Source organism: Bufo bufo, chromosome 3, assembly GCF_905171765.1.
Source record: "Bufo bufo chromosome 3, aBufBuf1.1, whole genome shotgun sequence".
NCBI classification, from domain to species: domain Eukaryota; kingdom Metazoa; phylum Chordata; class Amphibia; order Anura; family Bufonidae; genus Bufo; species Bufo bufo.
The window spans coordinates 220,563,558-220,707,736 of record NC_053391.1 but is presented as its reverse complement, the minus strand read 5'-3'; the positions used below and the strand labels follow the sequence as shown (position 1 = coordinate 220,707,736).

General features: G+C 42.9%; 1 protein-coding gene across 1 annotated transcript; it reads right to left on the bottom strand.

The window, feature by feature from the left end:
- Window positions 1-41,200: 41,200 nt before the first annotated feature.
- On the bottom strand, window positions 41,201-139,717 carry SLC26A9 (solute carrier family 26 member 9). Its single transcript, XM_040421845.1, has 21 exons — window positions 139,627-139,717; window positions 84,454-84,623; window positions 82,289-82,428; window positions 82,095-82,205; window positions 81,836-82,011; window positions 81,539-81,703; window positions 81,304-81,456; window positions 81,126-81,208; window positions 79,734-79,881; window positions 78,798-78,911; window positions 75,537-75,614; window positions 73,184-73,279; window positions 66,796-66,902; window positions 66,155-66,224; window positions 65,903-65,995; window positions 64,236-64,343; window positions 59,732-60,019; window positions 55,537-55,591; window positions 48,909-49,054; window positions 44,408-44,482; window positions 41,201-42,155 (listed from the first exon to the last, which is right to left on the bottom strand). The coding sequence occupies exons 2-21, from the start codon at window positions 84,576-84,578 to the stop codon at window positions 42,108-42,110; spliced, it is 2,379 nt and encodes a 792-aa protein (XP_040277779.1). The 5' UTR covers window positions 84,579-84,623; window positions 139,627-139,717; the 3' UTR covers window positions 41,201-42,107.
- Between the last annotated feature and the right edge of the window lie 4,462 nt (window positions 139,718-144,179).

The window sequence follows — 144,179 nt, the reverse complement described above, 5'->3', positions numbered from 1 at the left end:
ATGGTGCCGGACCAAGGTTAATTTCCTAGGTCATGAAGTCACTGCGGATGGAATTAACCCACAGAAAAGGAAGGTGGAAGCAGTGACCAGGACAAAATCTCCTACAAATCTCAAGGAGTTGAGATCATTCCTGGGCATGATGAACTACTCACGTAAGTAGAGATAATTATGCCGAAATTACAAAACCTTTTTTGCAGTTGCTAAAGAAAGGAGTAAAATGGGAATGGAGTGAGCGTCATGAGCAAGCTGTAACCGAGCTCAAGGCCAAACTTATCCAGGCTCCATGCCTTGCTTATCCAGAAGAGGGAAAGCCTTTCTTCGTGGAAAAAGGTTTCACTGATTAAAGCATAAGTGCAGTTCTTTTCCAAAAACAGGAAAACCAAAACAAGATCATCGCCTATGCCAGCAAGTCCTTGTCACCGGTTGAGGTAAAATTCAATGATTGTGAGAAAGAATTATTGTCAACTGTGAGGGCTTTGCAATATTTTAGGAGTTTTATCCAAGACGAAAGGATCATTGTGGAGACCGCACACCAGCCACTGCAATATTTGCAGAGTGATCGTATAAGAGATGGAAACTTGTCAAACAGCAGGATAACCGCCTGGACAATGTCCTTAATGAGATGGCCATTGGAAATCAGGTACAAACAAAATAATAAAAACCCAGTTGCTCAAGGATTAGCAGAACTCCATGACTGTACCAATACGGAACGTAAAAGTGAGTCAACGGAAAATGATTTCCTGGAGGAACAATCATCATCCCCATATAAATCTTATGAAGAGGAGTACTGCAAATCGTTACCATGTGTGTACGTAGACGGCTGTTCCTTCCATGCCGATGAAGGATCCGAACGTATATTGGTTGCAGGTATTGGAGTCGTGTGGAATAATACATTCCTAGATGTATCCGTTGGATACAAAATTGGTTCCAAAAGCAGCTAGGTTGCAGAACTTCCTGCTGTGTACAAAGCCGTACAAATGGCTATCGAATATGATGTTGAGGAGTTTGTAATCATCACAGATTCTGATTATATTCGTAACAGCTTTGTGGAGTACTTTCCCGGATGGAAAAGATCCGACATGATGAGAAGTAATAACAAGCCAGTAAAGCATGGTAGGATGTTTTGTAAAATTGATGAGATGGTTACCGCCCACAGTCTTACCATTTTTTTGGAAAAAGGTAAGAGGTCATTCAAAATATCCAGGCATGGATAAAAAGGGGAATGACCTAGCGGACTCCCTTGCCAAGCAAGCATTCATTGCCGGAGAAGTCTTTGACGTTGATGACCTCATGGGAACTATCCAAGTGGATGCTATGACAAGGAGTCAGACCCAAAAGGGACCTGAAGCCAATGTGGCGCAGTGGAGCCAAGATCCCCTGGTGAGGATCTCATTGCGAGCCAAAAGGGGGATCCAATTATTGGTCTTGTTTATAAGCACATTGAGGATCCACACAACTGTCCCATAACCACGGAAGACTGTGTGGGTAAGGAGGAGTTACGAATTTTGATGAAAGGTAAGTCCCAATTCTCATTACAGGATGGACTGCTGATAAGAACCTCTAAGAACGGTATCACGCAATGGGTAGTACCTGCAGCATACTGAGGTCTGATGTTGCAACATGCACATGATGCCCCAACAGCTGGTCATCGAGGTGAGAAAATAACATACGAGTTACTACGGGACTACGCTTACTGGCCACATATGTTACAAGATGTGCGAACATATTGTCAGGGATGTCTAATCTGCCTTCAATTCCAGCCACAAGGACCCACTCATCGGGCACCGCTGATGAAATGGGGGATGTCCATGCCATGGTGAGACATCCAAATTGTCTACATTGGACCAGTAACAACCTCATCAAGAGGCAACAAGTATATGTTAACCGTAACTTGTCTGTTCACCAAATGGGTGGAATGTTTGCGGGGCAAAACATGCAGTTCAAGCGTATGTGCATCTCATTAACCACATATTTTCTAAATTTGGTCTTCCCCAGCGCATCGAATCCGATCGTGGAAGTCCCTTCACCAGTGAGGTGATGATAAAGATGTGCGTAATCCTGGGGGTAAAGAGGAAGCTACATATAGCTTATCGACCAGCCTCTAGTGGTGGAGTAGAACGTTACAACCAGTCCATTGTGAACATCCTGAAAAAGTTTGTCAATGAATCTGGTAAGGACTGGGATGTCAAGTTGCCTTTGGTGCTTATGGCCATCAGAGCCACCCCAAGCGCAGCAACTAATCTTTCTCCCTTCGAGATGATCACGGGAAGGAAGATGGTGTTACCCCAGCATTTACTTTACAGGACAACAGACCATAACTTGATCAATGCTACAACATCGCATCAGTATGTGGAAAATTTACGCAAGCACCTTCAGTATGCTTTTGCATTCGCCCAGAAGAATATAGAGAAAGCCGCAGTGAGTGCTAAAACATACTACGATCTGAAGACTACACAGAAGGAGTATCAAATTTCAGATCGGGTGTATCTCTATAACTTCGCTCGGGATCAAGTGAAGGAGAGAAAATTCCTACCTTCCTGGAAAGGTCCCTATGTCATCACTGACAAGTTATCTCCAGTGGTCTACAAGATCAAAATCCCTAAGGGGGATAAGTTTATTGAAAAATGGGTGCACATTAATCAGCTACGTGTTTGTCATCCTAGTGCACGACTTCGAGAGATTGAAGAAGCTGGATGAAAAGAAGTGAAGAGACTTTACGGTTCCAGCTAAAGACAGAAATAAGGATTGGTATCGTATGAACGGAAAAGTGTTATCTGTTATTATATATCTTTAACTCATACTAACCCATCCTGATATGCGTTTCCTCTGTAACAAAATGTCTCCTAACTCGCCTCTGAAACTAGGACTTACTCTGTCCAAGAAAATAACTTATGCCAATCAGAGGTATATGATATTAGTAACTCTTTTCTTGCAGGATAAAGTTGAAAAATGTATGTACTCATATGTGTCATACAATATTTTATAGGCATAAGATGTCATCAAAGATGATTGCCATTATCTACGTCGTCCTGATCTTGGGGAAGGAGTTTCATGCTGAGCCGATTGCTGTGCCAGGTCCTTCATCCGGAATCATGCTACAAGATACAGCGGGGTTCATCTTGACGAACAAGAGGATATTATCCCAGAAGGTCTACATCAGCCTGGATCCACGCATTTTCGTCGAAAAGCAATTTAACGTGTCCGAAATCCAGTCACCGGAAATCCAAGCCTGGTACCAGATGCACATCAGATATTCCCAAGAGCGGATTACCCAGATCCTGGAGCAAACAAGGAAGACCTTGACCAGAGAGCAATTCTCTACAAGCCAAAGACCAAAGCGGTTTATTTCTCCGATCGTAGCCGCCGTAATCTTTAGCGTAGTGGGCGCTGTTATTGCCACAAGTGTAACAGTCGCCACCTCCATCTCTATCAAGACATTAGAGCTCGAGATCAGTTCACTAAAAAGTAACTTAATGAGCATTCATGCGGAGATAGAAAAGCAGAAGCAACATTTATCGGATTTGTATACCGTGGTACAAGATACTGTTGTTACTAAAAACTTACATTCAAAGTTATTGGACCATTCAATAAACCTTCATCAGAGTAACGAACAGTTTAAACAAGAACTTCTATTATTAAAATAACGTATTGATTTCCAAACTCAGGTTTACCACGATGAAGTACAAAGTGGGATGCAAGACATGAGGGAAGGACGTATTCCCCTTTATTTCGTATCATACGATATCATCCGTAGAATGCTGCAAAATGTAAGTGGAAATAAAATAGAAGATATCCAGCTGAATTTAGCATTCAACATGGGGATTGCGATACCGTTATATGTTGATCCCATAAAAATGGAGATCTGTTTTCTATTATCAATTCCCTTTGTCACAAGGGACAATATATTTCAGATGAAAAAAATTCATAATGTAGGCACCTGGAAAGACAATATTCATGTTAGGATTCAAACTGCTGACATTGTGGCATACCAGCCATGAAAGCCGGAATGGTTATCTGTCCCTATTCTGGACAATTGTGTAACGTTTCGGGACAACAATTTTCAATGCGAAGGTGATCCTTTTAATTATGCCGCAACCAATGCGTTATGCGGTCTCGAATATGAGAAACATGGATCAGAGAAGTGCCGGGTGACCCTGTCAAAGATTGAGGAGAGACAGGTAAATGCAGTTTTAATAAAAGATAAATGGCTTGTTAGCACACGCTTGCCAGATATGACTGTCCTTTCAAATGACCACGTAATGGTGAAAGTCATCGCCCTACCTTCTCATGTCTCTATTATAAAAGTACCCCGTAATTCTAGGATTATGATTGGGAATCGTACACTATATCCTGTGGACATAGAGGATGTTGAAGGAGAAGTGGAAAATATTGATGCCTTCCAAAATCAGGAGATCGCCAAAAATCCAGATTTATAATTTTTGCTAGATAATAAACCTAGTCATACTGTTCGTATGGTAATCCGGAAGGATAACGTCACCATGGACAAGTTTATGTATGGGGTGTATTGTTTATTATCATCCTGGGGTGGTTGAGTTTGTTGACTATCCAAATGATACGTTGGATAAGATTTATTAAAAAGACTATGGCCAAGCTATGGTTAAAACATCATAAACAAAGTCTATGCTCCGTAAATCACGAAGAAAATATATGAGAAGTCCTTTTGAACATTCCAAATATATTCACACTTTTTGGATTTTTTTGGAATGAAGGGGGATTTGTCGGGCATATTTATATCTGCATATTAAGGTCTGACAATATTAGAACCAAAATGGAGATTCACATTACCTTTAAGAGGCCGAACTCTCTGTTGGAATAAGCCAGAAAAGGTCAAGCTAAGTTTAACTGGTACGGAAAGTCACTGGCATGCAATGTATATTGTTTTAAAAGTTATTGCCAGCAGATCTGGTATCTTAAAGAATATAATGGGTCTCACATAAACTGTCTTAAATACCGGGGTTAAGAGAGGTTATTGCTTAAGATACTGGTATGCAGCGTTATTCCATATAATCACCAGTATAAAGTATATATTCACGTGTGATTACATGTCATTTTTAATATATAATTGGGACCAACCTGGGTAAGGTTATTTTACTAGTCTATTTACAGATGCCTTACTAGGCAGAAAAACCTATCTTGACCCAGGTGTTAAAACTTCACTTTTATTAGGATAGTTCTAAAAGGTATGTATTAGATGGATGCAACAAGCACCCTTTAATTGAACTGGAACAACCTAGGAATGAAAAATTAAAAATACAATGCACCTCAACTCTATTAGTGGTGATACCGCACTGGATTAAAGGGAGAGAGATGTGCACTATCTCTCAATAGATGTCCCTTATAGGCAAAGTGCTGCTGTCGCACACTGCCGTCACACCGTCCGCGGTTTGCTACACACTGAGAGTGGTGTTTTGACAGCCTGCTAGAGTGGTATGAGATCAGAACACAAACCACTATGAATATATCACATTAGGCGGGTGATTAATTCACAGGCTAAATTGACTGAAACCGCAACAGGGACTCAGTGTCCAGCAACATGTGCTACAGTGCACTGAAAACTTGAACTACACCAAACACCATCGGCACCATGACCATTAGGTGTTGGTAACAATGAGGAGGTGCAGAGCAGTTAAAATCTAAGACTGCCCCCCGACATGTTTCGCCAGAATTCTGGCTTCTTCAGGGGAAAATGGGCAGCGACGAATGGCCCCAAACAACTACAGGTTTAAATAGTATGGTTGTACTGATTAGCACAAGGACCTGCCAAAAACATACCCACTGCACATGTCTCGACCGGCCAATCCGGGCCAGGGGCACTCCCCCACATGAATGCCATTGGGGCGCTGTCGATCACGCCCACCAGACATGTCACAAGGGACGTGCTGCGTCAAAAAGCGGCTGCGCAACCACTTAGGCTGTGCTCGTACCAACAGTGATGCGCATATGCCCGTCGCCCATTTTAATCGTCAGCAGAAAGAGATGGGGCTGCGCATACTCCTTAGATACACCCACTGATCATGGGGGACTGCGCATGCGCTACGCTACTAATACGTGCGCCCAGACTCGGACATAAGGGGAGAACTAGAGGGAGGAACAACCTGCGCAGATAAACAGTGCGCCCAGACTTAGAGCTGGAATGGTGGGGTAATACCAGACATAGTTCTTTAAATACATTATTACACAAATGGGTGCCATGTTAAGAAAGCTATTGCACGTACACTAACTAATGTACAATGGGACACTATAATATATAGATATATAGTATATGATTACTCATCAGCTCAAGTTATTCCTTTAGTGTGATAACTTCAGGGCAATTTAGAGCCTGACGATATAGAAACTATTAGTTATAATACAATAACAGGCACATTTTTGGCTAGTAGTGGGTTGGCCAGCCACAATGATATTGTAATACATCATCACGGCAGTATTCTGAGTGTGCAGAAAATGATGATGGATCAAGTGGCATGTATTCTAATAGTTAAAAATAAATTATAAATTATAGTACAATCAGTAGTTGGGGACCAACGAATCATTCCTTGGCTAGATGTCAAAAAATAATGTTGAAATGACAGATAACACATCAAGGCGACACAAAACTGAACAAAACAAAAACAGCAAACTACAACCTCTCCTAATCATCCGAGAAATGCGGTAAAGGCGAATCCTTCATTGAGCCCTTTCGGACTCAGGCTGTCCAATCAGTATATCCACCTAGTCTCTTCCTGCAATAGAATGGCATCAAGATCTCCTCTCCTAGCACCCAGGGTTTTCTTGCATATTCCCCAAAATTTAAGTACCTTGTGATCACCTCCATGATAGGCTCTGACGTGCCTGGAGACCGAGGTGTCAGCTTTGGTATTAATACTGCTGATATGCTGGCAGATCCTTCTTCTGAACTCTTGGGATGTCTTTCCAACATAAATCTTGAGACAGGGACATTGAATGGCATAAACAATTCCCTTGGTCTTACAATTGATATATTGCTTTATCTGATATTCTTTTTGGTCTACAGAATTTATGAAGGATCGACATTTTTGAACCAGAGGACAGAAGACACAGTCATCACAAGGGTAAGTGCCCACTACATTAGACCTAAGCCAGGTAGGTTTCGATGGCGCTGGACAAAAAAAGCAAAAAGCTATGGACCAGAAGAGCCTTCAAATTCCTACCTCTACGGTAGGTAACACTCGGATTCTGCATGATGACTGACCTTAGGTCGTTGTCTGCCCACAAAACATGCCAGTGTTTCTTTAATATGCGAAAAATCTGGTTGTTTTGGGCATCATAGGTGCCAATGCACCTAACCAGTGGTGTTTTAGGGTCCTGAGTTCTGGCCTTTAGCAAATCTCTCCTATCAGTGTTCTTTGCTCTGGCATAGGCCTTATGTAGAACCTTTTTAGGGTATCCCCTAGCACGGAACCGATCATATAGAGTATTACACTCTTTGACAAAGGTCACCTCGTCAGAGCAATTTCTGCGGGCCCTGATGTATTGCCCTACAGGGATTCCCATCTTGAGGGGTCTGGGATGATAGCTACCCCACTGCAAAAGATTGTTCGTAGCCGTAGGCTTACGGTGGATCTCGGACTGGATGTGGCCATCAGGGTCCAGGGTGAGTTTAAGATCCAAAAAAGTGATAGTGTTATCATGGATCTCAGAAGTGAAGACCATCCCAATAGTGTTTAGGTTAAGTGCTGAAACAAACTGGTGAAACTTATCAGTGGGGCCTTCCCATAATATTAGTACATCATCGATGTACCTGCCCCAGAAAAGAATGTGCTGTGTGAACTCAGAAAAATCAGGTGTGAAAACAATAGTGTCCTCCCACCAACCTAAAAAAAGGTTTGCATAATTTGGTGCACACTTACTTCCCATTCCGGTCCCTTTTGTAAATAAAATCGGCCGTCAAAGAGAAAATAATTGTGTGTGAGTAAGAAACTAAGGAGAATCAAAAGAAACTCATTATGTGCACGAAACTGAATACTCTTAGTGGAAAGAAAAGAGGAAACTGCCTTAATCCCTAACTCGTGTCTGATGTTGGTGTATAGTGCCTCAACATCAAGGCTAGCTAATTTAGTGTCTGAAGTGACCTGAATATCCTGGAGCCTGATGACCACATCCTTAAAGCTTAATGTATGAGGGCAGACTCGGTACAAAAAGGTGCTATAAAAACATCGACATACTGGCTGATGTTTTCAGTCAGACTGTTGTTCCCAGATATAATAGGTCTTCCTGGTACTGGTCGTCTCTGTTCATGCACCTTGGGGATAGCATAAATGGTGGCAATGGTGGGGTGCGTCTTAAAGAGGTACTTAAATTGCTCTTTGGAAATTAGATTATCCTCCTTAGCTGTAGAGAGTATTGCTTTTAGTTCTCCCAAAAACCTGTCTGTTGGATTAAGATCCAGTAACTGATAGGTATCTGTTTGTTTGACCAAGGCATCAACCATTTTTTTGTAATCTGGTTTATTCATTAGGACGACATTTCCGCCCTTATCCGAGGGTTTTATTACCAGTTGATCATTTAGGCTAAGTTCATCTAATGCCCATTGTTCGTCCAATTCCAGATTAAGCTGTGTGGTCGATATTTTAGTGCTCAGGGTTTTTAAATCACCTGTCACTAGTTAGACGAAGGTGTCAATATTTCCATACTGGGAGAATGAAGGTGTGTATTTGGATTGAGGTTTCAAAGTTGAAAACGGTGCTTCAACCGAATCCTGAGCATTCTCATCTAAAGTATCCAGTGATTCTAAGATGGCCAGGGCTTCTTTTTCTCTGGCCTGTGTACGCTGGAAATCCCTGGACTGCTGATTGAAGGATTTGTGGAGTGCCAATTTCCTTGCGAAAAGGTTTATATCCTTAACCCAGGTGAAACACTGGAAAGCTGGTGTTGGTGTAAAGGATAAGCCCTTTCTAAGTACCTGTAGATGCCTGGGTCCTAACTGAAAACTGGAGAGATTGATGACTCTGAGTGGATCGTCTATGTCCTGACATTGTATGCCCACTTCTCCCTGTCTCTCAGGGCAGGGCCCTGACCTAAAAAAGAGGGAAGGCTCGTAGATGCTGTTACAGTGGGCATTGTCATGGATGGAGTACATGAGACACCAGATAAGCCAGGAGGAAACAGTGGTCCTTGTTGTTGTAAATTGACTGGTGGTGCTAAGATGGGCACTAGCGGACTGGTGCTTGATGCAGGATTGTACCCCTGGGTACCTTGCCATATTTGCCCTGTTTGTGTTACAGCACCTGTCTGAGGAGCCGATACCTTCCTTTGACTGGACTGACCCCTAGCTCGATATCTACGCTTGGGCCCCCCTGGATTTCTTATAGGGCGAATGTCTGACTCTGACCAATCAGATTCCGAAAAATCGGATTGGGAAGCACTTGGCTTATTGTTATTATACCTCTTTCCGAAATTGGATTTATAATGATAGATCTGGCCAGTGTCAAAATCCCTCTTGTCTCTTATGTATTTATTGTGCTTCCTCTTTTCTATTTCAGTTTGGAATGATTCTATATGTTTCTGAAGCTGCAGTTCTTGTGCAGCAAAATCCGGGCTATGCCTAAAATTCTGGATCTGTGTGATTTCTTGCTCCAACTGCTTGGCTGTATTTACCAATGAGAGTCTCTCATAATCTAACAGATATTGCTGCATCCGCAGAGAGTTTTCTGTCAGTAGCTGTTGCCAACCCTTAATAAAGGTGGCATCATCCTGATGTGAGTGTGGGATAATGTTAACTCGCATACCCCTAAACACCAGACCCTGTTGCTGATAGGTATCTAAACTGGCGACTTCCCACTGGGCTCTAACATATTGCTTGTAGGTCCTATAGATTTCTTTGAAAGCCACTTGTATATCAGTGGTGTTAATGGGGAGACAACCAGTGGAGAAGACTTGTGCTGCCTCTGTGATGTTAAAACTAGATGGCGGTACGTTAGACAAAAAACATGCCATGTGACTACAAACAACCGTAGTGCTAACTTAACGTGTGACTACAGTCAACCGTAGGACTAGCTTGAAATAAAGGAGAGGGAGTTTGCTATTAATGGGTGAAGCGGGGGGTCCCCACAAAAAAAGCTGTTGAGCCTACAGAAAATGTATTTTTAATATATAATTGGGACCAACCTGGGTAAGGTTATTTTACTAGTCTATTTACAGATGCCTTACTAGGCAGAAAAACCTATCTTGACACAGGTGTTAAAACTTCACTTTTATTAGGATAGTTCTAAAAGGTATGTATTAGATGGATGCAACAAGCACCCTTTAATTGAACTGGAACAACCTAGGAATAAAAAATTAAAAATACAATGCACCTCAACTCTATTAGTGGTGATACTGCACTGGATTAAAGGGAGAGAGATGTGCACTATCTCTCAATAGATGTCCCTTATAGGCAAAGTGCTGCTGTCGCACTCTGCCGTCACATCGTCCGCGGTTTGCTACACACTGAGAGTGGTGTTTTGGCAGCCTGCTAGAGTGCTATGAGATCAGAACACAAACCACTATGAATATATCACATTAGGCGTGTGATTAATTCACAGGCTAAATTGACTGAAACCGCAACAGGGACTCAGTGTCCAGCAACATGTGCTACAGTGCACTGAAAACTTGAACTACACCAAACACCATCGGCACCATGACCATTAGGTGTTGGTAACAATGAGGAGGTGCAGAGCAGTTAAAATCTAAGACTGCCCCCCGACATGTTTTGCCAGAATTCTGGCTTCTTCAGGGGCAAATGGTGCAGTATCACCACTAATAGAGTTGAGGTGCATTGTATTTTTATTTTTTCATTCCTAGGTTGTTCCAGTTCAATTAAAGGGTGCTTGTTGCATCCATCTAATACATACCTTTTAGAACTATCCTAATAAAAGTGAAGTTTTAACACCTGGGTCAAGATAGGTTTTTCTTCCTAGTAAGGCATCTGTAAATAGACTATTGCATGCAATTTAAAATATTTTTTCCAATGATATATATAATGTTTGTATATTCATATCCAGTTATTGATAATGTATCATTATATCCATTTATATATATATATATATATATATATATATACATATATTATGCCACATATGTATTAATAAGAGTATATTCTGTAGAAGCATATAAGCTAATTTTCTACTATCTTAGACGGCAATTAATTAGTCATTTGGATGGCTAAGATACACAAACTGGATAAAAATTTCTAAGGACTATTGTATTCTTATTGCCCCATAAAGCCAAGGATTAGGGAAACTTCTAATACAGTCGGTCTGAGCAAAGTGTCAGAAAGAGTACCTCCTTGGTTGATATAATGGGGAAAGGTTAAGAAAGTCATGCGAACAGGTTGGATATGTGTGCATTTGGCATTCCTGAACATTTAAATTTCATATATGAAACAGTGCCATCAAGTGGTAGATGGGCAGAAGTTTCTAAGGAATGCCAATTAAATAACATCATCCCCATGATTAACATACGTCACACCCACTTTATCTAATTGGAAATCACTGATCCAAGGGGGGATGGACATAGATAAGGATTAGAATATCTGATCCAGTTTTGGGGATAAAGGGTTCATCACTTCACACTTCAGGAACGTACCACAGGACGTCACAGATCACAGGACATCTTTATCACTTCCAGTCCTAAGAAAAAGCTCCCTACACCCAAAGGAATTCTTCCAGGGACACACCTGAGACTCGCAAAAATAAACTGACAGATCTAAATCTTGGAAAGCTGGGTCCCTTCTAAAAGCTCTTTATCCCAAAGCCAGGGGTAATGTATAATTTATTTAATTTGCAGTAATTATAAATCGCTCCAATGGGCATATAGTTGAGACCCCATTACTAGTGGGTCAATAGTGTTAAAACAGTAATTTTATGGGAAACTTTAATGAACGTGCTCATCATTAGAATTCCTGTAATATTTCTATCAGAGTGGGATCTCTGATCGGATTTTATTATCCGTAGTTAGGCCAACGGGCGTATTTATAAGGTGTCTCTTACTGCCATATTCTTTGATTGAGCATAAGGGACTTTCCACAGATTCATTTCTATTGTTTTTTTTTGTTTGTTGCATTATAATGTTTTGATAACCAGTTCACTAATCGGTAATAATTAGTTTTTTTTTAAAAAAGAGTAGCATTGTATTGTACCTGGTGTAGTAAATTAAGTGAACTTGGCGTAAGCGGTGGAGGACCATCTTGTGGTCAATTTTGATATTGTCCTTGTATTAATTTGTATGCCATTTTTACTGTATGTATTTGTAATAAATTATATTTTTATATAATTAATTGCACCCTGTTTCATTAGCTGCACGAATTCACTTTAAATCTCATCAATAAAAGAACTATATGATTAATTTTTATGATTTCATATCTTATATGAAATAAATACTTGACATCTCAAATGGATGAGCCAGGCCAAAGACAGGAATGCCCAGGTCACCAGATGGTTTTTGTCTCTACAGAACTTTAAGTACTCGGTAGAACACAGAGCAGGCAGGTTGCAGGTAAACGTGGATGCCCTGTGCCCTGTCCCGGGTGCATTGTCTGGGGTATGTGACACAGTGAGGGGCTGTGTATGACACGGCAGGTATTTTCCTCCCAGAATGTGCAGCTGGGCTGGTTTCCAGCCAGGTGAGGTCAAATACCAGACCGGAGTTTAAGTGCCGATCCGGGTTTTGGGCGCACCTAGCTGTCCTTAAATAGGCAGCTGGGCTCAGCAGAGATGTCTCTGTTTTTGGGATCTGAGGCTTTGTGCCGTGCTGGAGTGCTGAGAGCCGCATGCTGGGGAAACAAGCCCCCTAAAGCCTGCCAGCAAGGTGACTTGTGTTATATAAACATTCCATTGTGTGTGAATTAACACCAAGACTGCAAAGTTATGTGCTGTTTTGTGCAATTCCATGTGAATAAACACTGACGTTTTGAGTTAAGAACTTGTATTTTGCCTCTGTACTGCGCCCGCTTACCCTATCTACCAGAGAGAAACCCCATAGCCCTAAGAATATTGTCAGGGTTGAGGCAACCCGTTCCTTCCCAGATAAAGGAACAGGCGTCTCCGTGAGGCATAGCAACAAAAGCAAGGAAGGGAAAACAAAACACAAACAAACGAGACACTTAACTTCTGTAGTGATGGAGGAGCCGTAACACCAGAGACGACATCACACCAGCTCTGCCAAACCCAAATGGAGCTATCTACCGCAAAGTCAAAAGGGTGGGGCAACACTAAATAGGGTAGAGTAATGAGTACTAAGCTACACCTAAAACAGGGGATGAGGTCACAAACAAACACTGAATAAAGAGTAATCAAAGAAGTTGTTAGATGCCTCCACTCTCCGCCAGTCTCCTTGATCTCCTGACATCTGTCATAGAAGGGAATGTGACACTAATACACGCAAAAAAGGTCTGTAATTTTCTCACTTCACCACACAATGGCTATTAAGCTCTTTTTTTTTTCCACTAATACACGCCAAAAAGGCTTTAGAACATATAACTACACCGTTGAACTGCAAATAATACTTTTTTTTGTCACCAATAGGCAACAAAAAAGACTTTAGAACATATAACTGCACCGCTGAATGGCAAAAAATACATTTTTTTGCCACTAATACATGACATAAAGGGCTGTCATTTTCTCACTTCACCACACAACGGCTAATAAGTCCTATATTTTCCTCACTGATATACGCTGTTGAGGAAGGGTTGAGACGCATGCATATATATACATATATGCATGCAAACACGTGCGTGCATGTATGATATATATGCATGCATTAATGGTCACTTTATAGGATGATGTGCGCAGATGTGCCCAGCATCTGCGCACATCTGCCCTTAGTGGCCCACAGGGGCTCATGGTGGCCCCTGTGGGAAATATGTGGCCCCTGTGGGGAAAATGTGCCCCCTTTATGTCCCTTTTATATATATATATGTGCCCCCTTATATGTGTCCCCTTATAGTTAGTATATATTTCCTGTATGACCGTGTATATGTTGGCCCTGTATGGCAAGTGGGGACATATGTATGTCCCCTGTATGTGATGCCCCAGGTATATGCGAGGGTGTGTGTATATATAGATATGTGTGTATGTATTTGCACACGTGTCTATGTATATACACTTATGTCAGCATGACAGTATGTATGTGGGCTTATTGCTGCCCATTCATACCCCCGGTTTTGTATGTGTATGTGTTTATAGATGTGCCCCAAGCATCTGTGGATATATATATGTAATATGTACTATGTATATATGCAATTCCAACTCTTATCAACAGTTCATCCCCCATGTTTAGAGAAAAACTTGTGCTGATAGCCTGTAGGATAACAGCTGATTAGTATCTAGTCCTCTTTTGTTCAGGCCCCAAACAATCAGACTCTCTGGCACCGTTTGTGAGGGGGCTTTCTAACCAGAGACATCATAAACCTGTTTTCCACACCTCTGCCCCATGGCTAAACTCCATGCCCCTACTCCCAGCATTTTTGGGACTAGGGGGGGAGGACTTTTGGGATTGTAGGAAGGCACACTATGATGTCACGTGCCTGAGGAGGGGGGAGGTGGGCTGTTTCTGAGATTAATATAGGAGCCTCAAGCCAGGAAGAGGGGGCTTTTGGAACTGGACTACAGAGAGAGACACATGGGAACAGGTCCCTGAAGGAAGAGAGGCCCATATGCCCCTGGAGATGGCTGAGTATACGCTGGCATGGCATTGTATCTCTGCCCTTGCAGTGCCAACCATATTTACCTCTTCCCTGCCCAGCAGCATCAACCCCTGTTGGTGAAACCCCCTGCAAATACCCTGGCACTGCATTGAATCTCTGCCCTTGCAGTACCGACCACATTCCCCCTTTCCCTACACCCCTGATCTCCCCTGATTATCCCACCCCTGCCACTATACACCCCATACCCCAATCTACCCCCACCATCATCCCTACTATCCCTCTCCCTGTTATTCACCTCTACCATTCCCCTGTACCCCAGCATTCCCTTGCAGGGTATTAACCCTTGCATTGCTGGATCCCTACCCTTCAGTTCCCCTTCACCCTAATCCTACCAGAGTCACTTGCAAGGTATTAACCCTTGCATTGCTGGATCCCTACCCAATGTCTGTGGCCTGCATTCACCCCTGCAGTGTCACCATTAACCCTTCGTTGTTCTCTTAGGGATAGATAATACATGTGTGTGTGTATTGTATAGTTAGTTTGTGGGTGGAACCGTGTAGTGTAGTTTAGTGCTGTATTTATAGTACTGTATTGTTAGTGTATTGCGTGCGTAGTGTATTGTTGGTATATATAACTATCTGTGTAATGTGTGGTTATTAGCGATAGTTTAGTAAGGAGCATGCAGCTAGCTTAGTGATTAGCGTATGGCAAAGTATTGTATTATTGTTATATAAAGGTATAAATAGGCGGAGTCATCGATAGACGGCTCCTCCGATTTATGAATATGAATTATTGATATTTACATAAATATTGGTGATTAATATTCCCCCTTTACATACGCCAAAAAAGGCTTTATAACATATAATTGCACCGCTGAACGGCAAATAATACTTATTTTTGCCACTATTACATTTCTCATTTCTCAACACAACGGCTAATAAGCCCTTTTTTCACACACTAATACACATCAAAAAAGGCTTTAGAACATATAACTGCACCGCTAAATTGCAAATCCTTTTTTTTGCTACAAATGCACTCCAAAAAGGGCTGTAATTTTTTCACTTCACCACAAAACGGATAATAGGCCCTATTGTGAACCTAATACACGCCAAAAAAGGCTTTAGAACATACAGTCAGGTCCATAAATATTGGGACATCAACACAATTCTAACATTTTTGGCTCTATACACCACCACAATGGATTTGAAATGAAACGAACAAGATGTGCTTTAACCGCAGACTGTCAGCTTTAATTTGAGGGTATTTACATCCAAATCAGGTGAACGGTGTAGGAATTACAACAGTTTGCATATGTGCCTCCCACTTGTTAAAGGACCAAAAGTAATGGGACATAATAATAATCATAAATCAAACTTTCACTTTTTAATACTTGGCCTCAAATCCTTTGCAGTCAATGACAGCCTGAGGTCTGGAACGCATAGACATCACCAGACGCTGTATTTCATCCCTGGTGATGCTCTGCCAGGCCTCTACTGCAACTGTCTTCAGTTCCTGCTTGTTCTTGGGGCATTTTCCCTTCAGTTTTGTCTTCAGCAAGTGAAATGCATGCTCAATCGGATTGAGGTCACGTGATTGACTTGGCCATTGCATAACATTCCACTTCTTTCCCTTAAAAAACTCTTTGGTTGCTTTTGCAGTATGCTTTGAGTCATTGTCCATCTTCACTGTGAAGCGCCGTCCAATGAGTTCTGAAGCATTAGGCTGAATATGAGCAGATAATATTGCCCGAAACACTTCAGAATTCATCCTGCTGCTTTTGTCAGCAGTCACATCATCAATAAATACAAGAGAACCAGTTCCACTGGAAGCCATACATGCCCACACCATGACACTACCACCAACATGCTTCACTGGTGAGGTGGTATGCTAAGGTTTATGAGCAGTTCCTTTCCTTCTCCATACTCTTCTCTTCCCATCATTCTGGTACAAGTTGATCTTGGTCTCATCTGTCAATAGGATGTTGTTCTAGAATTGTGAAGGCTTTTTTAGATGTCGTTTGGCAAACTCTAATCTGGCCTTCCTGTTTTTGAGGATCGCCAATGGTTTACATCCTGTGGTGAACCCTCTGTATTCACTCTGGTGAAGTCTTCTCTTGATTGTTGACTTTGACACACATACACCTACCTCCTGGAGAGTGTTCTTGATCTGGCCAACTGTAAGGGTGTTTTCCTTACCAGGGAAAGAATTCTTCGGTCATCCACCACAGTTGTTTTCCGTGGTCTTCCGGGTCTTTTGGTGTTGCTGAGCTCACCGGTGCGTTCCTTCTTTTTAAGAATGTTCCAAACAGTTGTTTTGGCCGCGCCTAATGTTTTTGCTATCTCTCTGATGGGTTTGTTTTGTTTTTTCAGCCTAATCATGGCTTGCTTAACCGATAGTGACAGCACTTTGGATCTCATCTTGAGAGTTGACAGCAACAGATTCCAAATGCAAATAGCACACTTAAAATGAACTCTGGACCTTTTATCTGCTCATTGTAATTGGGATAATGAGGGAATAACACACACCTGGCCATGGAACAGCTGAGAAGCCAATTGTCCTATTACTTTTGGTCCTTTAACAAGTGGGAGGCACATATGCAAACTGTTGTAATTCCTACACCGTTCACCTGATTTGGATGTAAATACCCTCAAATTAAAGCTGACAGTCTGCAGTTAAAGCACATCTTGTTCGTTTCATTTCAAATACATTGTGGTGGTGTATAGAGCCAAAAATGTTAGAATTGTGTCGATGTCCCAATATTTATGGACCTGACTGTATAACTGCCCAGCTGAACGGCAAATAATACTTTTTTTTTACCACTAATACACGCCAAAAAAGACTTAAGAACATATAACTGCTCCGCTGACCAGCAAATAATAAATTTTTTTGCCACTAATACACGCCAAAAAGGGCTGTAATTTTCTTACTTTAACACACAACAGCTAATAAGCCCTTTATTTTTCCCACTAATACACGACAAAAAAGGTTTAAGAACACATAACTGCACCGCTGAACGCCAAATAATACTTTTTTTGCCACTAATACACGCAAAAAATGGCTGTAATATTCTCACTTCACCAAACAATGGCTAATAAACCCTTTTTTTAACCACTAATACACGACAAAAAGGGCTGTAATTTTCTTACTTCACCACACAACGGCTAATAAGCCCATTTTTTTCCTACTAATGCACCCCAAAAAAGGCTTTAGAACATGTAACTGCACCGCTTAACAGCATGTACTTTTTATTTTGCCACTAATATATACAAAAAAGGGCTGTAATTTTGTCACTTCACCACACAATGGCTAATAAGCCCTTTTTTTGCCTCTAATACACACCATAAAAGGCTTTAGAAGATATAACTGCACAGCTGAATAGCAAATAATTTTTTTTTTGCCCATAATACACGCCAAATAGGGCTGTAATTTTCTCACTTCACCACACAATGGCTAATAAGCCCTTTATTTTTCCCACTAATACAGTGGTCGGCAAGCCGCGGCTCGCGAGCCACATGCGGCTCTTTACACACTTTAATGCGGCTCTTCTGTGTGCCGGGCGCCCGCTCCCCTCCCTCCTCTCGGGCGGCCGCCCCAAAAGTCAGGACTCTGCAGCTAGCCTCTGTCAGTGCGCGCCCTGTGTGCAGCCCCGGCGGCCGGCTCCACACAGCTCCAGTCGGGTCATGTGGTATAGGGGGGGCGTGACTTTCTGTGTAGCGCCGCGGCGGCGAGGCAGCATCCTCTCTCTGTCTGCCGCCCTCAGAAGAAGACTGTGCCTCCAAAAATCAGCAGCGTGTCATCCGGTAGGTGTAGCAATGGCCTGGCCTGCCTGCCTCTGGGGACTCAATTTCTGTGACAGAAAAAGGAAGGGTTGGGGGGGAATGGAGGGGGGGAGGGGATGAATATGAACTATATGCCTCTGGAACTTGGAAATGAGAGATGTGGGCAGGGCCAGGGAGAGACAAATGAAAGGGGTGACTGATGACCATCATGGAGGGGGGGGGGGGATGATTATGAATTATGTACTCATATGAGAGATGTGAACTGTGAACAGGGCAAAAAGAAAGGGGTGACTGATGGCCATCATGGGAGGGGGGTGGTGATTATGAATTAAGTGTGCCTAACTATGGAAATGAGAGATGTGAACAGGGCAGGGTAAAAAGAAAGGCGTGATGGCCATCATGGAGGGGGGGGGGGGAATGTGACATGAGGGGAGAAATGTGACATGAGGGGAGAAATGTGACATGGAGGGGCAGAAATGTGACATGAGGGGAGAAATGTGACATTGTGGGATTGACATAAAAAGGGTTGATGTGAAAAGGGGGGTGTGGACATAAAATTGCGGAATATCGTAATCTAGGAGCCAGCAAAATAAGTTAGTGGCCAGGTTCTGAGGTCAATATATAACAGTACCAGTGAGGACTATTTGAGTGTGTTTTCACATACTTTTATATGTACTTTTTTAGTTGTATATTGATTTTTATTTCATTTTATATTGTCATTTTTTACTTTTATTCAACTTGACTGCAGAGCCAGTGCAATGTGTGCATGCCTGTTTTATTACTTTTGCTTCTTGCCTACTGTTTGGGTGTATCCATCAAGGTGGAGAACCCTGCTTAAAATATCCATGATGAGCCCCACTAATTTTATAATACTATTTACACACACATAAGATGCCATATATGCGTCATCCACAGATAAATACCAGTGCGTCATCCACAGATCAACCATAACAGTGCGTCATCCACAGATAAATACCAGTGCGTCTTCCACAGATAAATAACAGTGCGTCATCCAATATTCTCAATAAAAACTTATTGAAACTAAAAACAGTATACCATCCTATGTATTTTCGGTTTTAAAAATGTGGCTCTCAAAATAAATTTCAATCGTGGTTTTGGCGAGATTTGGCTCAGTTGAAAAAAAAGGTTGCCCACCACTGCACTAATACATGCCAAAAAAAGTAAATGGGTAAAACTAAAATAATGGGCGAGCACACTTCATTTGTATCATAGAGTGCATAAAATTTTAATTAAATCCAATAAATCGACACGTGTATAAACATAAAATCAAGTCATGCAATAATAAAATACAATAAAATATCATAAAACTTGTGTACTTGGAATAATACACTTATATAGATACCGCAGGTGAATGGGATGGTTTGCACAATGTACTGAGATCCAATTGCTGGTATTTGGACCAGAATGTCATATACCCATTGGTATCATATGGAAGTCCGCTAATTTAGTGAGATATCTTGAATTCTCCTGTCCAGGAGATCTCCAATCACAGGTCTATTGCACAGATAAAGCACCAAAAATATATGCTGGTGGTAGCTCCAATATAAATAGAAAGTATAAGGATCACCTATTTCAGTCTCTTGTATATTCCCCAAACCTTGGGTGCTGGTTTTGTACACCAGTTTGCTGAATAGTGTTACAAAGTCCCGTAATCACTGTAAATATTGCAGCTTGTGTATGAAAGCTTCTTACCTCCCTCGTGGTGGACAGACTGTTTCCAGCGTGAGTCGGGCAGCGCGGGACACTGCCGGCGTCTGACTACGTTCAGCTGCAGCTGACTTACCCGAAGTCTCACGGGATTTCCAAACGGGATTTCGTCCGGCACAAAAGAGAGGGTAAAGTGAATCGCCAATATGTTTCTAGTTATTGGAAAAGTCCTTCGATTCAATTTCACAGCATGGCTATGCTTGTGGACGTGGAGGTGCTTTTGTTACAGGTGTGTGATCCGGCCCATACGCGTTTCGGGAACGCTCCTTCCCTTCATCAGTGACACACTCCAGCGTTGCGTGAAAATCGCAGCATGTTCTATATTGTGCTTTTTTTTACGGAACGCAGGCCCCATAGAAGTGAATGGGGCTGCGTGAAAATCGCAAGCATCTGCAAGCAGGAGATGATCGGGATGGGGACCCGATCATTATTATTTTCCCTTATAACATGGTTATAAGGGAAAATAATAGCATTGCTAATACAGAATGCATAGTACAATAGGGCTGGAGGGATTAAAAAAATAATAATAATAATTTAACTCACCTTAATCCACTTGCTCGCGCAGCCCGGCTTCTATTCTGTCTTCATCTTTGCTGTGCACAGGAAAAGGACCTGTGGTGACGTCACAACGCTCATCACATGGTCCGTCACATGATCCATCACCATGGTAAAAGATCATATGATAGACCATGTGATGAGAGCAGTGACATCATCAAAGGTCCTATTCCTCAAAGAAGAAGAAGACAGAAGAGATGCTGGCTGCGCGAACAAGTGTATTAAGGTGAGTTACATATATATTTTTTTTATTATTATTTTTTTTTAACCCCTCCAACCCTATTGTACTATGTATTCTGTATTTAGAATGCTATTATTTTCCCGTATAAACATGTTATAAGGGGAAATAATACAATCTACACAACCTTGAACCCAAACCTGAACTTTAATAAAGAAGTTAGGGTCTGGGTACCACATTCCGTTTTTTATCACGCGCGTGCAAAACGCAACGCAATCGCAGTCAAAACTGACTGCAATTGGGTACCTACTCGCGCGGGTTTGCCGATACGCATCCGGACCGTATCCGGACACGCTCGTCTGCAAAGGGCCTAATACACGGCAAAAAAGGCTTTAGAACATACACTGCGTGCAGAATTATTAGGCAAATGAGTATTTTGACCACATCATCCTCTTTATGCATGTTGTCTTACTCCAAGCTGTATAGGCTCGAAAGCCTACTACCAATTAAGCATATTAGGTGATGTGCATCTCTGTAATGAGAAGGGGTGTGGTCTAATGACATCAACACCCTATATCAGGTGTGCATAATTATTAGGCAACTTCCTTTCCTTTGGCAAAATGGGTCAAAAGAAGGACTTGACAGGCTCAGAAAAGTCAAAAATAGTGAGATATCTTGCAGAGGGATGCAGCACTCTTAAAATTGCAAAGCTTCTGAAGCGTGATCATCGAACAATCAAGCGTTTCATTCAAAATAGTCAACAGGGTCGCAAGAAGCGTGTGGAAAAACCAAGGCGCAAAATAACTGCCCATGAACTGAGAAAAGTCAAGCGTGCAGCTGCCAAGATGCCACTTGCCACCAGTTTGGCCATATTTCAGAGCTGCAACATCACTGGAGTGCCCAAAAGCACAAGGTGTGCAATACTCAGAGACATGGCCAAGGTAAGAAAGGCTGAAAGACGACCACCACTGAACAAGACACACAAGCTGAAACGTCAAGACTGGGCCAAGAAATATCTCAAGACTGATTTTTCTAAGGTTTTATGGACTGATGAAATGAGAGTGAGTCTTAATGGGCCAGATGGATGGGCCCGTGGCTGGATTGGTAAAGGGCAGAGAGCTCCAGTCCGACTCAGACGCCAGCAAGGTGGAGGTGGAGTACTGGTTTGGGCTGGTATCATCAAAGATGAGCTTGTGGGGCCTTTTCGGGTTGAGGATGGAGTCAAGCTCAACTCCCAGTCCTACTGCCAGTTTCTGGAAGACACCTTCTTCAAGCAGTGGTACAGGAAGAAATCTGCATCCTTCAAGAAAAACATGATTTTCATGCAGGACAATGCTCCATCACACGCATCCAAGTACTCCACAGCGTGGCTGGCAAGAAAGGGTATAAAAGAAGAAAATCTAATGACATGGCCTCCTTGTTCACCTGATCTGAACCCCATTGAGAACCTGTGGTCCATCATCAAATGTGAGATTTACAAGGCGGGAAAACAGTACACCTCTCTGAACAGTGTCTGGGAGGCTGTGGTTGCTGCTGCACGCAATGTTGATGGTGAACAGATCAAAACACTGACAGAATCCATGGATGGCAGGCTTTTGAGTGTCCTTGCAAAGAAAGGTGGCTATATTGGTCACTGATTTGTTTTTGTTTTGTTTTTGAATGTCAGAAATGTATATTTGTGAATGTTGAGATGTTATATTGGTTTCACTGGTAAAAATAAATAATTGAAATGGGTATATATTTGTTTTTTGCTAAGTTGCCTAATAATTATGCACAGTAATAGTCACCTGCACACACAGATATCCCCCTAAAATAGCTAAAACTAAAAACTACTTCCAAAAATATTCAGCTTTGATATTAATGAGTTTTTTGGGTTCATTGAGAACATGGTTGTTGTTCAATAATAAAATTAATCCTCAAAAATACAACTTGCCTAATAATTCTGCACTCCCTGTATAACTGCAACGCTAAATGGCAAATAATACATTTTTTTGCCACTAATACATGACAAAAAGGGCTGTAATTTTCTCACTTTACCACACAACGGCTACTAAGCCCTTTTTTCCCACTAATACACGGAAAAGATAGCTTTAGAACATATAACAGCACCGCTGAACAGCAAATACATTTTTTTGCCACTAATACACGCCAAAAAGGGCTGTCATTTGGTTACTTTACCACACTACGGCTAATAAGCCCTTTTTTCCCAATAATACACGCCAAAAAGGCTTTAGGACATATAACTGCACCGTTGAAAGGGAAATAATACATTTTTTTTGCCACTAATACGCGCTAAAAAGGGCTGTAATTTTCTCACTTCACTACACAACGGCTAATAAACCCTATTTTTTCCATTAATAAACACCAAAAAAGCTTTAGAACATATAACTGCACCGCTAAACAGCAAATATAACTTTTTTGCCACTAATACACAACAAAAAGAGGGCTGTAATTTTCTCACTTCACCACACAGTGGCTACTAAGCCCTTTTTTCCCCACTAATACAAGCCAAAAAAGGCTTTAGAACATATAACTGCACCGCTTTACGGCAAATAATACTTTTTTTCCCTACTAATACAGGCCAAAAAGGGCTGTAATTTTCTCACTTCACCACACGACGGCTAATAAGCCTTTTTTGTCCCACTAATACATGCCAAAAAAAGGCTTTAGAACATATAACTGCACCGCTGAACGGCAAATACTTTTTGTTTGCCACTAATACACGCCAAAAAGGGCTGAAAATTTCTCACTTCACCACACGACGGCTAATAAGCCCTTTTTTCCCACTAGTACATACCAAAAAGGGTTTTAGAACATATAACTGCACCGCTGAACGGCAAATAATACACTGTACTTTTTTTGCCACTAATATACACGGCAAAAAAGGCTTTAGAACATATAACTGCACCGCTGAACGGCAAATAATACTTTTTTTTGCCACTATTACACGCCAAAAGGGCTTTAATTTTCTCACTTCACCACACAACGGCTAATAAGCCCTTTTGTTCTCATTAATACATGCCAAAAAAGGCTTTAGAACATATAACTGCACCACTAAACGGAAAATACTTTTTTCCCCACTAATACATGCCAAAAAGGGCTGTAATTTTGTCACTTCACCATACAACGACTAATAAGCCATGTTTTTTTGCCACTAATAGACGCTAAAAAAGGCTTTAGAACATATAACTGCAACACTGAGCGGCAAATAATACTTTGTTTTTTGCCATTAATACACGACAAAAAGGGCTGTCATTTTCTCAATTCACCACACAATGGCTAATAAGCCATTTTTTCCCACTAATACACTCCATAAAAGGCTTTAGAACATATAACTGCACCACTGAATGGAAAATAATATTTTTTTTGCCATTAATACACGCCAAAAAGGGCTGTAATTTTGTCACTTCACCACAAAATGGCTGATAGGCCCTTTTTTCCCACTAATACACGCCGCAAAAGGCTTTAAAACATATAACTGCACCTCTGAACGGCAAATAATACATTTTTTTTGCCACTAATACACGCAAAAAGGGCTGTAATTTTCTCACTTCTCCACACAACTGCTAATAGGCTGATTATTTTTTTTACTAATGCACGCCAAAAAAGGCTTTAGAACTTATAACTGCACCGCTGAACAGCAAATACTTTTTATTTTGCCACTAATACACGCCAAAAAGGGCTGTAATTTTGTCACTTCACCACACGGCTAATAAACCCTTTTTTGCCTCTAATACACGCCTTACAAGGCTTTAGAACATATAACCAAACAGCTGAACGGCAAACAATACTTTTTTTTGCCACTAATACACACACCAAAAAAGGCTATAGAACATATAACTGCACCGCTGAACGACAAATAATACTTTTTTTCCCAACTAATACACTCCAAAAAGGGCTGTAATGTTCTTACTTCACCACACAACGGCTAATAAGCCCCTTTTTACCCGCTTATACATGCCACAATAGGCTTTAGAACATATAACTGCACCGCTAAACGGCAAATAATATTTTTTTTTGCCACTAATACACGCCAAAAAGTGCTGTAATTTTCTCACCTCACCACACAACAGCTAAAAAAGCCCTTTTTTCCCCACTAATACAAGCCAAAAAAGGCTTTAGAACATATAACAGCACCGCTGAACAGCAAATACTTTTTTTTGCTACTAATACACGACAAAAAGTCTTTAGAACATGTAACTGGACCACTAAATGGTAAATAATACTTTTTTTTGCCACTAATACACAACAAAAAGGGCTGTAATTTTCTCACTTCACCACACAACGGCTAATATGCCTTTTATTTTTTCCACTAATACACGCCAAAAAAGACTTTAGAACATATAACTGCAACGCTGAACGGCTAATAAAACTAATTTTTTCAACTAATATACGCCAAAAAGGGCTGTAATTTTCTCACTTCAACACACAACGGCTAATAAGCCCTTTCTTCCCACTAATACATGCCAAAAAAGGCTTTAGAACATATAACTGCACCGCTGACAGGCAAATAATAATGTTTTTTTTTTACTACTAATACATAACAAAAATGGCTTTAGAACATACTGTATAAATGCTCCGCTGAATGTCAAATACCGGTAATCCTTTTTTTTTTGCCACTAATACATGCCAAAAAGGGCTGTAATTTTCTTACTTTAACACACAACGGCTAATAAGCCCTTTATTTTCTCCACTAATACATGCCAAAAAAGGCTTTTGAACATATGACTGCACCGCTGAACGGCAAATAATACTTTTTTTGCCACTAATACACGCCAAAAAGGGCCTTAATTTTTTCACTTCACCACACAATGGCTAATAAGCCCTTTTTTTCCCACTAATTCATGCCAAAAAGGCTTTAGAACATATAACTGCACCGTTGCAAGGAAATAATACTTTTTTGCCACTAATACACACCAAAAAGGGCTTTAATTTTCTCAGTTTACCACACAATGGCTAATAAATCCTATTTTTTCCTTTAATACATGCCAAAAAAGGCTTTAGAACATATAACTGCACCGCTAAACGGCAAATACTACTTTTTTTTACAATAATACACGCCAAAAAAGGCTTTAGAACATATAACTGCAACGCTGAACGGCAATTATTTTATTTTTTTTGCCACTAATACACAACAAAAAGGGCTGTAATTTTCTCACATTACCACACAACGTCTAATAAGCCCTTTTTCCCCCACTAATACACTCCATAAAAGGCTTTAGAAGATATAACTGCACCCCTGAACAGCTAATACTTTTTTTCCACTAATACACACCAAAAAGTTCTGTAATTTTGTCACTTCACCACACAACGGCTAATAAGCCCTTTTTTTTTGCAATTAATACACACCAAAAAAGGATTTAAACATATAACTGCCACACTGAACGGCAAATAATTCTTTTTTTTTGCTACTAATACACGCCAAAAAGGGCTGTAATTTTCTCACTTTACGACACAACGGCTAATAAGCCCTTTTTCCCCACTAATGCATGCAAAAAAAGGCTTTAGAACATATAACTGCACCGCTGAACAGCAAACAATACTTTTTTTGCCACTAATACACGCCAAAAAGCGCTGTAATTTTGTCACTTCACCACACAACGGCTAATAAGCCCTTTTTTTGCCACTAATACACACAAAAAAAGGCTATAGAACATATGACTGCACAGCTGAATGGCAAATAATACTTTTTTTTGCAACTACTACACACCAAAAAAGGCTATAGAACATATAACTGCACAGCAAGTAATTCTTTTTTTTGCCACTAATACACACCAAAAAGGGCTTTAATTTTTTCACTTCACCACACAGCGGCAAATTATACTTTTTTTGCCACTAATACATGACAAAAAAGGCTTTATAACATATAACTGCACAGCTGAACTGCAAATAAGCCCTTTTTTTCCTTCACTAATACACAACAAAAATGGCTTTAGAACATATAATTGCACGGCACAAGGGCTAATAAGAAGTAGAAATATTTCCTAGTAATACACCCTGTTAATGGCTGTGTCACACATCACTTGCACCCCAATAAAAAGAACGGTTTGTTGGAATTACAGAGGTATCATCTATTGCAAACCTAAAAGCAGCAGTATAATGGCAATTTGGATCCCCAGGCTGTACTCTCCCCTATTGAACCCTGTTCTGCTTCAATACTGTGGGAATAATTCCTGCCTATACTTTCCCTACACTTCTATTGCTCTTTCCCTGAACTTCTATTCAGCAAAATTTAAGTTTTCAAGACTTTCCTATCACTGTCCCTAGCGCCTGCTGACGTCTCTCCGTGCCCTAAGTACACTGGAAAATGGCAGAATCCAAGATGGCTGAGGCTATTTATAGGGCTGTGACCTCACAGGGCTGGTTGGCTAATGATTGGCTGCATGCATGGCATTATGGGTTATTCCTTGTAGCCAGAGTTCTTTGCTCCATGTCCTAACATGTGCAGCAGCCATTTCTGAAAAAAAAAAATATTTGATACCACGAAGCGTGAGGAAATTCGGATTCGGTATGAATCTAATTTTTCATGAAATTCGGATTGAATTCCACTTCGTCAACTTCGTTTTGCTCATCTCTAATTCTAAACTATGTTTCAGAAAAACAGTGTCAATGATGTGTTGCATGAAATTTTGGGTGGAAGACCACTCCATAGTAGGTTAATTTCACTGATGAAGTGCCTGTAAATCTATACATCACATTGATAGAAAGTAGAGCCAATCAGTGGGCACTGTATACATGCACTGATTGGCTGTATACTAGTGCATCTTGGAGGGCACAGTACAGAGGCAGTACTTATATCTGCTCTCTATCTGTACTACATGTAGTGTTATATTGTACTACTCTCTACCTGTATTATATGTATTTTGCTGCAGTCTATCTGTACTACATGTACTTCAATGCTGTCTACTGTACCTGTATTACATGTATGTTACTATTCCTCGCCTACTGTATAATACTGTACGTGTAGTGTTCTCCACTCCACTTATTCTACATTTATTGCACCTCTTTCCACCTGTGCTACATAACTTGAACTGCTGTTTACCTGTCTCATGACCAGCTACTTCTTTAGACATCAGGTGAAATCTTCATTTTACTGTCACTGTATAATGTGTGTACTACACAGGACTCTAGAAAAGCTCCACTAAGAAGGTGATTTTCAGCTTCCAGCATGTATTAATTAATATTTATATAAAACATAGATACAGTTGCAAGAAAAAGTATGTGAACACTTTGGAATTATATGGATTTCTGCACAAATTGATCATAAAATGCGATCTGATCTTCATCTAAGTCACAACAATAGACAATCACAGTCTGGTTAAACTAATAACACACAAATAATTAAATGTTACCATGTTTTTATTGAACACACCATGTAAACATTCACAGTGCAGGTGGAAAAAGTATGTGAACCCCTAGACTAATGACATCCCCAAGAGCTAATTGGAGTGAGTTGTCAGCCAACTGGAGTCGAATCAATGAGATGAGATTGGAGGTGTTGGTTACAGCTGCCCTGCCCTATAAAAAACACACACCAGTTCTGGGTTTGCTTTTCACAAGAAGCATTGCCTGATGTAAATGATGCCTCGCACAAAAGAGCTCTCAGAAGACCTACGATTATGAATTGTTGACTTGCATAAAGCTGGAAAGGGTTATAAAAGTATCTCCAAAAGCCTTGCTGTTCATCAGTCCACGGTAAGACAAATCGTCTATAAATGGAGAAAGTTCAGCACTGCTGCTACTCTCCCTAGAAGTGGCCGTCCTGTAAAGAAGACTGCAAGAGCACAGCGCATACTGCTCAATGAGGTGAAGAAGAATCCTAGAGTGTCAGCTAAAGACTATAAAAGTCTCTGGCATATGCTAACATCCCTGTTAGCGAATCTACGATACGTAAAACACTAAACAAGAATGGATTTCATGGGAGGATACAATAGAGGAAGCCACTGCTGTCCAAAAAAACATTGCTGCACGTTTAAAGTTTGCAACTGGATGTTCCACAGCAGTGCTGGCAAAATATTCTGTGGACAGATAAAACCAAAGTTGAGTTGTTTGGAAGAAACACACAACACTATGTGTGGAGAAAAAGAGGCACAGCACACCAACATCAAAACCTCATCCCAACTGTAAATCAATAACAGAATGGCTCAAACAGAAGAAAATACGCTTTCTGGAGTGGCCCAGTCATAGTCCTGACCTCAATCCGATTGAGATGCTGTGGCATGACCTCAAGAAAGCGATTCACACCAGACATTCCAAGAATATTGCTGAACTGAAACAGTTCTGTAAAGAGGAATGTTCAAGAATTACCCCTGACCGTTGTGCACGTCTGATCTGCAACTACAGGAAACGTTTAGTTGAAGTTATTGCTGCCAAAGGAGGTTCAACCAGTTATTAAATCCAAAGGGTTCACATACTTTTTTCCACCTGCACTGTGAATGTTTACATGGTGTGTTAAAAAAAAAACATGGTAACATTTAATTCTGTGGTGTTATTAGTTTTAAGCAGACTGTGATTGTTTATTGTTGTGACTTAGTTGAAGATCAGATCACATTTTATGACCAATTTGTGCAGAAATCCATATCATTCCAAAGGGTTCACATACTTTTTCTTGCAACTGTATGTAGCTCTAAACAATTAGCCATAATTAGCCAGGGTAGTTGACAGGGTTATGGTAACATTCCTGTGGTCTAGAGCAAAGAAGTGGTTAATGTCTTCAACCTCTAGGAAAGTGAAGAGGTTAATGTCTGTTCTCCCAGTGGTCAATAGCAGTGAAGGTGTTAATGATGTCATTCTTACAGGTCTAGGCAATACTGTCAGGATCCCTTATGGCATGGATAGCCAACCTGCGGCTCTCCAGCTGTTGTAAAACTACAATTCCGACCATGCCCTGCTGTAGGCTGATAGTTGTAGACAGTCTGGGCATGCTGGGAGTTGTAGTTTTGCAACAGCTGGAGAGCTGCAGGTTGGCATCGCTGCCTTATGGTCTAGTGGATAGGTATAAAAAAGTGAACCTTATAAAAAGCGGCGCTGCTGCAGAAGACAGGACTCAGATAGATAAAATAAAGTGGGTCTTTATTTATATTGGTCTACGCGTTTCAGGGGCGGACTGCCCCCTTCATCAAGACAATATGTCATTACATTGTGGGTGTGAACATTATGACTTTTTATTCTGTTTGTTTGGGCGCGATAATTCCGGCCTCTGGGGGCGTGGGTGGGTGGGGGGGGGGAGGCGGAGACATGAATGCACGTGTTTCTCTTGTTGATATGCCGCCCACAAGAGGTCTGCTGCGTGCCTTCTATTGTGGTGTGTTGGAGGACCTTGCTGACGTCTTTCTTGTGGGTGCGGTCTTCGTGATGTAATCTGTGGGCGGAGTTAAACGCTTCCAGTGGTGACATCCACCGATGTCACCACTGGAAGCGTTTAACTCCGCCCACAGAATTTCCGCGCCCAAACAAACAGAATAAAAAGTCATAATGTTCACACCCACAATGTAATGACATATTGTCCTGATGAAGGGGGCAGTCCGCCCCTGAAACGCGCAGACCAATATAAATAAAGACCCACTTTATTTTATCTATCTGAGTCCTGTCTTCTGCAGCAGCGCCGCTTTTTATAAGGTTCACTTTTTTATACCTATCCACTATTCTCCATACCCCGGATATCGTGCTCCACGAAAACGGGTAAGAACCTGGGCAGCAGCAGCAGTCATCCCCGCAAGCTGGATGGGCTTTTACCAGCATAAGCGATTCATAGGAGTTGTGACTCATCACAACCCAATACGGTAAGCACAATCAGTGCATTGTTGTTTTTAATATTATCATACGGTTCTACACACGAGGCGCTGCCTCCTGTCTTTCTCCTTTTCTTACACCTTATGGTCTAGGGCAGAGAATGACGGTAATTATCAGCATTCCTGGTAATCTAGGGCACAGAGAGGTTTAATGACACCAGCCCTGGTGGTTTACGGCAGACATGGGGTTAATGTTTGCATCTTCAGTGGTCTAGGGCAGTGAAAAAGTTAATGAAACCATCCCTGTAGGTCTAGTGCAGTGAATGAGTTACTATCTTTGGAGGTCTACCACAAAAAAGTAGATAATGTCAGTATATTTACAGATCTAGTACAAAGAAAGGGTTAATGCCAGCATCCGTTTTGATTTAGGATAGAGACATAGTTAATGCCAAAATCCTTAGTGGTCTAGGTAGAAGCAGGTAAAGGAAACCTGTCTCTAGTTTTGGGACAGCTAAACCACCAGCATCCTGTGATTTCTGAGGATGGTCACTCTAATAAACGTTATGCTATGCAGAACAGATAATTGAATCCTGGTCTGCCTTTCCTGTAGTGATCCACGTAGGTGCCTTTTATATTGCAGAGCTTTATGGTTTTTGGCACTGCACTGGAAAAAAGTTTAAAAGTTGTTGCAATTTGTCTTTTATACATGCTAGATGTACAGCCTCCCTCTGCAGACCAATGTTCCACTGCAAAATGCAAACAAAAGCGATAAACATGTTTTTGCCATAATATGTAAAATGCTTGTATTTACACAGCCACAGCCGCCACTTGATAGGGCTGGTGCCACCATCTCCACTCTCTGCATGTAGAAAGGCGGAGTTAGAACATTTTAGTCAGTCTAGCCAGTTTAAATCTGTTGGTGTCTGAACAGCAAGGAGAGCAGACGCAAATATGTTGTTCTGACACTTTAGCCACCCTTGGATCAAGGTACCAGCCGGGGAGTGGTCTGAAACATGACAGAAGAACAACTTCAAAAGCAGGCCAGATTTAACAGAGAGGTGTAGAGAAAGCGCAGCAGAGATAACCTGTCTGCAAAAAATGTTCAGGAGTTGCCTCTGGTCCTGAGCATTCCAAATCACAGTTTGGGTACACTGTGAGAAATACCCACGTCCCAAGGTGGATTCTGTGGATGTGTACTGTAGATACTGCAACTTGTTCAAAAAAAGGAGCAGAGAGTTTGCTTGTTGTTAGGGGGACCCACCCTGAGGTTACATTGCATTGCCTAAAGTAAAGTGTACCCCATGCCTGGATACTTATTTCAAAGACAGCTAGTGAAGTGCATTGTAAGGAAGGAAGCCTTGGGGGCGGAGCCTAGCGGCACATGGAGTAAGGTGCACGTCGCATCAGCTCCGGCAAGCATCCTGCAATTTATAACTTCAGCAAGCGGTGGCGGATTCGCGCTGTAATGGATCTTGAGAGGAAGGGACACACTCCGCAAGCAATCCGGCTCAGTGCTCAGTGAATATGCCGGCGAAAAGAGGCAAAACACCGAGCCGACAGGAGAAGGAGAGCCGCTTCCAAGATGGCGCCGATGAAGAGGACTGGCCTGACTTGCGGTCGGCGGTGAGTCAGGGAGCTGCAGCGCGGCTGGAGCGATATGCTCATAAACCACAACAGTCCCCTAGGCATGACGGGGGTGCAAGAGATGGCTCCCTGACACCATCAGATGAGGGCATAGGGGAGCAGGAAGGCCCCTGTGCTGATGAACAGCAGCTCCTCAGCCATAAAGAGGGGGAGGCGTGAAATAGCCCAAAGAGCGCTGAAGAGGGCCTGGCAGAGGTCACTACTCCTGAGCCCACTCTAAAGGATGTGATGGCAGCTATTGCTAACTGCAACGTCACCCTCAAATCGATGAATATAAATATTGGAAGCCTAAAAGCTGACATCTCCATTATTCGTCATGACCTACATAAGGTGGCTGAACGCACCTCAGAGGTAGAGAGGAGGGTCTCGGACCTGGAAGATGGGGCTGCTATCCTACAGAAAGAGAGCCGTGCCGTGTCAAAAGACATAGCAGCGCTTTATGCCAAAACCGATGATCTTGAAAACCGCTCTCGCCGCAATAATATTCGGCTGGTGGGAATACCAGAGAAGTCAGAAGGCCCAGATCCTACTGAATTCATTGAAAAATGGTTTGCGGATAAATTCCGAGATAGAGGACTTTCTGCATTATATGCGGTTGAACGGGCACATCGGGTCCCCATAACCAGACCCCTACCACCAGGGCGCCCACACACGCCCAATACTTTGCTAAAAGCCTGCACTATCGTGACAGGGACACTATACTGAGAGCCGCGAGGTCCCACCCTGATTTGAAAATAAATGGGGTACAAGTGTCACTGTTTCCGGACTATTCGTCGGATGTACAGAAGAAGAGGGCTTACTTTGTGGATATAAAAAGGAGGATGAGGGACTTGCAAGTCCAGTATTCCATGATGTTCCCGGCTAGGCTCAGAGTGGGGGCGTTGGATCCGCTCTGTACTTTGAAGATTCGGATGCTGCGGTCAAGTGGCTAGATCAAAATGCAGCGTCGCCTTAGGATCCCATTCGACTGACACCTGAGACTTGTTGGATATGTTGATCTAAGATGGAGTTTTCGGAGTCCCCCGGGACTATCTACTCTCACCGCTTGTTGACATTACTTATTCTGTCTTTAGGCCGGTTTGCTGGAGACACTTCGTGGGTTGAGCATACGCCGGCTCGGGGGCCTCCCTACTTTCTCATTGGTGCCTGAGAGCGGTATGTTGTTGGATGCTGTGCGCCTCCATGGGTGCTGTTGGGCCAGGTTCACATTATTGGCCCCAGGTTACTAGCAAATCTGGTTATGCTGACTTTATGCTTTCTTGTGAGGGGTAGGATGGGCGGGTGGGGGGAGGGGGGGAAGGGTGTACTGAGGGCTATTAATGCCGAATGTGCCAATGATAGTAATGCTAAGATGTTGAGACGTACAGTTCTTGTTCACCTAGAAGGGGGAAATGAGGAAGAGGTGGGAGACTATGCTTTGTTGATTAACACTACTTTTTCTTGCAGCTTGTGGGACTTGGTGATGTATGTGACCCTAACCTACTTTTATTTTTGTATATGCTCTTATGGGATCTGTTACAAGAATACTTAGCTGGAATGTGAGGGGAATGGCGGATGCTACGAAAAGACACGGGTTATTTCGTTACCTATCTAGATATCAGCCAGCAAAATTATGCTTGCAAGAAACGCATATGACCAAACAGTCTATACATGTTCTGCAAAAGCCGTGGTAAGATTATTCGGTGCATTCCGTCTTCTCCTCACATTCCAGGGGGGTTAGTATCCTGGTCCATAAAAATATTAAGTTTGAATGCCTTAGGGAATGTGTGGATGAGGAGGGAAGGTTTATAGGGGTGCATTGTGTGGTCCAAGGGTTGAGAATGGTCTTGGCGACGATCTATATACCCCCACCATTTTCCTCTGTACCTTTGAGAAAGCTTCTGGGTTTTATGGCAGAGTTTTCTGAGCTTCCAATGCTAATAGTGGGAGACTTTAATAACGTCCTCAATAGCTCACTTGATAGATGCCAGGTCACACCTAGTGATGGTAGTACTGGTAAGACTCCGTTTGCGAGATTACTGGGGGAAGTAGGTCTGACGGACGTATGGAGGGAGACCCACCCCTTGGACAGGAAGTACTCGTGTTGCTCCTCGACCTATGGCTCCCTGTCGCGTATAGATATGGGATTGGTGAATGCTCCCATGTTTCCACTTGTACGGAACTCAGAGTATCTTGCCAGGACCTTATCGGACCACTCCATATTTAGTGTCGCCCTAGAAATTTCTGAGACAGCCAGACCGGGGGTAAAATACTGGCGCTTGAACGCTTTCTGGTTAACACTGATGGGGGATATGTCTGATACGCTTCAATCCCTTAGGGAGTATTTCCGCATAAATGTGGGAACTGCATCTCCGATAGTTGTTTGGGAGGCGATGAAGGCCTTCCTCGGGGGCTCCCTAATTAAATCAGTCAGCCGGATTAAATCTAAATCTAGAGAGCTCGATTTACAAAAACATGCAAATATGAAGCTTGCGGAGGAAGCCTTTGTGCTGACCCCAACTATCCTAACAAGTAATGCTTTAAAGGCTAGGCAGGAGGAGCTGAGATGTCACCTCTTGGAGGTAGCGGAGAGGAAACAACTCTTTTACAAGCAAAAAATTTTTACAGAAGTGGAGAGTGTCGGTCATATGCTCTCGATTATAGCGAAGGCTCAGCAAAGTGCGCAATGTATTACTGGCCTGATAGATTCCAATGGCATCTTGAGGCGTGATACTGAGAACATCTTAAATATATTAAATAATTTTTATTCCTCTCTGTATACTTCTAAGGTGTCATGTTTAGATGAGGAGATTGACGCCTTTTTGAATACACTGGATCTTCCTAAGCTGTCAAGGGAGGATAGTATGCGGTTAGAGGAGCCGATTGAGTTGGAGGAAATGAGGGCGGCATTGGGTGCTATGGCTAACGACAAAGCGCCAGGTTTAGATGGGCTTCCAGCGGAAGTATATAAAACCTTTGCGGAAGTTCTGCTCCCAGAACTTTTGAAGGTACTTAATTATTCCAAGGAGGGGGGGGGGTGTTGCCTCCGTCTATGCAGGAGGCGCTCATAGTCGTCATTCCTAAGCCGGACAAGGATCACTCTCTCCCTGACTCATACAGACCGATCTCTTTGCTCTCCACTGATGTTAAGGTGCTTGTGAAGGTATTGGCCATGCGTCTATCTAAAGTTATTCTGTCTATCATACACTCTGACCAAACTGGCTTCATGCCTCAGAAATCAACGTCAATCAATATAAGAAGAGTGTTTGCCAGTATTCAACTCCCAGCTGAAAATGTTGGAGATAGAGCAATCCTTTCTTTGGACGCGGCCAAGGCCTTTGACAGTATTGAATGGCGATTCCTGTGGAGGGTCTTGGTCTGTATGGGATTTGGGGAAGAGTACATATCCTGGGTCAAGGTGCTATATTCTAGTCCAAAAGCATGTATTAGGGCGAATGGTGGGGTGTCCCCCAAGTTCTGTTTGGGCCGGGGCACTAGACAGGGGTGCCCGTTGTCGCCTCTGCTATTTGCAGTTGCGATTGAGCCTCTAGCTGCAGCGATTCGTAGGTCCTTAGATATTCGGGGGTTCCAATATGGGGCAGTTAACAATAAAGTGGCGATGTATGCAGACGACACTTTGCTCTTTTTAGGGGACACTGGCCCATCCCTGGCAGCGGCTATGACAATTATTGACCGCTTCGGTGCCCTGTCGGGTCTGACTATAAACTGGGGTAAGTCAGCAATTATGCTGCTCGACGGGCAAGCGCAGTCACAGATTGTGCGAGAAAGAAATATTCCGTGCGTGGTATCCTTTAAGTACTTGGGTATACATATGTCCCCCAGACTTCGGGACTTTGAGCGCCTTAATTTTGACCCGCTGGTTATTAAGTTTAGGAGTAAAGTTAGGGCATGGTGTAAATTAAATCTATCAGTGGCGGGAAGAGCAAACCTTATTAAAATGGTGTTGATGCCCCAGTTACTTTATATTGTGCATAATTCCCCGGTCTGGCTGTCAAAGTCTAAATTTGATCAGATTAATACTATTTTCAGTAACCTCATCTGGCGCAAGGGGCAACCGAGAATTAAACTTGAAACACTGCAATACCCTAAAACGGAAGGGGGTCTTGCAATACCAAATCCTTGGGTATATTTCCTGGCTGCACAATGCCAGCACTTCAAAGGGTGGATGGACCCGGACCCGAGTGAGGTGACATGTCAGTTGTTTACCCATTGCTTGTCATCTAGTGACCTAATGTTGCTCCTGGAGACTAAAGGTGCCGGGAAGGGTGGTCTGATGGGGGATCTGGGGTATTTGATGCAATCAACATGGAACAGGGTTAAACAGCTAAGGGGAATTGTTGGCAATACGGAATATACTCCACTGTGGGGCAATCCTGTGCTGCCAGAGTTCCTTTCTTTAACTGATTTTGGAGCATGGAAAAGGAAGGGAATCCTGAGATTAGGCCACTTGCTGGAAGATAAAAATTTCATGTCCTTCTCCAGGCTGCAAGAAATGTATGAGCTACCTAGGAATCATTTCTATAAGTACCTTCAAGTGAGACACGCATACAATTCCACGTTTAGGGATCAGACTGGCTGGGAGGGATATTGCACTACATCAGATTCTGTCCAAAGGAGAGAAAAGAGGGATGATCTCCAGTGTATACAAGTTGCTATTAGACAAGTTTTTGCTATTACACCCGCTGGTGGCTAGGGGCAAGTGGGAAAAGGATGTAGGCAAACTAACAGATGATCAATGGTCTGACATACTAGAGGCAATACCTCTCTCTTCCTTGAGCGAGGGACGTAAACTCTCGCAGCTGCTTATAGTCCACAGGGTCTACAAGACACCGTTTTTTTTGTTCCGCATAGGTTATAGACCTACGGCTGACTGTCCAAGGTGCTCTGTGGAATCTGCGGACTTGATGCATATGATGTGGAAGTGTGAGAGGCTAGGGAGATATTGGAAAATGGTGAATCAGACTATACATGACGTATACGAGGTACGGCTACCGCTTGAGCCTAGAGTGTGTGTGCTGGGTTATGTTTCTGAACTGGCCACTAGTCAGGTACATAAAATAGCGATAGGCAGAGTGCTATATGTAGCTAGGAAATTAATTGCCTTGCATTGGATACAGACAGCGCCGCCCACCTTAGGCCTCTTTCACACTTGCGTTGTTAGGATCCGGCGTGCACTTCCGTTGACGGAGGTGCCCGCCGGATCCGGAAAAACGCAAGTGTACTGAAAGCATTTGAAGACGGAGCCGTCTTCAAAATGCTTTCAGTGTTACTATGGCACCCAGGACGCTATTAAAGTCCTGGTTGCCATAGTAGTAGTGGGGAGCGGGGGAGCAGTATACTTACAGTCCGTGCGGCTCCCGGGGCGCTCCAGAATGACGTCAGAGCGCCCCATGCGCATGGATGACGTGATCCATGCGCTTGGGGCGCCCTGACGTCACTCTGGAGCGCCCGGGGAGCCGCACGGACGGTAAGTATGCTGCTCCCCCGCTCCCCGCTACACTTTACCATGGCTGCCAGGACTTTAGCGTCCCGGCAGCCATGGTAACCACTCTGAAAAAGCTAAATGTCGGGTCCAGTAATGCGCCGAAACGACGTTTAGCTTAAGGCCGGATCCGGATCAATGCCTTTCAATGGGCATTAATTCCGGATCCGGCCTTGCGGCAAGTCTTCAGGATTTTTGGCCGGAGCAAAAAGCGCAGCATGCTGCGGTATTTTCTCCGGCCAAAAAACGTTCCGTCCGGAACTGAAGACATCCTGATGCATCCTGAACGGATTTCTCTCCATTCAGAATGCATTAGGATAAAACTGATCAGGATTCTTCCGGCATAGAGCCCCGACGACGGAACTCTATGCCGGAAGAAAAGAATGCAAGTGTGAAAGAGCCCTTAGGTGAATTCTTAGGTGCAGTAGACACGATGTTAAGTTATGAACGGGTGGTATACCAGAAGCGTGGATGCCCATCAAAATTTGAGAAATTATGGGAACCCTGGCTGTCGTTTCGACGTCTGAATAACAACGTCTAATATTGTATTTTTGTAATTCTGTGTTACAGTAGGGTGGAAGGGGTAGGGTGGGGGGAAGGGTGAAAATTAGAGTATTGCTGATTGTTTGGTAGCCTGACTGTTGTCAGCATTATAAAAGTTATGTCTGTATATCAATGTTTTTATGTAAGATCTGTACAACAATGTATTTACAGTGTAAATGCTCAATAAAAAAGATCTGATTAAAAAAAAAAAGGAAGGAAGCCTACATTAAAGAGACACTTTCGCCTATTAACTATCTGAGTAGCTGTGTCACATTTAAAGGGATTCTCTCATTTCAGCAAATGGCATTTATTATGTAGAGAAAGTTAATACAGGGCCCATACTAATGTATTGTGATTATCCATATTGTCTCCTTTGCTGGCTTGACTTATTTTTCCATCACATTATACACTACTCGTTTTCAGGCGTTATGGCCATCTCTGGAGCGCAGATTCAAGGTGGCCAGTATGGGAGCTGCTGCACATGCGTGCCTATGCACACTCACATGACACCAGAGAAGCTGGCACTTTTTTGTATAGTGTACAAGTATGCCCATTTCTGCTGAATTGCAGGGCGGTCATAACCCCTGGAATTGAGCAGTGTATAATGCAGTGGAGAAATTAATCAAGCCAGCAAAGGAGGCAGTTTGCTAAAGTGAGACAACCCCTTTAAGGAACTGTTTAAAAAGTATATTTGTGAACAACTGCCAGTCTGTTGCATGCTACAATCTGTCCTGATCAGTTTTAATTAAAATTTGGAGTTACGGTAACAGTGGAGTGCTGGCCTGCTTGGCTATTTCTGTAAACCGAGTCACCTGGTGTTGCATATTAGTCCTATCTCGCCAAGCAAGATGAGTTAACCCCTTCAAGGCTTAAGAAAAGCTGAGTAACAGCCACCATGGAAGTCATATTGGAAGTTTTCCAGTAACTTATATAATCAGGTATTATTGAGTCATTATTCTTTTGTGACTCAAAAGACTAATGGCCACTGGGGATTTGTGTCCAGAGCAGGTGTAGTGCCCTGAAGCAAGGGTACTTTGGAGTATGGATGTTTGTATACATTTGCCCCTATTGCTATGCAAAGCCATCAACTCACTATTTTAGTGCACTTGGAAGGGTTTAATTGCACTGTGATTTATGCTGTTGTTTACACTAATACTGTTTTATATTGTTGAACTGCATTTTATGTTTATTGCTATGTATCCTGTTCATTTACACTGTTGCTGTATCTGCTCTGCACTGTCGAAAGGGTTAAAGGGGTTCTCTCACTTCAGCAAATGGCATTTATCATGTAGACAAAGTTATTCATTTTGCCTGTTGATGGGGGGGGCCATGGTCAGTGATTGGCTGTAGTGGTAAACTATCACCCATGCGGCATGTGACCCAGTGAAGTACCACATGGATGACATGTGACTGTCATGATCATTAATTGGCTGTATGGGTCACTTGGCCACTCGTCAAAAGGATGTTGACTCCCAGACGCCCGGGACTTACAGAGGTGGCTGTGGAGCAATGGAACCGATACCCATTATCTGGGACCAGGTAAGTATACACCTCACCTACACAAGACAAGAGCGAGACTTTCTATAGAATCCGTCTCGCTTTCTGTCCTTCCCACGTTCTAGAGGTTGGTGGGGGTCTCAGCTCGATGTAGCAGACGATTGTCGGGAGGGAAGAGTCCCCTCCTGGCAATCGCCTGCTCGCTAGTGCAATACACTTTGCCATCATTTGTCCCCATGCTGTATAGTGGTTTGCCGGCGGCAGATCGTTATTAGACACCATGATCTGCAGCCTGGAAACGATGATTTTTTAACATGTCAAAAGATTTGGATTGTCCAAAGATCGAGCAATCGGCGGCAGTATTACAATGCCAGATGATCGCTAACAAGCGCACATATAAACGCTCGTTAATAATGAAATGGCTGCACAACATTTCACATACAAACAATAGATCTGAGAAATGGGGATCATTCTAAATTAAAGTGGTATTATACCTACTATAGATGGAAAAATAGAAGCTCTTTGCACACATTTTTGATCAAACGTGTGTCGGGCCCATCTACCAGGCGTCAAGGTGGATCCCACAGATGGGTACCTAACACTAACAAACCACCTCTCTTGGACTTACCTAAGCCTACATTTTTCAGGGCAGTGTAGGAACCAGCTACATTTATACTCTGCTCAGAAGCCCCAGGCAGATGGGCGTTGCTCAGTCTAAAAGAGGCGCTACCCTCAATATATACTACAAGAAAATTTTGACTAGCACATTCATATACATAATTACAGGTGCATATCCATCAAGCAAACATGGTTGATAATAAAATGGCTGCACAAGATTTCACATATAAACAATAGAGCTGAGAAATAGGGCTCATTCTAAATGAAAGTGGTATTATACCTACTATAAATGGAAAAATAGAAGCTCTTTGCACATATTTTTGATCAAACGTGTGTCGGGCCCATCTACCAAGCGTCAAGGTGGCTCCCGCAGATGGGTACCTAACACTAACAAACCGCCCGACACACGTTTGATCAAAAATGTGCGCAAAGAGCTTCTATTTTTCCATTTATAGCAGGTATAATACCACTTTCATTTAGAATGAGCCCTATTTCTCAGCTCTATTGTTTGTATGTGAAATGTTGTACAGCCATTTTATTATCAACCATGTTTGCTTGATGGATATGCACCTGTGATTATGTATATGAATATGTGCTAGTCTAAATTTTTCTTGTAGTATGAACGCTCGTTAGTGATTATCTGCCGAAAAATCGGGCAGTGTAATACAGACTTTAGAAGGCAAAAGCAAGGCTGCTTACTATCTTGTAATGCATCGTCTGAAATGTATGTGTTTAGCAAATGTCTGCAGTAACATCACAACGAACAATTTCAAATTTCTGTCACTTTTGTGACCAATAGTTTAATTCATGTGATTTAGCAACGGCATACACAACATCCACGTGAAATAAATAACATTGTAGAACTTCTATATATACATTACAAACACAGTGCATACAGTATGATATCACGACTGTGTTAATAGCTTTGCAGTTCTAGTGCTGAATTCAAAAACACCTTGGCCATTGACATTCATTGTATTAATCTGTAGTACAAGATGGTGTATACTTCACGTCTGTGGATAATAATAATAATAATAATAATAATAATAATAATCGGCTGGTAATCCCTGCAGCAGGTCGTAAGGTAAAGCCTTTGATTTTCAGGTTTGATTTCAATTACTGGCATAAATATTAAGTCTGTACATTCATAGCTTGATTTGCAGAAAGCAGCATAAAAAAGTTTCTTACTTTGCTTTTGTTTGCAAAGTCAACAATGGTCCAGATAATGTAGGCATTTTTACATTTTCATTGTCACCCTCATGTTCTGGTACATACTGTACATAGGTGAATTTATTCAAAAGTATATTAGTCTGGGGATCCCATTTGCTTTTCTGCTCCTTTATTTCATTTATAAGAGAGCCTTGGGAGACATGGGTGAAGTTTTCATCCACAACAGGTACATTGAAGAGAACTTTTTAATAGCATGAAGACTGAAATACCAGCGGGACTCTAGATGTCCGAACTGCTATCCGCTTCTGAACATGAAACCATATCATGTCACCTGAGTCAGTTTGTTCCTTTTTTTGGCTGAAAAGCAGCAGGCATTGCTATCCCAGAGTTAAAGAGGGTAGGTTTCTTGGCTTGAACAGATTTCAGCAGCTGTGCCTCGGAAGCCCCTATCATCAACCAATGATTTTAGAACGAATGGAGCATTGTTTTATCTGCAGGAGACCACGGTTCAAATAAGTCCTCACAATGCTGTTTGGATTTCAGCCTGGAACATACTGCCAAACATGGCCTGGAAATAAAGTAAGAGCGATGAACTGAAAAGTGGTAGGTACCATAAACATATCACAACCTATATCACTATGGAAAAATGAGAAGAGGCTTAAACAGTTTGAGCCAGGGCTGAATTATAAGGGTTCCTTCATGCAACTGAAAACCAGCTCCATTCATCTAAATGGGGTTCTTTTGGTGGCAAGTACACATATTTCTGCAAGGGACATTTTTGCCCAGGGATCTTCACCATGTTGGTGTCTCAAGGGTTACCCATACAAGAACCTAGGGGTTTGAAAAAAATGCATACTCCAACAACAAGAGATTAAAAAGTGTAATATCAAGCAGAAGAGAGGATTGTACAACTTCTAACAACAGCCCCATGCAGGGCCATAGCAAGTGCCGATCAACAATATAGCAAGTCGAAAAGAGTTTAAAGGGCTTTTACAAGGGCGATGCATATTGTCAGCAGCACATCCCCTGTACACATGGGGCAATGTGCTGCTGACAAACAAGCATTTTTATGCCCCAGATAAAAGATATGCTCAGTGACGTGTCAGCATGTTTACATGTGGAGGTCATCCTACAAATGTTCGTCTGATCATCAGGCTTGTGTAAAATTCCATTGTGTTAGAGATCTGCTATCTTTGTTCTAAGCTCAAAGTTCAAAAATGTAATTTATTCAACACCTTTACTATGGAGGGGTCCCGACCAAGTTTTAGGGCTTTGGAGTTCCACCAACCATAAATGAAGCCCTTGCTCTAGCAACAATAGCGATTCCCTAAAATGCTCAGATATCTATCGCAGTATGTCTTTTCTGAAAAAAAAAAAAAAGACTAGCTCTTTAAAGAACATGAAAGGTTTATGACAAACATTACCTAACAATGATATAAAATAACACCTATAGCACTGTGTCAGCCACCAGGACAATGACTACAGTAGAGGAAACAGAATAAAATAAGAAACCTCGACGATTGTTTAACTATATTAGACAGCTTCTTCAGGAGACAATATCATTAAAAAGTGGGGGTATAGTGTACATATAATCTGATCTGCAGCTCAGGTATCTTGCATTTCTACATACAAACAGCAAGTCAAAGAAGATGGTACACAACAGACTTCTCTGTAGGAGCAAAGACCAAGTGATGTGCGCATGTCTTTCCACATCACCTGCGCTTCATGTCTAGGCACAGAGGCAACAACGAGGACACAAACGTGACTCCATTATTTTTTTATCCACTTTTAGATACTGCCTCCTGACAACCTGCGGCCCTCCGGCTGTTGCAAAACTACAACTTCCAGCATGCCTGAACAGCCTACAGCTATCAGCCTACAGCAGGGCATTGTGGAAGTTGTAGTTTTACAACAGCTGGAGGGCCGCAGGTTGAGCATGCCTGGTCTAGGACAATTCAACGCACGTATATTGAGGTCTTATTGTGGAACATACTATGGCTGGTGTGTTTAACGGTGAGATGTCTTCCATTCCGTTCTGTTTCTCCTACTTATGTCATTATACTTGTTACATTATACAGTGTATTGACATAATTTTATTGATTGATCTTTACATCACTGCTTTCATAAATATGTCTTTCACTGTACTATATATACATTTAAATCCACTTTGTGTGTCCAGTTATGTGCGGACATCACTGCAGATACTCTCATCCACTTCGCTGCCACTGTAAATTTGCAGCATTTATGCTGTAATATGTGTGGCTGTATCCTAACTTTATCATCTTATTCATGACTTCGATCATGTTGCATGATGTATGTATCTGTACTTTTAAACTGTGTCTGAGGAGCTATTGCTCTATTTTCCCTTCTGAATCTTAATTATTTTTTAGTTCAAATATTTTGCTTACTGCAGGTGATCGATAAAGAGATACAAATTCTGACTTTTTTGCCTTTTTTTATATTAAGGTGTTTATTTGACTTTGCATATATGTATTTAGATTTTTTTGAGGTACAGTGCATTTGAGAACTGTCACTTATGTAGTCATTTAAGGTTATTTCCCAGTTTCTAATGTTTTCATTAAGTTTGAAAGGATGATAACTGAGTAGTCAGTTTTTTTTTTAAGCTAGCCCATTTTAAGTAGCTCATATAGACTTTTCTTAATTCTTTTTCCACAGTAGGTTGTAGCCATATTATCTTTCAGGTTCTTGCATGTTAACCAGTGCAAGTTATACAGTAAAGCTACACAAAACTTTTGAAAACCAATATTATCACCCAGATTAAATTAAACAGTATCCCCTACTGAGTTCATTTTCACTCACCTCTTCAAGGTTTGGATAATCCTCATTGATTTCATCCTGTGTGTCCTGCACAAAAATCTCTGTGTCACCAGAACCCTGAAATAGATGCTGGTGTTATTATTGATATATTGTAACAGGTTGGCAGAGCAATTCAAATGGAGAGGGAAATGTGATACAAGTAAAAAATCAATATAAGTAGATTACTTAGGCCTCTTGCACAAGAACGCTGTGTGACCGTGGCCGTATTGCGGCCCGCATACGGCGGGTCTGCAATACACGGGGAACCGGCCCGTGTGCAGTCCGCATCACGGATGCGGACCCATTCACTTGAATAGGTCTGCAATCATGGAGATGCGGAACGGAAGCACGGATCGGAACCCTACGGAAGCACTACGGAGTGCTTCCGTGGTGTTTCTGTCTGTGTCTCCGCACCGCAAAAAAATAGAACTTGTTCTATTTTTTTGCGGTGCAGACGGATCACGGACCCATTCAAGTTGACCGTGCTTTGGGGACCGCAAATTGCGGTCCACAATGCACGGAACAGATGCACAACGTTCGTGTGCAAGAGGCGTTAGAAAGACAAAAGTTTGGAAAAAAAAGTTTTCTTTTTCCTCAGCAAAGTTGCTGGTTCATTAAGAGAACATACAAATTATATGTTCTGAGTAGATACTGTTTCTCCTTGTTAGGGTGGCAGAACACATATGGGACCATTTCTAAACATTTCTATACCAGTTTATGGTGTAAAAATGTTGCATGACCTTCTTTTTGTGACTTTTTAAATGCCTGTAAGCCATTTTTACGCTGGGTTCCACACTTAAGAGTATCGAGAGAGTGGTGGTGGTTGCTGGTGGCCAGGACATTGCCCTCAAATTTACCAACATTTACACCTGGAAACAAACGTACATGTTGGTGAAAATCTACTCTTGCCAGGGTAGGGAATTGTTTTTCTACCAGGTGCATAGACTGCTGAAGGTGCACCTAATCAATGGCAAGGCACACATCCCATCATAAATCATGCACATCTTCATGCAGAAGAGCCAGCACAAAAGGGGAGCAAAAGTTTAGTAAATTACCCCATAGAGTTTTTTTGTTGTGGGACTGAAAGCTGAATGGCCAAAACCGCAAGTGGTTACCAGTCTACCACCAGACATAAGCCTTAATTTATGAAGACTAGTGCGTGCTGCACCGGTCTTGATGGGCGCTGCTCTGCCAGAGCAAATATATGACGAGGCACAGTCCATGTGCCAGACTAGAATCTACTCCTGCTCCAGTTTATGGTGTAAATAATGATAAATGTGAAAGGGCTGATTCAGAAACATAGTGAGGGTGGCATAAAAATGCCATGTAGAAGCATTCTACAACCAATAGAGCCTGCACAACAGCAAGCAGAAGCTACTACATACAGTAGCTATATGGCCTGTGCTGGTCACATTTCCTTCCTCCTCTGTTGTTTCTTGTCAGTAGTGTCTTGGTCAGTCAACCAACTAACAGCAAAGGTTGTGGTGCCAATATAATATAAAATCTAGGAAGGAATCAAGTATGTATGCTCATTGTGCAAGAGCTGTTTTGCGTCAATATTTGTGACTTTTTGCTGTTTCACCGCCATCCTTGCCACTTTTGGAAAGAGGTTCAAAAGTGGGTGTGATTAGGTATGATAATTAGGTAATGCCAGGTTTATCATTTACACTTTTTTTAAAAAAAGTAAAAAAGTCACAAAATTACTCCGTGGGGGAAGTGGGTTGTTGTAGGAAAAGTAAAGAAACATTTAGAGACAAAAATGCAAGTTTTAAAAAAGCTCAAAATTTAACAAACATTGAGAGACTTTTGATAATTTGACGCACTTTTTGCCAGCTTCAAATAGTTCCTTCATAATACTGTACATTCCTTCTGTACTGTTTGAACTGTTTTCATACCTCTTATTATTGCAAATTGCTGGGGTTTTGTGATGTGTTTAACTGCACAGTAAGTAGAAGCGAAACACATGGTGGGAATGTATCATGAAGCCAGTTTTGCTTTAATTGTTATTTATTTAGTTAGGGTACTTTTACACTAGCGTTATTCTTTTCCGGCATTGAGTTCCGTCCTAGGGGCTCAATACCGGGAAAAAAATGATCAGTTTTATCCTAATGCATTCTACATGGAGAACATTCTGTTCAGCAAGCATCAAGATGTCTTCAGTTCAGTCACTCTTACGGTATTTGGCCGGAGAAAATACTGCAGTCCAAAATTCTGGAACACTTGCCAGAATGCCGGATCCGGCATTATTTTACATTGAAATGCATTAATGCCGGATCCGGCACCAAGTGTTCCGGAAAAACTGATCCGGTTTCCCAATCTGCGCATGCGCAGACCTTTAAAAATGTGAAAAAAATAAATACAGGATCCATTTTTCCGGATAAGACCAGAGAGACGGATCCGGTATTGCAATGCATTTGTGAGACGGATCCGCATCCGGATAGGTCTACAAATGCTATCCATTTGAATACGGATTTCCAGCAGGCAGTTACGGCAACAGAACTGCCTGCCGGAATCCAACAATGCAAGTGTGAAAGTACCCTTAGCAAAAAGTGCACCAAATTTATCAAAAGTCGCATAATGTTTTTTTAAAATTTGGCACATCTTTAAACCATTTAGAAATGCTACTCCACTATTCCTATGTCACCCCCTGGAGTAATTTTGGAACTTTATTGTGACTTTATAAAAAAAAAGATGATGAATCTGACATGAATACAATTATCATACCAAGCTATGCCCATGTTTAACTCACTTTTCAGAATCGAGGAGGGTGGCATAAAATGGTAAAAATTGCTAATTTTGGCACAAAAAGGTACTTCTGCTAAAATTTGCTACTCAATACATTTCCCTGTCGATTTGTAGCAAAACCACACATGGTTTTGCATTTGTGTTTTTCTAAGCTGAGTATCTGATACTGAGTAGTTTGAGCCATTGATCAATTACATTATGGGGGAAATGTATCAAACTTGTATGCCATTTGTTATCTGGTGTAGAAAAGTCACAAATTTCAGTGCAAGTCCCAGTTTGCCACAAAATTATTTATTTTTCATTTTTTAGCTTTTTCCGACACCCCTGTAAGGTAAGGTAAGCACCAGTTTCTGGAGCAGTTTATTAAGTTTATTTATTTCTCAGGTCAAAAAGAGCAGAATTTAGGTAGCAAAGAGAGACAGAGGGATTCAGGTCAAAAAGAGGGACTGCATGGGAGGCATGCTTACATAATGTAAATATGAATACCAATTACACAGTATTGCAATATATTGGGAGTAAAGTGAACTGCAAAGCATACAAGACTTTCAAATGACGTCCTCCAGAAGGTCAGTGATTAGTAGCTAAAGAAATTCCTTTCCTGGTTGGATACCAGATTCTGATTCAGCACAAACTGTGACTGTAAATCACTCCTGGCTATCAACATAATACTCTGCATTGCTTTAATCAATTTTGATATGGATTCTAATGATAGGGAAAAGGATACCGTTTTTCCTATGGAAATTTGTTTAACCACTTAGTAAAAGATTATGCCAAATTGAACTAAAAGTCATTAGTCTTGCAGTTGTAGACCGTGGGCAGACATATGTAAATAGAGCTTAATCATGGAAGAATTAAAAGTTCTGAACTTTCAAATATACTTTATGTAATGCAAAATTTAACCATTTATGTTTACATTAAGAGCTTGCAAACTTGTCCTTAGTTAAACAGCTATCCCCATCTTAACATTTATGGCATATCCACAGGATCTTGTGGCCAATGTAAATGGAGAGGTGAACACAAATGCACAACTTCCTACATTCTCTCCTATGGGTGTTCCCTAACTTGCAGAATAGGCATACTCAACTATTTTTAAGCTCCTATAGAACGGAAATAGGTAAATCGGTGCTCGTTATGGACAATTCATCTGACTATTTAAAAGGATCTTTAGTCCAGTTTGTCACACTGTATCCAGGCTAAACAATTGTTTATAAGCCAAGCAAAGCACATATCTTTCCGCTATCCTGGATTAAGCTGATAACTTGTACCTATACCAATACATTGTACCAAATTGCAGCTGTGTGTGCAGGACTAGGTCATTAAAACATTTTTACCATCTGAATGTAAAAAAAGAATAATTCCATCCATCCAGATTTATTATAGACTGATGGCGTACACCTCCTCATAAACATGCAGTTTGCAACTTTTTGATGCCAGTTTTCTGACATATATAAATGATCATACCCCATAAATTATATTTAATGTTACATAATAATGTTTATAATATATTAAAACATTTTGATATTGATGGCCCATCCTCCAGATAAGTCATGAATACCAGATCAGTGGCACCCAGCACTCCGACCCATTAGCTGTTTCGGAGTGTAAGTACAGCACACCATCACTGAGCCAAGTAAACACAGATCACTGAACTGTTAATACGTTAGCTGGAGAGGATATGACAAGTGGTATTTCACAGTGTGTTCCTTTTAATACATACTTGATAATTAGTTATATCTATACATACAAGAAGATAAGATACCTTTCCAGATGACATGGTATGTCTTATTCCTGTATTGTTTGCCAATGCATGAAGGACAGCATCATGCACAGTAAGGAAGAGGTGATCACGACTCAGTCCGCCCTCAGCAAAGACTCCTCCAAGTTCAATGTCATCGTACACTTGAGCTGAAAGAAAGCAAATAATAGATGGAAGAATGAAAATTGCTCTGTAAGAGAATGCTCACTCCTAATATCCCATGAATACCTTGGCAATATTTAATTACATTATTAGTATGGGTTGGTATGTTAAACAGAGATCTAAAAAAAATGAATGTAAATGAAAAATGAAGAGTTACCCCATCCCCTAGCTAAAATTAATTATCGCCCCTGAATGCAGACACCAACTCATCTGTTCACCGATGAGTTGGTGTCTTTGTTTATTTTAAATGCATCCCAAGCCTTAATTCATTTTAGCTTCACGGTTGGACAACCCTTTTAAGTACGATCCTCCACCACTGATTGGCTTTAGCTAATCGGGTATTTTCCATACTGTATACCCAATACCCTATTCTATAAAATAGCTTTAGAACAGAAAATGAAGACTTTTTCCTTAATATAGAAGGTCCCTTTAACTCTCTTGCAAATTACATAATTTTGTGTGTGAATGAGTCCACAGAAATTTAACATACGGTCAATTGATCAAAAATTCCTTTTAGGGGTCCTATTTATATTAAAACTACAAACTTTATTATTGAATAATTAAAATACTACTCAGAGAAAACAATACTATTGAGTGGTTTAAAACTATCAGGAGACAGTTAAGGGCTTGGATATGTTCACTGTCTATCTGAAGTGGTCTCTGTCACTAGGCTATACACACAAGGGTAGATGGCCTACCAAACACTCTATAGCTAATGCTAGCAGTGTATTGATTAACAGGTGCTAGATACTGTGGATCTACTAGAAAGATAAAAGCACTACTCCTCAAATAGGTTGTGTAATAGCGCCGCAGCTTACTATGTGTCAGACTCTATGGTATGACCCCTGATGATTAATCAGTGATGTCCTAATGGTCATATATAAATGGAAAATTCCTATTATTGATGGGTTGGATATGCTCCTAATTCCCTATATTTCAAGCATCCATCATCATTCATTCACACACAGATGTAGCAGTGCTGCTATATCACTAGACACACACTATCCAGATAGCCGAACAGTGTTTGCGACCCTACAAGGTATAATTTGTAGCTCTATTACAGTATCCTGCCTAAAACCCAATAACTATCACTACCCCACCCGACGTTTTGCAGCGATGCTGCTTCATCAGGGGAGTTGGGGTAATAGCGTGGCGCACTGTAAATCGCCTTGCTAAATAAACTTTCATTCCCCTCCTCACCCGTCCTCTCCACCAGTGAGAAGTAACCACTGTGGATTGACAGGTGGAATGTTCTAACAAGAAGGGTAACGTATCCCAGTGGTACCCCAGTGACATTACGCTTCCTGTTAGAACGTTTCACCTGTCAATCCACAGTGGTTACTTCTCACTGGTGGAGAGGACAGGTGCGCTACTCTTTTACCCCAACTCCCCTGAGGAGTAGTGCTATTATCTTTCTAGTAGATGCACAGTATCTAGCACCTGTTAATCAATACACTGCTAGCAATAGCTATAGAGTATTTGGTATACCATCTACCCTTCAAACGGAGTGAATAGCCTAGTGACTGAGACCACTTCAGATAGACAGTGAACATATCCAAGCCCTTAACTGTCTCCTGATAGTTTTAAACCACTCAATAGTATTGTTTTCTCTGAGTAGTATTTTAATCATTCAATAATAAAGTTTGTAGTTTTAATATAAACAATAGGACCCCTAAAAGGAATTTTTGGTCAATTGACCATATGTTAAATTTTTGTTCAGCATCCCGAGGGCCCTATAGGGACAAAATTTGGTCTAAATGAGTCCACAGTCATCACCTAACACATGTACTCTAATGCTTCACTGCTGAGGACTGTCGTTCAGTATTATGGACCCATAGGCACAGTCATATGGTGCCTCTAAGAGGAGCAGTATTCTCCCCTGGTAGAAATGTTTCTAGTGGAAAATTTCTCCTCATTCAGTTTAATAGAGATGAGCAGCAATATCAGACAGAACCCATGGAGAAGAGTGACACTGTTTCTGGAAAAAAAACTAAAAAACTTCTGAACTTTTACAACCCCTCTAATGGGCTTGTCACGATAGAGGGGAGGGATAAGTGCTGCCCTGAATTCCACCCCACCTCTGTCTCTGCCTACTTGCACGGCCCGTTCTAACCAATGGCGTACAACTTGGCGGCAGTCCCTCGCTTAGACACGTGCAGCGGCCTAAGAAGATAAGAGGAATACCGTAACAGAGTCAGGCAAGCCAAAGTCAAAGCCAGGAGGTCATGCAGGTACACAGGGACCAATACAATAACGAGGTCAAAATGCAAGTCAAAATGCAAGTCAAGAGGTCACGTCAAATCCAGGGAGGTCACAAGGTTGAGGTCATAAACAGAGCCGAGGTCCAAGAATGCAGAAATGCACAAAAGGAAACTGCTGGTGAGGGTAGCAAGAGCAATTACAGGCAACCTATGGCCAGCAGGTTACCTGTTAAAAAAGGTCCTCCTGATGGGTCATGTCACATGGCCAGCGTCACATGACCCATCAGAACAGCTGAGTGCCGACTCATCAATATTGGCGCTCAGTTCCCCACGTGCTTGTTGCCTAGGGGATGGAGGACGCCAGCCACGCTGAGGAAGCGTGTGCGGCCGGGTCCTCCCCGCCCTCTGGTTGCTATGGAGATGAAGACGTCGGCCGGGTCCTAGCTCCTCTTCACTAGCGGGATGCCGGCGGCGCTGCAGAGGGGAAGCGCGTCGCCGGCTCCCAGTTACAGTACCCCCCTTTCCACGAGGGGCCACCGGACCTATATTCACTGGAGACGGTTTTTCCGGGTGAGCTAAATGAAATCTCCTCACCAAACTTGTAGCATGCATTTTACTCGCTGGTACCCAAGATCTTTCCTCGGGACCAAAACCCTTCCAGTGAACTAAATATTGTAAAGAATTACAGACCTTTCTCACATCCTAGAAACCTCGAATTCTAGTTGACCGGCAACCTTCACTTACGGCGGAGGTTTCTGTGCAGGAGATACAGGAGACACATACTTCTTGAGTAAGGCTTTGTGAAAAACATTATAGATGCGAAATGAGTGAGGTAACCGTAACTTAAAAGACACTGGATTAATGATATCAATGATTTCATAAGGACCAATAAATCGAGGTGCAAATTTACCCGAAGGGACTTTCAGAGATAAATTCCTGGTAGATAACCACACCTTATCTCCCAACCTAAAATCTACCCCTCAAGAGCGCCTCTTGTCAGCATACATTTTTTTGAATCTCCTTGGGTTTTTTCAGGTTTAACTGAACCTGGGCTCAGACTGTCCACAGTTCCTTACCCACTAGAAAGGCTTCCGGAATCTGAGAGGAAGACGGCTAAAATGAGTTAAAACACGGATGAAACCCAAGATTACAAAAGAAAGGAGACATACCAGTAGACAAGTTATATAGATTATTAATGGCGAATTCAGCCAAGGACAAATGTTTTATCCAAAGATGTTCGTTGTCAGAGACGTAACATCTCAAATACTGTTCAAGAGACTGATTAAGACGTTCAGTTTGACTGTTGGTTTCCGGGTGAGAGGCCGAAGAAAAAGACAGAGATATTAAATTTATGACAAAAGGCCCTCCAAAACTTTGAGACGAATTGAACGCCTCTGTCCAAAACTACATTCTCCGGAATTCCATGAAAACGTTTTACATGATTCACAAACAGGGAAGCTAGAGTGTTAGCATTAGGTAATTTTGCCAGAGGAAAAAAATGAACCATTTTGCTAAACCTGTCAACGATTACCCACACAACTGATTTACCCTCCGAAACTGGTAGGTTGGTGACAAAATCCATGAAAATATGAGACCACGGTCTACTGGGGATGGGCAGCGGTCGTAACTCACCCATAGGACGGGACCTAGGAGTCTTGGACCTGACACAAACTTCACAGGAGGATACATATGACTGGATATCTCTAGACAAAGAGGGCCACCAGTGAAACCTGGACACTAGTTCCTTGGTGGCATTAATACCTGGATGCCCACTGAAAACATAATTGTGGCACTCACCTAGCATCCGGAGACGCAAATGACCAGGGACAAACAACTTATCTTTAGGGGATTATACTGGAGCCAAGTGTTGTCCAGCAGTGATCTCGGTCGTCAAATCTGAGGAGACCAAAGCCACAATGATACCTGCCAGCAAAATAGGTTCTGGTGGAGTATCAGGAGACTGAAAGGCACAGTCATAAGGTCTATGAGGGGGAAGGAAATCAGCCTCGGACATAGAAAAAACATCAGCAAAGTCACTAATGTAAGTGGGAAGAGAGTTTGACTCTGCAGAGACTCCAGCCTGAATAACAAGTAGACAACATGAATCACATTTCACTCCCCACTTCTCTAGTTCACCCATGGACCAGTTGATGACTAGATTATGAACCTGGAGCCAAGGTATACACAGAACTACCTCCACAGGTAAATTTTTTAGAATAAAAAAAGAAGTACACTCCATATGACAGACCCCTACAGTCAAGGTTACTTCCGGAGTACAATATTCTACTGTCCTGCCCACTAATGGCATGGAATCGATAGCAATCATATGAATAGGGTTCACAAGAGACAACATGGGCACATCAAGGGAAAGAGCAAAGTTATGGTCAATAAAATTAGCGGCAGACCCAGAATCCACAAATGCCTTCCCAAAGCCCTTACTGGAGCCAAAAGAAACAACCACCGGCAACAACACTTTTTCTTTAACCACCTTGGGAAATACCTTATCCTTCTGGGCATCAGGACGTAGAGATCGCCCAGAAGGAGGAACTTTAGGACATTATTGTAACCAGTGATCCGATTCTCCGCAGTAGAAGCAGGAACCCTTTTGACGTCTCAGATCCCTCCTTGTTATTCCGAACTGCATGGGCTCTTCTGGATGATTCTCCAATTGGACTCTTGAGGGTGAGGGGTATGGTGTGACCAGTGAAGACATCTGTTGTTCTCTTGTCTTGATAGGGCCAGGGGCTATTCAAAGTAATTAGTATATTGGGCAGACTAGATGGGCCAAATGGTTCTTATCTGCCGACACATTCTATGTTTCTATGTCTTTCCCTAATTCGTCGGTCCAGTTTAACAGCTAGAGTCATAGTCTGTTCTAAAGTGTCAGGGAGGGAGTAACTGACCAACATATCTTTCAAGTCTTCTGAGAGCCCCAACCAAAACGCACCATTTCCGGAATTTGGTGCAATATTCTTCCACGGGTCTGTCTCCCTGACTAAGAAACTTTAATTGACTCTCAGCTACGGGCACCTTATCAGGTTCATCGTACAGTACACTTAAGTCCTGAAAAAATGCTTCAACATTAGCTAGATAAGGGGAATCCATGGGGAGAGAGTAAGCCCATTCTTGCGGGTCTCCCTGCAACAATGAAATAACAATGCCTACCCTTTGTTGTTCAGAGCCCGAAGAATGTGGACATAAACAAAAATAAAGCTTGCAGCTTTCTTTAAATGTCAGGAAATACTTTTTATCCCCTGAAAAAACGGTCAGGCAGTTGGACATGAGGTTCAAGATTTTGAGCGGAGGAAATTGTTACAGGTGGGGGTTGATGCCATTCCTGCTGCTGTAGCCTCTCTGCCAAATCCTATACCATTTGAGCGAGACTATGTACCTGATCCGTAAGGACTCGCATAGAGTCCATGGTTTTAGGTAAGGCCTGTGATTCTGTCACGACAGAGGGGAGGGATAAGTGCTGCCCTAAACTCCACCCCACCTCTGTCCCTGCCTATTTGCATGGCCTGTCCTAACCGACGGCGTACAACTTGGCGGCAGTCCCTCGCTTAGATACGTGCAGGGGCCTAAGAAGATAAGAGGAATATCGTAACAGAGTCAGGCAAGCCAAAGTCAAAGCCAGGAGGTCACGCAGGTACACAGGGACCAATCCAAAAAACGAGGTCAAAACACATTTCAGAGTCAGAAGCCAAAAGGTCACGTCAAATCCAGGGAGGTCACAAGGTCGAGGTCAAAAACAGAGCCGAGGTCCAAGAACACAGAAATGCACAAAAGGAAACTGCTGGTGAGGGTAGCAAGACAAATCACAGGCAACCTGTGGCAAGCAGGTTACCTGTTAAAATAGGTCCTCCTGATGGGTCATGTGACGTGGCCAGCGTCACATGACCCGTCCCCCGCACCTCAGAACATCTTAGAGCCGACTCATCAATATCAGTGCTCAGTTCCCCACTTGCTCGTTGCCTAGGGGATGGAGGACGCCAGCCATGGCGAGGAAGCGTGTGCGGCCGGATCCTCCCCGCCCTCTGGTTGCTATGGAGATGAGGACGCCGGCCACATCCTCGCTCCTCTTCACTAGCAGGATACCAGCGGCGCTGCAGAGCGGAAGCGCGTCGCCGTCTCCCCATTACAGGGCTGTAATAATATGAAAATAACACTTATTCTTTATTGGTTGGCTTGAAACCTGAGTGAAACAATTTGTCAGCATCCTTGAAAAAACTCTAAAGAAATCTAGCCTATCAAATGCAATTATATAATACCTTGTACGTCTGCTAAATAGAAGTTCACCCCAATCCTCTGGTAACTGGAACCCAACTATAAAAAAGAAAAACAAGAAATAGATTACTTTGGCATTTTTTCATAAGGCTCTCACCTACAGTGGAGTTTGTGAAACCTTTCTAAATGTTTGCATAAAATTGACCTACAGTAAAACGTCTTAAAAGTAGATAAAGATAACTAAATAAAAAAATGAGTGAGAAATATTAGATTTGGTCATTTATTTATTTAGGGCTCATGCACACGACCGTATTCCCTCCGAGACATACGGTCCGTGAGCGGGCCATATGTCCCGGAGTGGCATACATAGTGCGCACGGGAGCGCACAGCATCATAGGTTACATAATGATATTATGAGTGTGGGACAATAGCCCCGTGGGCGGCCCGAAGCGCACAGCATCATAGTAACCTATGATGCTGTGCACTCCCGTGCACACGATGTATGCCGCTCCGGGACATATGGGTCTCGGAGGGCATACGGTCAGGTGCATGAGCCCTTAGAAAAATTATCCAATATCTCCTATCTGTGAAGGGCAAAAGTATGTGAACCTTTGCTTTCAGTATCTGGTGTGGCCCTCTTGTGCAGCAATAATGGCAGCTAAATGTTTCTGGTAATTGTTAATTAGTCCTGCACATTGGCTTGGAGGAATTTTAGCCCATTCCTCAATACAAAACAGCTTCAACTCTGTTATGTTGGTGGGTTTCCTCTCATGAACTGCTCTCTTCAGGTCCTTCCACAACATTTCTATTGGTTTAAGGTCAGGACTTTGACTTGGCCATTTCAGAACTTAAATTGTATTCTTCTTTAACCATTCTTTGGTAGAACGACTTGTGTGATTAGGGTTGTTGACTTGCTGCATAACCCATGTTCTGTTGAAATTACGCTCACGAACAGATGTCCTGATATTTTCCTTTATAATTTGCTGGTATAATTTAGAATTCATTTTTCCATCAATGATGACAAGTAATGTTGAGGAAACTTGCGATTTGCAAGTTCAGCGTTCGGGTTATCTAAGAATTCCATAATGGATTCTGTTACCACGGACCATAATGAAATTATATGATGGCACGCACCACGGAATACTATAAGAGGCTTTCCGTATTGCAGTCCGTCATAACAGAAGTCTATGGCCGGCATAGACTTCTATTATGACAGAATGCAATATGGAATGCCTCTTATAGGCTTCCGTGGTGTATGCTGTCATAGAATTCCATTATGGTCTGTGGTAATGGAATCCATTACGAAATTCTTAGATAACCCGAACCCAAACGCCAAACTTGCAAATCGCAAGTTCGCTCAACACTAATGACAAGCTGTCCTGGCCAAAATGCAGCAAAACTGTCCCAAACCACGATACTATCACCACAGTGTTTCACAAATGCAGTGTTTTGCTTTTTACAAACATTATGCTTCCCATTTAAACCAAAATGTTCTATTTTAGTGTCATCTGTCCACAAAACATTTCAGACTGGCAGCAATCTTCTCTTTGGAGAGCAGCAGCATTCTCCTTGCTGTCCTGCCATGCACACTATTGTAGTTCAGTGTCCTCCTGCCGGTGGACTCATGAACATTAATATAATGGGAGAAAGCCCTTTTGTTGTTCAGAGGTTACCTTAGGTTGCTTTGTGACCTTGCAGACTATTACACACCTTGCTCTTGGCACAGGGGCGTACATAGAAATCATTGGGCCCCATAGCAAGAATCTGAATTGGGCCCCTTAACCCCGCCCACTACCTTGGCCCATCCCACCTACTGCCCTGGCTCCTCCCCTGCCACACCCCCATTTGCCAATAAAGAAACGTATACATGACCTACTGAGGACTCCAGCATAACGCAAACCGGACGGATCCGTTATGCAGGCCCTAGACTTCTATTATGACAGAATGAATAATGGAATGCCTATAAAGCTGCCTATAAAGGCATTCCGTTCTGCATTCCGTCATGGAATTGCATTATGGTCCATGGTAATGGAATCCATAATGCAATTCACTATTTACCACCAAACGAAGCGTGAACGAATTTTAAAATATGAAATTTGCTCATCTCTAATTATGAACAGACTGGGGACGACTAATGCTGGCGGTTTTATTTGTGTTTTTGAGGTGACAGGTTCCCTTTAACAGCAAGCAGAGTTCATGGGGGGGCGAGGGGGAGGGCACATTCCTGAGTCCTCTATGAGCCTACAGTACCGCCCACCCCCACAGGAACTCTGCTTGCTGCTGCCCTCAGAAAGTCCTTTACATGAAGTTCTGGAACTGGAACGTTTTATACAGTCTCTATTAGCACTAGCGTAATTAGAAATGACTGGGCCCCACAGGAAATTTTTGAATTGCCCCCCCTCCCAGCTGTCCGGCACCTCTGACCAGCAGAGACACTTGACTTCCCTAATACAGTCCAATTATCGTCCAATAGACAAGTCATGGAAATATAGAAAGTATACTGTACTAACCAGAAGACCTTTATTCTTACCTTTACTGTCAAAATATCATACTACAGTATACATATATTTCCATGACTTGTCTTTTGGACGATAATTAGAATTTGGATTGTATTAGGGAAGAAGTCAAGTGTCTCTGCCGGTCAGAGGTGCCAAACAGCTGGGGGGGGGGCCCGTTCAAAAATTTCCTGTGGGGCCCACTGCCCAGTCATTTCTAGTTACGCCAGTGCTAGGAGACTGTTATTAGTACAGACTGTTATTAGTACACTACAGACATTTTTTTCATTAATGATCCCGGTTGTAAAGATAGTCCTACTGTGTGGACGACGGCTGGCAGTGGCACAGGTCCGGACTGGCTGTGAGATGATGGAAAAGGCACTGGCGTCTGTCGCGGCCGGGCAGCACAACTCACTCTAAAGTTCTCCCATGCTGCTGGGTACGCGCCTGCTGCCTGCACTGGCTGGGCCAATCAGCAGCAGGATCTTAACACACTGCTAATGCTGATTGGCCCAGTATGTGAAGCAGTGCAGGCGCAGCAGACGCACGAGCCGAGGGAGCGCGGCTGGGTCCTAGGGAGTGTCAGTGAGTCAATGAGAAGTCAGACGGGGGGGGGGCGGCGTGTATTATCGGCGGCGCTGGGACTCGGAGCTAATTATAAGTGTGCAGACCGCCTCTGAGCCGGCCCTGCAGTGAGCGCAGTTGCAGGGGGCGGGGCCTTCCGAGCACTCCGGGCCCCCCGGTGCCGCGGGCCCCATAGCAGTGGCGTATCCTGCCTCTATTGGCGGTACGCCACTGTCTTGGCATGATCTTTGTTGGTCCACCACTCCTGGGAAGTCTAATAATGGTCTTGCATTTCTTCCATTTGTACACAATGGCAGACATTTATCAAGCATTTTACGTCAAAGTTCTTTCATAAAAAAGTCACAGATTATGGCAAAGGACTTATTTGCACCATAGTTTGCAACTTTTCAGTTCTCTTGACACTTTTTACATAATTTTCATATACTTTTGCCATTCGCAGACATATGACATTGGATAATTTTCCTAAATAAATAAGTGATCATGTCTAATATTTTTTGACTCATTTGTTTGATTTGGTTATCTACTTTTAGGATGTGTGAATATCTGATATAGTTTTAAGTATCCTCTGGATAGATATCAGTATCTGATCGCTTGGGGTCCGATAAATCGGGACCACCGCCAATCAGCAATTTGAGAAGGCATCAGTGCTCCTGGAAGAGCTGCAGCTTTTCCAAGGGCATTGACGTCACATTCATCGTTCACGGGGCCAATGAACAGCTCAGCCCCATTCAAGTGAATGGAGCTAAGCTGGAATACCAAGCACTGCCACTATACTATGTAATTTGTGCTTGTTGAGCTCTGAGAAGGCCACGGCGCTCACATTAGCACCACTGCCTTCTCAAACTAGCTGATTGGCGGAGATCTCAGGTTTCAGACTCCCACCAATCCGATACTGATGACCTATCCAGGGGATAGGTCAACAGTATCAAAATCTCAGAAAACCCTTTTAATTTACACAGCTACCACCTCAATGGTAGCATTGTGCTGCAGATAATAATCTGTGCATGGACGAGAGAAATAGAATCAATATACTATTAAATTAATCAATGTAAACCTCGGAATTCATATAGACAATGAAAAATGCTAGTGGCATCATTTTTATAATTTCTAATCATTCTAAGTGTGTCAGGAGGATCCAATAGTGCCATTTATTAAATACCTTTCCTAAGGCTTTAATGCCCATCAGATCTACGAAACACACACCACTCATGTCAATGATGACAGTATGGAAGTTAACAAAAGGAGGTGCCATGGTGATAGGATCTTCAGTTTGTGCTGGGGTGGACATGCCATTTGAAATAATGACAGGAATTGAAGAACCCACTGTCAGAGTATTTGATGCTATGTAACTGATGGTACTGGTTGTTCCATTCACTGTGCTGTTATTGTTGGAATCAGTTGGGGGTGCACTATCAAAGTCCTCTTGTAGTTCTTGCAGTGATAATGTCTGCATAACAGAGAAAAAAAAAGAGTGAATGAGAAGTCTATCGATAGATCTATCTATCTATTTATCTATCTATCTATCTATCTATCTATCTGTCTGTCTGTCTATCTATCTACAGTATCTATCATACCTTGTCAACCCCTTTGGTATCTTTCCTGCTTTTTGTTGCATTACAATCTGGAATTAAAATACATTTTTTCTTTTGCTATAAAAGCCCTAAATAAGTCTGGTCCAATCAATTAGTTGAATAAGGTCCCCCTGTGTGCAATTAAAGTGTCACATGATCTGTCACATGATGTGAGTATGAATACACCTGTTCTGAAAGAACCCTCTATTGGTGTCTTCACATGTAAAGATGCTGCATATTATGAAACTAGCAGAAGGACCCGGCTTCGCACGGGTATATTTCATCTATTTCATTTAATGTTTGTGTGTGCCCTTAAAAGATATTGACAGTATCCATTATAACAGTGACATCTACAGTACCCCACCCCTTTAACAGTGACTTCCACAGCAGCCTGCTCCCTTAACAGTAACATCCACAGCACCCTCCCCTTTAACAGTGAACTCCGCAGCGGCAGCCCCTTTATTAGTGACCTCCACAGTAACCCGTCTCATTAACAGTGATTTCCATAATAACCCGCCCCTTAACAGTGACCTCCACAGAGCTCAGTTCCCTTTAAATGTGACCTCCACAACACCCGCCCCCTTTTCAGTGACCTCTACAGCACCCCGCCCTTTAACACTGACCTCCATAGCGGACCGTCCCCTTAACTATGACCTCCACCGTTCCATGCCCCCTTAACAGAGAACTCCACAGTGCCTGCCCCTTTAACAGTGACCTCCACAGCATCCCGCCCATTTAACAGTGACCTCCACAGCAGCCCGCCCCTTTGACAGTGAACTCCACAGCGGCTGACCCTTTATTAGTGACCTCCACTGTACCCCATCTCCTTAACAGTGATTTTCACAGCACCCTATCCCCTTAAAATTGGCCTCTATAGCAATATGCCCCTTAACACAGACCTCCATAGAGGACCATCCCCTTAACTGTGACCTCCACAGCAGCCTGTCCCTAGTGTGGCCAGAGGTCCGGTTTTAGGCCGGACAGTCTGGCTTTCAGACTACCTTTCCTCCGTCCGACGCAGGGCCTGGACGGACACAGGTGTGTCCTTTTGAACAGCTCACTCTCAGACAGCAGCACTGTGCTGTCTGAGCGTGAGCTGCAGGGAGAAAGTCACCCTCCCTCCCTCCTACCCCTGAAGCTCACAGAAGTTGATTTTTACCTTCATTTTTTCAATCTCCGTCGGCTGTGGAGTGGGAGGGGGCGTGACCTAACCTGGTCAGGGGCGTGGCTTAGTGGGACCTGGGGGCGGGGTTTTTAAGTCCGTCTTTTGAGGGTGGCCTGAATGGCCACCATACCTGCCCCCTTATAGAGGACCTTTCATGTTTTTTTATTAATTGAGATAAATATATTTACTTGAATGGTACCCCACGCTGATGCTGCCACCCTGCCTGATTTTTTAAAATATCGCTCCTGCGCCCTGCTGTGCCCCCCTGTATTTTTCTCGCTCAGTATGTTAATACTGAGCATCAGTACAGGGAGGAGGAGACGCCTGGGTTTCTCAATGGGCGTCTCCTTCTCCCTGGCTGTGCCCTGGTACAATCACAGTTGAGAGCATCACAGCCAGGGAGAAGGTGTGCTTTTTTTTCTCCCTGGCTGTGACACTCTCTGCTGTGATTGGATCGCAGCACGACCAGGGAAAAGGAGACACCCATTGAGAAACCCTGGCATCTCCTCCTCCCTGTACCGATGCTCCATATTAGCATACTGAGGGGGAAAAATGCAGGGGGGCACAGGCGCAGGAGCGATGTTTTAAAATATCTGGCAAGGTGGCAGCAAGTAAAGGTATTTATCTCACTTAATAAAAAAACATGAAAGGTCCTCTTTAACTGTGACCGCCACAGCACTCCGCTCCCTTAACAGTGTCATCCACAGCACCCTACCCCTTTAAAGCTGACCTACAGCAGGGAAGAAAAATGGGTGGGTTGTTATGGAAACCTGGTATAAAACTGTGTGTATGTGGAGACTAAGAGCCTGCAAGCTTCTATTGGCTGATCAGGGTCATGTGACCAGGCTTCTATTGGCTAATTCATTTTTTTGTGGAATATGTCAGGAACGGTACGTGCTAGAGAGCTGAGACCCGGTCTAAAACCTTCCCTGACACCTGATGTACCTGTGTGCCAAATTTCATGATTGTATATGCGATGGTGCGGATTCCTTTAGCGGACATACGGACACACATACATACACTCAGCTTTATATATTAGATTAAATAGCAAAAACTAAAACTGATTCCAGTAAAACATCGCCCCAAAAGACTACCTTGTTAAGAAGATTATCACTTAACCAGATCAGATTTTTATTTAAAAATAATTGCAGAGCTGAGCTGACAAAAAAAAAGATGATTCTGGCATTGGGGATTTATTTTATTTATGGCGGTCATCGTGCAGGTTAAATAATGGAATATTGTAATAGATTGGGTTGTTGCAGACTCTGCAATATTAATAGTATTAATCTTTTATATTTTTATTTTTTTATATTTTATATACAGTACAGACCAAAAGTTTGGACACAAATTTTCATGACTATGAAAATTGTAGATTCACACACTAAAGGCATCAAAACTATGAATTAACACATGTGGAATTATATACATAACAAACAAGTGTGAAACAACTGAAAATATGTCATATTCTAGGTTCTTCAAAGTAGCCTCCTTTTGCTTTGATTACTGCTTTGCACACTCTTGGCATTCTCTTGATGAGCTTCAAGAGGTATTCCCCTGAAATGGTTTTCACTTCACAGGTGTGCCCTGTCAGGTTTAATAAGTGTGATTTCTTGCCTTAGAAATGGGGTTGGGACCATCAGTTGCGTTGAGGAGAAGTCAGGTGGATACACAGCTGATAGTCCTATTGAATAGACTGTTAGAATTTGTATTATGGCAAGAAAAAAGCAGCTAAGTAAAGAAAAACGAGTGGCCATCATTACTTTAAGAAATTAAGGTCTGTCAGTCAGCCGAAAAATTGGGAAAACTTTGAAAGTAAGGGCTATTTGACCATAAAGGAGAGTGATGGGGTGCTGCGCCAGATGACCTGGCCTCCACAGTCACCGGACCTGAACCCAATCGAGATGGTTTGGGGTGAGCTGGACCGCAGAGTGAAGGCAAAAGGGCCAACAAGTGCTAAGCATCTCTGGGAACTCCTTCAAGACTGTTGGAAGACCATTTCAGGGGACTACCTCTTGAAGCTCATCAAGAGAATGCCAAGAGTGTGCAAAGCAGTAATCAAAGCAAAAGGTGGCTACTATGAAGAACCTAGAATATGACATATTTTCAGTTGTTTCACACTTGTTTGTTATGTATATAATTCCACATGTGTTAATTCATAGTTTTGATGCATTCATAGTCATGAAAATAAGGAAAACTCTTTGAATGAGAAGGTGTGTCCAAACTTTTGGTCTGCACTGTATATATATATATTTTTTAAAACTATATTGAACTTTAAAAAAAAAAAATGTATACCTCTTAAGGGACTTGAACTTGCAATCTTATGATTGCTTGTACTGAGCACTGTAATATCCCTGTATTACAGTGCATAGTAATTCTTACTGGCATGCTAATAACAGCCTGCTGGAAGCAGGCTGTATTAGTGGCTGGGACATGTCAGGCTTGGAGCCCTTCAGAAGGCTCCTGGCTGCCATTCCAAGTACTCAGCACCCTGTAATTGCATTCACGATGCGCTGGTCAGAGGACAAGGGGAGCTCCTTCTGTCTAACATCTAAGGTGCTGCAGTCGCTATTAACCTCGGCATCTTACCGCTTAACCTACTGGGACTGGAGCTATCTCTAATCCCAGCAATAATATCTGGCTGCCAGCTGTATAGTACAGCCAGTACCAGCAAGTGATGGCGTAGGCCCAGCTCCTAAGCCTGCACCATCGCTATTACGTACTAATATAGCATGGAACAGGAACGACCCTCCTGGAGTGATGTAATAGTACGTGATGGAGCAGAAAGAATATAGTAAGAAAATGTCTCACATTCTTTTTTTTTATTCTTAAGCTATTTAAATTATGTATATTCACAAAAAGGCACCATTTATAAAATGTAACTGCATGTGATCGGCCATTTCTTTTTCATCTCACATGCTCAGACTCACCTTACTTTTCATGAACACAGACCCTCTTTGCCTTTGCAGTTCTTCCGCTTCATGCTTCTTCAAGTACTTCTTTTTGGACAGATAGACTTTGCATGGATCCAGTCCAGTCTAGGGGCAAAGAACGCCATATCTAAATATGGTTGAGAATGCTGTAAAACACATGGAAATCTATTCCCCACACATGGTATTACAATAAAAATAGTAAAATACAGTTTAATAGTAAGGTATAACATACAGTACAATCTCACATTTTAATTCTTCTACCATCCCAACATAATCAATCAGAACATTTCTTGACAGTTATGAGATTGAGTTTTTTTCTTGGTTCATATGTTTAGATATATGAATATGTTTAGTATGAGTATAGGATCGAAGAAGCAAGAATTCTTCAATTTTATATGAATATTGAACATTCTTATGTACTTTCATTATGGTGTAGCCTGTTAATTATGCTGTCAGTTGTAAATGTAAAGCTACCCTGGTCAGCTCTTATCTTCAGGAGAAGTCATTAATTTCTGATGCTAGCAGTTCTCCATTATGGCTTATAACTGGACTCATTGAGATATTTTCAGTATGTTCCTGTGTAGACAATAAGTTGGGGAATAATATATCTCCTTATGGAGAGTGACTGATTGGCGTGAAGAAACTTATAGCCCAGGCAACGCTCCTCTGGAATTCTGGGAACTGGTTATGCAAATGAGCTCTTAGCAAGCTGTGCCTCTGATGCCACCAGATGTAAGGTTGCTATCCTATAAGTCACTGTTCGACCCATTAAATAGGCCTTGAGACATGACTCGGATATTATATAAGTCAGCACTTCATCTCCAGACAACTGTTTCTTTGTGATTGCTCCTCATCAGTGTAGAACAGAGAGTACTGGCTTAACTGGGTGAGAGGTCTAAGTTTGGGGGGGTACTATCTCTCCTTGGGGAGAGAGTGCCTTAATCAGTGTGAGGAGGCTTATTGGTCATAGATGTTCCTCTGGAATTCTGGGAAGAAAGGGATGCAAAGGAGCTCTTAACAAGATCTGCCTCTAATGCCACCAGATGTAAGGCAGCTATCCTATCAGTCAATGTTCAACCTGTATAGACAATAATGAAATGGCAACTTTATTAAAACATTTATCAGATGTCGATTTCTCAGAAGCTGGTGCTCCTTACATTCATTAAAGAAGGCTTCAATTTGAGATTTTCAAATGAAATCCAATGATTGTAATGTCAAAGGTTTCCTTATTATATTATATTGTGTTATACATGTACACACAGTACTGATAGGGTATATTGTACTATATTCACATACTCATACTCTTCATTACTCTCTTTGTTACTCTTTCATTCTACTTATTAAACAATCTCATGCTCACCATATGCACATAGTCTAAATGTGTGGGTGTTTTGATCAGTAAAAACATATAAACCTGGTATTTTCAGAATATCATTACAAAGCTGAATAGCAGGGGCATACCTATAGGAGACGGAAAGGTGGCACTCATACCCGAGCCCTGGTGCCTTAGAGTCCCAAAGCCCCTCTGCCGCATAAGTAGACACCAAAGACACATGGTAGGCAGAAGCCCAGTTACAGATACTGGATTTGGGCTCAGATGCTTCAAGATATGACCATGCTTGAGAGCCTATATGTGTTCAATTAAAATCCATTTAAGAGCTTACCTTCTTAATAACCTTCTGTCTAAATATCTCTGAATTTGCAAAATAAAGTGGAGAACAGTAATTGACAATCTTGATCCCTTCAATAGATTGAACCTGGAGCCAAAAAAAACATATATGCATATGAAAATGTATATTTATGTATTTAAGTGTACAGCAGCATATGTATAATGGAGCCTTTACCTAATGTAAGTATTATTTGTAGTTACAGTTCTTTTGCTAACTACAAAGGACATTATTGAGTACATTTCTTACCTTGCTGTATACTTTTGGGTTTTTATATAAATCAGTAGAGGCCACCTGACCCAATGCTGAACCATTTCGACTAACACGTTAAAAAAAAAGAGGCACAAAAATGAATTAGTATATGACAGTAGCTAAATCAATATCTGTCTGCGTATCTATCTAAAGTAGAAAAATATACTAGCAGCGATAAAGTAGGCAGTCCAGAGTGCAAGTCCATGGGAAATGGCTAGGTATTGAACTTGAACATATAGAAAAATTTACCAGCACTGAAATTAATATTGTACACAAGTCTTTTCCTAGCGTTCAACATATAGATGAATAAAAAAAGGATTTATTATTACTATTTTTTAAGTGCTGAAAAATTTTCAACATATCTAGCTGTCTACTGTATCTCCAGATATAGGCCCAGCCCCACTAAGGGGTAACATGAAGTTACATTTCCCTGTGGCTGATGAAGTGAAGAGTAGACAAGGCAGTGGAAATATGTCTAAAACCTTACTATCTGCTAGAAGTGGCCTTGCTAAATTGGTTATATATTGCATATTGTATATAAATTTTAAAAAGGATGATAGATTCATGCATTGATTTCTGATAGTTGCTGTCTGCCCTCATCATTTATTTTGTAGCAGCACAAAGAAGACACAACTTACAATTGTGTGTTAAAGATGACAACCAAGACAGAAAATCCTACACCAACAGCAACGCCATAGGGAAGGCCAAGGATGAAGGTGGAGAGGAAACTCACAACCCAAACACACTATGAAAAAAAATCACAAATCATCAAAACATATGAAAAAAAAAAAAACATATCAAAAGAATTCTGGTATATTCATATACTGGAAGGCCAGACTTGAAAGTCAGACTAAACAAGCAGGAACTGACTGAAGTAGGTTTACAGTATATAGAACTCTATATACTGTAGAAACAAGTAAGTAACAGTAAAATTACATTAGATGAGAAATAACCTGGTAAATTATCGACCATCAGTACATTACTGTTAATCGGGGTACAGCAGAACAGTCAGATATTATCTCCTAAGTGTGTTCATTAGAACTATGATGCAACTACTACTACTCTCAACATGATTCATAATAACTTTTTATTGTTTCAATCTGCCCCCCTCTTCTACTGTCTGTAGGCTTATAAGAATAGGAGACAGAGGGAGAGGAGTATCACATGATTGCAGGATCAGACTACATAGGGTACATTTGTATCCTGTAACTATGGAAACACAAAGGTCTGTTTAGGATCTGTTGAAATCAAAGAATGAAAGGATAACGTTAATAAAAATGTGAAAAGTGCAAACAGTCTTTAAACCATCTCACATTTATGATCAATTAGTAACTGCTGTATTACCATGCCATAGTCCAGGGGTGGCCAACCATAAGGACACAAATAGCCAGAAAAAAATAAAAGTATGACTACCAGGAGCCACAAGCTATACATCGTGCGGTTTAGATTTTTTTTCTGTTACGGCGTTCACCGCATAGGAAATATTTTTCAATATTTTAATAGTTCAAACTTTTTCGGGCATGGCAATATGTAATATGTTTGTTTTTTATTGTTTGTAAATTTTATATGTAAAATTGGGAAAGGGAGCGATTTAAACTTTTAATATTTTGGTGTTTTTTTTTTACTTTTTATTTTATTTTATTTACTATTAGCCCCCTTAGGGGCTAGAACCCTTGTCCTATTCACCCTAATAGAGCTCTATTAGGCTGAATAGGACTTCACACTCTCCCTGCTGCCCTGTGCATAGTACACACAGCAGCAGGGAGATTACCATGGCAGCCAAGGCTTCAGTAGCGTCCTGGCTGCCATGGTAACAGATCGGAGCCTCAGGATTACACTGCTGGGGCTCTGATTGGAATTGCCACCAATTAAGGGGGAGGGGACCCTGTGGCCACTGCCACCAATGATACTAATACTCGGGGGGGCACTGCGCCACCAATGGTTAGAATTTATAATACTGGGGGGCGCACTGCACCACCAATGAATGTAATTAACACATTAATTCAAGTATAGGAGGCAGCGGGTGCCGGCGGCGGTATCACATACCCGGCCTCAATAACAGGGCATGCGATCCGCCAAACCGTGGCAATTAACCCCTCAGGTGTGGCACCTGAGGGGTTAATTTCAGCGCTTCGGCGGATCGCATGCCCTGTTATTGAGGCCGGGTATGTGATACCGCCGCCGGCACCCGCTGCCTCCTATACTTGAATTAATTACATTCATTGGTGATGAAGTGGCCACAGCCGCTGCCCTTCTCCTCCCTGCTATCTCCCCACTGGTGGCAGCGGCAGCCGCGTCACAGTGGAGAGGGAGGGAGGGACTCTAGTGAAGAGGATATGGTAGGCGCTGAGATCGGCGCATTCCATGTTCTCTATTAGGCTGCGCAGCTGCTTCCCATCTCCACTGCAAGAGCCGCACTTGAAGCGGCAAAGAGCAGCATGCGGCTCGAGAGCTGCGAGTTGGCCTCCCCTGCCATAGTCATTGTATTTTAATTTTATATTAGCAAAGCTTTTGAAAATATATAGCATATATAGTATAATTTCCCAGTAATATCACTCTCAAACAAATAAAATAATATACAATTTCTAGTGTTGTTTATACAGCCTCTTAAGCCTACAAGACTTTGCTTACTTTCTCTAGAACATTGGCTTCCTTCCATCTACCTTACTGCTAATGAAATTATTTCATTATTTATTTTGCCTATTTAAACTGATAAGAGGCCTAGCTAATATCTAGGCTGTTGACCAGGCGCCATTGACATCATATGACCTTCACAAGGTAATCTCAGAACTGTTTGGTGAGATCTAAAGCTGGCTATACACACTAGCTATACACACAACTCACTGGTTTTGCAGAGGCCAGCCAACCAACTAATGTGTATGGGAAGTCTCCTGACTCTCCCTAAGGAAGATGTTTGGGAAAAGAAAGATAGGGCAGTTGGATTTAAATACACCTGATCTTTTGGTTCTTGAAGATGTAAGTCATCGCCAGAGGTGTATGGCAGCAATTTACTCTCTTTTATTTATTTAGAACATAGGCACGCTTGTCTGAGCCTGAGTGTGCATGTGTTTGGGGGGTTTAGTAAGAAATAGTAGGAAGCATTTTGTTATGACAGTTTGTATGGAAACACTGTGTTAACCAACAGATTTGGCTTAGGGATAATTCTAAGGGCGTTATCCTGGCAGTCCTCACTAATCTCCCTTCGGACTTTACAGCAGGTTCTGGGCACCGAGAAGAATTGTGGTCAGGGCTGGCAGTGTACGTGCAATATAGAAATGAAGCTGACGGCTAGGACATACAGCATAGAATCTATATGGGTAACAGGTTAGGTCAAGCAGTGGAGGGTCAGAGAACAGTAAATGGGCAGAATTCGGTACACAGTCAGACAACAGATCAGCACACCTTTGCAGGAAACTAAGGAACCTTTTGCTCAGGTACTTGAAATACCCCAGTGTTGCCAGATTTGGCCGGTGAAGATTAGGGTGCACGGGAGCTGGCCCTTTAGGAGCCGAAGGGGGCATGTGCACCCCCAATGGGCAGAAGAGGAGAATCAAGCAAGCCACAGCTTGTGTGGAGGGACAAAGCAGGACCAACCATGCTCGCCCAGAGAAAGACATTGGGATTGAGTTCTCTTGGTGAGTACACCAGAGCAGTGGCAGCTTGCAGCCACCGCTGTAACACATTTAGAGCCTAACTGTTGCTTTATCTTTATTTTTTAAATATGGAGGGACAGTCATTATTATTTTCTTTACAATGGAAATATATGTAAAGTAAGTACCGTATACTCTGTAGTTCTGTGTGTGCGTTCTCTATTTTCATAGAAATTCCCTGTTTGGTTGTTAAGCACTTGGCAAATAGAGGAAAACAGTTCTGCAGTGATCAACACAGATTTACAGAGTTTACTTGCTGTCAGCACTTTTAGCTACAGCATGGTTCTTCTCCAGCTGCCCAGCACTCAATAACTAAGCAGGATGCGCCCGGCAGATAATAAAGACATAAACAGTATTACAAAACACGTCAAGTGACTGACCCTACATATTAAAAAATTGAAGCGACAGTTACGTTTCCTTTTAATGGGACAATTATTGGGTGAATTATTTGGAGCGAGCATTCATATAAAGGCGCATTCCTGATAATCAGCCTCTCTAAAGTTGCTGCTGATTACCCAATGAATGAGCAAAGGCTCATAGTGTGGATGGCGACACAAATATCATCATTTCTGGGCAGCAGATAATCCTGTGTAATGAATCATCCACATGCAGTGGAGTGCTGCAAATAAATGCAGCTCTCACCATCTCTGACGAGCAGGCAATTTTCAGGAACAAATGGTTCATTCACAAAAATTGCCTGTTCAGTCCGCCTGTGTAAATGGGCCATTACACTTTAAGGTTACATAGTTTCTTTACTGTAAAAGTAAAATAAATGATTAAGAGATCAATTCGGCTGGGGGAGACTAGGGAATCGAGACTTTAAAAATCACCCAATGTCTTTTCCTAAATATCTCTATCTCCGTAGTAGGAGAGTTGCACCGTGTAAAATAAGCCGACTTCTTATTTAGCAGGACTATGAGTTCATGTTCAGACCTGATAGAGTTTCCCAGATTGACAATGTTGATTCACAATATGCTATAAACGTGCAATACATATGAATGGGGTTTTTTAATTTCCTTTCACGTTTAGTGGAATAATGTGTATGGACCTTTTAATAGCTAGGCACTATAGAACATTTAGTTATCATCTGATTACATTTGCTAAAATTTAGTTATGAAATATGTACAAATCAGTTTAGTTCATGCCTCTCAGCAAATTAAATATTGATAGAGCCCCTGGTCCAGATGGTATTCATCTGTGGTCACTGAGGAAACTGAGCTTGGTACATATGCAGGGACTAGGGGACAACATATGCACATGTGTAAGGAACTGGTTATGGGGCAGAAAACAAAGGATCGTTGTAAATACATATTCAAAATTGGCTAAGGTCAGCGCCCGGGCACCACAAGGCTATGTGTTAGGCCCAATACTTTTTAATCTTTTTAGGACCATAAAAATGGGATTAAGAGTAAAGTGTCAGTTTTTGCTGAAGACACAAAACTGTGTAGGAAGCTGAAGCTTGCTTTTAAAATATTACAGAAAGACCTAGATAAGCTGGCAGCATGGGCAATAATGTGGCAGATGAATTTTAATGTTGATAAATGGGAAGTAATTCACCCAGGCCACAGTTAGGGTGCATTCACACGACCATAAGTGTTTTGCGGTCCACAAATTTGCGGATCCGCAAAACACGGATACCAGCCATGTGCTTTCTGCAATTTGCGGACCTCACATGGCCAGCGCTATATAGAGAATGCCTAATGTTGTCCGAGGTTGCGGACAAGAATAGGACATGCTCTATATTTTTTGCGGGGCCACGGAACGGAACAACTGACGGTGTGCTGTCCCTATTGAAATGAATGGGTCCGCACCCGTTCTGCAAATTTGCGGAATAGATGCGGATCCATTTATACGGTCGTGTGAATGCACCCTAATTGTATAGCTGTATAGACATTAAATGGAATAAACCTGGGGACAATAGAACAAGAAAAGGACTTGGGTATTCTGGTTACAAGTAGGCTAAGCATTATTACTCAATCTCAGGCAGCAGCTGCAAAAGCAAATAAAATTTTATAGACAAAATAAGACAAAAAGAAAACCAGGGAGCTTTCTTTGAGTGTGGAGGAAGGGCGATTCAGACATAAGTACGGGAAAGGATTCTTTACTGGTAGAGTAGACCATGCAATGCCCTACCCCAGGATGTTGTAATGGCAGATGCTATGTCAGCATTTAAAAAGGGCTAATGTTTATCTAATAGATAATTACACAAAGGGTTAAAATTAATCTTACAGTGTTGTATAACTGATCTGAGAATAGTTGAACTGTGACTTTTTTCAACTTTGGTAACAGTAGTTACATAGCCAGTGTTATTACCAGTACTTTTTAAACCTTTTGTTTAACAAATTTTTTTTTTTTATTCAATTAATTAAATTACAACAACTATAAAAGGTATATGGTGGTGTATGTCATCCACATGCAATCTGCAGCATAAGCTTACCATCACTGCGACTGTCCTTCTCACCTGAGTAGGGCTTGCTGGTAAAACAACCCCATTCAGATAAACTGATTTTCAGTTGCACAAATTTTGAAAACAAAACCTGCCAACTATGAAGGCACACTAAATTGACCTGCCATGTAGATTTTAAAGGCTATGTACACCTTCGGGGCAATTTATTTTATGATTGCATTTTGCTCATTTATTTTTCATCTAGTCTTTATTACAAATATTGAGCCATTCTGTCACAAAGGGTTAACTGTTTGTCAAGCTGTGTGAATGGTACTTTCACTTTGTGCCATTCATCTAATAAACTTTTGGCTACTTTCATATCAGCTTTTTGTCATTCCAGTTTTGAGATCCGGCAGAAGATCCCTAAACCAGGCCAAAATGGTTCAGTTTAGGGCCAATGTATTGTGAATGGGGTATGCACTGTTCAGGATGCATCAGTATTCATTCCTCTGCCGGATCTCAAAACCGGAAACCAAAGCACAGATGTGAAAGTAGCTTTATCGCTAAATTACAAAGGTCATACAAAGTTATTTAAGCCACATTCTTATCGGTAAGATAAGAATTGAGTTATAATGATTAGGAGGTCAGAGAGCAGAGATAAGGAGCCGTCAGCAGAGCTGTCTGACAGAGTAGAGTGAAAATTCAGAGCCTGCTACTACAGAAACTCATGGGGTTCAAAATGCTTATTAAAGACCAATCGAAAAAAAAATGTTGTTCAAAATGAGTGCAATGCAATAATTACCGCAAAATGTGTACATAGCATTTAGGTCCACAGCATGTCAATTTATGCTGTAGATATCCACCACAGATTTTATGTAATGCATAGGGTTTTTGCTGGGGTTTCATTGCAGAATTTCCCCTGCAGAATTCTGCCCCTAAAGCTGGAACTTGCTAAAAATAACCTTTCTCTTAATTGTATTAAGGACTTACACAATCAAGCTTGCTTTTTTTCCAAAGGTAAAATGGGTCAGCAAGTTGCTTTAAAGAATTCTTCAGGTTGACCGCTATCAATGCTCCTAGCACAGCCTGGTGGAAAAAAAACAATGGCAAGTGAAGTTAAGTGATAGATATGCTGTAGTAAGAAAGAGAAGAACCAAATAAGGGAGGATGGCAGAGGATGTGAGGTCTTTAAAGAAGGTACCTGCTCAGAAGCTCAGCGGGCAACATAGCTGGTTGGTGCCTGCGGTTTTACATATCTGACATCAGAGTCCAGGATCAGAGACAACTCTAATCACAGACTTTTAACCCTTCAGATGCTGTGGTCAATTGCGACCATGGCATTCAAGTGATCATTTACCAGGAGAGCTGACTGAACAGCATCCCTGCGATGAGATTGTGGGAGTGGATCAGTTGCTGTAGCAGCCTGTGAAAGGGCTTGATAGAAATACACAGATTTTCCCATAGACTGCAAAGGTTAAAAAATGTTTTTAAAAATAAAAAAAATATGTAAAAATCAAATCATCCTCCCTTTCAGCATTGTACAAATAAAAATAAATAAACAATATAAAAATAAAGATCATTGGCATCACTATGTCTGAGAGTGCCTGAAATAATAGGTTTACAAGTATGTATCCCACATGATGAATGATGTAACAAAAAAAGTAAAACAGCCCATTCGCTTTTTTGTTGTTGCTTCACCTGCCCAAAAAATAAATAAAAATTGATCAAAAAGTCAAACACATCCCAAATGGTAGCAATGAAAAATTTATTTTTTACTCCCAACCCTCCCAAAGCCATAACTTTTTTATTTTTTCATTTACATAGCCTTATGAGGGCTTGTTTTTTAGGGTTAAACAGAAGAAAAGCTATAAACATGTGGAATCACTGTAATCGTACTGACCTGCAGAATTAAGTTAACAGGTCAGTTTTACTGAGTAGGAAATGCCATAAACACAAAATATATAAAATAATGGTGGAATTGTGGTTTGTTTGTTTGTTTGATTTGCAGTTTCACACCATTTAGAATTTTCTTCCAGCTTCCCTACATCATATGCAATATTAAAAAGTCCACTAAAGGGTTTACTGAGATTTTGATGCTGATGACCTATCCTCAGGATAGGTCATCAGTATCTGATCGGTGGGGGTTGGGACCCCCTGGGACCCCTGTCGATCTGCTATTTGAGAAGGCACCTGTCACGACTGTGACTGATCCAGACAGGTCTGGGAGGAGAAGGTCGCAGCGACTTGCTACTCGCGATAGCTTGTGAGTTTGCTCCGTGGTTCAGGGTATGTCATCTGGGTTTTGCCTTGTGAACCTTTTTGTCCTGACTGGGAGTTTGTAGGCATCCTTCTCAGGTGAGTCCTGTCTGCCACTCCCAGCTACTATATTAGTTTCAGTTTCACTTGCAGTCATTGCCAGATATAGTCCTTACTTCCAGTGCTACTCTGACCTTGGAAGGAGATCGTTTGATGGTGTTGCTGTGGAGCTCTTGTCCGGCGTGGACTGTCGTGTTTGGGATCGCCTTCTCTGCTCGTGACTGGATAAGTCTATCTCTGCTGTTGTTTGTTTGTTGTTGTCTTCCCCTGTTGTTTTCCTAGACGTAAGTGATGGTGACTAGCGCTCCCATCGGCCTTTCCCCAGTCCAGTGTTAGGGCGACTGAGGGTTTAGGCATCCTGCTCGCCGCACGGGTTCACACCCCGTCTAGGGTATCAGGGCAGACAGGTGCCAGCTTAGGGTTACTCAGGGGTGGCCATTCTATTTCCCATCCGTAGATAAGGGTCCCCCTTCTCCTCCGTCTGGTGCGACACGACTGCTGCTGGGATAGCGGTCGTGACAGCACCGGTGCTCACAGCACGTGGCCTTCTCCCAGCTTACCAAGCACAGCGCTGTACATTATATAGTGGCTGTGCTCGATATCACGCTCGTCCACCACTGCCCTCTCAAACAGCTGATTGGCGGAGGTCCCAGGTGTTGGACCCCCACTGATCAGATACTGGTGATCTATCTTGAGGATAGGTCATTCGATTCAAAATCTTGGAAAACCCCTTTAAAGCTATTAAAAAGTTAAACTTGTCCCGCAAAAAACAAGCCCTCATATGGCCAAGTGAATGGGGAAAAAAAGGCTCCTGGAAGGGCAGGGAGTGAAAAACGGAAACAAAAAAATTGCTGTGTCAAGAAAGGGTTAAATAGCATTCATATTGTAGTTATGTATTGAATTTCTTGGTTGAAAGTTTATAATATAATATATATTACACAGTAAGAACACTCTGACAACTAAAGTACCAGCAAATAATATTGAATGCATCCATATTGTACAGCACAAAAGACATGGAAATACCGACCTTAGGCAGAGGTCGCAAGTAAGTACCAAGTGCCAGCATAGTGATCATAACCACCATCATAACAAAGAAACTGGACATCTGAGGATTAAAAAAGAACAAAAGTTATGCCGTGTACAGACCCTTAGCCTTATATTTATATGGGGTTTATCATGTGATTGGTGCTCACTGGTGTTCATGCATTTCCATTATTATCTGTTCTTTGAGATATTTAAAGGGAACCTGGCATGTTGAACATGGTGTCTGAGCTGCAGGCAGCATGTTATAGATCAGGAGGAGCTGAGCAGATTGATGAATAGTTTTGTGGGAAAAGATTCAGTAAAACTTGTAATTATGGAAAATGTCTGTGACAGTTTTGTCATGAAAAATCAACAAATAAACTATATTGCAAAAATAATGAGAATCACTTGCTCTACACATTTAACCAAAAAAAATAAAAATGAAATTAACAGTTTAAACTGGATTATTATATATATATTTTTTAAAGTAACAACCTATAACAACCTATAGAATGCAGGGATTACAGTCGTTGAAATCTAAGTGCATCCTCAAAACCTATAAAATTCCTGAAATCAAGCAACCTAATAATTGCAGTTACCTAGACAGACTGTTGACAACCATGTCTACCTTCATATAACTTTGTAAGAAATGGGAGTTATTAAATACATCAATGCAAATATTTGCACCAAGAACTCACATCCAAGCAGAGGTTCCAAAAACAAAAACAAAGTAAAAATAACATATTGTGTATAAAGTGTATACCTCAACAAGAGCTTGCGCTCTGAAAAACACTCATACTGAGGCCCCTCAATATTTGGCCATTATCTACAAATGTGTTAAAATATATACTGTATACAGCAATTAACCATGTAATAATTAATACAGACAACTAGTTTTATGCAGCTTTGCAGTCAACAGTAAGAGCTATTTTAAAAACAGCAAACTTATCCCTCTAGCTGCAATGCAGCCTGAGGTATAGCCATCAGTAGCAAGGACCCATTGTATTCATCATTGGCTACTGAAGTGCCAGCATGTGAGAAGATATGAGATACGCCCTTGGCAGGAAGAAGTTTTTTTTCTAAATGATTATCCCCTATGCAACAATGCATAATAAAAATAATGATAAAAATGTACCTAAAGCAACTATAATATAATGTATAAACTCAGTATAATATATACAACCAAAACTGCTTACATAGAAGCCCAATAAACACAATAAAAAGCATTCACAATAATATCATAGAAATTAAAGGGATGTGCTTATTTTTTCCACAAAAATGCCTACATAACTAAAAAATTGGAAGGAGTATTTATTACTGACAAAGATAAGGAGGATGTGTGTTAAAAATAATATTGCGTTTAAATACATGTGTGCTATGTATACTTTATTGTACAGATAAATAGTGCGAGGGAAGTCTAATGGGTAAAGAAATATGATTTTGTATTTTAGTATATTATATAATTATATCAAGAAACCATATTTCTTAATCTCTAGTATTTTATTTAACTGTGGATAAAATGTTCAGTTGGTGATATTTTTAATGAGGGGTACCATAAGTAGCGTTATAGACCAGATTTTGGGAAATGCAATATCTCCTTATGGAGAGCACCTTAAATGATGTGAGAAGTCTTATAGACGAGACCAGATTACTTGTTTGGTAAAAAAATACATTCCTGCTGTGATCAAGTGTCTACAGTCGTGGCCAAAAGTTTTGAGAATTACATAAATATTGGAAATTGGAAAAGTTGCTGCTTAAGTTTTTATAATAGCAATTTGCATATACTCCAGAATGTTATAAAGAGTCATCAGATGAATTGCATAGTCCTTCTTTGCCATGAAAATTAACTTAATCCCCAAAAAACCTTTCCACTGCATTTCATTGCTGTCATTAAAGGACCTGCTGAGATAATTTCAGTAATCGTCTTGTTAACTCAGGTGAGAATGTTGACGAGCACAAGGCTGGAGATCATTATGTCTGGCTGATTGGGTTAAAATGGCAGACTTGACCTGTTAAAAGGAGGGTGATGCTTGAAATCATTGTTCTTCCATTGTTAACCATGGTGACCTGCATAGAAACGCGTGCAGCCATCATTGCATAGGATAAAAATGGCTTCACAGGCAAGGATATTGTGGCTACTAAGATTGCACCTCAATCAACAATTTATAGGATCATCAAGAACTTCAAGGAAAGAGGTTAAATTCTTGTTAAGAAGGCTTCAGGGCGTCCAAGAAAGTCCAGCAAGCGCCAGGATCGTCTCCTAAAGAGGATTCAGCTGCGGGATCAGAGTGCCACCAGTGCAGAGCTTGCTCAGGAATGGCAGCAGGCAGGTGTGAGCGCATCTGCACGCACAGTGAGGCGAAGACTTTTGGAAGATGGCCTGAGTGTCAAGAAGGGCAGCTAAGAAGCCACTTCTCTCCAAAATAAACATCAGGGACAGATTGATCTTCTGCAGAAAATATGGTGAATGGACTGCTGAGGACTGGGGCAAAGTCATATTCTCCGATGAAGCCTCTTTCCGATTGTTTGGGGCATCAGGAAAAAGGCTTGTCCGGAGAAGAAAAGGTGAGCGCTACCATCAGTCCTGTGTCATGCAAACAGTAAAGCATCCTGAGACCATTCATGTGTGGGGTTGCTTCTCATCCAAGGGAGTGGGCTCACTCACAATTTTGCCCAAAAACACAGCCATGAATAAAGAATGGTACCAAAACACCCTCCAACAGCAACTTCTTCCAACAATCCAACAACAGTTTGGTGAAGAACAATGCATTTTCCAGCACGATGGAGCACCGTGCCATAAGGCAAAAGTGATAACTAAGTGGCTCGGGGACCAAAACGTTGACATTTTGGGTCCATGGCCTGGAAACTCCCCAGATCTTAATCCCATTGTGGTCAATCCTCAAGAGGCGGGTGGACAAACAAAAACCCACTAATTCTGACAAACTCCAAGAAGTGATTATGAAAGAATGGGTTGTTATTAGTCAGGAATTGGCCCAGAAGTTGATTGAGAGCATGCCCAGTCGAATTGCAGAGGTCCTGAAAAAGAAGGGCCAACACTGCAAATACTGACTCTTTGCATAAATGTCATGTAATTGTCGATAAAATCCTTTGAAACGTATGAAGTGCGTGTAATTATATTTCACTACATCACAGAAACAACTGAAACAAAGATCTAAAAGCAGTTTAGCAGCAAACTTTGTGAAAACTAATATTTGTGTCATTCTCAAAACTTTTGGCCACGACTGTACACTCCCATCCCACCTACCTGTGACTTTCCTCCAGCCCCATCCACTGCGAGAGTTACAGAGAGTGCACAGCAAATCACATGAATGAAGAAAAATGATCCAAAGAAATTACTGCAACCAAGGGCCAACATTTCCTACAAAGAAAGCTTTGGTTATATTTGATATATGTTGAACATATATTAAAATAAAGTTTTAGCAACTAGTAAATACTGTAGGAAGCATTCCTCCCAGCAGAGTTTTGGTTATGAAAAGGGCATATCCCAAGTCAAGTATTTATCACCTATTCATGGCTGTTAGTTCCACCACTAGGACCCCCATCGATCCAGAGAACAAGGGGTGACTGAGTTCACTCTCTTAATGCAGTGCTAGTGGTCCACTGCTCCATTAATTTTTATGGGACTATGGTCCCTCATAATCCAATATTTACCACCTATCCTGTGGATAGGTAATAAATACTCTTTGTGGGATAAATCTAAATAGTCATATCAGCAGGTTAATCACAGTGTCCTTACTGTTAGCATGCCCAATCTGCTTTGTTTGATGTCCTGCTCAACATAGCTAGTACTGACGTTCAGCAAGTCATCAATCAAGGCAGAATGGGCATACAAACAGTGAGGTCACCATAACTAGTCACCACTGCAGCACCACCAAGATGACCTGCACATGGCGGTTTTCTAGGAATAGAGTTGCTTTTGTCTGTGGGCTGTTTTTAGTATTGTCCTGCACATGTTCTTGAAACTAGTGAACTGCGGTATTTGTGGATGTCTTACCAGGTTTGTGGCACACCACAAATATATCTTATACCAAAAGTTCAACACATGGTGAGTTCAATCTCATTGTAAACATTAATAAGGGAGGTGGTTGTGGCTCTAATGCCACCCAATACATTTTAGAAGGCAATTTATTTACGGCAATAGTCACTTGATAACAAACTACATTGTTTGTGGAAGTTTTACCTGGTTTGGGTCAACATCATAGCCATGTCTTGCTCCTAAAGTCCTGCCCATGGCAAGGTTAATTACATAGCCAACAATAGCAAGAGAAAATGCTGTGCCAATCATTTCACCCCATTGGCTTACAGTAGGTAAAGTAGGGGCAGGAAAGCTGAAAATACATTGACAGAGGTTTTACATGTAATAAGTGTGAATTAAGTTATTGGTAAAAATATCAAGCATAAAGCATAACTCCTTAAAAATTTACATTTTTCATGTACTGATTTCCTCCTATTTGCTTCTTTGAATGAAATATTGACTTTTAAACACGTATCTTCTTAGGTCTATGATAGGAGGCCAAAGTGGCTATGTAGCTTTCATTGGTAAATTTCTAATCATGTCATATTTTCCATATGTCTGGTTTCTGTCGCGGTTGTTCACTGCAGATGCTACAGATTCACTAGCCGTTTGGCCCCACTGAATAGAGCTAAACTTGCTGCAGACCTGCTGCAGCTTCAAGCAGCGTCAGCCTGGACACTACCCCAGAAAGGGCCACATCTTGTTTTGGCACAGTCGCAGCTTTAATCCACCGGCTTCATGAACTGCAGCGCTGCCTCTCATTGAAAACAAAAGGAGGATTGGCCCAGGAGGTGGGCGCAGGAATTTTGGCATGGAGTCTGTGCCAAAATTCTGGTGGCATAAACTGCCATGAGAAGGGTCCTTAAAGGGGTTATCCAAGACCTTTAATGCCCCCCCATATGCCTGGGCCCCTCACACAGATTGTACTTATCTCACTCCCCGGCACCCGCGTTGCTTCTGATGATGGCACAGCCGCAGCTGTATCTCCCGGGCCTCGACAGAAACGAGTCTCCCTAGCATCGCGGGTGACGCTAGGGAGGCTCATTTTCATTGCAGCCTGCTATAGGCTGACCCCCCGACGCCGGATATTTTCATTTGTGCGACGGGGAGATGCAGCGGCGGCCATGCTGGCATCAGAAGCGACATGGGTGCATGGCAGCGAGATAAGTACAATCTGTGTGAGTGGCCTGGGCATTTGGGGGGGGCATTATAGGTCTTGGATAACCCCTTTAATAAGAGAACATATTGTCTTGTAAGGCCGGATTCAAATAGACTTTCTGAGTTCATCCAAAAAGAAAATGGATGTATCTGATCATATGGTGTCTGCCTGCTTTTTTTTTTTTCCGGGCCTGTTTATTTGAATGAGTCTTGGATGGGGCATACAATAAGTAATTTTTTTGCCATGGACCAATACTGACATATTAAAGGGTCCGTGTGCTATGCGGTCCGAATGGCACACAGAAGTTACTGCCATCTGTGTAGACCTATTTTTCCTTTTATGCCATTAGACTGATAGCTGTGAAATAGTGCAACATAGTATACTCTCCTACTACTTACCCTAATGGTATCTGGCCCACTATATCCATTTTATATTTTTCCGGAAGGTTACAACTGCCCGAGACAGCTGTAGCAATTATGACCTGAAAGAAAAATGCAGGCAGTTGCTCCTACGACTCTGTGATAGAAGCAGAAAGTAAGAGTAATACAATTCTATTCTTTTCATAGGGATACATACAATAATAATCTCCATGGGAATAGGAAAGCGAATCTTATGCATATATTTGAGGTTAAGCTCTTTGACGATGATAAGCAGCACCGAGCTGACCAAAGCAAAGATCAAGGATGCCACGTTGGTATTTGGTAGGTTCTTGCAGATGTCTATAAAGGTCTACAAGAGGCAATATACACAGGTTATTTTATGGATGCGATAACCTATACGTTTCAACCTGATGCTGAATGTAAATACTTACATAAACAATAGCCAGAAGACCACTGTATGGTGGCACGGTGACTCCAAATATATACTTGAGCACAGATATAAGAATTTGCAAGCCAGCTGCTGTCATGAAACCACGAATAAAGGATTCTGACAGGTATATGGCAATAAAGCCAAACTGCACAAAGCCCAAGGCAATCTTAAATGGAGGATAAAATAAAATAATTATTAGAAACAATAGCTTATAGTGTGTTAACCCACTAAATAATAACTTGTAAGCCTTTACCTATTAAAATCCTGTAATTTAGGCTTTTTCTAAGATTATACTGACCTGTATGATTGCTGTCAGACATGCAAGTGTTGCTGAAACCTGCAGCCTCGCTTGATTCATTGCTGCCGTGTCTATTATAGTGGCATTAGTGGTCTCATTTAGTTTCTGAAAATCAGACTCTGGAGCCATCTGCATGCACACATTTCCCACTATTATGCTAATGACAGCAAACGTTCCTATAATGAATTAAGGATGTCGGTTTACGAGGAATGGCATAAAATCATATCCCAGATACCAGAAACCAATTAGAAACCCTTACCTGGTACCATCTGTGGAATTCCTCCCAAAAAGAAATAAGTCACAAGAGGAAAGAAGGAAGAGTACAATCCATTCACAGGTGGGAGGTTAGCAAGAAGAGCAAAAGCCATGCCTGAAACGATAAAGCAAAGGAAAAACTGACAACATCTGTCTCAAAAATACAATACACTTTTGCAAAATAAAGTCCTAACTAACCTTGCGGGACCTGGATTGTGCCAGCGCTGACACCACCAAGCAGATCTGGGAGGGCATATTCTTTTAAGTTATACTTGGGTACCCAAGTAAGAATGGGAAGGAGACCAAAAATAAGAGCTTTGAACTTGGCGGGCGTCCAACTGAAAGAAATGCAGAAATTCTGAAGGTAAGAACAGGGGGAAAAAAAGGATTTTTGACATTTTCTGACATTTTATGTCATAGTGTTTGTTTGCATAAATCAGTAGTTCATGAGAATACATGATTCTCTATAATCCAGGTTATATCTATAGGAAGTGTAGAGGAACCTGTCTCTGGTGCCTGAGGGACCCCAAAGTCCCTTCATAAGAAGATGCCTTGGTTAATGTCATCACTACTGTGGTTTTGTAGCTTCAATTTACACCTCTGTTGTATACCACATTAAAGAAACGTAAGATGTTCCTCACCTTCCAGCAGTATGCAATCCCCCTTTCCCTGTCTGCTGATTGTTAATTTTTAGAAATGTCTATCTACTTTAATGCAGTTAACAGAAGGAAGGAAGGAGGGGAGCTGCAGCTGCAGTTTCTCTGTCTATCAAAAGACATGCAAAAATGTGGTTTATATATGATTGTATTAGACTGTTGAGCACAATACCAAAAGTACTGCGGTAGCTCAGCAGGCATGGCAGGAAAATATTCAATATTATGTGCCTAATGGGTAGCTGTATTTTTTTTTTTGCAAGGTTAAGGCCTCATGCACACGGCCGTTGCTTGGGTCCACATCCGAGCCGCCATTTTTGCGGCTCGGATGCGGACCCATTCACTTCAATGGGGCCGCAAAAGATGCGGACAGCACTCCGTGTGCTGTCCGCATCCGTTGCTCCGTTCCGTGACCCCACAAAAAAATAGAACATGTCCTATTCTTGTCCGTTTAGCGGACAAGAATAGGCGTTTCTACAATGGGCCGCCCGTTCCGCAAATTGCAGAAGGCACACGGACGGCTTACGTTTTTTGTGGATCCACGGTTTGCGGACTGCAAAAAACGGAACGGTCGTGTGCATGAGGCCAAAGTCTAGCATCAAAGTATGTGAACTCAAAAACAAGATCACAGCAGCAGCTCACAAGGTTTTATTGGGAGTGTGGGTTCTGGTGCTCACCAGACAGAAGGCACAGGCTTTTCATATTCATATTAAACAAAGGAAATTTCTGAATGGTTGTCCACCTGTCAGTCAATGGGTGCTCTGCCAGTCAGCATAAACCTTCAACTACAGGAAAGGACAATATCTATAACAGGGAGTTGCTTTACCTAGTAATGCAGTAAAAACCCCATTTGGCCCCTGGATATAGAAAAGGCCAGTACTTGTTCTGTTTTTTGCCTTGTGGAGATGGTCACTGCCACAAGTCTCGAAGAAGATGGGTCAGCACTGCAGTTTGCACGTGGTGCACACATCCAGGGAAGGCGTCCCACTAGTACTGTATATAGCGAAGAAGGAGCGCACTCACTGTCTTGACGATATGAAGAGATGTTTATTCAAGGCATAAGAGATCACTGATGATGCTATTATGCCTTGAATAAACGTCTCTTCATATCGTCAAGAAAGTGAGTGCCGCTCCTTCTTTGTTAAATACCACAAGAGTCTGGCAGTGGAGAACCCCCTGGAGTTAATCATGCATGTTTGACGGAACTAAGCATGCACAATATATATTAATGAAGGAGGTAGCTGTTGGCTGTCTTTTGTGTATGGCTAATTTGAAAGTGCTTATCCCACAAAAAACACGTATTACCTATTGAAAGTGATAAATGTATCATCACTGGAGGCTGCACTACTCGGACGCACATGATCACTAGAATGTGGGTTCTGAACCCTTTAGGTTCCAGAGAAGGTTGAATAGACTGATGGTCCCATTTGCGTATTGCTGCCCAATTCAAAGTCGGTAGGACAGTGAAGATACCAAGTACAGCACTTGTCTATCTTTGCCCTTCCTATAGAGCGGCAGGGTGTATATGTACCACAGTTCCATTTGAACTCCTCCAGAACGGTGAGGCTTAGGACCCTGCTCCAGTGCTGGATTGGCCCCCAACAATCATACATTTTATCATCTCTTCTATAAATAGTTGATACATTTTTTTTCTTGGGGTAACTCTTTTAAAGTCTCAGTAAATAATATAGATAATTTTCTTGCCATTACCTGAACAATTTTCTTGCTTTCCCACCTACTGGGTAACTGCGATTTTTCTTCTCATATTCTTCATTGAAAAGTTCAAGGGAATATGTAGATCGATCAACTATGTATCGAGGCCGGGCCTTATTCATGGTTTGGCCCTTAACAGTGTAAGTGGCAGGAAATCCTTTTGTAAGCTAAGATAAAAAAAAATAAAGAGTGTGTCATGCTCTTAGGCGCACACAGACACATACAATATTGTTGTTTAATTACAAAATAAAAATAAGCATGTCACTATATAAAATAAATATAGATGAGCGAAGTTTTAAAAAATTTGATTCAGCCAATTCGCCAAAGTTTGCCAATAAATTTGATTAGTTACGAATGAATTCGTCATGAATTGCTATAAATCAGGTATACCCGTATGTCATGGTGGCTGAGGGAATGTATGGAGAAGGCTGATGAAGTGAGCCCGCTTCATACACAAACTAAACAGTGATAGAGAGTGCAGAGAGTGACAGCAGCAGCGGCAGTAACAGTGACAGTAGTAGCTCCATGACAGAATGCGGAGAGTTGCAGCAGCAGCGGCAGTAACATTGACTTTAATACTGAGGCACACTAACTGTATAACTAAAATAACAGATTAACTGTGAATGTCAGTGCACTGCACAGTGATGCACGTGGAAATATATTACACCTGCCTTTACTTCTGTGGCACAGTAACTGTATCCCTAACAGAACAGATTAACTATGAATGTCGGTGCACTTGACAATGATGCACATGGCGATACACTCTCCCTGCAGTCTCCCTGTACTCTCCTTACACTCTCCCTTCACTCTCCCTCTCCAATATTGTCCTATTAACAATTTGCAGCAACACTGTTCCTAGCGCATGAGCACTTGTCATATTTCTCCCTATGCTCTGCTCACAGTAGTGATGGGTAGTTCGCATTACTGACACAGAATAGTTCACTAAGAACTAAAGCAACTGGGAGGAGTAGACAGTGATGACACAGCAGTTCCAGCAGGATCATTCAGTGTCATTACCACTTGTTTTATAGGTCCTACTACTAGAAAAGTAGAAAAACACAATATAGACGTGCAAATACAAATAAAATAATAAAAAAACCTCTGAAATTACACTACTTAAACTCAGCCCCTCTGTGTGTGAGTAAGAGAGAGTGAGTGTACAGTGTGCGTGTAGGTTCATAAAACTCACCTGTTTTGTGATAAAATCCTGTCCTGTGTGCTGAAGTTGCTATAGGTCAGGGATCAGCAACCTCTGGCACTCCAGCTGTTCTGAAACTACAACTCCCAGAATCCTCCTTTCACCTCTATACAGATTTGCCAACCAGAATTTTTCTTTTTTCTGGACAACTGGCCCAAAATCATGGAGAGCCAACATTTTTTACATGCAAATTGGAGAACCATAATGAATTATGAAGATTATAAGTAATACAGGTCTATAGCTCAATATACTGATCAGAACTCATTACCAGCATTTACTGTGAGCTGTAAAATTATGATAATTGCCACAAAAATAATCTAGTCAAATACCACTGTTCTCAAAAAAATCACGGACACATCTACAAATTTCTGGACGGTTGGCAACCCTGCTTCTATAGGAGTTACAAGAACAGCCAAGTGTGCATGCTTGAAGTTGTAGTTTCACAGCAGCTGGAGTGCTGAAGGTTGCTGATCCCTGCTACAGCTGATGCTGAACTGCTTTTCAGCTCTCTCATACATTCACCATGAGTCAGTCGACCTGAACTACTATAGATGGTGCTGCTGCGCTCAGTCTATAAACTTTTCTGCTGGTTTGCACCTTTTTACAGTTAACTGAAGGCAACTATTGATGTGAGCAATTAAAGGGGTTATCCAACCCCTATAATGCCCCCCAAAATACTTGGGCACCGCATACAGGTTATACTTACCCAGCTCCCCGACACCCGCTTTGCTCCTGATACGGCTGCCGCTGCATCTCCCCGTCGCGCATAGCAGAACATCCGGCGACGGGGGGGCAGCCAATAGCAGGCCACCAGGGGAACGAGCCTCCGTAGCAACACCCTTTTAAAATTTTGGTTGCTACATCCAATGGCAAAAAAATAATAAAAAATGAAACGGGTTGTCCACATTCTATGTACCATTGCTGAAAACTCCTAACATGTTGTGTAGTGTAGTTACCACTTTATGATACTTTTCCATTTAGCTCCCATTCTTCAACTAAAGTACTGCAGTTGATACCAACAGTGGAGACTTACAGCCATCCATGTGACATAACAGATTAGCAGTCACATGGTATGCATACTATAGCTTCTTCTACTGTCCCTGGCTTTAATTAATCTTAGCAGGAGCTTATTGTCCAGCTTTGGCAGTCTTTTTTGCTGCCTGCCCCACATCACCAGATGTATGGAGGAAACTTCCCTGTTTCCTGTCACTGGGTTCTGGTTTCTTCAGCCCACTGCTAAAGTCTTGGCATTCTGGTTTGGTTTATCAACTTCCATTATAGAGGGGCACCATGTGTACCGCTGCAGACAATGACTGGCTGCAGTAGTGATATGTTCCCTATGCGGCATGTGACTCAGTAATATGCTGCTTGGGGGATACATCACTGCTGTAACCAGTCATTCGCTGCGGCAGCACATGTGACCCCCATCCACTACTGAAATTGACAAGCAGGGACTGAGACCACAGCAGAGGACTGAAGAACCCAGAACCCAGCGACAGGGAGCAGGTAAGTAAAGGGAGACGTGGGGCAGCCAGAAAGTCTGCCAAAGCTGGACAACCACATCTGGAGCATGCACGCAAGACAAACATCGGAAACATACTTGAAAATTAGCCTGATACGTCAAGAAGCAAAAGACAGAAAAAGGTTTTTCATCCACAAAAATTCCCATTCTACCTCAAATGGCAACATATAATATACTCACTGTATAGTCGAATATTCAATGTTGCCCTCTCATTATTGGGTAAATCTTTTGGCAAACGCAATTGGAGGCACAATTCTAGGTTTGAAAGATTTATCTCTTGATCTAATGTCCCTACATGTGTGCCTAATTTTAAATTTTTGATCAATATATAAAAATATGCAGTCTGCAATGCACGGGCACAGACTGTGTTCCCTTCGTCTGTGGATGCGGACCCATTCACTTGAATAGGGTCCACTATCCGCATCCGACAGTCTGCACCGCAAAAAAGTAGTGCATGCACTACTTTTTTAAGGGGTGGAAGCATGGACAGAAAACGCTTCTGATCCGTGCCTCTGTTCCGCACCACATCGTATCTTCCGGATTGCGGACACATTCAAGTTTGCGGGCCGCAATAAGGGCACGGATGACACAGTCATAAAGGTGACTGTTAAAATATGACACAAAATATGTTACAGTTAGATTCCATAATAGAGAACGGTAATGCACATAACAGGCATGCAGTGGCTTAGCAGCAAAGCCATCCTACAACGTATTCTAGTATATTGTCAGCTAAACACAAAGGACGTAGTGGGAACATCAGCTGCTGCTTTCAGAAAAATCACAGACTGTCTCTACGAACAGCCTGAGCAAACAGGCTTGAGAAAGCTAGGACAGTTTTCAATTTCTCAGATTGCACCATATCCTAAACGGATATCAATGTAGAAAAAAATGGCAGTATTTGCTCAAGTTTTTGAGAGGGCACTGTGCATGTCCTTTTATGTTTATGTACATGGGTGTGTGTGTGTATGTTTAATTCCCTATCAGGATGAAGTGATAGAGCTGCTACACTGGACTCAATGCGGCATTTTTATGTTCTGGTTTATTTGTAATTAAAAAAACATTTTATGCTTCATTTATATGTACAGGGCTTATGTTATTAGGTTTCATAGTATTCAGGGGGGCCGTTGCCCCGGGCGCCAAATTGTAGTGGGCGTCTGGCAGAAGGCAGTAAAATGAGGGTGATGGAAGCCTATGGCTCCCATCCCCTCCGATCCGCCTGGCCTGAAGCTTTAAGAAGCAGCAGAGCGGCGCAGGAGTCCAGGAGATCGCGATTATATCACCGAGACCTCCTGCACCGGGTCTCACGAGATGACGTAATGACGCGGCGCAGGAGGGCAGTGTGATGTGTTCCTGACCGCCTGCGCCGGGACGCCCAAGCAAAGACTACAAGAAGTGATGAAGAGAGGTGAGTATTATTATTATATTTTTTTTAATGTAAGTACTGGGGGCACTATGGAGGTGGGCAGAAGAGATACAAAGGAGGCCAGTATATTTAGAAAGAATGGGCACCATTTTATATTATACAGGGTGGCCATGATATATTATACAGGGGGCCATTATATATTATAGTTATACAGTGGGGCCATAATATATAATAATTATACAAGGGGGCCATCATATGTTATACATAGGGGCCATTATATATTATAATTATACAGAGAGGCTATTAATAATGGGCCCTCTGTCTCTGTATAATTCTAATATGTAATGGCCCCCCTGTATAATTATTATATATTATGGCCCCACTGTAAAACTATAATTTATAGTTATACAGTGGGGCCATAATATATAATAATTATACAGGGGGGGCCATAATATATAATAATTATACAGCGGGGCCATTATATATAATGATTATACAGGGGGGCCATTATATATTAGAATTATACAGAGGGCCCATTATTAATAGCCTCTCTGTATAATTATTATATATAATGGCCTTCTGTATAATATATAATGGCCCCTTTGTATAATTATTATTTATTATGGCCCCTCTGTATAACTATAATATATAATGCTCCCCCTGTATATTATATGCCGCATCCTGGCCCCAGACTTCAGGTCACACTGTGCGTGTTCTGAATTCTGGGGCCTTATACTCATCTACTACATCATCTGTACTTAGAGAGTTACCACCATGTTATCTGTGGTGTTATATAGGACTTCTAGTATTAACCCCATTTTAACTGTACTCAGTACCAAAGAAAAGTAATATTTTTGACTTCTTGCAGTAGTACTGTAATTTCTAGAGATGAGTGAATGTTTCATTCGAAGTCGATTTGCTCATCCCTAGTAATTACTTTCAGATGCTGATGTGGAGTCAGAGTTCAAAAGAGACATTTTCATTTTGTTTGAAACCTGTTAATTTGAAATGATCGAATGGATTTTACACAACTCAGTCTCAGCGACTCTGAAACTGTAGTGATTCGTCCCACACGAATTGCTCAAAACGTTGCCACCATTTTACAGATCAGAAGACAGAGAAGAAGGCATCTGCCACCAAAAAGGAATCATTTCTGGACATTTTTTTTTATTTAAAAACAACTGTTAGTGCAGTGTGTTTCTAAAAATTTTGTTAGTGCCAGTTAGTATAGGTTTACCCGTTTCAATATATGTCGCTGTCAGTTGGACATTACTAATGCTGCCTTGGTGTTAAAGAGCTTGAAATGGGTTGGATACAGTTGGATATAAAACCCAGAGTGCTATACATGACTTTTCAGGGCGATTGGGGCGTTTCAAGTTTATATGGACCGATTCTAGCAAATCTGCCTTGAAACGAATTTTGTGAAATTTGCTCATCTCTCCAGGTTAGCATGCTACTTGATTCTTCTAGCTGGTGGTGTCTTCAGTGACATGCTGATAATTATTGGTGGTTCCCTGTTGGTTCTACAAGCTATATGTGCGCCCATACTTAGACTAAAGCCCCATGCACACAGCAAGAACATGTGCACACAGCCTAAACAGCAGCGCAGGAAGCCCCTGCAGATACATATGTAGTTGTAGGCATTCAATGTGTCACCATATGGTACCCCTGTACAGCACCCTATTTTCTCCTAGAAGCAATGTAATGCATACTCTACTGTAGATGTAACACTACTGAGGAAGAACACCTCCTTACAGATTCTGTATGAATCCATACAAAAAGAAAACCCCCATATACATCGGCAAAAATCATATGCTGATGGAGTTATAGTACATGTCTATAGATTTATATAGCTGTAGCATTGTGGAACCATTGTGGAACAATACAACAGTGATCTATGATAGTGTCATTAGCTTAGCTGGATGTCCTTGTTCACTGTCAAACTGACAACCTGCTCAACTTGCTGATAGACCCAATACACCACTGCAACTTGCAGCCAAACAGATCTGCATATGCTCCTATATATACAGGAAATACCTGCACATCAACAGTCTCTGCTTTGATCACTTTCAAAATCTTAAATATGAACAGAGGAGGACCTCAGAAGCCATCACTGAAGCTTATGAAGTAGTGTAGTAAGCATGGTAGACTAGAGGCCCGAATACAAGTGTAATTGTAATTCTCATGATTATGTTGTAAGTATAAGTCTTTAAAGTATTATGTAGCGTAGCAGGATGATGGGGATGTGGCCTAAAGTTATTGCAGCAGAGGGTATTTGTACTTTATTTGCACTAAAGCTTTGTATTCTTTTATAATCAAATCGGAAGGCATGTTTCTATTTTTATTGTAACTGAAGACACAAGTGATTTCACAGTTGTCAACCCAGGTAAAGATCAGCCAACAACTAACAGGCGTGCACATTACTTTTGAGGTAGGGCACTCTAGCAATCAATAGAAGGAAGTATGTTGGCTGACATCTAAAATAACGCAGACAGGATTAGAGGTAGTATGAGAAGATTAAAACATAAGACTTGTTTCTTTGGGGATGGCTTATTGTCCGTAATTTGCAAACAAATACTGATCTGGGAGAAAATCAAAATGTTGTTTCATTGTAGGACAGTCTTTGGATATAATCCTATAGTGTGACTCTTCCTTGTGAACAGTTTGGACAATCTCTGTCCCTCTGGCTGTTGGGGAAGCTGATGTAGATCCGCTGTGTCACTGAACAGATTTCACTTGGGGCTACTCCTAAGGGCTTTGTCCGGGTGGCCCCTGGTCTTCAGACTTTAACCGTGATACAGGGATCTTGACTACAGAGATACACCAGGCCACTACCTCTTGCAGTAGTCTCTGTTCAGTGACTGCTGACTCATGGGGATTGGGAGACACCAGTGTGGAGCACCGAGGGATAAAGCAGAACCGTAGTCAGGAAAAAAGCCAAGGTCAGGTCAGGCAATGTTTGTGCAATCTGAGAGACAGATGGAGGTCAGGTTAGGCAGCAAAGGGTGAACTATGGACAGCAGACAAGAGTTAGCACATAGAAGCTCAAAACAGCACAGTGGTGCACCTTTGCAGGAACTATCTACTAGAACCTATTTCTTAGGGATGATGATGCTTTATATCCCCAATGGAAGGCTGCCACAGGCTGGAAACAGCTGGGGTAGTGCACTCACATTCATCTTGCCCTCTTAAAGTGAATGCACTCCCTAGAAAGGAGATAGGCTTCAGACAGAAGGAAAAGGCCATTCTGGTCTAGGAGGACTTTGGGCCACAGTGGAACAGCACTTTGGCGACCATGTCCATCGAGAAGGCACAGAGGATCTTTGTGGATATAAACTGCTTGATGACAACAGGATGGTGAGTAATCCGATAGCTGTCCCCACTGGGAGCAGTGGGATAACAGCAGTCAATAGCATAACTGTCACGGATGTAATAGGGGAGAACACCAAAAGACGACAAGAAGGAAGGGTAAAGACACTAGGCCTCACCGCTAGGGAAGGAAAAGGATCACCACCTATAAAACCCTACTCCTGGCCCTAACACCTATCCGTATGGGCACCTCTCAATGGTAGAGATGCCCATACACCGGAACCTAGAAAACCCTGGTGACCCTCGGATGCCCTAAAGGTAATGATAGGGCAGAGACAACCCGTTCCTTCCCTGGTGAAGGAACTAGCGTCTCGCTGAGGCCTAGTAAACAACCAGAGGGGGAGGGGGGAAATACAAAACACAACAAGCAGGACACTTAACTTCTGAGGATGATGGATGAACAGGACTTCAACACGAACCACACTCCAGCTCTTCCAAAACCAAATGAAGCTATCCAGAGCAAGGAGTGATGGGTAAAGTCAGACTAAATAGGGATGGGTAAAGGTCACATGATCCACACCTGAACAGGAGGTGTGGACATACCAGCAACACAGACAAAGTGAAACCAAAAGAGGCTGTCAGATCACTAATGTGCAGATAATCTTTCAGACCTTCTAAGACCTGTCACAGGAGTGACAGTACCCCCCCTTCTACAGGTGACCTCCGGGCACCCAGGACCGACCTTATCAGGAGGAACTCTGTGGAATGCTCTCACCAGACGACTAGCATTAACATAAGTCGCTGGAACCCTCATTCTCTCCTCTGGTCCGTACCCTCTCCAATGTACGAGATACTGGAGGGATCCACAATCCTGCTGATCTGAAATTCTAAATTGCCGTCCACCATGACAGGAGCGGGAGGTAAGGACGACTCAACAGGTTCGACACATTTCTTTAACAACGATTTATGAAATACGTTATGGATTTTCAATGACAGAGGAAGTTCAAGACGGAAGGCTACAGGGTTAACAATGGCAGTGATCTTATATGGACCAATAAATCTTGGGCCCAACTTTTAAGAAGGTACCTTAAGTTTAATGTTTCTTGTAGACAACCACACAGAATCACCCACTCTCAGGTCCGGACCACTCATACGTCTCCTGTCAGCAGCACGCTTATACCTGTTGCCCATCTTTTTCAGGTTATTTTGGATTTTCCACCAAATAGAAGACAAAGAAGAGGAAAATCGTTCCTCCTCAGGAATGCCGGAATTTTGAGCACGAGAAAATATACCAAACTGTGGATGGAACCCATATGCCCCAAAAAACGGCGACTTATCAGTGGATTTCTGTCTATGGTTATTTATAGCAAACTCAGCTAACGACAAAAATGAAGACCACTCTTCCTGATTCTCTGAAGCAAAACATATCAAGTAAGTCTCCAGATTCTGATTAGTGTGCTCCGTCTGTCCGTTCGACTGAGGATGAAAAGCCGAAGAGAAGGACAATTGTACACCCAGACGAGTACAGAACGCTTTCCAGAATCTGGAAACAAACTGAGTCCCTCTATCGGACACCACATCAGAGGGAATGCCATGTAGTTTGACGATGTTGTCGACAAACACCAGTGCAAGAGTTTTAGCATTAGGTAGACTAGGTAATGCAATAAAGTGTGCCATTTTACTAAAACAATCAACTACCACCAGAATCACGTTTTTTCCCGAAGAATGCAGTAAATCCATGATAAAATCCATGGACAAATGGGTCCAAGGTCTGGACGGGATGGGCAATGGAAGCAGAGATCCGGAAGGCCCAGTATGTGTCACCTTAGCACGTGCACAGGTACCACAGGCTGACACATAGTCCTCAACACGCTTACGCAACCCCGGCCACCAGAATCTGCGAGAGATGAGATCGACAATCTGCTCCCAGGTTGCCCAGCAAGCACTGTACAGTGATGTTCCTCGAACACATTGTGACGCAATTCGGAGGGAACAAACAATTTACCGGAGGACAAGAGTCCGGAGCATCCTCCTGTGCCTCCAACACCTTGGCCTCGAGATCAGAATAAAGAGCGGATATGACTACCCATTGAGATAAAATGGGACTGGGGTCATTAGACTCACCCCCCCCAGGAAAGCTACGCGACAAAGCATCAGCCTTGACGTTCTTAACCCCAGGGCGGTAAGTGACGATGAAGTTAAATCCAGGTAGGCCAGATTCTTGTGATCCGTAATTACCATAATAGGATGAATTGCTCCTTCTAACCAATGCCGCCATTCCTCGAACGCCAACTTAATGGCCAGCAATTTCCTATTCCCCACATCAAAATTCCTTTCAGCAGTCAAGAGTTTTTAGAGAAAAATGCACATGGGCGCCATTTACTGGGTGAAGGACCCTGCGACAAGATTGCTCCTACCCCTACCTCAGATGCGTCAACCTCAACAATAAATGGCACGTCCGGTTGCACCAGAATAGGGGCCGAAACAAAACATTCTTTCACAGCAGAAAAGGCCTGTAATGCCGCCTCCGACCAGATAGAAATATCAGCACCCTTCCTAGTCATGTCTGTTAAAGGTTTAACCGCCGATGAATAGTTCAAGATAAATTTACGGTAGTAGTTGGTAAACCCTAAAAACCGCATAAGCTCTTTCAGATTTTCGGGTCGATCCCAGTCCAACATGGCACGGACCTTCTCGGGATCCATACGAAAACCTGAGGATGAGAGCAGGTAACCCAAAAATTGCACTTCCTGTACAGCAAATACACACTTTTCCATCTTAGCATACAACTTATTCTCTCTTAGGATCTGTAACACCTGTCTCACATGATCCTGATGAGACTCCATATTAGGCGAATAAATTAGTATGTCATCAAGGTATACAACGACAAACCTCCCCACCAGATGATGAAAGATGTCATTGACAAAGTGTTGAAAAACCGCAGGAGCATTGGTTAACCCAAAGGGCATGACCAGATTTTCAAAATGCGGTCTTCCACTCATCCCCTCCTTGATCCTTACCAGATTATATGCCCCCCTCAGATCCAATTTAGAAAACACCTTGGCACCGACAATCTGACAAAACAAATCTGGAATCAAAGGAAGGGGGTAAGGATCACGGAAGGTAATACGATTGAGCTCACGGAAGTCCAGACATGGTCTCAGGGTACCATCCTTTTTCTTTACAAAGAAAAATCCAGCAGCCACTGGAGACTTGGATGGTCTAATATGTCCCTTTAACAAACTCTCGGTAATATACTCTCGCATGGCCTTACTTTCGGGTTCCGAAAGATTATACAACCGAGATTTGGGCAATTTAGCTCCAGGAATAAGATTGACGGGACAGTCATACTCCCGATGCGGAGGCAACTCCTGATTACCACTCTCAGAGAACACATCAGAAAATTCAGAAATGAACGAGGGTACAGTTTTAGTGGTAACCATAGAGAACGATGCATTAAGACAGTTGTCCATGCAAAAATCACTCCAATCTAGAATTTATCTCGCTTGCCAGTCGATGTTAGGGTTATGTTTGCTTAACCATGGTAAACCCAACATCAACGGAGCAGGCAGACCCTCCAATACATAACAGGAGATAAATTCCTGATGTAAATCACCCACTCTTAAATAAATGTCATTCACTACCTGCGACAGGCATTTTGGGTGAGAGGTGCTGAGTCAATTGCAAATACTTTTCTCTAATGCATTAGTAGTCAACCCGTGAATGCGTACAAACTGTCCATCAATCAAGTTAACTCCTGCCCCACTATCAATAAATGCTTCCACCATAAGTGTCAAAGGAAGCAGTACCCTTATTGGACAGTACTTCCTGAAGGTGAGGACCCCTAGATATCTCCCTCAGACGTCTATCAAGACGTACAGCAAGGGACATAGCTGCTTCCAATGACTCAGGATTTTCATGAAAGGCCAATGTATCCTGCAGTCTCTCAGAGAGACCCTGACAGAATTGGCTACGGAGAGCAGGATCGTTCCTTTCTGTATCAGTAGCCCATCTCCTAAATTCAGAGCAATAGGTCTCCGCTGAACGTTCTCCCTGCCGCAAACTCCGTAACTTGGTCTCGGCCTGAGAGATCCGATCCGGATCATTGTAGTTAAGACCCAAGGCTCTAAAGAATTCATCTACCGACCGGATGGACGGTGATCCGGTCGGCAGAGAAAAAGCCCAAGATTGGGCGTCCTCTTTAAGCAATAAAATAATCATACCCACACGTTGACACTCATCCCCAGAAGAGTATGGACGCAGCCTAAAGGTTAATTTACATGACTCCCTGAACCGGATGAAATTGTCACTACCCCCGGAAAACCTGTCCAGGAGAGCCACCTTCAGTTCAGGGCAGGCCTGGGACCCACCACCGGAACCAGCAGCCTGTGGACTCTGAATCTGCAAGACCATCACGCGGAGGTCTGCTACCTCCAAAGTCAGATTCTGCAGCTGTTCGACCAGTGCAGACAAGGTATCCATAGCTGCACAGATCAGAACAAAAATGGCGGTATTGGCTCTGGATAATGTCAGACTAAATAGGGATGGGTAAAGGTCACATGATCCACACCTGAACAGGAGGTGTGGACATACCAGCAACACACAGACAAAGTGAAACCAAAAGAGGCTGTCAGATCACTAATGTGCAGATAATCTTTCAGACCTTCTAAGACCTGTCACAGGAGTGACAATAGCACTGACATCAGATGCAGCACTGCATAGATTTCAAGTATAATTTACACCAGTGTTCTAATATAAATTATAATAAATGTGCTGGGCTGCATAAGTCTGGCCCTGCATCATCCACTCCAAACTCCGTGCCATCAATGTTTTTTTAAAAGTGCACGGTAAAAATTGACCAAGTGGGACTTGAGCACAAATGTTTGACTTTTGATGCCAGAAAACTGGCGAAAGTGGTTTCATAATTTCTCTCCTATGTATTTGTATATTACATTGGAAGTTTCCAACCATTAATCCAGCGCTCACCACACAAATCATCTTCAGATTTTTTGACCGCTGAAGAAGGCTACTCTAGCCGAAACGTACGGTCTTTGTACTCACCAATTGTGACTACCATTGTGATGTGGGATTATAACTGGATCATGTTGATGATGTGAAATGAAACCATTAAAAACTTGATTAATTACAAATCTAAAAAAAGCTGTGTGCCGCAATTCTCTATTATTGTGCTACGACTGCAAAAGTCCTTGTGAGCACCAGCTAACACGGAGTGCGGTACTTCATCTGGTGAATATCCAACCATTAATAGACTGCATGCCACTTTCTAACATGACAGATGCTGTTGAAAAAAAAAATCTATTAAATGGGTTTTCCAACATCATACAATATTTTTTCAAACATCTAATAATGGTATAAAATAACAAAAGGAGTCAAACTCCACCACATATCTCATGGCATGGTTTCTTCTATGGGTTTTGAATGGTGGGGTTCTTCACTAGATTTAGCTCCATTGAGTGCCTTTCCAATGTGTCCACATGGTAACGGCTCCAAGAATGGCATGGTCTAAAAAAACGCATAGGAAAAATCCTCAGCCGCATGAACTGTGGTGCGGCCACCCATTGAAAACATTAGGAGAAAGTTATAGCACAGATTGTGTGCGGGTTTCATCATCAAATCCACACTGAAACCCCTGCCAAAAATGTTTGTGTGAACATACCCTAATGCTTATCTTACAAATCTCCTGTTGTTCCCATGACAGTTGCTCCCTGGTCCCTGTCATTATCTGGTTAAAAGGCTCCAGTGATGACGTGGCATGTTGACATGTGGCCACTGCTGTGAAACACTGGCTGTAGCAGTGACGTGTCAACTCTACTCAGGCCATTGTTGTGGACATTGAATGACTGCAGCAGTCACATGTCATGTCAACATCACATCACTGGAGGCAGGTGAATAAAGACTAGCAGGAGAGCAGGGAATGAGTTGGCACAGGAGTGCCAGGGGATTTATAGGGGATTTATATGGTGAGTAATTGCTCCCTTTGTTGGAAAATCCCTTCATGTGTGAACAGATCCTATGGCTTAAAACATAGTGCTAACAGGTATGGTATGGTATTGTCTTGGTGGAACATTTTTATACTAGTACTTCTCTGGTCCCAGTAGGGTACAATAATACCTGCCATTGCTATCAGCTGTGGAGCCACATGCAGGTGGCCCATGAACTACTTCTAGTTATTGAGCCATTGTTTGGAGAACATAGTGTTAGTGCCTCAAAATCATGTTAGAAGATTTGAAGTATTCAAGCTCTGTATTCAGTTTACATATGACCTTCAAAGTTGAGATCAATGAAATTAAGGTCTTGCTATAAATATAATAGGCCATATAACACAACAAGTCTTACCTTTCCCTGAACCCCATTGTATGCAATGTTCTTGTCCTAATTCTTCAAGAAGTACACTACACCTAATCACCTGCCTGTGTTATCTGGCCAGTGTATGACAGCTCAGTGTCTATCAGCTTTCCACACTATACACGAGTTCCAGAAATGACTGCACTCCCGATGTTTGGCATCAGAGTAGTAGAGGCATGCAGGGTTTGGCTGATGTGATTGATGACAGAAGATGCATGACAATAATAACACTACTTTATCTATATCAATTCCTGGCACATTTTCTGTGCTCATCAGAACAATAAAACCTTTGTGCACAGTAGCTTACAATCTAATTGATAGCAAAGGAGAGACTCTCGGCTAAAAACTCATGTCTTCAAAACCATTATTTAAAAATGTGTATGGCATTTGTATCCGTTTCTTGTCACGTCCATTACAAGTTGGCTACTATGCTTTGAAGATCCTAGAGTTAACGTTTTAGAAAAAAGTAAATGAAAAATGCGTAGACGAGGTGGGAGTGGTTGAGGGTCAGCAGTGCCAAGGATGCTTCTTGCCTCTCTCCCTTCCCCCTCATTTGCCCATGTTGGTGTCTTGGATTGGGGATGTTTCCTTTACTGTTCTCCCCATCTGTTTTTGGGGTAGTCCTGCCTACAAGAAGCTTGGCGGGAATCAGCCTCTTTCCGGCTTTCCCAAGGAATGTCCAACCCACCAGCCCCTAAATTTTCATGTTTTGGTTCAGTACTGTTTTGTTAATGCTGTTGTTACTCTGTTTTAGAGGCTGCTGTTTCTGTAACAAGTCACAGCTGGTGGTCAGGTGTTTTGAGATAATGGAAGGAGCTGAGCGTGGAGTTGCCCACTGGGAGTTCGGTGGTTGGCATACCACTTCAGGCTTTTTGGACATATATCTTTTACGTTAAGATATGCGTAATAGTGTTAATTAGAGTTGAGTGACTTTCATATTTTGAAATTCGTTCACACTTAGTTTACTGGTAAAAGGTGAATTGAGTTATGGATTCCGTTACCACGGACCACAACGCAATTCTATCACGGAATGCATAACGGAATGCCTTTAAAGGCATTCCGTTATTAATTCCATCATAATAGAAGTCTATGGGCTGCAAAACGGATCCGTCCCGTTTCCGTTATGCAGGGGAGTCCTCTACTGCATAACGGAAACGGGACGGATCCATTATGCAGCCCATAGACTTCTATTATGACGGAATGAATAACGGAATGCCTCTAAAGGCTTTCCGTTATGCATTCAGTCATAGAATTGGTGGTCCGTAATAACAGAATCCATAACGCAATTCACCTTTTACCAGTAAACGAATCGCAACCGGAAATTCGCTCATCTCTAGTGTTAATCAGTATGAAAACAAGGATAATTGGTGTCTGTGTCTTTATTTTGGGAAGAGTGGTAGGCATGGTGGAAAAGATGTTTTTTTTTTTGTTCTCTGGAGTCATGGTAGGCTGCCCTTTTGGAATGGTGCTTAACCACCTCAGCCCCCAGTGCTTAAACACCCTGAAAGACCAGGCCACTTTTTACACTTCTGACCTACACTACTTTCACCATTTATTGCTCGGTCATGCAACTTACCACCCAAATGAATTTTACCTCCTTTTCTTCTCACTAATAGAGCTTTCATTTGGTGGTATTTCATTGCTGCTGACATTTTTACTTTTTTTGTTATTAATCGAAATTTAACGATTTTTTTGCAAAAAAATGACATTTTTCACTTTCAGTTGTAAAATTTTGCAAAAAAAATGACATCCATATATAAATTTTGCTCTAAATTTATTGTTCTACATGTCTTTGATTAAAAAAAAATGTTTGGGTAAAAAAAAAATGGTTTGGGTAAAAGTTATAGCGTTTACAAACTATGGTACAAAAATGTGAATTTCCGCTTTTTGAAGCAGCTCTGACTTTCTGAGCACCTGTCATGTTTCCTGAGGTTCTACAATGCCCAGACAGTACAAACACCCCACAAATGACCCCATTTCGGAAAGTACACACCCTAAGGTATTCGCTGATGGGCATAGTGAGTTCATAGAACTTTTTATTTTTTGTCACAAGTTAGCGGAAAATGATGAGTTTTTTTTTTTTTGTTTTTTTTCTTACAAAGTCTCATATTCCACTAACTTGTGACAAAAAATAAAAACTTCCATGAACTCACTATGCCCATCACGAAATACCTTGGGGTCTCTTCTTTCCAAAATGGGGTCACTTGTGGGGTAGTTATACTGCCCTGGCATTCTAGGGGCCCAAATGTGTGGTAAGGAGTTTGAAATCAAATTCTGTAAAAACTGACCAGTGAAATCCGAAAGGTGCTCTTTGGAATGTGGGCCCCTTTGCCCACCTAGGCTGCAAAAAAGTGTCACACATCTGGTATCTCCGTATTCAGTAGAAGTTGGGGAATGTGTTTTGGGGTGTCATTTTACATATACCCATGCTGGGTGAGATAAATATCTTGGTCAAATGCCAACTTTGTATAAAAAAATGGGAAAAGTTGTCTTTTGCCAAGATATTTCTCTCACCCAGCATGGGTATATGTAAAAAGACACCCCAAAACACATTCCCCAACTTCTCCTGAATACGGAGATACCAGATGTGTGACACTTTTTTGCAGCCTAGGTGGGCAAAGGGGCCCATATTCCAAAGAGCACCTTTCGGATTTCACTCGTCATTTTTTACAGAATTTGATTTCAAACTCCTTACCACACATTTGGGCCCCTAGAATGCCAGGGCAGTATAACTACCCCACAAGTGACCCCATTTTGGAAAGAAGAGACCCCAAGGTATTCGCTGATGGGCATAGTGAGTTCATGGAAGTTTTTATTTTTTGTCACAAGTTAGTGGAATATGAGACTTTGTATGAAAAAAAAAAAATATAAAAAAAATCATCATTTTCCACTAACTTGTGACAAAAAATAAAAAATTCTAGGAACTCGCCATGCCCCTCACGGAATACCTTGGGGTGTCTTCTTTCCAAAATGGGGTCACTTGTGGGGTAGTTATACTGCCCTGGCATTTTCCAGGGGCCCTAATGTGTGGTAAGTAGGTAAATGACCAGTGAAATCCAAAAGGTGCTCTTTGGAATATGGGCCCCTTTGCCCACCTAGGCTGCAAAAAAGTGCCACACATGTGGTATCTCCGTACTCAGGAGAAGTTGGGGAATGTGTTTTGGGGTGTCTTTTTACATATACCCATGCTGGGTGAGAGAAATATCTTGGCAAAAGACAACTTTTCCCATTTTTTTATACAAAGTTGGCATTTGACCAAGATATTTATCTCACCCAGCATGGGTATATGTAAAATGACACCCCAAAACACATTCCCCACCTTCTCCTGAGTACGGAGATACCAGATGTGTGACACTTTTTTGCAGCCTAGGTGGGCAAAGGGGCCCATATTCCAAAGAGCACCTTTCGGATTTCACTCGTCATTTTTTACAGAATTTGATTTCAAACTCCTTACCACACATTTGGGCCCCTAAAATACCAGGGCATTATACCTACCCCACAAGTGACCCCATTTTGGAAAGAATAGACCCCAAGGTATTCGCTGATGGGCATAGTGAGTTCATGGAAGTTTTTATTTTTTGTCACAAGTTAGTGGAATATGAGACTTTGTATGAAAAAAAAAAAAAAAAAAAAATCATCATTTTCCACTAACTTGTGACAAAAAATAAAAAATTCTAGGAACTCGCCATGCCCCTCACGGAATACCTTGGGGTGTCTTCTTTCCAAAATGGGGTCACTTGTGGGGTAGTTATACTGCCCTGGCATTTTCCAGGGGCCCTAATGTGTGGTAAGTAGGTAAATGACCAGTGAAATCCGAAAGGTGCTCTTTGGAATATGGGCCCCTTTGCCCACCTAGGCTGCAAAAAAGTGTCACACATCTGGTATCTCCGTACTCGGGAGAAGTTGGGGAATGTGTTTTGGGGTGTCTTTTTACATATACCCATGCTGGGTGAGAGAAATATCTTGGCAAAAGACAACTTTTCCCATTTTTTTTATACAAAGTTGGCATTTGACCAAGATATTTATCTCACCCAGCATGGGTATATGTAAAATGACACCCCAAAACACATTCCCCAACTTCTCCTGAGTACGGCGATACCAGATGTGTGACACTTTTTTGCAGCCTAGATGCGCAAAGGGGCCCAAATTCCTTTTAGGAGGGCATTTTTAGACATTTGGATACCAGACTTCTTCTCACGCTTTGGGGCCCCTAGAATGCCAGGGCAGTATAAATACCCCACATGTGACCCCATTTTGGAAAGAAGACAACCCAAGGTATTCAATGAGGGGCATGGCGAGTTCATAGAAATTTTTTTTTTTTGGCACAAGTTAGCGGAAATTGATATTTTTTATTTTTTTCTCACAAAGTCTCCCGTTCCGCTAACTTGGGACAAAAATTTCAATCTTTCATGGACTCAATATGCCCCTCACGGAATACCTGGGGGTGTCTTCTTTCCGAAATGGGGTCACATGTGGGGTATTTATACTGCCCTGGCATTCTAGGGGCCCTAAAGCGTGAGAAGAAGTCTGGAATATAAATGTCTAAAAAATTTTACGCATTTGGATTCCGTGAGGGGTATGGTGAGTTCATGTGAGATTTAATTTTTTGTCACAAGTTAGTGGAATATGAGACTTTGTAAGAAAAAAAAATAATAATTCCGCTAACTTGGGCCAAAAAAATGTCTGAATGGAGCCTTACAGGGGGGTGATCAATGACAGGGGGGTTGATCAATGACAGGGGGGTTGATCAATGACAGGGGGTTGATCAATGACAGGGGGGGTGATCAATGACAGGGGTGGTGATCAATGACAGGGGGGTGATCAGGGAGTCTATATGGGGTGATAACCACAGTCATTGATCACGCCCGTGTAAGGCTTCATTCAGACGTCCGGATGCGTTTTGCGGATCCGATCCATCTATCAGTGGATCCGTAAAAATCATGCGGACGTCTGAATGGAGCTTTACAGGGGGGTGATCAATGACAGGGGGGTAATCAATGACAGGGGGGTGATCAGGGAGTCTATATGGGGTGATCACCACAGTCATTGATCATGCCCCTGTAAGGCTTCATTCAGACGTCCGGATGCGTTTTGCGGATCCGATCCATCTATCAGTGGATCCGTAAAAATCATGCGGACGTCTGAATGGAGCTTTACAGGGGGGTAATCAATGACAGGGGGGTAATCAATGACAGGGGGGTGATCAGGGAGTCTATATGGGGTGATCACCACAGTCATTGATCATGCCCCTGTAAGGCTTCATTCAGACGTCCGGATGCGTTTTGCGGATCCGATCCATCTATCAGTGGATCCGTAAAAATCATGCGGACGTCTGAATGGAGCTTTACAGGGGGGTGATCAATGACAGGGGGGTAATCAATGACAGGGGGGTGATCAGGGAGTCTATATGGGGTGATCACCACAGTCATTGATCATGCCCCTGTAAGGCTTCATTCAGACGTCCGGATGCGTTTTGCGGATCCGATCCATCTATCAGTGGATCCGTAAAAATCATGCGGACGTCTGAATGGAGCTTTACAGGGGGGTAATCAATGACAGGGGGGTGATCAGGGAGTCTATATGGGGTGATAACCACAGTCATTGATCATGCCCCTGTAAGGCTTCATTCAGACGTCCGGATGCGTTTTGCGGATCCGATCCATCTATCAGTGGATCCGTAAAAATCATGCGGACGTCTGAATGGAGCTTTACAGGGGGGTGATCAGGGAGTCTATATGGGGTGATCAGGGAGTCTATATGGGGTGATAACCACAGTCATTGATCATGCCCCTGTAAGGCTTCATTCAGACGTCCGGATGCGTTTTGCGGATCCGATCCATCTATCAGTGGATCCGTAAAAATCATGCGGACATCTGAATGGAGCTTTACAGGGGGTTGATCAATGACAGGGGGGTAATCAATGACAGGGGGGTGATCAGGGAGTCTATATGGGGTGATCAGGGGTGATCAGGGGCTAATAAGGGGTTAATAAGTGACGGGGGGGGGGTGTAGTGTAGTGTAGTGGTGCTTGGTGGGACTTTACTGAGCTACCTGTGTCCTCTGGTGGTCGATCCAAACAAATGGGACCACCAGAGGACCAGGTAGCAGGTATATTAGACGCTGTTATCAAAACAGCGTCTAATATACCTGTTAGGGGTTAAAAAAAACACATCTCCAGCCTGCCAGCGAACGATCGCCGCTGGCAGGCTGGAGATCAACTCTCTTACCTTCCGATCCTGTGAACGTGCGCGCCTGTGTGCGCGCGTTCACAGGAAATCTCGCGTCTCGCGAGATGACGCGTATATGCGTCCACTCGGAATGAATCAACCACCTCCAGGACGCGTCTGTGCGTACAGCGGTCCGGAGGTGGTTAATGAAGGAATTATTGAGGTTTTAAAACCATACATAGTTACCCTAGACCAGTGATGGTGAACCTTTTACAGACCAAGTGCCCAAACTGCAACTCAAAACCCACTTTATCGCAAAGTGCCAACACAGCAATTTAACCTGAATACTACAGTCCAGTATAGTCTATCTTCCATGTACTTTATCATTTAGCTATAATAGCCTGCCTACATTCAGTGCGCTGCCTGTGCTGTTCATAGTGCTCCCTGCACTGATAAATGGCAGGAAACGTCTAAGGCATATTGGTACACCATAGACTTTTCCAGAGTGCGTGTGCCCACAGAGAGGGCTCTGAGTGACGCCTCTGGCACCAGTGCCATAGGTTCGCCACCACTGCCCTAGACGCTATAGCCAAATTTGAGGTATCAGCTACACCCCTGCAATATATATAACACTCGCTCCTGTTGCTAGATCATGGCCCGTTCTGGACAGCACGCGATCATACAGCGAGCCCTGGACACAAGACGGGGGCGTGTCCACACCTGCACCATTGAAAGTAGCGCGACCTATCGCGCTGATCCAAAGAAGAGACCAGACCTGGAATCCCCCCCCCTATTCGCCAAGCGCACCAGGAACGCCTGCCGCAGGCAGGAACCCAGGCTGCAGCCAAGCCCCTGTGTGCTGGTCGGGATATATACCAGCAGGAGCCTGTATAGCTGTTGTGACTACCTCACAACAGTCTCTGGTAACCAAATTATATACGTATATACAATAATATTTGCAGCAACACCACACATGAGGCGCTGTCCTCTCTCTCTTTTTTCTCTCTTCTTGCATATATAACTTATTGTCATTTATATGGTGTAAAGTGCTGTAAAAGTAAGAGGAAAAGAGCTACATGTTGTAAGAAGAGCACCACAATGGTCTGCTTTATTTTCTAATTTTTGAGATGTAAATTTGTTACTGCATAAAGGGCATCAATACAATCTAATATTTTGTCATGCAGGTCATGAAAATTAGAACCCTAGAACAATTGACTCCAAAGTCAACTTCAAAAAGGGTCAGTTTCAGACTGGGATGCCCAGGGCCCACCAGAGAAATTCATACTGGAGGCCCAATGTAAAGCTACATGCAAATACTACCTTCCCACACAGTGGCAGGCAGCAGCATGCCGCTCAGCATAATTGATTATGGAATTCCCTGCAGAGACTTTAAAAAAGGCAGGTCGCTGGGGAAAGAGGATACTGGCTGGCATGCCTCTGTGCCTAGAAGTCTTCTCTGCCACCCAGTGCATCTATAATAATAAACTGAGTAGTCTCTTAAATAGTCCACCCAATCTTCAATTTGGAAGCACAGGCCTGTTTAGATTCTGTAAGCTGCATATTTATTTGCAGTGCAGTCAAATTACTGTGCCATGTTATATTATGTGACGTTATTAGTATCATAACTGATAGCCAGCATGGGTTTAGCAAGGACAGAAGTTGTCAGACTAACGTGATTTGTTTTTATGAGGAGGTGAGTAGTAGCCTGGACAGAGGGGCGGCTGTGGATGTAGTGTTGCTGGAATTTGCAAAGCCATTAAATATTGTCCCTTATAGACATTTAATAGGTAAAATAAGACCTGTAGGCTTAGGCAGTATAGTTTGTAAGGATTAAAAAATGGCTGAAGGACCATGTTCAGCGAGTTGTGGTCAATGATTCCTGTTATGAATGGTCCCAAGGTTAAAGAGAAATTAAACCTTTTTATAACTTTCATTTAAACAGTTCTAAATAGCCCAATATTTTTGTAATGTAGTTTATTAATCAATTATTCTGTTTTCCTACTCAAAAAAGGACCCAAAGTCCTGGATTTTACAGCTTCTTAAAATCATCATTTTCGTACAGCGTTGACCTGTAGTGCAATGCCAGTATTTAGCTGAGAAGAGTGGGCTCCTACCTAAGTCCGCTCCTCTTAGCTCAAGGCTCTCTATAGCATGTCAGCACAGGAGTACCAATGTGCTATAGAGTGCCTTGGGGAGAACTGTACAGGGCATAGGGTACCTATGTGCTGTCCCAGAATTAAAGAGGACCTTTCATGCGATTTTATTAAGGGAGATATATACCTGTACTTACGGGGTACCCCCCGCTAATGCTGCCACCCTGCTTAATTTTTTAAAATATGCCTCCTACGCCCCGCTGTGCCCCACCGGATTTCTCACGCTCAGTATGCTAATACTGAGCATCGAAACAGGGAGGAGGAGATGCTAGAGTTTCTCAATGGGCATCTCCTTCTCCCTGGCTGTAGCGCTGTCCAATCGCAGCGCAGAGCGTCACAGCCAGGGAGGTTTTTTCTCCCTGGGGGAGTGTACAGCCTGGGTAATAGGAGCAATTCTATTACACCTTGCTGCACTAATTGGGGATCCAAATTGCAGTTATACTGCCGCTTTTAGATTGTTTGCACTGTATGATAGCTCAGTAATTCCAGCAAACCTTGCTTGTTATTGGGGTGCAAGTTCTGTGTGATACAGCCATTTACGGGGTGTATTATTAGGAACTATACATACGCCCTATTAGCTGTTCTGCGTTGATTTTACGTTGTTTTATATTTTTTTGGGGGGGTGTATTAATAAGGGGAAAAAAAGGAAAAAATATGTCGTTTGCCGTTCAGCGGTGAAGTTACATTACACTACAGCCATTTACGGGGTGCATTAATAGGAAAGATATGTACATCCTATTAGCCGTTCTGCTGTGAATTTTGATTGTTATACTTTTTTGGGGGGGTTTATTAATAGGAAAAAGAATACATCTTAATTGCCGTTCTGCGGTGAAGTTACATTGTACCTTCTTTTTTTGGGGTGTATTATTTTATTTTTAATTTAATTCTTTTATTATACAGTATGTCAGACAGATAGGTGACAAGCCCTTCAACGGGAATGGGCTGTGGCCAAAATGTTTCTGTCGCAGGCAGAAGTAGCAGCAGAAGAAGGGTGGGTGGCAGCAGGAGTCGCAGCAAGAGGCCTGAGCTCCCAGTGTCATCTAACGGTCGTGTCTTGACCAGCAACCCAGCAGTGCTTGAATGGTTGACTCGGTCTTTGACTTCATCGCAAGTGACATCAGACACCCCCAGCCAAGAGTCGGTGGGTTCCTCTGACACGACGCTTAGTTGGCATGGCCCAGGAGCAGCCCTGTGCCCCCACCTGTCCTGAACCTGCCTCTGTCATTTTCTGTTCCCTCAGCGCGAGAAGTATTATATGTATTATATGCCGTAGGCTCGGCTCCACTTTTCAACGAGGAAGAGCTACTAGAGCAGGGGTGGGCAATTATTTTTTCGATGGGGCCACATGAGAAACTGAAAATATTTTGGAGGGGCGGGCCAAAAGGCTAAACTCAATACTGCATAAAATCAATTGTATTTCTTTATAAAAAGCAGTAAATATCATTGTTGGACAACTGGTACGAGTACTTGTTATAGTTAAACAATGAAAAAGTGAGGTTGCCTTACAAGAAAAAAATTTAAATTTATTAAACAAAATTTCCCAAAACAATGAACATTTTTCACTATTTGTGACTCATATTAGTGAAAGCCATTGTCCCCCTGTGAATCCAGCCATTGTCCCCTGTGAATCCAGCCATTGTCCCCCTGTGAATCCAGCCATTGTCCCCCTGTGAATCCAGCCATTGTCCCCCTGTGAATCCAGCCATTGTCCCCCTGTGAATCCAGCCATTGTCCCCCTGTGAATCCAGCCATTGTCCCCCTGTGAATCCAGCCATTGTCCCCCTGTGAATCCAGCCATTGTCCCCCTGTGAATCCAGCCATTGTCCCCCTGTGAATCCAGCCATTGTCCCCCTGTGAATCCAGCAATTGTCCCACTGTGAATCCAGCCATTGTCCCCATGTGAATCCAGCCATTGTCCCCTGTGAATCCAGCCATTGTCCCCCTGTGAATCCAGCCATTGTCCCCTGTGAATCCAGCCATTGTCCCCCTGTGAATCCAGCCATTGTCCCCCTGTGAATCCAGCCATTGTCCCCCTGTGAATCCAGCCATTGTCCCCCTGTGAATCCAGCCATTGTCCCCCTGTGAATCCAGCCATTGTCCCCCTGTGAATCCAGCAATTGTCCCACTGTGAATCCAGCCATTGTCCCCATGTGAATCCAGACATTGTCCCCTGTGAATCCAGCCATTGTCCCCCTGTGAATCCAGCCATTGTCCCCTGTGAATCCAGCCATTGTCCCCCTGTGAATCCAGCCATTGTCCCCCTGTGAATCCAGCCATTGTCCCCCTGTGAATCCAGCCATTGTCCCCCTGTGAATCCAGCCATTGTCCCCCTGTGAATCCAGCCATTGTCCCCCTGTGAATCCAGCAATTGTCCCACTGTGAATCCAGCCATTGTCCCCATGTGAATCCAGCCATTGTCCCCTGTGAATCCAGCCATTGTCCCCCTGTGAATCCAGCCATTGTCCCCCTGTGAATCCAGCCATTGTCCCCCTGTGAATCCAGCAATTGTCCCACTGTGAATCCAGCCATTGTCCCCATGTGAATCCAGCCATTGTCCCCTGTAAATCCAGCCATTGTCCCCATGTGAATCCAGCCATTGTCCCCCTGTGAATCCAGCCATTGTCCCCCTGTGAATCCAGCCATTGTCCCCCTGTGAATCCAGCCATTGTCCCCCTGTGAATCCAGCCATTGTCCCCCTGTGAATCCAGCAATTGTCCCACTGTGAATCCAGCCATTGTCCCCATGTGAATCCAGCCATTGTCCCCTGTGAATCCAGCCATTGTCCCCCTGTGAATCCAGCCATTGTCCAATGTGAATCCAGCCATTGTCCCCTGTGAATCCAGCCATTGTCCCCTGTGAATCCAGCCATTGTCCCCCTGTGAATCCAGCCATTGTCCCCCTGTGAATCCAGCCATTGTCCCCCTGTGAATCCAGCAATTGTCCCACTGTGAATCCAGCCATTGTCCCCATGTGAATCCAGCCATTGTCCCCTGTGAATCCAGCCATTGTCCCCCTGTGAATCCAGCCATTGTCCAATGTGAATCCAGCCATTGTCCCCTGTGAATCCAGCCATTGTCCCCTGTGAATCCAGCCATTGTCCCCTTGTGTACAGAACACCCCCCCGGCCCCCCCATCATATACAGAACACCCCCCCCCCTTACAATAGTACACACCCCTCCCCCCCCCCCCTTGCCTTTAGAAACGTAATGCTCAGAGATGATCAGCCATGTGTTAGTCACACTGACTACACACAGCACAGGGGGAGGCGGCCGCAGCTTCATGCTTGTCGGCTCTGTGACTGTCAGTGTCAGACAGTCACAGCCGATACTATGAGAGCCGCGGGCGCTGCGCTGTTACAGAGAAGGGAATAATTGCGGCCGGCCGGGTCCCGGGTACGGCTCGCACGAGGCACCCCCCCCCCTGCTGTGTCTTACCTAGACAGTACTGCCGCTGACGCTGCCTCCCTGCCACCGCGCCATGCCACACGCAGCACGCCGAGTCGGAAGTCCTCTTCATTCGCGGAGGAGGGGTATCGTTGCTTGGCACGCCTCTGGCTCCGCCCGGGGGCCGGATTAAAAGGTCCGCCGGGCCGTATACGGCCCGCGGGCCGTAGTTTGCCCAGGTCTGTACTAGAGGACAGTCAGCAGCTACTGCCCAGCCAAGATCTGGAGGAGACATTCGCCGCTTCCCCTGGTAGGCGGGCAAGTAGTGATGATGAAAGTCGCGTGGGAGCAGGTGTTGCAAGCAGTCAGGCTCCTGGTCCTGAGGGGGACATCAGTGACATGCAGACAGTAGCGGATGATGATGATGTAGCCGATTGCACTTAGGAGCCGGGTAAAGAAGGGGCTTTATCATCATCATCAGAAGAAGAGGGTGGCAGATTGCGCATGGGGCAGCGGCTGAGCCAGCAAGGTGGTAGTGTGGCCGTGAGTCAGCAGGGTGGCAGCAGTGGGAGGTTGGGAGCCAAACATGCCCGGGTTAGACCACCCACTTCGCAGGAGCCTACCTGCCCGGAAAATAGCAGTGCAGGGATTCACGGAGACAGCGGTAGCAGGTAGTAAGCGCGGAGGGTTGCCGGTAAAATGCCATACTTGGCGATGTGGCAATATTTTGTTAAGCCGCCGGAGGAGGTGAACATGGCCATTTGCCAGTTTTGTGGTCAGAAGGTGAAGCGTAGCCAGGGTGCTAATGTTGGCACCACGGCCCTGAGTAAACACATGCAGCATCACCATGAAGTGGCCTGGGAGAATCGTGGCTCCGATGTGGTGGTCCAGCCTGCCGCAGCAACCTCTGCGTCACCCAGTGGCAGGCACCCAATTTTATGTAGTCAAGGCTCCAAGACCTCAGCCGAAGGGAGCTGTCTGTCCTTCCCATCATCTGCTGGTCCTGATACTCCTGCTCCTCGTCCTCCTACTCCTCGTCAGTCATTCCATCAGCAATCGATCACCAAAGCGATTGCCAAGACACAACAGTATGTGTGCACTCTGGCCAAGTTGCTGGTGCTGCAGACCCTCCCTTTCCATGTAGTGGACTCTGCACCTTTCAGAGAACTGATGGCTTGTGCTGAGCTGAGGTGGAGAGTCCCAAGCCGTCATTTCTTTAACAAAAAGGCAGTACCAGCCCTGCACACATATGTAGAACAGAAGGTGGGCCAGTCCTTGAGCCTGTTGGTGTCTTCTGCCGAAGTGCACGGCAGCGCCGACATGTGGAGCTGTAACTACAGTCAAGGGCAATTTATGTCCTTTATGGCACACTGGGTAAATGTGGTTCCTGCCCAGCCACACCAGCAATTTGACCAGGTGACGTTGATTCCGCCTCCACGTTCTCACGTCGTTGGTCCTGCGATAATGTCCGCCTCTGATTCCTCATCCTCCATGTCCTCAGCCTCCACTGCAGAGACAATTCACAGTGCTCCTCCAGCTTACCACATGTGCAGGGCACGGCAGTGTCACGCTGTTCTGCATCTAGTTTGCCTGGGTTAACGGAGTCACACAGGGGAGGAACTGCTCTGCGTCTTTCATCAAGAAATCGAATCCTGGCTTTCTCCTCGACAACTCAAAATCGGAACCATGGTGACCGACAACAGGAAGAACATGGTGTCGGCGCTGTGTCAAGGAGGGCTGAGCCATATGCCCTGCATGGCGCATGTGTTCAATCTGGTTGTAAAGCGGTTCCTGAAGTCTTCACCCCATCTGCAAGACATCCTGAAAATGGCCAGGAAACGTTGCATGCACTTTAACAACTCGTACACTGCAAAGCACACCCTCCTTGAGCTGCAGCGGCAGAACGGGGTTCCCCAACATAGGCTGATATGCGACGTTTTCACCTGTTGGAATTCCACCCTCCATATGTTGGACCGATTATTTTAACAGAGAAAGGCCATAAACACTTTCTTGATTATACAGGCGGACAGAGGTACTCCCCTGTGTAACTTCGATATTAGCCAGTGGCAGCTCATGCATGACACCTGCCGTTTGCTCAGGCCCTTTGAGGAGGCCACTTTATTTGTCAGTCACCAGCACTACGGGAGGAACAATGTCATTCCACTCTGATACATGTCCTGGAACAGACGCTGCTAAATCTGTCTGGCCAGGGGACAGGAGACGTGGCTACTACATCTCATGGCCACATGAGCCCTGTGGGAGCTGAACTAAAGGAGGAGGAAGAGGAGGACATTTGAGAAAAAGCAATGCGTAGAGAAATGGCAGTTTTTTCTACACAAGTGACAAGAGAGGAGGAGCAGGAGCAGCCGGAGGAGCTACAGGGCGATGAGGAAGACGAGGCAGATGACCTAGACACACCGTGGCTGTATGGTGGAGATGGAGGCAGGGAGTCCCTCCGAGTCACTTGCGCAAATGGCTCGATGCATGCTCAGTTGCTTGCGTAGTGACAGCCGAATTGCCACCATTCGGCACAGGGATGACTACTGGCTCCCATGTTAGACCCTCGCTACTGGTCCAAAATAGGGGCCTTTTTTACACCCGCTGAGAGGGAGGACAAACTGAACTACTATCGAGACATGTAGTCAGTTGGCCGCTGGCTATGTGTGCCATTGCCGATCTTCACGCAGGTCTGACCAGGAGGGCCCTCTGCGATCATGTTCCACTGCCATGGCTGCTGGGGGGAAGAACAGGAGCAGTACCAGCTGCATCAGCAGCAACTTAAGTTTAGAGTCACTGATGAGCAGTTTTCTTCACCCGCCTACTGAAGAAACTACTCGCCAGCAGTAGCAGCTAGACATAGAGCAGAACTTGAACCAGCAGGTTGTGGCATACTTGGAGTGCACCCTGCCATCCCACATCGAAGACCCCTTGGACTACTGGGCAGCCAAACTCGATTTGTGGCCGCAACTGGCTGAGTTTGCCCTGGACAAGCTTTCCTGCCATGCCAGCAGTGTGGCATCAGAGCGGGTGTTTAGTGTGGCAGCGGCCATAGTTATCCCAAGGAGAACTCACCTGCCCACCAAAAATGTGGAGAAACTGACATTTGTGAAGATGAATCAGGCGTGGATCAGCCAGGATTTTCAAACATTAGTGCCTGATGCATCAGACTAGATCATCCATGGTGCCACATCTAAACTTTGTCAAAAGAGACCTGTTTCTTCTGGCTACCTGCTTCAGCTACTATTCGGATGCTGTCACCTGCCTGATGCCACACCTGCTGCCAGGTGCTCCTGCTGCCACCCACCATCTTCAGCTGGTATTGGTATTGTCTCCCACCTCTTCGCTCTGTCACTGGGCCACTCTGTGGTCTCCTCATGCTGCTGCCACATCACCATTCTGTGGTCTCCTTATGCTGCTGCTACCTTAACACTCTGTCACTGGGCCACTCTGTAGTCTCCTCATGCTGCTCCCACCTCAACACTTTGTCACTGGGCCACCCTGTGGTTTCCTCATGCTGCTGCCACATCACCACTCTGTGGTCTCCTCATGCTGCTGATACCTCAACACTCTGTCACTCTGTCTCCCCATCTGGTTGACATAATCATTTATTTGACCGTTCTTCTGATCTGTCAGAAGAAAGGAAAAATGAGATGCACAACGGATCCTGTCTATGTAGCAGCCGTAAGGCCTGTATGACATGGTCCCTATTTTGCATCAGAATTGGCTTATGATTTGGTAGCCAAAAGCAGGTGTGATCCACTCCTGTTTTGTTTTTGGCTTTAGCAATACTGATGGATTACTGACCAAATGCTGACTGAGTGAAGGCGGATGCTCAACAGACAGGATCAGTTTTTTTGGGGTTATTGTTCTGATGGATCAGAGGAAGGGCAAAATAATCTGTGACGTCAACACAAACTTGCTGCTGACACCCTCTCCACTCTAGGGGGGCTCTACTTGTATAAGCGTTTATTAGAACAGGTTCTGTAGAAATCTGTGTGTAAAAGGAGTGCGCTCTTTCACGCTATAGTAGGATCTTGGGCCTCAGCATGGTTATTTATACCTGGTGCTAACATTGGCATATAAGGCTCAGTTCACAATTGAGTTATTTGGTCAGTTTTGGCCCCATAACTGCCCAAATAAGTGAGGTGTGCAGTGATTCTAAGAGTGACGCCTGTCATCTGTGTGTCATACTGACTCACAGTATTATTTCACTACCGCAGCAGACTCCCTATGCGTATTTCTGAAAGGCACAGTGTTCTACACCACTATACAGGCTCTCTGCAGCCAGGAAATAGCTGTTTTTAATGTGAATCTCCAAGAATAAATTTGGATCTAATCTTTTTGGAAAATTCGGCGAACTGACCAAATCGAATTTTTGAGAAATTCGCTCATCTCTAATAATGATCCGAAACACACCATCCTCAAAATCCACAAAAGACTACCTTAAACATCGCAAGTTGAAGGTTTTACCATGGCCCTCACAGTCCCCTGATCTGAACATCATTGAAAATCTCTGGATAGACCTCAAAGGAGCGGTGCATAGAAGCTGGCCCAGGAATCTCACGGAACTGGAAGACTTTTGAAAGGAAGAATGGAAGAAAATCTATGTGTTATCTTTACATTTATGCCTTTTGGATATTATTTCATCTTCAACTTGCTTAACTGTTGATAGTAACAGTAATTTTGACCAGCGGTGCCCAAAGCTTTGCATGCCACTGTAGGCCTGACTTGATAGGGCACCAATATTGGATCGGTGGGGTTCAACACTCAGCACCCCCACAGATGAGCTGTTTTGGGCTGCCACAGTACTGGAAACTATGCAGTGTACAGAGCTGGAGGCAGACAGCTTGGTACACTGTTGCCGCTCTGGGGTACTGTACCTCATCTTCCATTCAAGTGAATGGGAGCTGGCTTTATTATGCTGGTGCTAGAAAATACACAATGTAAGGAGCCTTCTGCTTCCGCTATGCACCCTGTTAGTCACCAGCATTTCGGCAGCCCGAAACAGATGATTGTTGCATGTGCTGAGTGTCAGACATCCACCAATCTGATATTGATGATCTGTCCTCAATATCTGTAGTCTGGAGAAATTAACTTCTTATAGTTATAGTTTAATTGATGATAATTTTTGTAGGTTATGCCCTATCCACAGGATAGATGATAGCTAACTGATAACTGGGGGTCTTACCTCTGGGACCCCCCACTGATCCTCAGAATGGGGGTCTCATTTCCCTCATCTGACAAAGTGGAAAGTCATACATAAACCCTGCTTCTCTATTCATTCTCTATGGTAGCGCCAGAAATAACTGTAGATAAGGAACTTTAAAACTTGGCACAACTTCTTTTATGTTACATAAGCATTTTACAGTTTTAACCATATGATTGCCCTGAGGAGGTATATATAATATTAGGAGCTGACCAATATCAATACATATATGAATGCATAATAGAAATAGTTAAAAATAAAGTCCATGACATTTGATGAATGTTAAGCTCTTATTAAGTCTAATCCCAGTTTTCAGTGAAATACATATGTATTTCATATAAAAAATTGTTAGACAGATAATTCCATTTAGCAGTCTGATTCATCTGTTATTGTCAGCTATCGTTTATTCAGTGCACAGTCCTATTTTCAGCTATACTTTGTACATGTTCTAGCCCATATGATCACTGTGTAAATCTGCTTTTAAAGTATTGGCATAAAGGAAAATGCTAAAAATAAACACTGAGAGCAAACAAGGTAAAATACGCAGCAAATTAAATTCTGACTTCTGCAAACAGATGAAGTAATTATGTAAAATGCAGACAATGGCAGAGAAAACAAGACACCTAAACATTTGTCGGATATCTGTCCCAGGCTGATCTCATCCCTTGCGATACTATATACCCTAAAATATACAGAATCATACATTATATTATGCATTGCAAAAGGGTGAGAGTTCTTTATGTGTAAATAAATGAGAGAGACAATATCTATACACAGTCAAGTCTCATTATTATGACCACCAGCTAATATCCAGAGTAACCACCGTGTGCAGCATGGACAGCAGCTAGATAGGCTGGAAGTGACTGGTAGGTTGTCACAGGTATCTGGAGCTATGCTGACTTCAGTGCATTCCACAGCTGCTGGGGGATGTGTAGGGGAAGTTTCACAGAGTGAACATAATGATTGAGGTGGTCCCACAGATGCTCAATTGTGTTCAAGTCTGGGGAATTAGGGGGCCAGGGTAGTACTTAGAAGTATTGTTCATGCTCTTCCAACCTCTTCCATTGTCTTGCTGGAAGATCCCATTCGCCCCAGAGAAGACAGTTTCATAGCTACAAATCTGCTGACAGATACCCTTTAACATAAAGCATCATGCCATACATGAATGTCACTGCAAACACATATGCTCAGAGTCTGTATCCATACCATCCAATCACCACAGGAGTTTATAGGTGATTGACATGCCAGGGTCCTGCTAGTACGCCATAAATACAGATTTAGTACCACAGAAATCACAATGATCCATAGACCACAGAATAAAGTTAACTTGTTATTTTTTTTAAATGCCATAATAAATAATGTCACAATAGTTTTGTTTTGTATCCCCCATTCCTGAAAAACTTTTAAAATACTGTAGGTCTGGAATGTAGGGTGAATTGTTAAGCACCATGAGCCACATTCCCCCATAGCAGCTTATGATTTGCGAGACTTGTGAACTGGCGCATTGTCATGAAGCAAGGGGTCATCTTCATTTGATTCCCTACCCCATTTAAACTGCTTGGTCCAAAACTTTATTTGGTTGTAGGAAGGTGGATCATCACCATATACAGCAATTATCCTTTCATGGATTTCTTTAGGTTTCTATTCTTCCTTTGTAAAGAATTTAATCATGGAACAAAGCTCCAAATCCTTCACTTTCTTTGTAAAACCTGCACTGTAATGAACTTGCCATCTGGTCACTTCCAGTGCTTTCATCAGACTGAACTGCTCCTGTTTGTGTTGCATATCCAGACATGTCCCAACCTACACAGGCTAGCTCAGAACATGCTGGGGTACATAACTTATCGAACACTCCTCGTACAAACTATAATAGTAATTGTGAATGTCTATGTTTATTGGTCATAGCACACAACCAAAATAAGTGAGCAATATTCTACCAGGTTTTTATCTCTCCCTATATGTATATACACAGTTCAGTCACATTATTATGACCACCAACTAATATCCATAGTAATAGAGGTGAGCAGTATAGACAGCAGCTATACAGGCTGGGAGTGACTTGATAAGGTCGTGGTAGGTTGTCACAGGCATTCGGAGCCATGCTGACTGCACTGCATCCCACGACTGTTGGAGGGTATGTGGAGGAGGATGCTCAGTTGGGCTCAAATCTGGAAAATTAGGAGGCCAGGGTACTACTTGGAAGTCTTGGTCATGCTCCTCCAACCAATGTCAAACATTTCTAGCCATTTGACATGTCGCATTGTCTTGCTCGAGGATCCCATCTGCCCCAGGTAAGACATCCAGCATGTGTGACTGTATGTGATCTGCAAGGATGGATTCATACCCAAATCCTTTGGAAGTGCCTTCCACATGGATAAGGAGGCTTAAAGAATGCCACGAAAAAATTCCTCAAACCATAAAGCTGCCACCGCCAGCTTGTATTCTTCCAGCAACGGTTGTGGGGTGTTTGTTCTCTGATCTTTCTCGCTTGACTCACCATCATCCATCCAATCTATGATGCAGAAAACATGACTCGTCGGAGAAGGCAAACCTTTGCCAATCAGCGGTCGAATTCCGATATTGCCAACGAAAATTTAAGCCTTTTTTGACGATGCCCCATATTCAGTAGGGTTTCCTGAACTGTTGTTTTAGACACACGTATTGGTAGCCCCTTAGTTCATTTTGGCAGTGAGCTGCTCCACTGTATCGTGTTCGTTCTCCCTCGCACACCTTCGTAGCTGACTTCGTGGGAACATGCATAAGGTCTGTAGAAGATTACTGTAATAGTATTCCTACATTTTATAGAATACGTTCAACTGAACAGTTAAGTTGTCTTCCCAATTTTAGCCCCAAGATTCTGGTTAGAGGGAATTACCATGTCTGACCCTCAAATTGCAGGTTTACACTTGTTGAAACAAGTTGTCCAAACCCTGTTCTGCTGAGGATTATCTCCTGAGCCACGTCATATCTCCATGCCTGCATTAATCTAATGTTGCATTTCTAATCTTCTAAACTGTACCTAACTCCTTTACTGCTGGAGAGCTTTCAGTTCAGTCTTTGGTTTACAGGGAATTTAATATAGATCAGAGAAAAAATTATCATAATGATTCCAGCTGTTGACCATTATATTACAGCATGCTATGATACACTGTGGCACATATTTATCTCAATTAAGGGAACGCTCCAGGCAAAATTAATGTACTGTGTTAAGCATAGTGTGGGCCTCAGCAGGTAGTATATGACAAAGGGATTTAAAGAACACCAGAAAATCTATGTGCAGCAAGCCCAGGATGAGCCAGAGCAGATGATGGGAATGACTTTCCTTACCCCGTTACTCCCTGGGGTTGTGCAGTGACTGGAAGCGAGCCCTTTCTTCCCTCAGGACACACCCTGATGTTAGGACTCCTGCCTGATGTTGGGGTGCCCTAGGTGTTCTGATTTTTGGTATGGGTGCTAGGCAAGAGATGTTGGTACTGTGGCCAGTAAATAATGTTGGAGTCAGTAACCAGGCCAGATGTAACAGAATAAATATCTCTTTTACTAAGGTGCTGAATGGGAGTTGTAGTACAATCTAGCAGTACCAAAACACAGTTCCAACAATACACAGTGCAAAAATCTCACCACATGGTTTTGTATGGATTTGAACAAGGATGGGAATTATAGTAACTTTCCCTCTCTATCTCTCTTTCTGCAGAATCTATGGCTGGCAATATTATTTTTGAGATAGTAGCTGTAATTTGCTAGGTTTGAGATATGACTGGCCTTGACATGTCAAGTGTGAAGGGTGTCTTAGCAGTATTCCTCTCACAGAAGTAAGGTCTAATAGGTTTGATCAGCAAATACCTTTCTGTATGACTCCAATGCTCAGCCATGCAGATTTCTGGACCTTCTTGTCTCTTTCTATCTTGAGTACTGTAGAAATGGTGAGATCTTTCTCTCAATAGATCATTTTCTGAGAAGGGGATTCTCTGTAACTTTAGTACAGTCCTGTGAGGAGTGGAGTACATGGAGTTACTTCCTTACTCTTCCTCCTCTCACTGGAACTCTCTAGACTGATCTGGGGGAGGACTTGGGATCCACACCCAAGCCTCATGCAGTGGTTGTGCCAGAGTTTATTAAATCTGTCACTTCCATACATGACCATACTGGGTATACAGAGCATCAAATGAAATTACATAGCATGAAAAGCATTAAACACTAAACAATTTGCAAGTACCCCCAGCTCTGGGGTACTGCACATGTGTGATGCACCACTTGGGCCAAGCATGTATATGTATGGAGAAATTGAGAAAGATAGCAGAAGGCTGAAGGAGCCAACAGCTATTGAAGGTGTATATGAATCTTTAAAGGGGTTTCCATCAGTTATTTACTAATGACCCATCCTTCCTCCCCGCCGATCAGCTGTTTGAAAAGTAGCACCACAGCCTTCTCTCAGCTTACCAGGCACAGCGCCGTACAGTGTATACTGTAGAGCGGCTGTGCTTCTATGGGGCTGAGCTGCGCCTAGGCATGTGACCGATGAACGTGAAGTCACACCGCCTAGGCAATACTGTAATACTGCTACTGCAAGTGCCACTTCCTTCTCAAACAGATGATCGGGGGATGGGGGGTCCTGGGTATCCAACCCTCACCGATCGGATACGGATGACCTATCCAGAAGAAAGGTCATCATAAAAAAAAAAATCTAAAAACCCTTTAGTTTTTAAAATACTAGAAATACTAAAACACACTAGAAATACTACAAAGCACATCATAAGTATTCCTTCAGGAATTGATGGTGGACGCTGTTGTAGTCTGTCAAAAATTAGCCTTTGAATCAAATTCTTTAAACATACGGTACAGATGAGTTATTTGTTGTAAAAATTCTTTATGTAGTCCATAGTGTAAAGCTGACTATACACAGTAGACTGAAATCCCTTGGGAAAAAGGTCATACATGCTGGATTTCAACATGTCCTATAATTTGTTCTTATGGGAGATATGATGCCACCAGAGGTGTCTGGCAGAGGCTTATTCCCCTCTCCCCACTCAGAACACACACATGCACAGCTGATCCAAGAGTTCATGTATATGGAGAGGTCAGGAGGAATAGTTGTGGGTCGAATGTGTGTTTGGCTGACCGCTATTGTAAATATATCCTTAACTTAAAGAGGACCTTTCATCTGTTTTACTTATAGGAGCTAAATACCTGTACTTGCAGGGTACCCCCATTTATTTATATTTTTAACATCGCTCCTACGCCCCGCTGCACCCCCCTGAATTTTTCGCGCTCAGTATGCTAAGTTTTCCTCCCTGGCTGTGACGCTTTCCGCTGTGATTGCATCGCGCCACAGCCAAGGAGAATAAGACGCCCATTGAGAAACCCTGGCGTCTCCTCCTCCCTGTACCGATGCTCGGTATTAGCATACTGAGCGTGAAAACTTCAGGAGGGTGCAGCGGGGCGTAGGAGCTATGTTTAAAAAAAAAAACGGGTGGCAGCATCAGCGGGGGGTACCCTGCAAGTGCAGGTATTTAGCTCCTATAAGTAAAACAGATGAAAGGTCCTCTTTTAAGGGGTTTTCTGGGTGTTTATTATTGAATACCTATCCTCAGAATAGGTAATCGATATCGGACTCCAGGCACCCCTGCCGATCAACTGTTTGAAATGGCAGCAGTGCTTGCAGCTGACCGAGCACTGCATTGTCTATTAGATAGTGGCTGTGCTTGATATTGCATCTCAGACCCATTCACTTGAGGGTCTACTATTTTGAACATGCCCCTTTCAATAAGTGATTGAATTACAGAGAATCAGCAGCATGCATGTCATGACTGTTGGGTCTGTTGGGTTTCTATTACTCTACTACACCTGCTAGTAAATTATTTGCCTTGTAGAAATATTATTTCTACCAAAAACAGTGATTGATCAGGTTAGTGATGCCTGACTGCTATTATTTTGAACACAACTGTATATATGTATACACTGCACACCCTTTTTCCTACATAGCTCTGTCAGCGGTTTTGAGGATCCAGAACTGCTGACAGACTTCTTTTAGTTATTGCAAGTCGTGTCTATACTAGGCAGCAAGAAATGATTATTTCCCTGCAGGGACTTTTCTTCAATTCATGAAAGAATTCTATATTGAAAAATCACATTTAGCACTAACACAAAAATAAAAAAACAATCCAATCAAATCAATCAGCATAAAAATATTTGACCAGTATACACAACCTCAAACCCCCGGGTTTGCTGTTAAGGCTGTGTATGTGGCCTTGAGATGTTAATGCTCAGAAGTTATTACATTGGGAAACTTTATATCAAATAAATTGGTTTTAGCGGCTCACCTACTTGTAATCATGGATATGGTGCTCTGTCAAATTGATTCACCCCGTCAATAGTAATAAGTAAAATTATATTCAAGACAGGCACTCCTCACTTGCAATCATCCAGAATAAATGTACCTTCTATACAAACATTTGTTATGCAACCATTACATTCTTCTACATATTAATTAAAAACAAAGAACATTTAAAAAAAAGTATAACCCAAAAAAATATAAAAAATATAAAGAAATTATGAAATAAGGAAATATTGTTATCTCTATCGGTGTGACACCAATCAGTGGCGGATTACAATAGGGACGTTCGGGTCGGCAGCCCCGGGCCCAGCACCGCTGGGGGGCCCAACGCCGACCCGAACGCCCACATACTGCGGCGGGGGAAATTACACAAATTACTATGTGGGGGAAAGTATTGTGTGGGGGCAGTGTGGGGTAATTGCTATGTGGGGGGCAGTGTGGGGTAATTTCTATGTGGGGACAGTGTGGGAAAATTGCTATGTGGGGACAGTGTGGGGGCAAATTACTATGTGGGGGCAAATTACTATGTGGGGGCAGTGTGGGGGAAACTATTGTGTGGGGGAAATTACTATGTGGGGCAGTGTGGGGTAATTACTATGTGGGGGCAAATTACTATGTGGGGGCAGTGTGGGGGAAACTATTGTGTGGGGGGAATTGCTATGTGGGGTAATTACTATGTAGGGGCAAATTACTATGTGGGGCAGTGTGGGGGAAACTATTGTGTGGGGGAAAATTACTATGTAGGGGAAATTACTGTGTGGGGGCAAACTACTATATGGGGGCAGTTTGGGGGAAATTACTGTGTGGGGGCAAATTACTATGGGGGATTACTATGTGGGGGCAGTGTGGTGGGAATTACTATATGGGGGTGTTGCTATTGGGGAGGCACTGTTCTATTAGGGGCAATTCTATTATTTTTGGGGACACTATACAGGGATTATTGCCTGGAGCACAATAGAGGGTGGTATTATTACTGGGGGTCTCTAGGGGACATTATAGCTGCTGTGGACACTATAGGAACATTTGGGGTAATTTATCAAACTGGTGTAAAGTAGAACTGGCTTAGTTGCCCATAGCAGCCAATCAGATTCCACCATTCATATTTGACAGCTCTTTTGGAAATCCAGTTCTACTTTACACCAGTTTGATAAATGACTCCAATTATGTCTATTAGGGTCACTATTTTTTAAGCAGTATAGTACCTTGGACATTGGGGAGCACAACGGGCACAGTATTTGAGTGGCAGCAGGATGACACTGTGGGGACACCAGGATGAGGAGGTTGATGGAAAAATTGAGAAATCTATTTTTACAAAAAAAAACTAAACCAAAATGGAGGGGGGGGGGGGGCCCAAGTTGGTTAGACAGCCCCGGCCCTATCATGCACTTAATCCGCCCCTGACACCAATACAAATATTAGATCCGTATAACTCTCTGCAGATAAAACACGCAGTGGTAGTGACTGATTTTGGGCTGTGTATGTGTTATTCCTGATGGAATTTGTACGAATGTGGATAATGGAATAAATGTCTTTTACATGAACAGCCCAGAATCACGATTATGTTTTTTCTAGTCACTCAAAGAATATAATTCTTTGAGTGACTAGAATTGAGAATCCTCACTTAATTGAGTGAGGAAGGAGTTATATTTACTCCAAAACGCATCTGGGACTATTAACTATGTTTGCAGAACCTACAGCCCACGTAAGATAAATACTTCTATAAAGGATTGTGGAGCTCTCCATAAATATTGCAATACCTGCACTATATGAAGAAGCTTATAGATCAATACCAGCGCGCTTGACCACGACACACGCCGGCAACACGTGGGATGCCGAGACTGGAGGAGGATCGCGCAGCAAGACCGTGCGAGGTATACTACCAGACAGGTATCAATATCCACTCTAACCACCAATGAATGGCTATTTAATTATCCACTTCGTGGGACGCCACGATTTATGGATGATATCAACCAACAGTAAGTAAGTGATATCTGTTGAGGAAGGGTTGAAGACGTATGCATATATGTCCATGCGTGCATGCAAACACGTGCATGCATGTATGGTATATATGCATACGTTGAATGCCCCATCACGGGATGAGGTGCGCAGATGTACCCAGCATCTGTGCACATATGCCCGTAGTGGCCCAAAGGGGCTCATGGTGGCCCCTGTGGGAAATATATGCCCCTTTATAGGTCCCTTGTGCCCCTTTTTATATATTTGTGCCCCCTTAGAATGCATAACTGTGCCCCCTTCTATGCCTCCTTATAATATATATCTATTCCCCCCCTCCCTATACCTGAAACCAGGTGCATCGGTGTGAATGTGCCCCAAGCATTCGCACAGATGCAGTCTGGTTGATTGCATCAGAATGACCGGACTAAGGTCCGGTCATCCTGATAACTACAAAGGACTCAGATTCAACAGAATCCGAGTCCTTTGTTGTAATTATCTCCAGTGCTGCTGGAGATAATTATACATGATAGAAGGAAGAGAGAAGCCTCCCCTCCTTCTATTATGTGCATTCCGGCAGCGAAATTAACATCTCACTGGCCGGAATGCAGAGTGCTACAGGCGGGAGATCAAAGGCTTCTCCCGCCTGTTGGCATGTAGCACGGCCCCGATGCGCTCGTTCAGGAGACGCACGGGCCGGCGCAGTGACGTCATCTCACTGCGCCGGCCCACGTGTCTCCAATGGTGGGGGCGGTGCGGCAGTGCGGGCCGCCGGAGATAAATATCCGGCGGGCCCTGCACTAAGGGAGAAGAGCCGTGCCGCCCCCCATAAGGAGACCACCCCTGGACGAACGAGCAAACCCCAGGAAGAACGAGCAACTATATCTTAAGTATCACCCCCTTTATTATCCCCTATCCCACCAACGATATTAACCCTTATACCCCTGACCCCTACCACTATCCCACTAACGATTTACCTTAAGTAACCCTTAATCCCCTGATCCCCTACCGCTATCCCACCAACGATTTCTCTCCTTGTTAACCCTGTAACCCCTGATACATCCATACCCCTACTCCCTTGTTTCCCCTGATTAACTCTTACATTGTTGTGCCCCTGATTTACCCTTGTCCCTGATTAACCCTTGCCCTGGTTGTGCCCCTGATTACCCTTCCATTGATATCCCTGATTAACCCTGTTCATCCCCCACTGTACCTCACCCCTATTACCATATTTGAGTCTGTGGTCTGCATACACCCCTGCAAGACCACCGTTAACCCTCGTCATACCCCGTAGGGATAGTAAATAGAACCAGGTGGGCTGTTAATATTTGTGTGTGTGTGTATTGTATAGTTAGATTGTGGGTGGAATTTGGGAACCGTGTAGGGTAGTTTAGTACTGTATATTTAGTGCTGTATTAGTGTATTGCGTGTGTAGTGTACTAGGTATTAATAAATATCTTGTTTTACTTGTAACTATCTGTGTAACGTGTAGTTATTGGTGATAGTTAGTTCAGTAAGGCGCATGCAGCTAGTCTAGTGATTAGCGTAAAGTATAGTGAAAGTATTGTATTATTGTTATATAAAGGTATAAATAGGCGGAGTCATCAATAGACGGCTCCTCCTGTTTATGAATATTAATTATCAATATTCGCATAAATATTGGTGATTAATATTCCCCCTTTACAATATCAATCATTATAATCAATACCAAAACTAACTAGCGATATCTAAAGGTGGACATGCCTATTCTGTGGAAAGCGATATATGATCATTAATCAAAGTGCTATGTGAACATTAATTGAGGACATTCTTACCTATCAATTACCATATGGTATACTCACTATACAAGTGTGGTACCTAGACATTAATGGTGGACACTATACATCCATGTGAAAATAACAACTAACTGGCGGATACTTCAAAGCGACCATATGTGCTATACCACAACTACTAGTGGACATTGAATATTTACCTACTGAATACATCATAAACCATCATATGGATAAACGGTGGAATTATTAAAAGAAGAATTGTTGATCTAACAAAAAAATATTCTTTGAGTGACTAGAAAAAACATAATCGTGATTCTGGGCTGTTTATATGAAAGACATTTATTCCATTATCCACATTCGTACAAATTCCATCAGGAATAACACATACACAGCCCAAAATCAGTCACTACCACTGTATGTGCATCAGATACAATTGTCTCAATTTATATAAGCGTGTTTTATCTGCAGCGAGTTATACGGATCTAATATTTGTATTAGTGTCACACTGATAGAGATAAAGATATTTCCTCATTTCATTATTTTTTGGGGGGTTATGCTTTTTTTAAATGTAGTTTGTTTTTAATTAATATGTAGAAGAATGTAATGGTTGCATAAGAAATGTTTGTATAGAAGGTACATTTATTCTGGATGATTGCAAGTGAGGAGTGCCTGTCTTGAATATAATTATACATTGGGACACTTACTGTATGTGTTAGAGAAGGAAGTAAACAAAGTAAATGCAGATCGAACATTCCTATTCTGGTATTTGCAGTGCCACAGTCCATTGACTTCCAAAACCAAAAATGTTTTTAGAGATCTTAGGGTACTTTCACACTAGCGTTAAAGTTTTCCGGTATTGAGTTCCGTCATAGGGGCTTAATACCAGAAAAAAACGCATCAGTTTTATGCCTCATGCACACGACCGTGTTGTGTTTTGCGGTCCACAAATCACGGATGGCATCCGTGCGCGTTCCGCAATTTGCGGAACGGCACGGACAGCCTTTAATATAAATGCCTATTCTTGTCCGCAAAGCGCGGACAAGAATAGGACATGTTATATTTTTTTAGCGGGGCCACTGAACGGAGCAACGGATGCGGACAGCACACGGAGTGCTGTCCGCATCTTTTGCGGCCCCATTGAAGTGAATGGGTCCGCATCCGAGATGCCAAAACGGCGGCTGGGATGCGGACCAAAACAACGGCCGTGTGCATGAGGCCTTATCCTAATGCATTCTCAATGGAAAGCAATCCGTTCAGTATGCATCATGCCTGCCGGATTCCTCTAACGCTAGTGTGAAAGTACCCTTAGCAACAATGCACCCGTGGATATGTGATAAGTTATCATTCTGAGATTACCCATTTAATGCCCAAAACACTGTGCCATCAAGGGGTTAAAGCAGTTCTGCATTTTGGACAATCCTTTTTTAATTAATATTACCACAGTGAAATTGAAACATTGCTCAGTGCACATTGAAATCAATGGGCTGCCTGTGTAATGTACAGATGTGCTGGGTTCTTCACATCTCCTCTCATGCCTGATCTGCAAGGTTCTTGAATGCAAACCCCCTTATATTAACTAAGAATTCTATTACAGGATATTTTAAATGAGTTTTCTACACTACACAACCTCCTTTAACATATTTGCCCATTAGGATCTAAAAATAATCTATCTTCAAGAACTGGGGTTTCAAGTACTTTTTTGTTGTTTTTTTATATGTTAGTTTCCCTTGGCTTTATGCCCCATTTAGTATGTTCCTTTTGTCACTTGGATCTCTTGTAAAGGGGAATTACATTATCTGTATGTCTGTCTGTCTGCCACATTTTTTAACATCTGTTGGTACTCTATTTTGTCAAACAAAGACTAAGTTTCCTTGGTGCATAACAAGCCTTTTGCTTTGTCTTTTTGTTAAGGGTACGTCCCTATGTTATACTCTCCTGGGAGCGGCTCCTATTTCTGGATTACTGAAATGTTTCCCAATGAAACACAAGTGTCCTCTTGTAGCCAACTCTCTTAACTCCATGACGTTACCCCTTCATTTACACGTAAAGTACAGTAAGATAACTTTAGGAATTCAATGGTTACTTGTCCAAGAAAAATACTGTTCGAAGATTTCAAATATCTTAAGGTTAAATTACCACCTACTTCAATAACATGCCCCGATTCAACACAGGAATTTAAAGGGAATTTGTCACCACATTTTGGACCATCTAAGGTAATACGAGTACTACTGCAAATAAGGAGTTCAGATCTCTATTTTTTTCTACTGCCCCCATTTTCTCACTATCAGCACCCAAAGGTGTGCTGAAATACACAGTCCAGGCTGCTGTACCATGCCAGCATAATAGAGAGAACTCCTGTGCGCATGCACGGTAGTACTCACAATGTATATCAGCACAGTGGGGAAACGGGGGAAAATAATCAAAGTCATGTATTACTGCAGCTTATAGTGCAAGATACTGTTGACACATATTAGCCAAAAATGATATTTCTGTTTTCTAGAATTTTGCAGTTTGTTTTCTTTTTTACGGTCCTAGGTATAGTATAGGTGTGTTTTCTATGTAATGCTGACATCATTTTTTGTCTGTCTGGTCATGTTATGGTTTCAGATATGTCTAAGAATCAAAAAGGTATACAGTATGCTCACTTGGATTTGTTAAATTTTGCATTTAGTGCAAACCAGGGCCAGACCAACCATTCGGGGTAACAATGAATACATAATGTATTGTTATGCTGAGTTAGAGCCCAATTGTTCTTATTAGGAACTCAGCTTACAAAATTCTGGCTGCTCCAGGGCTGCCATTAGACAATGTGTACATATGACATCATATTACTATGTCACTGTGGTCTAGAGCACATAACAGCATTGGCAAGGAGCCAGCGCTTTTTGTATTAAACAATTGTTGCATTTCACCAGATACAAGTCAGCAGGGACAACCTCTTCCTTTCACAAAGCATATTTTGGAAAGGGAACCTGCGAACCTGGAACTGCTGGTTTGTATATATGGGTTATAGAGCAGGAGGAACTGGGCTGATTGATATGTAGTTTTATAGAAGAAGAATCAGTTTTAGGGTACTTTCACACTAACGTTACTCTTTTCTGGTATTGAAATACGGTAAAGGGTCTCAATACCGTAAAAAAACACATCAGTTTTGTCCGAATGCATTGTGAATGGAAAGCAATCCATTCAGTATGCATCAGGATGTCTTCCGTTCCGTCCCTTTTACGGTATTTGAAAGCATAAAATACATGCATGCTGCGGTATTTTTTCTGGCCAAAATCCTCGAACAATACCGCACTTGCCGGATCCAGCATTAATTTCCATAGAGATGTTTTAATGCCAAGTGTTCCGGAAATTGTCGCATCGCCGGATCCAGTTTTCCAGTCTGTGCATGCGCCGGGATATAGGAGGAGTGGGTTGGTCTTTTGATCTTTGAAAAAATGTAAATACCGGATCCGTTATTCCGGATGATACCGGATGAGACGGATCTGGTATTTCACCAGATCCGTCTAACGGATCCGAAAAAAAAGCTTTCCATTTGTATACGGCTATACGTTGCCGGAACTGCCTGCCGGATTCTAACAACGCTAGTGTGAAAGTACCCTTAAGACCAATATTTTCCTTTAAATCCTTGCTGTTTCTATGCTTAGTAGTCCAATGAGTGGTTGTGCTCAGTGATCAGTGATTGACAGCCTTCCTGTTTTACAGGACCTACAGAGATAGCAGTCAGTCACTGATTAGGACTCTGAATTCTCTTGGTTAAAATCTTGCTTAAAGAGATAACCCAGCTGATATTGATCTGTCCTCCAAACAGGTAATCAACAGTGGCTACATAGAGAAGTAAGGGCCCCATAGCAAGGATCAAACCAGGCCCCCCACACAGGAGAGAAGGGTTGCTGCCTAAACCATTTTCAATGACCCTTGGGCCATTTGTCCACTGCTTCATTTGCTAAAAGTTGTTCTTTTAGAAGGTAGACTCCTGACCAAGTTTTCACCCCCAGGGGAAGAGGAGATAAATAATCCCAACTAAGACTGGGTCCCCTTATGCCCTGGGCCCAATAGCAATCGCATGGTCGGCCGCTATGGTAGTTATGCTCCTGGTCATCAATATCAGATAGGTGGGGGTTTGAAACCTAGCACCTCTGCAAATCAGCTGTTTTTGGCTGCTACTGGCACTGAAAACATGCAAAACCAGAAGGCTCCATCCACTCTGTAGTGGACATTTTGGTGTACTACAGCTCGTCTTCCATTCACTTTCACAGCTGATACAGCTAATTTTTGGGATGAAATATAAGTATTTTGTGGCTAGTTATACAATCCTCTTTTGTGTGTTGAAGCTGGGGCTAATTGTTTTTTCTTTCAGGTTCGTGGCGTTCAGTGGTTTGATGGTTGGCCTTTTATATATCTTCTGTGCGGTACGGAGAGAGGAACACAGGCCCGGTGGGAGCTCCTTGTTTTTCAAGAGGTGGAAGTCTTTTGGAAAGGGATCCAGGAATTCAGGTGGTCATAACTTCTTCCGGAAGTGGTTGGTATAGAGTTGCACCGAGGGCGGAGTGATGCTGGTGACCCGCGCTGTGGTAATGCCCCTTGTCTATTCCGTAGCTCAGGACCTCATATGTCCTGACATATGATGATCCCCGTCTTTTTCAGGAAGTTGGTAGTAGGGTGGTGGGTGGGTTGTTCTGGGCCATATATGGGAAGGCGTTATGAATACAATACAAAGGTATAGATCAAGGGGCGGTAGTTAATGACCGTTATCGGGAAGATATATAGTGTAGGGGTTACAGTCCTCTGGATCAATGACCCCTCTCTAGTAGCTATAGCCTGTAATATTATTACACTCCAGAAATACATCCAGGACCCTCTTGAACTTTTTGGTGAACTCACCATCACCACCTCATCAGGCAGAGGGTTCCATAGTCTCACTGCTCTTACCGTAAAGAATCCTCTTCTATGTTTATGTACAAACCTTCTTTCCTCCAGACGCAGAGGATGTCCCCTCGTCACAGTTACAGTCCTGGGGATAAATATGTAGATGATGGGAGAGATCTCTGTACTGTCCCCTAATATATTTATGCATAGTAATTAGATCTCCCCTCAGTCGTCTTTTTTCTAAAGTGAATAACCCTAATTTTGATAATCTTTCAGGGCACTGTAGTTCCCTCATTCCAGTCATTACTTTAGTTCCCTCTTCTGAACCCTCTCCAGCTCTGCTATGTCTGCCTTGTTCACAGGAGACCAGAACTGTACACAGCTCTCCATGTGGGTCTGACTAGTGATTTGAAAAGTGGTTGGACTATGTTCTCATCACGGGCATCTATACCCCTTTTGATGCAACCCATTATCTTATTGGCCTTGGTTTTTAATGGGACCTGACGGCGTCTTCCTCTTGGATGTTAGTCGGGGCAATTCATTTTCCGGCCTGTAGGAAGGGTTTAAACAGACTCGGTTCTGCTGGGTGGTGGTCGGAGCCCCATTGGGAGAACGGGTCTCCTCCGTGGCGGCATTTGAGTACAGCGGAGATATGATGGTAGCAGATGGCGTACTTGCCCACTGGGAGTCCAGCGGTTGGCATACCGCTCTGATGATTACGATTTAACTTGCCCGCTGGGAGTCCAGCTTTTGGCATACCGCTCCGATATTATGGTTTATTAAGGTTTGCCGCTTTAATTAAGAAGCTGTGGCCGATCACCACTCAGCAATAAAGTGACACAGTTGTCTGTGTTTTTTGTTATGGGTCAAGATTGGGTAAAGAGGCCAAGGGTGATTTAAAGGTGTTACCCCCTCCCCTGTTTCCCTGGATACCAGCAGTCTCAGCAGTATTATGCTGAGCGTAGCGATTGACTGCAGTGGTCACTTCTATATACCATCATTTTTTTATTTGTACCATTCGGGGCATAGCAATGATTTATTCTTTTTTGATCTCAGGGTTGTCCACACCTTTACATTGTAATAGAGGCCAGTAATGGGGGCATTCAAAATACTAGGGGCCACTAAAGGCGGCAGTAATCACACTGGTGGCACTGTGGAGGGGGAGTTGGTGTCCAGGGGGCAATATGGGGGACATTTTGTATAGAAAGGGCACCACAGGGGTCGCAATATTAAAAGTCAATTGAATTCATTTGTTTTTTTCCATAGACATTTTTTCTCTGTTGTGTGAATGTAGTTTTAGAGGACAGGAGGACAGGTGAGCTGTGAATATTAGCTTTACTCACCGCTCCCCGGACCTCTTCTGCAGGTGTTGTCGCAGGGGTCTATATAAATGTATGGGCTAATCTGTGGTCTGTATGAACCTGGAGGCTGATTTGAGGTCTGTATGAGGTTGGGAGCTGATTTGGGGGTCTAATCTGGTTTCTGTATAAATGTATGGGTTGATCTGAAGTCTATATGAATTTGGGTTCTGATCTTGGCTTCGTATAAATTTATGGGTTGATCTGCTGTCTGTATGAATTTTGGGTCTAATTTGGGGTCTGTATGAATTTGGGGTCTGATCTGGTATACGAATGAATTTGTGGTCTGTATAAATGTATGGGCTTATCTATTTGGGGTTTGATCTGTATAACTTTGGTGGCTGATGCACGGTGGACTGGTTGCAGTAGGCTGCAGAACACCCCATGCATCCAAAATGAAGATCAACAGAGGTTAGAACAACCCATCTATTTCCGTCTCATCTGTATATAATACAGACTGTATGGCAAGATGCAGGCCATGTTATATAGAGATGTAAATAGCCGGTGGAGTGTTCCGCTGATCTTCATCTTGTTGGATGCATAGTGTTCTATAAAATGAAGGTCAGCAGAAGTTAGAACACACCGTCCATTTCCATCTCATCTGTATGTAACACAGTTTGTATCTCATTGCAGCCAGGCCTCTGCTACAGTTATGTCCTCCATAGGAAAAACTGAAAGCCAGGTAGCACTATTTAACACAGTAACAAGGTTATGAAAGAATTTGTCAAGTATTTACCACCCTACCCATACACATGGACAAAGTGCCACCAATTACTTGAAATTACACCTCCCACACCATCCTGCCTCAAAAGCCTTATTTTGAAAACCAAAATATGGTCACCCTTCCTTTAAGTCTCTTGTCAAACAATCTTCCCTGGTCCCATCTGCAGGGCGATGGGCTTCGCATTTTCCTTGAATTGTATTACGGTGGTGCCACGCTCAGCTTTTTATGGAAGTTTGATGTCGTTTTTTGAGCAAAAGCCAGAAGTGGATCAGGAAGGAAAAGTATAAGCCCTTCCTTCATATTTCTCATTCCCTTCCAACTCAACTACATCAAAAACTGTCACAAAAACTGCCAAAGAAAGCTGTGTGTTAACCCACCCTTAAATCTCCATTGATGGCTCGACAGTATTTTGCTTACAAGTTCTAATAAGTTGCATGACTGTAGCTGCGGATATGATTTGCCGGCACCCCCCCTATTTGATGTTTTGCAACTTTCAAGGTATCCTTGGACATGAAGTTACCAGAGCCACTCAGGCTGTGATTTCTACAATCAAGATGGTTGACAGAAGACGAAAATGTTCTGGAATAGCCTGGAATATTCTCTACTAAAACAAGTTAGGGTTACGAGGTTGCATGGGGGTAAACTAATCACTGTGGGATGGATTATGGGGAGGTTGGGAATTTTGATGGACTACTTATATATATATAATTATCATCAAAAAATGGCATACCCATATGTGCTCCAAACATACTTCTGTCATTTAAGGTCTACTGATCTCTGTATTCCCCTAATGGGAACTTGCATGTGTATAGTCATAGTATAGTCACTCACTTTTTATCCCTGTTCCCATGTCTGCAGTCAGAGATCAGATAGGCATCATAGATGTTTTGCATTTCAGGACAATGCCAGGTATCCAGGGCAGTCTTATTGAATCCTTGACACTTATTTGGCATAGAAAAGGAAATCAGAAGACGCAAGAAAATAGTATTTGCCACAGGACAAAAAAAAGAGACCACGGGGGAGATTTATCAAGACCAGTGCTTTCTGTGCAGGTGTTGATTTCCCCTGCGCCGCCGGAGGATGCACCTAATTTATGATGAGGCTCATGCATTGGGTGCATCCTCCTGCAGTTCGTGTGCCTAAACAGAAATCTACGGCAGCTCAGAGCTAAGATTTCTGGCTTCATTTCTAGTGTAAATGAAGATAAATGTGTCTGGTGGCTGGTCACGGCCCTTCCCCACCCTTGCCAAACCCCTTTAGGGAGAGTGGCAAGGGCGTCGTAAAATCCGAGAGATGTTACAGTACAGGTAATCTTGTACACAGTGGTGTAATACTTGTGAAATAATGTACACAGTTAAGTCACAGCAAAGGTATAGTGCACACATTGAGGTGACTATATGGCATAGTACACACAGTAATGTGTGCAGGGATACTGTTACAATACTGAAGTTATATAAAACAGTAATGTCACATGCAGGTATAATGCACATGTGATGTCACAGTACATGAATAATGTGGTAATGTCTCATCACAGAAATAATGCAAAATGTAATGCCGCAGAGAGGTCATAATGCAAATAGCACGGGTAACCATGAGGCTCTATGGTAAAACATAGAATGCGGTCATATTAAATTTTCCATGTCACCTTACATACACCTTATGTGTCATGAAAGATAGGGAACAGTGCAGCCCTGTTCTCTCCCTGCACCACCGTCCTTAACTACTTACACGATCGGCCCTAAATGGCGGCCCACAACTTGGTGACAGTCCCTGACTTGACTAAGTGCAGGGGCCTAAACTTAAATGGGTAAATGAGTAGTCAGACAGAGAGGGTTAAAAACCAGGAACAGAATCCAAAAGCGAAGTCAAATTCACAGCAGAGTGAAACCAGGAGATCACATTAGTGACAAAGTTAGCAGGAAAAGACAAGGTCACAAACTAGCAAATACCAAAGAGAGTCCAAAATCAAACAAGGTCAAATAACAAGCAAAGTCAAATACTAGGTGAAGCTACTTTCACACTCGCGTTTGTCATGGACGGATCCGTTCAGATAATACAACCATCTGCATCCGTTCAGAACGGATCCGTTTGCATTATCTTTAACATAGCCAAGACGGAGCTGTCTTGAACACCATTGAAAGTCAATGGACGGATCCGTTTTCTATTGTGCCAGATTGTGTCAGTGAAAACGGATCCGTTCCCATTGACTTACATTGTGTGCCAGGACGGATCCGTTTGGCTCAGTTTCATCAGACGGACACCAAAACGCTGCATGCAGCGTTTTGGTGTCTGTCTCCAAAGCGGAATGGAGAATGAACTGATGCAAACTGATACATTCTCAGCAGATTCTTTTCCATTCAGAATGCAAACTGATCCGTTTTGGACCGCTTGTGAGAGCCCTGAACGGATCTCACAAACGGAAAGCCAAAACGCAAGTGTGAAAGTAAGTCCCAGTTACTGATCACTGTAGATAATGGAAGGCAAGAGTAAAAATATGAATTTACTAGGAGACCAAGGAATGGATGAAAATAAATAGGGGAAAAGGTAGAGACCAAAGTACTCATATCATAAGCCTCATTCTACATTTACCTATGGGGTGCTATTGTGACCCCCCTGTCATTGCTCAAATTATTAATACAGTCTCATAGGTTGTTTGTCAAGAACATATTATATGTACGAATATCAGCAAAGGATTGGCTCAAAAATGCTTTGTGTTTCTACTGCTGGATCTTTAAAGCCCATTACTGCGTCAGAATCTCTGCACACTGAAGGATCCAAAGTCCAAACCTTGAGCTCATTTGGTCCCTATTTGTGTCATTTGAATACAAGTTGATGTTACCTTGTAGATTCAATGTCGGAAGCTGTTACAAAGCTCTGTCCATTGTGTAATAGGTGAAGCTGGTAACTGCAGTGTTGCTTCCATTAAAGTGAAAGGGGACAGAGCTGCAGTTACCATCTCCACCCACTACATAAGGGATGGACTTTTGTAGTTCTGGTGCCAACTTCATGAGGATAGACCATCAATATAAAAATCTTGGTCAACTCCTTCAATTAACAATGCCAGGGGCACACATACAGGTGAGAATAACCCAAAGCAAAGAATCAAATGACAGCCCCATCTAGTATAGGAGAACTTGCTGCTTATCCCAGTGATGCATCACTCTACAGAGACCTCATAAGAGCCGTAGGCTGCCCCCATGGTGTGAACACCACTGATCAGAGTGCAGACAGTGCTCTAATTTTCTTATTTTTATTGTATAAAAAGTGGTGATGATGGCTGCTGCATTCTTAGCCATTACTTCTATGCGAACACAAGAAGGCTACCTATGATGTTATCTATGCCAAACAGGAAAACCTGTAAAACTCTTTTTAATTGTGGTGGGAAAACGTCCTTTATACGTTGCCTGTATACTGGCTTTGCAGTTTGCTTTTGGCATATGAAAGCTCCTGATGTGTATATTAAATCTATCTTTAGCCCTCCTCTCACCCAGTGGTGGCCAAAAGAGTGTCCTTTTGGCCTCCTTCAAGCTGGTTTATGTCAGTGTCCCTTTTTTGTTGCATAGAATAGCATAGTCAACTACATTATTCTTTACAGATATTTCAAGTAAAAAAGTTTACTCATGATGGTTTTTTTCACTTGGGAGCCTATGGGAGACTTTTGACAAAGTACTCATGTACAGTGCCATACACTAGAGGCATCCGTCGGAGGTGTACATCGGGAAGTCCTCCCGATGTTTACCGATGACGTACACTACAAACGCAATGTGAGCGCACCCTTATCTGCATACAGTCATGTTGGCTTTATCCTTGCAATGTCTAACAACTAGCATCTCACTACGTAACATTTCACCTTCTGCCGATAAAGAAAAATGACCGCAGAATTGCAATAGGGAAGGCACTGAAGAGTTAATACTTCCTTTTGATTTCATATCAGTTCGGTATCACTTTTTCCACAGTTATGAGTGTTTTCTTCTTGATAAGATTGAGTCATGTTTTGAAGTCACATTGAGAGAGTCCTTCCTAGAAAATATTTTGACTAACTCGTTAACTGCTGGAAAAGGTGCGAAGAAAGTAGAAAAAGACATGAGGTCTGTATCCTAATCTGTATATTAATTAAGAAGTGAGATGCCTTTGCTTCTATTGTCCGCCTCTTAGCAGGGGTTGACAGATGTAAGCCGTCATACATATATATAGCATTACGACCAGCTTTATGATCAGTCAGGACTTCTCAGGACTTGCCAAATGAATCTGGCATGGGAAGTCTGAGCTATAGAACAATATAATGTTGAACTGAAGCTTAGGTGGGGTTATGCTCAGACAAGCAGTGTCGTTAGAAGGCTTGCCTTGTTGCTTACTTAATGCATAACCCTGTGGACCAGACATCTAAGGCTACTTTCACACTAGCGGCATGGACCTCCGGCAGGCTGTTCCGTCGGGTGAACAGACTGTCAGATCCGTCCTGCCGCTAGTGACCGTGTGCCCCCGGACTGCCGCTCCGTCCCCATTGACTATAATAGGGGCGGGGGCGGAGTTCCGGCGGAGGCGCGGCAGTGCACGGCGAGAGGCAGCCGGAATAAAACTACATGTCCGACATTTATTCCAGAAACCTCTCGCCGTGCGCTGCCGTACCTCTGCCGGAACGCCGCCCCGCGCACATTATAGTCAATGGGGATGGAGCGGCAGTCCGGGGGCACACGGTCACTAGCGGCAGGACGGATCCAACAGGCTGTTCACCCGACGGAACAGCCTGCCGGAGGTCCATGCCGCTAGTGTGAAAGTAGCCTAAGTTACCGGACAGTCATCTTCTCCTGTTACTTACCTTTCAGCAGTGTTGTGCTCCATTTCCAGACTTGAGAAATGTGAACTAGTACCCTGAAATGTGTTCCTGTGCTGAATAGCAAATAATACAAAGTGAGACCACTCTGGTGCATCACTTCTCACCATCTCGGATGGTTATTCTACTCCTCACCCATCATCCATCAAGGACAGCAAAACCATTGGCTGCACTGACCCCCATACCTGCTCCTCCGCCACATATTGGTGTTGTGCTCAAATTTGCACAACACAAGCAGGTGAGCACAATATTTCCCCCAAGGACCCCTGTATTCTACTAACTCACCCTATGGCTGCTTTCACACAAGTGTATTGAAATCCATCTGTATTCTGGCTCTGGAATATGCATGGATTCCGGATGATATATCATCACTATTGTCATCAGTATTGCTTCAGTATTTCACCCGGATTTATATGTGTATTACCTCCTTCCTGCATTTTTAAATGCACTCCTATAGACTGTAATATGCATATTTGTAGGCAAACAGACACAAAACTTGGACAAGCTGTGGATTTCAAATACTAACCGAAATGATACTCCCATGTCAATAGCCGTATTCATTAATAATAGCCGTGGATTCCGGTACATAAAATCCAGGCCATATGCAGATTGCAAATACGTTTGTGTGAAAGCGGCTTATGAGCGCCGTTTTTCTCTCATTTACCACTTTTTCTTTTCTCAGTTTGCACCCTTTGTGCTGTATCTGAATATCCTGGCCTAAGCACTTTCTCACTATATTCACAGATGACATTTTTTTATCTGTAGCTGGCAATGTAGCAGAAATTTTTTCTTTGCCTTGGAAATACTCAGGTTGCATTATGGAGGGCATACAGTACAAATGCAACGTTACAGTAGTGTTCAACTAGCGAGATTTGTCTGGTTCCACCAAATCCTTGTTGGCTCCTTAATATACGAATGGTATTCCATGCTAATACCAACTGGAGATACTAGCAGAAAAAAAGCAAGCCTACAGCAATTACCTTGGCATCATTTTTATGGTTTGACCTTTTCGTTGTAAAGTGGACAAAAAAGAAACCCTCAAAAAGTGTGAGAAATGTTTCAAAAAGTCCAACATTCAAGATAATCCAAGGCATCACAGATGAGATAATGGTTTATATAATGAGTTATATAATGATACATAAAGTTTTGAACGACAAGTTTTTTTTCAGACTGTCACTCATCTACTGGACACAGGTGGAAGCCATCCTCCATATCAGACAACCACAACTTACTCTAGTGCACACATAGCCATTATTTCTTTATGATACATATTTTAATGTGAAATCGAAAATTATGTTGGGTTGAGTCAAAACTGCCTCCTTGTCTATGTACCATGGGACATCTGACATGTCATGCATCTGTTAAGAAGAGATGAATGACCTTGTTGGGATTCTTGTAGACCAGGCATGCTCAACCTGCAGCCCTCCAGCTGTTGCAAAACTACAACTCCCAGCATGCCCGAACAGCCTACAGCAGGGCATTGTGGGAGTTGTAGTTTTACTACAGCTGGAGGGCCGCAGGTTGAGCATGCCTGCTGTAGACATTTGGTTGTCCAAAAGAAAGAACAATAGCATAAAAGGATCTGATGAAGTCCATGTATAATAAAGCTTGTTGGTTGTATGTGTCCAAATACTCAAAAAATCTTTGCAAATAGGATCTGAGAGAAAGGTTAAAGCCTGGAAGACATATTGTAGGAATATGTCCTCAGGTCCTGGAACATGTGACTGAAGAAAGTAAGTCGGAAATAACCTGATACCCTGACGCCTACTGTATTAGGACGTGATAAAAGGCTAATTAATGCATTGCATAAGGCCGTGTTTGCATGTCCGACTGACCTTCCTAGCCTATCACTTTTTATCTAGTTCTGGAATGAATTGATCTAACGATTTAACTTGTGTCACAGGTGAATTAATGTCATATGTAACCTTTTACCACGCATGGGTCTGGTAGGAGTGACTGTGACTTGAGCACTAGAACTGATGAAAACACGCAGTTCCTTATGTTGAAGCACAAGGTGTAAAGACTCATGAAATTTAATAGTGAAGCTTAGTGACATTATTCTGAAACCAGTGTTCTGCATGCAGGGAAGTGAAACTTCTGAAACTCGTATTAGGAGATGAAGTGACTCTTGTTACCTCTATATAGGGTGATACAAAAATAACTTTAAGCCTATGCATTAGGACGAGGAGACAATGTAAGATGTGTATAACAAAGACATGATACAGCATACTAGGATTATATTAGAAAGGTCTGATTCCTTAATATCAAGAAGAAAGTGCAAATGTGTGCCATATGAGTTCGACTTATCTGTGCAAAATCATTTCATTCTGAACGTTTAATTTCCTTTTATTCAATATTACACCATATACATTCAGTGTAGTGTACAGCAAACCACTAAACACTGGTCAATTTAGCAATTTGATAATAAATCCATAAGTCAATATTACTCCATGGTATGTTTCTAATGGCAATCAAGTTTTCAACACTTTCATAATTTCATAAATATATATATATATATATATATATAATATATATGTCATGAGAAGTGTGAAAATTGTTAATTAATGTTCTTTGAAAGATAGCACTAGTCTCTTATAAATGTCCATCTATATACTAGGTCAGTATTACAGAAATGTGCATCTGGCAGAGCCCTTACCTGGCAGCCTGGTATCCAGTGTGTGATCTCACCAATAGGTTTTAAGGTGTGCTGGAGGTACTTGAAGTAGAGGGAGAAAGTAAATGCAAGCGCTCTCCTCACTGATCTCAACTGACTCATTTATAAACAGTGGCAAATGGGGAGGGGGAAAGCAGTGAGAAGCTGTGGATTGGCTGCATATAAGAAGTGATTACGAATGGTATAACAGGAATTAAGCCAGGAGATAGGAAAACTGATAAGAAGAGAAGGGGGTGGGATAGTAAATGGAGGGGGCAGTGGGGAGAACAGAACAGCCCTCTTTTTGTTCTTACATCAGCCCTCCCAGTCCTTTGCTTCCTTTTCTGCCTTGATCTGATTCTGAAATTTCCTAAATACATTCTAGGACAATAGACCACATTGAGTACTCCAAAGATTTCCCAAGAATTGAACTCCAGGTAAAGGGACAGAGCGGTCGGGAAAAAGGCTTAGAGGGGGCGCGCTGTCAACTAGGCCCCCCTCCCTCACCTGGCTGTGAATACATTTGATGTTCATCTACTTGTCTACAACTCTCGAAAGAAAGCATTGTGGCCAGACCACCCCTCAGCCTTTTTACACACACAAGGCATGGTGCTATGAATCATCTGCTCTTCTTTCAGCTTCAATAAAGAGAACAATATTGGCACCCAGCCTTTTCCAATTTTACCATTGTACTCCATACAGAAACATATCAGCTTTCTCTAGATTTTCGTGTGTCCAACAAAATCTGTTTACTTCTCTGAGGGGACTTGTTTAGTGCATGAACATGCTACTTACACCAGTCAACCATAACTTTAAATCCTCTGTGTGCCACCAAATCAGTTCTGACCTATCATGAGTTTCTGATACCAACACGTTAGCAGTATGGATGAGCGGACCCGTGGATGTTCGGGTTCGGCCGAACTTCGGGTAAAAGTTGGGGTTCGGGTCCCGAACTTGACCCGAACTCGGACCCGAACCCCATTGAAATCAATGGGGACCTGAACTTTGGGGCACTAAAATGGCTGTAAAATACTCGTAGTAAGGGCTAGAGGACTGCAAAAGGAAGCAAAATGGGGGTAAGAGCAGGAAAGTTGCCCTGCAAACAAATGTGGATAGGGAAATGACTTAAAATAAAAGAATAGAAAAAAATTAAAAATTATAATCTTGAACTAGGAGGCGGAGGTCAAAGTGGAGTAGGAGATTGAGGAGGCGGTAGATGTGGCGGTGTAGGTGGAAGCGCCGGTGGAGGAGGTTGCCAACACTTTTTGTTGTTTTTTCCCCCCTTTATTTATTTATTTATTTTTTATAAATTTGGGAAGATCCCAAAACATTGGGAAATAGAAAAGAGAATGCAAAGAGAACGTGTACTGGAGTCTAACAATGGCTGGGTGCGGCCGATATACTGGTCTACTCAGCACAAGGTACGGACAAGTTCTGTGGGATCCATGCCTGGTTCATTTTAATGAACGTGAGCTTGTCCACATTGTGATTACCCCACCTCCACGCCGTGCTAAACACACGTTTGGACACTACACTTGCTGCAGGGCAGGCCAGCACCTCCAAGGCGTAAAGGGCAAACTCAGGCCATGTGCCCAATTTGGAGACCCAGAAGTTGAATGGGGCAGACCCATCAGTCAGTATGTGTAGGCGTGTGCACACATACTTCTCCACCATGTTGCTGAAATGCTGCCTCCTGCTAAGACATTCCGTATCAGCTGGTGGTGCTGGTTGTTGTGGCGTGCTGACAAAGCTTTTCCACATTTCAGGCAATGCTAACCCTGCCTTTTGAGGTGCTAGCAGTGCCCCAGCTGCGTTGGTTACTCCTCCTCTGCCTTCGCCTTGTGCTTCCACTGAGCCCCCGCTGTCAGGTGTGAATGCCATCAGCAGCGCGTCTACCAGCGTGCGCTTGTACTTGTGCATCTTCTGATCACGCTCCAGTGACGGAATTAAGGACAACATGTTGTCCTTGTAGCGGGGATCCAGCAGGGTGGCCACCCAGTAATCAGCACTGGTTAGAATGTGGGCAACTTGGCGGTTGTTGCGCAGGCACTGCAGCATGTAGTTGCTCATGTGTGCCAGGCTGCCCAGAGGCAACGACAAGCTGTCCTCTGTGGGAGGTGTATCGTCTGTGTCTTCTGTATCCCCCCCAGCCACGCTCCATTGATGCCCATAAGCTGCTTTGAGTGCCACCCTGCTGTGAACTCGGTTCCTCCTCCTCATCCTGCAGAACAGTGCCCTGGCTGGAAAGTTGTGTACCTGGCCTCTGTTGGTGCAGGAACCTAACCTCTGAGCCACTTGTGAATGACTGGCCTGATAACCGTGGAAATGAGCCCTCTTCCTTCTCCTCTTCATCCTGTGCCACATCCTCTTCCATCATTGCCCGAAGTGTTTTTTCGAGGAGACATAGAAGTGGGATAGTAACACTGAGGATGGCGTCATTGGCACTGGCCATGTTGGTGGAGTACTGAAAACAACGCAACACGGCACACACGTCCCGCATGGAGGCCCACTTGTTGGTGAAGTGGTGCTGTTCCGCAGAGCGTCTCATCCGTGCCTGCTGCAGCTGAAACTACACTATTGCCTGCTGCTGCTCGCACAGTCTCTCCAGCATGTGCAATGTGGAGTACTACATCACATATGAGGTGGTGAGCGGGAAGGCCGAAGTTACGCTGCAGCGCAGACAGGCGAGCAGCAGCAGGGCGAGAGTGCCAAAAGTGCGCACAGACGGCCTGCACTTTCTGCTGCAGCTCTGACATATCGGGGTAATTTTTCAGGAACCTCTGCACCACCAAATTCAGCACATGCGCCAGGCAAGGGATGTGCGTCAAACCGGCTTTTCCCATTATCGCACACCACCAGGCCAGGCTTGAGGGACAGCGGCACCAACCACTCATCTGTCTGTTGTTCCATGCCCATCCAAAGCTCCTGCGCGGTGTGGAGTTTTTCCCCCAAACAAATGAGTTTCAAAACAACCTGCTGTCGTTTACCCCTGGCTTTGCTGAAGTTGGTGGTCAAGGTGTTATGCTGACCGGATGAGGAGGCGGTAGAGAAGGAAGCGGAGTAGGAGGAGGAGGCAACAGGAGGCAACGAGAAATGTCCTGCAATCCTTGGTGGCAGTAGGACATGCGCCAAACTGCTATCCGCCTCAGGCCCAGCCGCCACTGCATTTACCCAGTGTGCAGTTAGGGAGATATAATGTCCCTGCCCGTGCTTACTGGTCCACGTATCGGTAGTTATGTGGACCTTGCCACAGATGGCGTTGCACAGTGCACACCTGATTTTGTCTCTATCTCCACCAGACGGAATAACAGCATTTCAAAGGCCAGGAATTTGGAAATGCTGGCATTCAGGGCCAGGGATCGTGGGTGCGTAGGAGGGTACTTCCTCTTTGAGGCATATGGGGGCTAATGAGGCATATGGGGGCTAATGAGAGGTATAATGGGGGCTAATGAGGCATAATGGGGGCTAAAGAGGCATAATGGGGGCTAATGAGAGCATAAAGGCTATATATACTGTATATACATACATACACACACACACGCGTGGTGTGTGTGTGTTTGTGCTTTAGGGTGCACACCCTAATGCAATAGGCTGCGCACGCCTATGGCCCCTTCACAGTTGTAATGCCCTCTTTGTGCCCCCTCACAGTAATAATCCCCATTGTGTCCCCTTCATAGTAATAATCCCCATTGTGCCTCCTTCACAGTAATAAATGCCCCTTAATAGTAGTACTGCGCATGTATCCCCTTCACAGTAATAATGCCCATTGTACCCCCTTCACAGTTATAATGCCCTCTCTGCCCCCACCATAGTAGAAATCCCCATTGCCCCCCCTTAATTATAGTAATGCCCTCTGTTTCTCTTCATAGTAGTAATGCCCATTGTGCCCCCTCCATAGTAGAAATGCCCATTGTGCCCCCTTCACATTAGCAATGCCCTCTGTGCCCCCTCCAGATTAGAAATGCCCTCTGTGCCCCCTCCAGATTAGAAATGCCTATTGTGCCCCCTCCATAGTAGAAATGCCCATTGTGTCCCCTCCAGAGTATTAGATGCCCATTGAGCCCCCTCCAGAGTAGAAATGTCCATTGTACCCCCTCCTTAGTAGAAATGCCCATTGTGCCCCCTCCAGAGTAGAAATGCCAACTGTGACCCCCTCCATAGTAGAAATGTCCATTGTGCCCCCTTCACATTCGCAATGCCCATTGTGCCCCCTCCAGAGTAGAAATGCCCATTGTGCCCCCTCCAGGGTAGAAATGTCCATTGTGCCCCCTCTGTTTTGAAAAAAGATAGGTCATGTAAAAGATAGGTCATGCAGAGTCATAGTTATCATACTGAAAATAGGAAAAAGTGAATAACCCCGCAGTTCTAATTTTAATAATATTTCGTAGGGCAATGTCTTCTAAATGACCCTGTGCTTCTGAAGAAAAATCTGAAGAAGCAGCACGCAAAAAAAATAAAATAAAACTGGTACACAAAAGAGACTAACGGCTACCCGAAAAGATCTTGCAAAAGCTGGATCAGCTCCAGGGCAGCAGAAATTATGGCACTTAATAGGT

Excerpts from the sequence above, each read along its gene's own strand:
- SLC26A9 (XM_040421845.1), bottom strand. The coding sequence starts at position 84,578 with ATGAATAAGGCCCGGCCTCGATACATAGTTGATCGATCTACATATTCC. Across the intron at positions 78,912-79,733 it reads ATGATGTTGACCCAAACCAG|GAAATGTTGGCCCTTGGTTG; the intron begins GTAAAACTTCCA and ends CTTTCTTTGTAG. Across the intron at positions 60,020-64,235 it reads CTGTGTTCATGAAAAGTAAG|ACATTATCACTGCAAGAACT; the intron begins GTGAGTCTGAGC and ends TCTGTTATGCAG.